This window comes from Paramormyrops kingsleyae, chromosome 25, assembly GCF_048594095.1.
Source record: "Paramormyrops kingsleyae isolate MSU_618 chromosome 25, PKINGS_0.4, whole genome shotgun sequence".
NCBI lineage: Eukaryota > Metazoa > Chordata > Actinopteri > Osteoglossiformes > Mormyridae > Paramormyrops > Paramormyrops kingsleyae.
In genome coordinates this window covers 7336824-7481002 of record NC_132821.1, presented here as the reverse complement: position 1 = coordinate 7481002, position 144179 = coordinate 7336824, and the positions used below count along the sequence as shown (strand labels likewise).

The window sequence follows — 144179 nt, the reverse complement described above, 5'->3', positions numbered from 1 at the left end:
CATTCCTGCAGATGTGTTTTCCCTGTATCACCTTTATTCCTAGTTTCTCCTAATGTTTGAGTCCTTAGTGCCTGTTAATGACCTTCACCAGTTCTCTGTAGCTCCTAGTCCCTAGTGTGTGTAATTGGTAATGTTTAACATCTCTTCCTTATTTAGGACCATGTTCTCTGTGTAAATAGACACTTTCACACCTGGAAGTTCAGGAATCTGGTCCCTGGCTACAAGCTTGTAGATTAAACTTTTATTACAATTATTTGTTAGTTATTAGGGGGAATGATCATGATTAAAATGCAACACAGCCTTTTATTTATATTTTATTCAAATGACCTTTTTCATTATTAAATCTGGCAGATCAATCTTTCAGTTTCACAGAATAAAAAAAAATGATGTAACGTACTGTATTCCGGTAATAAGCGCTGGCAAGTTTCAGCACGCTGCATTGTAGCAGCACCTAGTGGTCAAAGAGGAGCAGCAAACAACATGGCAGGCCCTGCATTCAACTGCAACATACACTATAGTGCCAGAAGTATTGGGGCACCTGGCTTTACACACACATGAACGTTAATGACATCCCATTCGTAATACATAGGTTTTACAGTTTTTTCCAATCATTTTCACACTTATCTCAATACCATGTCCACTTTTTCAAAACACTTCACACTGTGAACTTTACAAACATGCACGTGAACATATCAGTTAACTTTTGGTGAAAAATGCACTAAAACCACCAAAACACTTCACACTTCACCCAAAAGTGACTCATGCTGCCAAACCTATAGCACACGCACTCTCTCACAAGACGACTTTGTCACACAAAGTACAATGCATGAAAAAACACAAACAATTTGAAACGCTGCAAAATGCATATATATGATGTGTTGTTGTATCCTATATTTTCCACACAATGTTTATTGCAAAGTAAAAGAAAAACGTATGACATTACTTACATTAAACATTGTAATACAAACAAATAATACAGTAAATAAATTCAGCTGCGCAATACACTGGAAAAGAAAAATACATTATAACCACCTACTGAAAGTACATTACATTCAATACAAAAAAACCTAAAAATCGGCAAATAGCAAAGTTTCACTGCATACAGTCAAGTATACTGTTGTCCTGCCCTAAGCCATTAGGTCCTTTGCATTTGGCCGTAAATTTTCATTACAGTTTTTGCCTATTGCTTACACACTTTTTGCTAAATTTGGCACATTGTGTCAAAACTCTACACACAAACCCATCAGACATAGCACTTGGAGATTAACAACTCACATCTATGCCAAAATGAAACACTGCAATCAAAACTTTACACTCCTTTCTAAAAATCAAATTCTTGCAACAAAACCATACACACAAGCACCATTTGAATTACTCTTTCATATCAGCAGCAACACACTGATGGGCTTTATATAAAACACTGCAGTCTTTGTGTTTCTAGTTTGCTCAGACTCAGTTTTCTGTAAAACTCAAAAGTAGAATTTCTGCAGTAATCAAACAAGAGTTTTTACAAAAAAACAAATACTGAAGAAATTGCTCTTGAGGGAAAACATATGCTTTATTTGTGTGTGTGTGTGCATGCGTGTGTGTGTGTGTGTGTGTGTTTGTGGTGGGGGAGTGGGCTTATGGATCCCGCCTTCTGTTTGGATCTGGCCACAAGACCTCGTCAACATCACAGGCGATGTCCTCACGGGCTAGGCATCGGGGAAAATATCGCCTTGTGTGCCGAATCCACCCTTGGATTGATCCTATCTCAATGTCTCCACATGCCTCTTCCATTGCTTGCAGAAGAGTCATTCGGGCATGTGGTTGCCGATCATATACTTTCCACCGCCACGCTGAAAAGAATTCCTCGATTGCATTTAGAAAGGGGCTGTAAGGGGGCAGGTATAAAACTGTGAAATGATTATGGTTGTTGAACCAATCTCGGACCAGAGCTGCCCGGTGGAAACTAACATTATCCCAGATGACAACAAACCTGGACTGCTCTAGTCTGTCCTGCACAACTGCATGTAGTGCATCTAGAAATGCAACGATCTGTCCTGTATTGTAGGGACCTAGAGTGGCATGGTGATGCAGGACTCCTTGGACACTAATTGCAGCACACATGGTGATATTTCCCCCACGCTGCCCAGGGACATTTACAACAGCCCTTTGTCCAACTATGTTACGGCCCCGACGCCTGGTTTTGGCTAGATTGAAGCCTGCCTCATCCACGTAGATGAACTCATGTGGCAGTTCGGCGGCATCAAAATCCAGAACTGTCTGTAACAGAAAATATGGAATAGCGTTACTGAAAACACATATTGTATATATTTTCACACAAGTAGGGGCTGGGTTGGGTCACTATAGACAAAAACTACAAGCTGCAGGCAGGGCAGGAGGCAGCATAAACCCTCATTCCCACATCACAACGTATAGTATGTAAAGTAAAGTGACACATACCTGCACATAATCATGGCGCAGATCCTTGACCCTGACACTGTTTCTCTCAAATGGCACCCTATACAGCTGCTTCATTCTGAAGTTATGTTTCTGTAGGATGCGACTTAGTGTAGAAGTGCTGACCCTGTTGATATTGCTGAATACATTTCTATCAGCAATTATGCGTTGTTGCAACTCACAAAGTCGGATTGCATTATTTTCTCGCACCATTTCAATGATGGCAAGCTCTTGTTGTTCAGTGAAGAGCCGTTTCCTTCCACCTTGAGGCGGTCGTCTAACCATTCTGTTGAAAATGCCACCACAAGATGTCATTGGTTAGGTTCTTTTTCACATACTGTACTTTCTGTACTTTTTTTCACAACTGTACACAGTACTGTAACATCACAATGTTATTCCTACCCATTTAGTACATTTAGTACAGTTAGTACAGTAATACTGTAATATGATACAGAATCATGTGACACATACAGTAGGTACAGTCTGGTGTAGAAACTTGAAGATATACCTGTTCTCCAGTCGGAATGTCCTTATTATCGATGCTACTGTGTAGCGACTGAGATTAGGGTGGACTCTTTGCCCAGACTCCCTCATGGACAGGCCATGATTGATCACGTGGTCCACCAGAGTAGCCCTGATGTCATCTGACACACGTCTCCGCACTGGTCCTTGTCTTTGTCCTCGTCCTCTTCCACGTCCGACTCCTCTCTGTCTTTGTCCTCCTCTTCCTCTCACTCTCATTGCCTCCATGCTTGCAAAGTTCTCAAAATGTCTCACCTGAGGTCTAATTGTAGTGCTAAGGCTCAGAAAGATTGGTGTTCTGTTTTCTGTGAAAGTGATTTCAGGTGTGTATGTAAGTGTGTACAATTGCCAGCTGAGTTGTGCTTTTTGAACAGAGTGTTTTCTCAATGATAACAGGTGATTTCATTTTTGAACAAAGTGTCTAATGTAAGAAAACGTGTTTAGTGTTTTGCAATAAGTGTGTTACAGAATTGTAAACAAAGTGCAAAGTTGAAAATGTGTTTAAGCTATGGTTACATTGTGTTTAAGATAAGATACAAGAAGTTTAGGTATTGAGGCTTTGGTGTAAGCATTCAGATTTAGTGTGTAAGCAATAGGCAAAAACTGTAATTTCTTTGATTTTTTTCACTTTTTTATTTATTACAGTATTTCTGAATTGCTAAAACACATTTTTTGAATGTTTCTCTCACTTTCTCAAAACCTTAAACACAAATCACCAAACTTAAGCTACACTGTCAAAACCTTTGACTTGTCTTGCTATATCAAACAATTGATTCAGAACTATGTTATCTTTACCCAAAACCAAACACTGTTTTCAGATAACACACACACATCCAGCTAATGCATAAACACTACACAGCAGTCATTACACACTACACAGATAAATGCAAAAAACACTGCACTCAGGGCAGAGCAGGGGAAAAAATGTATTTATTATGAAGTATTTGCACAATCCTGCACACATATAAATGTAGTCACAAACAAAAAATGCAGCAGATCGATAGCAAGCAATGTCTTGGAATCATTCTGCCTCAGCATCATGCCTCTGGGCATGGTCAGGCCACAGGACCTCATCAACGTCACAGGCAATCCTGTCCCTTGCTAAACAACGGGGAAAGAATCCTTTAGCATGCCGAATCCAACCTTGAATCGCTTCCACTCCAATGTCGTCACATGCTGCATCCATTGACTGAATGAGATTTTCCTGTAGATAAGGATTTCTGTCATAGACCTTCCACCTCCATGCAGAAAAAAATTCTTCAATGGGATTAAGGAAGGGCGAGTATGGTGGGAGGCACACATTTATAAAACATGGGTTATTTTCAAACCACTCACAGATTCTAAGACCATGGTGAAAGTTTCACATTGTCCCAGATTACCACATACATGGGATGCTCTGCCTGCTCATCACCTCTCTCTTCACGTCTCAGTAATGCTTCCTGTAGAGCATACAGAAACGTTATAAGATGGGCAGTGTTGTAAGGCCCTAAAGTCACATGGCGGTGAATAACCTCGTAGCTGCTGATGGCAGCACATATGGTCACGTTGCCACCACGCTGCCCTGGCAACTCTACAATGGCATGTTGACCAATAATGTTGCGGCCTCTCCTTCTCCTCTTGGTGAGATTGAAGCCAGCTTCATCCAAGAAGATGCACTCATGAGGCCTCTCCATGGAATCCAGTTGAAACAATCTCTATAGAAAAGAACAAAAATTTATTTTTGAAGTAACGTAAATTACATAGCATTCCAGGCTTCATGCCTCTATATACATGTGCTGCATTACATTCAACACAGTAAAGATGTACAGTAACTCAATAGTGCTGTCTAATCTCTGGACATGATTATTTACTTGTACATATTGATATCGTAGCTCTTTTACCCTTTCAGAATTTCTCTCAAATGGTACTCTGTAGGCTTGTTTGAGACTTATCAGGTTGCGTTTCAGGACACGGTCAATTGTGGAGAGACTCACACTGTTGATTCCTTCAAAGTTCACGTTGTCTTCCTCAACTCGCTGTTGTATTTCACGCAGACGAATGAGATTATTTTGAAGGACCATATTGACAATAATGGTCTCCTGCTGTTGTGAGAACATACCCCTCCTTCCACCGGCATGTGGCAGTCTTTCAATTCTAGCAAATAAAACCTCTTGTTAGAATTGTACAGACAGGCCTAATGCATTGAAATGTCACCAAATATGTACAATACATAAAGTACTATTATTTTTAGTACTACTATTAGTTTTACTGTAATACTGCTAGAAAAGGGCCAATTTTTAGAGATATGTTACAGTAATTTACTGAGACGTTCCACAACTGTACATATTGTACTGTAAGTTTGAGGGACCACAAATGATAGTACACTTACCTGTTCTCTTCTCTGAATGTCCTGACAATGGAGGCCACAGAGAACCTGCTTATATTTGGTTGAACACGTAGTCCTGCTTCCCTCATACTCATTCCATGAACCAGAACATGGTGTATGATTGTTGCTCTAATTTCATTGGAAATGATGGCTCTTCTTCTTCCTCCTCCTCGGTCTCCTCCTCCTCCTCCTCCTCTTCTGTCTCTTCCTCCTCCTCCTCGTCGTCCTCGTCCACTTCCACTTCCTCCTTCTCTCCTGCCCTCCATTGTGAAAATCACACATGCCATTTGGATTTCACATGGCTTTATATCCTGATTATTGATTAGGTGCAACACATTACTGATTTGAAACAGGTGTGTTAAATTTTGAGTGCTTGTGTGTTACCGATGACAACAGTGTGTTGCTTGTGTTTCACTTTTGGGGCTGTGTTGTGCCATTCTGAGTTGAAGTGCACCACAATGCTACATGTGCCTTGTCAATGACAATGTGTTTACAGTTTTGCACAAAGACTGATTCCGATTTGCTAGTTGTGTCTAACCACATGAGAATTGTTTAAAGTTCTGCAAACTGTGTGATTCAATCAATAAAGTGGTTTGTACACTTGCAACTTTGGTTTTGCAAATGGATTTTAGTGTTTTAGCAATTCAGAAATACTGTAAAACATCAAAAAAGTGTGATCTTGTTTTTTTCTTTTACTTTAAACAATGATGAAGCTATTCTTCACCCATCTTCTGAGGTTTCTTTGTAGCAGCAAATAAAACAAAACCTCCTTTATAACCAAAACCAAAAAGCTCCTGATAAAAAAATTTAATGTAAATATTTTTGTAGTTGTTATAGAAAGAAAAGAAACAATTTTGTTTTTATATGGAACTCAGTTTCAATCAATTTTTAAGTTTTTTTTTCCAGAAAGATGAGTGTGTCCACATTTTATCCACCACTCTCTTGTCATCACCCTCATAACTTACAGGGAAACCAAAGTGCTCCCAAACTCCAGACCTGTTGGTTATAGGAGGATCCTCTATTTCTGGTCTGATAATTGCATTAACGTTACTAGCCATTTTGCAACGAGCTAGTGCAGCAAATGCCTGACTGACTGGAGTAGTGTTTGGGGGTGGGTGGGGCAGTCAGCACGTTGCCTGTCACGTCGTTTGGGCTGCCTTGTTGAGCGTAGTAGCACTGAAAACATTATATTTTACACACTTTATTCTCTTTTATTTTTTTCAAATATAACCCTCTGGAGTCTAGGGGTAGGGAACACACTTTCACTGATTGGGGCATGATCACACATTTCATTCAATATCATAAACTTAATTTATGGCAAATAAATTATTTCTTATATATTTGTTTTGGCATTAAGCTTAGTGTACTTTGTAAATATGTCAGATTTATGTTAAGTTTGTAATTTGACATCAAAGTATAGACATTGCAAAATGCAGCTTGGAATAATTGCAGACACATAATAAAAGTACATAGTAAGCGGTAACACTTTATAATACTGTTCCGTAGTTAACAGGTAAATATGCAGGAAGTAAGCAGCAACAAAGGAGTAGCGCTTCATTAACACCTAAATTGGTACTATTAACTACTAAGGAGTTATGCTTAATTACTCAATAGGTAATAGTGAACTAATTATTATAGTAGTTCTCTATTACTTCATTAGGAACTATTGAGTATTGCTGGTCTCATTGGGAATTATGTACTAACTATGGATTATTTCTAATAACTACTAGTTCATTACTCATCAAATGAACAGTGCTATTTTTTTGGACTAACAGGAACTTACAGGCTACTGTTCTGAATGGTTTTTGCCATTTTTTTTCCTTTTGGAATAACAGGCTTGTTTCTTCCTACTTGTTTGTATGACATACAACTTATTCTACAAAATATTACTGCCTAAAATATGTATACAGTATCTACATTTTAATTATTTACCTCACTTCAGTCCGTGTGCCAGTGTTCTTCAAACTGTGCTTTGAAGTCCAACTGAAGGGATGGTCAAACAGAGACTCGTGTTTTGCCACATGATGTGCTCCACCACATATTGTTGATCTTTTCTAAACATTAAGAAATTAATGTATGCGTTTTAAATAAGGAATGAAGTCTTACTAATGACCTAAATAAAACTAATTGTAGCTCATTAGTAATGAATGTGGCGTTACTGACTTCTTCCATAGTAGTTACTAAAGAACAAGAACAGTATTATAAAGTGAAACACACTGTAACTCATTAGTAATGAATGTGGCGTTACTGACTTCTTCCATAGTAGTTACTAAAGAACAAGAACAGTATTATAAAGTGAAACACACTGTAACTCATTAGTAATGAATGTGGCGTTACTGACTTCTTCCATAGTAGTTACTAAAGAACAAGAACAGTATTATAAAGTGAAACACACTGTAACTCATTAGTAATGAATGTGGCGTTACTGACTTCTTCCATAGTAGTTACTAAAGAACAAGAACAGTATTATAAAGTGAAACACACTGTAACTCATTAGTAATGAATGTGGTGTTAGAGTAAGCTATTTCTTTCACAAACATTTACTGAGTTCTTTTTAAGCGGTTAATAAGAACAATGAATGTTAACATAGCTTATTTGTTTCACTTAAACATTCATGTAACACTTCATGACATAACAGCATAAGTTCATTTTAAACATTTAATTTGAAGCACGTTATATTAACATCACAACTTAATTTTTTAAATCAAATTACTTTACACTGATTACACATCCATCCCATTAAAACTATTTACACAGGGTATTGCTTTCTGCATGTAACAAACTTCCAAATGGTCCATCCTTGTGTTTTTGGTCCAGCCAGCAGGTCCACTCAATCGGTCTTTGTCCGCTGACGTCACACTCGCTATAGCCGCAGTGTATTGTGGGCCAAATCGCCATTTTGATTGTATACAACGCAAGAGTGAGCGTTTGCGTCCGGTTTTATCTTTGGTAAGATGGGGTACTCACTCGGGATGAGATAAAAGTATTTTTCTGAATCGTTCGGTTTGTAATGCGTACCGAACAGTTCAATACGAATACGCGTATCATTACACCTCTAATGTTCTGGTGCATGGCATGACTATGAGGGAGGCAGGGCAACGTGTACAACCAAACCTAAGCAGGTTCTCAGTGGCTACTATAATCCGGACCTTCAGAGAAGAAAACAGGTAAAAAGTATACTTGTCTCAGTAAGGGGACAGTGAAAAATATTTTCTCCATGGTACTGTGTTTGAAAACATTTACTGAATAAAATATACACTCACCTAAAGGATTATTAGGAACACCATACTAATACGGTGTTTGACCCCCTTTCGCCTTCAGAACTGCCTTAATTCTACGTGGCATTGATTCAACAAGGTGCTGAAAGCATTCTTTAGAAATGTTGGCCCATATTGATAGGATAGCATCTTGCAGTTGATGGAGATTTGTGGGATGCACATCCAGGGCACGAAGCTCCCGTTCCTCCACATCCCAAAGATGCTCTATTGGGTTGAGATCTGGTGACTGTGGGGCAGTGGCGGAGCTAGAGGGCTAGTTGGGGTGGCAATTGCCACCCCAGACGAAGTCCTTGCCACCCCGCTGAAAACATTACACTGTTTGATTTTTACGAACATTTCTCAAATCTCCCAGCGAACGTGAATGCATCCTTACGCAGCACGCACATGCGTGCAGCGTGCTGTTGCTGCTACACTTTTCATTGGTTAAGATGACACGCAGGTATTTCGTGCTCCAAACGGCTCCAAAACATCACGGCAGCACACGCGGGATCGATGTAGAGCGTTTTTGCTGGTATGTACGGCTTTTATTGGTATTAAATTAAACGAAGTACTGTTTTAACGGGAAGTAAGGGAGACATTGCACTGTAGTGCTTAGCATTAATTAGAGCTGGGCGATTTTTAAATAAAAAACTCGATTTACGATTCGAATCGATTTTTTTTGTCTGTTACGATAGTCGCTGTGTCAGATTACACGATTTTGTCACGTCGTGGACAAGAAACATGTCAGACTACACGTTGTTTTTGTTGGAGCACGGCGTCTCCACCGGGTCCGTGGATGAGAAGAGATTCACAGCTGACACGGGGAGAAGTTGCAAATCACCGGTTTATTGTCTGACAGATTGCAATCCGGGAGCGGCCGTCTGACATACATTCAGCATGTACAGGAGGAGGCTCTGCCATATGTATCAGCTGTATCCCTTTTAAAGCCCTTTGGGCATCCCCCCCCCCCCTTTCTCGGTACCTTCCGTCTACGTGACAACCACATGTGTGATTCTAGCCGGCTCGTAATTGTCCTTCTGGAAGGCTAAAAGATAAGTAGGGGCCGCTGATATTCTCTGTCGCCCCCCCCTATCTGTTCTGATTAGGTAGCCTTGCCTTGCCGGCGCGCCAGTCAGTTCTCGTTTTGATTAGTTACAGCCTTATAGAATCATTCCCTTTATTTTATTAATTATTCCCTCAATTCCCCCTTTTGATCTCCGCAAGGAGATCACCCTGATTATGCTGATTAGTAATATTTTCCCTTATTTATGAAATTTTGCATTCCCCCTTTTGATCTCCGCAAGGAGATCACCCTATTGGCGGGGGAGGTGTAGTTCAAAGCTGTGCAAATGACCTTTGCCCCTCTCCGGCCCGACAGGCAGGAGAGGCATCATCTGCGCATAGGTGCCATCCCGCTTCTCTATCACGGTAGTGATGAGACAAACTGACAGTGCACGCAGGCAGGGAATACAACAACACCCGCAAGTAACTAAAATCGCAGCAAAAGTAGCAAAGGATAATAAAAGCGAGCCCATTAAGCCTTTCCACTGTCCGAACACTGAGGTCAGCCAAGCATCCCAGACGTTACTGATTCTGGAGTGTGCATGCATCGTTCTGGAGAGGGTCCGGAGACCCTCGAGTGCCCTGGTCACTGAGCCGTCTGGTGCTGTGTTATTGGGAATGTAAGTACAGCATACTTCCCCGAACATAGCGCACACTCCCCCCTTTAGGGCTCCAAAGAGTTCCACACACAATCCTGTCCATCCAGCCTAGGAAGGAGGGCAAAAACCCTGAGCTTCAGGGAAATTCCACTCCCAGTCCGCCACAGGCGCGGCCCCCCTTCGGGGTCCATGGCTGGCATGGCTCACAAACCACTAATCATTAACACTTTAAGCATTTTAAGCATCACACCTAACACACTTGTTTCCCCCAACATTCCCCTTTTTATCTTGATCTTCATCCTGGTCCTAGTGTTGTCTGGCGGTGGATGAGGTGCTTTTGTTCTTTCTGGTCGTTGGAGCAGGGGTGGACTACCCTGCTCTGGTTGCTCAGGTCAGGGGATTATTCTGCCCCTTCTGTTGAGACCTGAGTTGCGTCTAGCTCAGCCGAACTGACGCTCTGGGTTCCTTCTCTCAGGGCCTCCTGGATCTCTGCTGTGGTTCTCCTTTGCCTTTCAGACGAACCGCGTGTGACGTCCTCTCAGTGACCTGGAAGGGGTCCATCCACCTGGGCTCTGACCACTTCCGTTTGATGACTTTCAGGAGGACCCACTCCGCTGTGTGTGGTTTGGCTGGCTGGTTCTCTGGTCTCGCCTCCTGGATCTGTTTAGAGAAATCTGCAACGAGACCTTGCAAACAATCATAATTTGCCCAAGGATTTTGCTCCCCCTTCTCGTCGGGGGTCCAGGTTAACCCTTTCTGGGATCCTGGGAACTGCCTGCCTGTCTGGAGCTCAAAGGGGGTGAACCCGGTCCCCCTGTTTATGGAACACCTCACTGACATCATTGCCAGTGGTAAAGCGTCAACCCAATTCATTTTGGTCTGCGCGCAGATTTTTGCCAATTTTTGTTTTATTGTTTGGTTCATTCGCTCCACTTTTCCCTGGGACTGCGGATGATACACAGTTCCGAACGCATGTCTCAATCCCAACGCTTTCTCTAGGGTCAGTCGGTAATTCGGGTGAACTTCCTCCTCTACCGTGATCATCTGTTTGGACACCACGTACCCTGTGACCCTCTTTGCTTCCTCATCTGCGGCCTGATTTCCTTTCGCTACCATTGTTCCTGACCCTTCATGTCCCTTGCACTTGACCACTGCCACTTTTTTGGGAAGCATCAAGGCCTTTGCCAATTCCCTCATTTCTGCTTCGTGTTTTATTGGCTTGTTTCCCGCGGTCAAGAATCCTGCCCTCAGTTCCACATGCACTTCGCCTACAGTATATGCTGAGTCTGAGTATATGGTAACTTCTTTCCCTTCTGCTAATTTCAGGGCCTCGATAACCGCTATCACCTTGGCTCTCTGGGCTGACTGGGCTCCCCCCAGTCTGCCTGCCTTCAAGGTTACATAATCCTGGCCTTGTCTGGCCACCACTGCATAACCTGCCTGCAAACCTCCTGTGTCTGTTCTTCTCTTGCCGTCTTGCTTTCCCCTCTTCCTGCTTGAAAATAACTTTGCATATTTGAGTTAGACACCCCATGTACAACTTCAACTCATAAACCTTGTTTTTTTTTTTCTTTTCTTTTCATAGCACTCCCCCCTTGCGCAATGGTCAAGACCATGCGCATGCATTATTAAGGTGTCAACCACACGACAAAGGCACAACCAAAAATCCATCACGGTTGTGAAACAGACCATCAGAGTCCTTAGCATCCCCTTTGTTTCCACACAGAGGCCTCATAAGGGCCCCTCCCGTGGCTGAACTCACACCCCAAGCATGCAGCCTGTTCTTATCAGTATTGCAGCTTAGCTTTGGGCACCTCAAGCCCCCCTTTCGCTAAGACCTTCAGCAACAACGGCTTCAGTGCCTGTGTATATAACACAGAGCAGATCACCCACATACTGTAGCACTGTGCTTCTTAAATTCAATCCATCCAAATCTGCCCTAAGCATGTGTTCACATCCTTGCAGTATCCTCGCATGGATGAACTGCTGACCCCTATAGGTGATCGCAAACAAAAACTGTGAATGTTGTGTTAGGGACACACTGAAAAATGCCATCTACAAATCCACAACTGTGAACCACTCTGCACTGAGTGGCACATCTGTTAGCAGGGTGTGAGGACTGGGATCTCCCACTGATTGATCCTCCACTAACTATTTCGCTGCACACAAATCATAAACTAACCTCCACATTTTGTCTCCTGCCAACATTCCTCTACACTTTATTTCCCTTCACACTGCACTCCTATCATGCTCCACAGCCACAAACCTCTTAAGTCTCCTACATACTATGCACTCCACTGACTCTCATCAACTCACCTTCGATAGCAGCCTGCATTCCCTCACATTGAAATCTCTCCATCGCAACAAACAAGTATGTTTGTTCTATGTCCAATTCAGCCTATTGCTATATTGTTCCTGTATAAATGGGCCCCACTGTTCTAGAATTTCCCCAACTTTATTAGTAACATCTTCAATCCCGTATGAACTATGCTGTCCCCTATTGAACAACAAATTTTGTCGCAGAAGGCTGTACTGTCCACTGAGCACCTCTACGCTCCCCTCTGTACATTATATGTCTATCTGCAGCTGACACAAAGCATCTCTGCCTGACAAATTCACTGGGATATGCTCTAATATTAGTATGGGCATATTTACATGTTTGTAACCTATCTGAACTTCCACTAAACAAGATTTTGGAACATACAGGTGTGTCCTGGCTGATCACAGCTCCAGCACACCAGCTGAACCAGCCTGTTCTCCAATCTCTTCAGAGTCTGGGATCATCAAATTTGTGGGTAAATGGGTGCCCTTTGAGGAAACCCCCATCCATTGTATCTACTCACTCTGTTCCAATTAGGGACCTGAGGCCAATTAGTATCATGGGGGGCCCCAGCGACAGGAGACTGTCGGCTGTCCACAGGCTGCCCCCGGGGCTTGGGTCTGGAGAGACCACTGGTGCCTGGACTTTTTCTTTTTAGCGGTCAGCCCCTCCAGCTGCATCTGATTCCATTTCTTTGTCAGTTCTCTCTCACGCTCTTTAGCAAAGTCCTCCTCCTCTCTCTGAATGCCGGATTCTGCAGGTCCTGCTCCGTCTCAGTGCGCCACCGCTTTTCTTGAGCTTGCAGATAGGCAGCTGGGCTCTCCCCCTCCTTGATGGGCTCCACCTTCATTTCAACCACACTCAGCCGTGGAGGAAACATTAGTCGCAGCTGATGCCAGCAGTCAGCACGGTAACCGTGAAAGTGACATGCATCATTCACAGGAGTCCCTGTCGCGGCTGCCAGGCCACTGCTTCGCAGCAGTCTCTCCATTCCGTCTACCCCCAAAACGCAAGCCAGAACCACATTTATGTCCCCCATCGCCAGGAGCCGACCCATAGTTTCCTCCTCAAATGCTTTTATCCATTTTCCGGCCCCTTCTGCTAGAACTGGGAGTCTGAGAATCAGGCCCTCCAGATCCTGTCCTGCCCACGGCACATACTGTGTCTGTGCTCCGTTCACCCTCAGCGTAAGCATCGGAGTGTCCCTGGTGGGGGGCTTCACAGCCCTCCTGCTTCTCACTATTCTATGATCTGCATTATCCTCCTCTACTCCTTCCTCACTCTCTGTTTCTTTCTCCTTCTCCTGAAACTGACTCCATCCTTTAGATGGAGGGTTAGGGGTGTCCAGCAGATGCACCAGCCCTTCTGTATTACTACCACTTGCTCCGTACCCCACCTTTATCTCACTCCCTTGTTTCTCAGGCCCACATGCCTGGCCTTCTGTTCTTCTCTCACTCCCTCACAGTCCTTCCTGCACTGCCTGCCGCAGCAATGCACTCACTTCCCTGTATCCATCTAAACAACTTGCTGTTCCGTTCTGCTCCCTACTTCCTTCATCCTTCTGTGTCACCTCAGCTCTGAATTCTACCTTCCCCTCTATTACTGGAAACTGACCCATGTATGAAGGAGGGGGGGCTTCCACTAACGGACACTGACTTTGATATGACAGTGGCCATATTTCTTCCTGCCTCATCTCTTCTTTCTCACCCCCCTTCTTCTCATTTAGTGCCTTTCTCATGGCTTTCTGCTCCCTTCTCCAGGCCTCTCCCTTTGCTTTAAATAACCTCAGTACCTCCAGTTCCTCACTCCTTTTCTTTTTACGTCTTTCTGTGTTCTTATTAGCCTTATGATACTTTATCAGAGTCTCCATCTCCTCACACACTGCCACATCCCATGTGCCCCCTTTAGGCCACTTAGTTACCAGGGCCTTTGTTCTATTCCCCCACTTTTTAGACATCTTTTCTATCCTTGCTTTAAGCAGGGGGTGCTCTCTCCCCAACTGCTGTACTGGTGTTTCTGCTGCCTTTACCGGGGCCTGCATTTTAATGCTTTTCTGCACTCTACTGTCACTTGAACTGTTTTCCTGTCTACAAATGAACAGAGTTCCTCACAGTCAACCCGTGCTATATTTTTTATTTTTTTTTTTGTTAGAGAGGGGGACCTTATTCCCTCCTCCCAATCTAGAATTCGGGGTCCTGAATTCCCCGGGTCTCCCACCCAGCTTTTCTACCGCTCGTCAGCAAATAGTGGGGTTGCCACACCAAACACAATGCAGGGGTCCCGTACCCTCTGCTCCCTAAAATTCTATTTCCCTGCGGGGGTCCCGTACCCTCCGCTCCCTAAGGTCCTACTTCCCTGCGGGGGTCCCGTACCCTCCGCTCCTTAAGGTTCTATTTCTCTGCGCACGATACCTGGACACAATGCATACACAATACATAGACATACCCAATATATTATATAAACACAGTGCGTGCAACCTCTCCTCCGTCTTTACCGACGGGCCACTGGACACTTCAAACTGCTCAATTTGACATATCCAATGTGCAGATTTTGATGTAACAGGCTCTGCTCACCTCTTCTAGTCGGCGCCTCGCAGTTCTCTGTGTCCAAGTAGGCTACGTCAACACTTAGCCGAATCTTGCGAATCTCCTGGGGATCCCGGACGAGCCCCCAAATTGTTGGAGCACGGCGTCTCCACCGGGTCCGTGGATGAGAAGAGATTCACAGCTGACACGGGGAGAAGTTGCAAATCACCGGTTTATTGTCTGACAGATTGCAATCCGGGAGCGGCCGTCTGACATACATTCAGCATGTACAGGAGGAGGCTCTGCCATATGTATCAGCTGTATCCCTTTTAAAGCCCTTTGGGCATCCCCCCCCCCCCCTTTCTCGGTACCTTCCGTCTACGTGACAACCACATGTGTGATTCTAGCCGGCTCGTAATTGTCCTTCAGAAAGGCTAAAAGATAAGTAGGGGCCGCTGATATTCTCTGTCGCCCCCCCCCTATCTGTTCCGATTAGGTAGCCTTGCCTTGCCGGCGCGCCAGTCAGTTCTCGTTTTGATTAGTTACAGCCTTATAGAATCATTCCCTTTATTTTATTAATTATTCCCTTATTTTCCGACCAGTCATCGCGAGCTGTCTCACACACTCTTTCACTCGCACATACACAAGCTCACTCATATAGCCTACACACACACACTCGCACATACACTGTCATACATACATACTGTTCTATTATTATTCTTGTGGTACATATTTGAATGTGTACAACTGCCTTGTCCTGCCTTGTTTTGACAGGTCCAAGTTTACCTCAGTTTTTGTTTACTACTGGACTTGATTAGTCCAAGGAGCACTTTGAATACTTATTCTATTTTTGCTGTATACTTAATACATATATAATTGTGTACATTTTAGAAAAATAAAAACTTTAATTAATCTGTATACATTTTGTGGAAAATAATTTATTTTTAGTGTAATTGAACACTTTGTATATTGACCCCCCAAAATAATACCTTGCCACCCCTTTGCCACCCCTGTTTTAAAAGTCTAGCTCCGCCACTGCTGTGGGGGCCATTTTAGTACAGTGAACTCATTGTCATGTTCAAGAAACCAATTTGAAATGATTCGAGCTTTGTGACATGGTACATTATCCTGCTGGAAGTCACCATCAGAGGATGGGTACATGGTGGTCATAAAGGGATGGACATGGTCAGAAACAATGCTCAGGTAGGCCGTGGCATTTAAACGATGCCCAATTGGCACTAAGGGGCCTAAAGTGTGCCAAGAAAACATCCCCCACACCATTACACCACCACCACCAGCCTGCACAGTGGTAACAAGGCATGATGGATCCATGTTCTCATTCTGTTTACGCCAAATTCTGACTCTACCATTTGAATGTCTCAACAGAAATCGAGACTCATCAGACCAGGCAACATTTTTCCAGTCTTCAACTGTCCAATTTTGGTGAGCTCGTGCAAATTGTAGCCTCTTTTTCCTATTTGTAGTGGAGAAGAGTGGTACCCGGTGGGGTCTTCTGCTGTTGTAGCCCATCCGCCTCAAGGTTGTGCGTGTTGTGGCTTCACAAATGCTTTGCTGTATACCTCGGTTGTAACGAGTGGTTATTTCAGTCAAAGTTGCTCTTCTATCAGCTTGAATCAGTCGGCCCATTCTCCTCTGACCTCTAGCATCAACAAGGCATTTTCGCCCACAGGACGGCCGCATACTGGATGTTTTTCCCTTTGCACACCATTCTTTGTAAACCCTAGAAATGGTTGTGCGTGAAAATCCCAGTAACTGAGCAGATTGTGAAATACTCAGACCGGCCCGTCTGGCACCAACAACCATGCCACGCTCAAAATTGCTTAAATCACCTTTCTTTCCCATTCTGACATTCAGTTTGGAGTTCAGGAGATTGTCTTGACCAGGACCACACCCCTAAATGCATTGAAGCAACTGCCATGTGATTGGTTGATTAGATAATTGCATTAATGAGAAATTGAACAGGTGTTCCTAATAATCCTTTAGGTGAGTGTATATGTATGTATATATGTATACCTCTAACTAAATGGGTTTTTTTTAGAATTGAAACACGGCCACATGAGGGTGAAAGAACACGCATGTTCTCACAACACCAGGAGACACTTATTGTGGATATGGTCTGTCAAAATAATGCAATTCGATGTCACGTTCAGCTCCGAACGCTCCTCGTGTGTGCCACGCCCCCTCATTACCTCCTCTCGGAATCCTGATTGTCGTCACCTGTTCTCTATTCCGTTTGCCTTGTCTCTTGTATTTAGTCCTAGTCTCAGTCAGTCTCGTCAGATTAGTCATTGAATGTCATGTGGTTGTTACCTGTCGTACTTCCCCGGTCCTGTCTAAGCTCAATAAATCCCCTTCGTACCCGACTTCCTGGCTCCTTTCCCCTGCTTGTCCGGTCGCCTGCAACCCGCACCCTGACAGAATGACTAATCTCCCGCAAGACGCTTCGCAGCAAGGAGTGGACCTGTGGCACGCCCTGCTGCTTGAAACTGCGTTCTGGCGAGGGCTACCCGAGATCCGCGGAGATCCCGGAATGTTCGCCCTCGCCGACAGGAGCTGGGAACTCCTTCAGGCAATCACTCCCACAAATGAAGCGTACGTGATGGAGGAAGTACGCTCCCTCTTGAGACAGCTCTTCGACCAGGTAAGGGAGAAGCAGCTTCAGCCTCCCGCCTGGTCAGAAGCCACCCCGCCGCTACCTTCCTGTCCCGGACGGCGGAAGAAAAAGAAGCGACGGGGAAGAGAGGCAGAGGCTAGCCCGACGATCGCTGTGGGGCGATGTCTGCTCTCCTCAGCTTCTCTCCTAGCGGGTGAGTGGGGGGAATCCCCACTCTCGGGAGATGTCCCGATTACGGCGCACCGATGTGTGCCCAAAGCCCCCAACGCTGTCACCGAGGAGCCGCCGCTGGCGGCATATAATTACCGCCCGGCACGCCTGGCGAACAGGGGAGCCAGGGCTGCTTGGGACGCTATTCCCCGGGTCCCGAGAGCCCTTAAGCCTCCTTCATGGAATACCCCCCTGGACACGTCAATTCACAGAACAAGTGATCCTACCGGAAACAATGTGTACTTTTCAGGGAGGCCACTAGGTGGAGACAAAACAAAGATTGTCAGTGACTGAGGGCGGCTCCAGGGCAGCAGACTGAACATGATCGCTACGGCTTCCGGCCTGCGCAGCGCCGACCCCATTGGTTGCTTGTTCACTCGGCTAGCTGCAGGTGTCTGCGCACACATTACACAGCCCATGTAGATCTGCACACCTGGGGGGGGGCACAGATTCCTGGTGAAGAAAGGGGGGCCTGGCTGTGCCCCAGGCACAGGAGACCACGGCCTGGCTGATGTCCTCCTTCTCCCCAAACTCCATCAGCTGCGGGGCCAGAAGTGGGAGGCCAATGGGCAGAGGTGGCCCTCTGACAGCTCGCCACCAGGACCAATGACAGCCTTGGCTTTGTCTTCTCTTACTGCCATTCTCAGTCCATCATTGGTGAAGGCAATGAGCGAATCAGGAGGGCTCTTCTCGTGTTCATTGAGACAGCCTTGTGATTACAGGCACACAGGATTAGCCCACTGAGCCACACACTGTTAGTTTTACATTGATTGTTAATGCTTTTTATCATTAGTTAGGTAGGTAGATAAGTTTAAAGAGGTGATCATTTGGGGGTCTAGAACGAATTAAATCCATTTACATTATTTCTTATGGGGAAACTAGACTTGGACCTCGACCAAATTGCAATTCGACCAACCTTCCGGAACAATTTAAGTTTGTGTTCCAAGATACCACTGTATTGTTAAAATGTATTTGTGGATCTTTTGTTTAGTCCATTTACCCATAAAAGTACAATCGTATTTGTATATGAGAACTCCTACATACCGCCCTCCATGCCAACCTGCCAAAATCTCCCACATACCGCCCTCCATGCCAACCTGCCAAAATCTCCCACATACCGCCCTCCATGCCAACCTGCCAAAATCTCTTGCCACCCCATGTAAAACTTTCTAGGTCAGCCACTGGTTTTGGTATTAGTGCTCTTGGGTTACGTCAGTTCCCACATATAGTGTTAGTGTTCTATCCCAGTTATGTATTAGTGTTTGTATTGTTGGGGGGTCTGAGGTAGGTTGTGTCTGCACTGGTGCCTCTTTAGATTCTTCCAGTGTTGCAGTGGTTGTCCTGTCGGTCTGTTAGGTTGCGGTCCAGCTCCATGCAGTGCGGGTCTGTGTTGATCCCACTGTCATCCTGTCTTTCATTGTATCATTCGGCTGCAACTTGGTATTTGACTTCTTCCAGTGTTGTTTGTGGAAAAAGGTTATTCATAATGATTGTGCGTCATTGATCTGCAGTCCTTTGTTCTGTGATCTTAACGTTGGGGTCTTGGTATATGAATGCTGTGTGCAGTTCTTGCCTGCATTGTGTTTTGTCTGTGTCTACTTCTGTTGCAGTATAATAGGTTCACATGATGTGGTGGCGTTTTTTTTTCCGTGTCAGTGTCACGTGCTGATGAGCCCCTGAAACACCCTCAGGCGGTTGGGTCTGATGTCCTGACCCACTGCTCAGTTCAGCAGCCGTCGCAGTAGCCACACTCTGGTCGGTGCCCCTGAAACACCCTCAGGCGGTTGGGTCTGATGTCCTGACCCACTGCTCAGTTCAGCAGCCGTCGCAGTAGCCACACTCTGGTCGGTGCCCCTGAAACACCCTCAGGCGGTTGGGTTTGATGTCCTGACCCACTGCTCAGTTCAGCAGCCATCGCAGTAGCCACACTCGGGTCGGTGCTGCTTCTGCCCCCATTGGCCACAGGACCCTGCAGCCCACTTTTCACACATTGACCTCGATCTGCCTGATCTACAGACGCAGCAGTTTTTATCCTGGGAGACGCCTGAGTCAGTATGGCTTTCAGTTTGATTTTTAACCATGTTTTTATTTCTTTGTTAAATTTTTTTTTATTGATTTGGATTATTGTTTCAATGAATTATTGTTATGCAGAACATACCAGAAAGCTAAACAAAAAAAAAAAAACTTTTGAGTCATTTTACCGACACAAAATGATTTGTGTACAACAATTAGTGTTAAAAATTTAATCTGAAAGTGTACATTTTTAACAGTAGCAACAGTCTAGTGTGATTTTAACACCAGTTAGTGAGGTGGATGTTAAATCTTGATTCATCTCAGATGTGGAGTTAATATTTTTTGTATTCAATATAATTTAATAATATTTTATTTTAATATTGAATATTTTTTTTCACCGGTGTAACTTTTACTTTTACACTGTTTAGTGTGGTATTTTATTTCCTGCTACTTCTGTTTACTTTACATAACACTTTGCAAGCTGGAATGAAAGACTTCAGCTCCATGCATCAGATCTTCCTCAAATAGCACGTTGCTGGTTTTTTGTTTCTAGAGGTGATGTTTCCTGTTTCTTGTTTCCTGTTTCCTGTTTTGAAACACAGATCAAATGAAAGGTTTTGCTTCCCCTCTGCTGTGAGTCAGAGCTCTTCTGAAACAGTCCAGAGTGACGTCATGCACAGAGCGCACAGGCTGCCCTACCAGCCCTGCTGATGACGTCATGCACAGAGTGCACAGGCTGCTCTACCAGCCCTGCTGATGATGTCATGCACAGAGCGCACAGGCTGCTCTACCAGCCCTGCTGATGACATCATGCACAGAGCGCACAGGCTGCTCTACCAGCCCTGTTGATGACGGCTGCTGCTCTCACATACTTTTCTTGCTGCTTTCATGTTCTCACAGGCCACAGTTTGCTCCTAAATCAGAAATCAAATGATTTAAAAGATCCTGCTTAGTCCCTCCCCAGCTCCCTGGGACAGACTCACAGTGACTGGGCACCTTTTGTCCCCCCCTGTAAATACAGGCAGTCTCTGGGTTAAGGACACCTGACTTACAGACGCTTGTACTTACAGACAGGCTGCTATAGAGCTCAGGAAAGCATTGTGAGGCTTTGGTGGTTTGTTGTCTTGAGGTTCAGTACCGTACCATATGTACTTACTATTATTATTACTGTATTATTATGGACTCTTATCATTTTTCCAGCTTATCTACACATTTTACATGATGACAGACTTAGGGATCAGATCTCATTTGTAACCTGGGGACTCTGTCTGTACTTCAGAACTTAGGTCCTGCTCAGAGAGCTTTACTGGTGTCCTGCTGGCAGAAATCAGCTCCTCTCTGAGATTCCTGTGAAGATCCTGTGAGTTTTATTACAGCTACAAACATGAGAGCAGACATTTTAGTGTAGCTTAGACCCAGAGGCCTGTGGAAACAAGACCCCCAACAGCAGTCTGCAGACGTTCAGAGAGAAGCTGCTGAAACAGCCCCTTCAGCCACTTCCCTTCAGCCGTCATTAAAAGGCCCTGGTTAGTTTCTGAGGAGCTCCAGAGCTGGGGGCTCCTTATTTAGAGAAGCATGTGATTGTCTGGGTGTCAGAGATTTTACATCAGAGGCCATAGCAGGTGTGGCTCTTACCCAAAGGTGCAGAGGAGCCCCACACTATGCTGTCTGTAGAATGAGCAGAGCTGTAATCTGCATTATACTCTTTCATCTCATTTAAACAGACCGGAACTTTCTCAGGCACAAACCTCCCTGTATCCACAGCCCCCTGGACCAGCCCAGGCTCCAGTGCCCCATAAACGCGGGTGTGAGAGATTCCACTGGACCCATAGAGATTGTGTTCAGTGAGTCTAAGTTAGCAGCTTTTGTATTTCGCTGAACTGTCAGTGCTGTGCTGTGTTCACTCACTTCCTCTGTGACCTGCTGTTTATTTCTGTATTTAGTGTGAATCTCTGTGCTGATCAGAGTCCAGCATTAAAGGAGCAGCTGGCAGTTCAGTGTAAACCGCTCCTGCTTTAATGTCCAGTTTATACCAGAGCAGAGCAATAAGTGAGATGTTGTTTAGTTCAGACTTTTAACTCACAGGCTTCAGTATCAGCATTTTCTATTGTAATCAGTAAGCATCAGGCTGTACTGAGTATTTCCCAAATTCATTGCTTAATATCTTAATATCTGAAAAAAGATGATTTCCTAAAACATAACAATCAGTAACTCCAACTAAATGTTTTTCAGGCTCCCTGACGTATGTGAGCAGCATGCAAACGCATGGCTTGTGTTCAGAGATCATGGCTGTATGACAGGGTTTGGTACCAACAGGAATAAAGAGTCAGAATTCACACAGGATCTGCTGATTAGTTTCTCTTTTCCCTCCCGCATCACATCCTGTTTGCCAGCCATACAGAGAGAGAGACGATCCTCCAGCTGAGTTTATACCCTGTGTGATAAACATGCTTCTGCCCCAGTGTATAAGCTGCTATCTGTCTCCAATTTATCTGCTTCCTGTCTCTGTATGAAGAGCTATTGACTGAACCTAGTTCCTGCCATGAGACAGACGCTAACATGACATTAAACTCACACACCTACCTACAGTACCTACCTACCTCTAATGGTGGATTCTTAATGTTTATTTTCATGCTAGAGCTTAGTAATGATCACCGTTACCAAGTCATCACCATAATTTGTACAGAATCACGTCTCACTCTCACTTCTGAATTGATTGTTTTTGCTGGAATCAAATGGTCCCATTAGTCAAACCAGTGACGACGTGGGTTCTAACCCATCAGCAGGGGGGTGAAGCTGTCAGAGGGTCACGCTGACGATGCAGCGCCCCCCAGTGCCCGCAGCTCACAGCAGATGCACACTCCTCACAGCCTGGCCTTCCTGTGCTATTAGCATTTAACATTTTATGAGTGATACTGTGTCAGACTTAGGGTTGGGTACCGAAAACCGGTGCCAATACGGCACCAGTACCTATATAACCGGTATGTACCGGACCGAAACAAAACGCGAATTTCGGTGCCACTTAGATGCCTGAACTGTCGATTGAAATATTTGTTCTCTGGGGCTATGATGACACAGTTGTAATAAGCATAAGATTCATCAACACACGTGACATCATCAGGAAATGAGACCATCCGAGATGCGCGTGAATGCAGCAACTAACGTTACACTTGCTCTGACGGCAGCAGGCGGTCTACCGCTATCTTAGCTTGCTAAATGAAACAACTTTTGTTAAAATGCCTAAAACTAAACGGTCGAAAGTGTGGCTATATTTCACAAGAAAGAATTCCAACACCGTGGCGTGCAGCAAATGTTTTACAGCAGTTGCGTGTAAAGGGGGAAACACGTCAAATCTAATGAAACATTTGAGGGTACACGGAATAAACTTAAAAGCAGAGGGATGCACTGTGCTTGACAGCTTGCGGACAACAGCTGGCACGATCGGTGTGGATAACCCCAGCCCCAGTCATTCCAACCGTAGCAAAAAGGAGTCCACCGATTATGATGACGACAGCAACCTTTCCGCAGGTTAGTAGTAGGCTAATGTAATGTTAAATTAACATTACATAGGTGGCTTATGTTTTGTTGTTGTTTTTTGTATTTACATATATATTCATATATACTTTAAACTTTTAATATATTGTTCAATTTTAAGCATTCAATTTTTTGTTCAATAAAAATGTATTCTTTTTTTTTTTTTTTTTTTTTTTTTTTTAAATGTGTCCTGTCCGGCAGCTTTAGCAAGCAGAATAATGGTCTGAATGCACTGCTGTGTCAGACATATTTGCTTTGCCATGAGGGGCTCTATAGACTCTGTATAGGCCCTTCATGTTGGTTGATTTCTTTTTATTTGTATATTTATTGTATTTTATTTTTAACACATGTGAAATATTCCAGTTGCCGAGCTGTCCGGAAGGGAGTGATAGTGAAGAAAAGGGGTAGGGAGAGAGAAAAGGGAGGCGATAGAGGAGAAAAGAAGGAAAGAAAAAAAAAAACACAAACAAAGGGGGAGACAACAGTGGGAGAGAGGCTAAGAAAGACAATAGTAACGTAAAAAGCACATATCAAGGAGAAAAAAATATAAATAAAAAAAATAAAAAATAAAAAAAATAAAACAGCATTTGAAATACAACCAAAAATGGACAAATACAAAGACACAACCAGAATTAAAGAAAATAAAACAGATATACAGACATCCAAAATTGTTGCATGTGCTTGGAAGGGAGTGTGGAAGTGGGTTTGCATGTGTGTTCTTCTGTGTGGGGGTATACGTGTGTTGGGTGCGTGTGAATTTCTCCATGGAATGTACTTGATAGCAAGGGCGGGGGGCCGCAACCCCACCCCACAAGAGCCAGAGGCCAGCGGAGACAGGCCCAGGAGACCCAAGGCGTCCACGGCCCCCCAAGAGCACAGAGGAGCCAAGGCCCCACGTTCCCACGACAGCCGCGTCCCCACCCCAGCAGGAGGAGGAGGGGGGAGACCCCAGGCGCAGCGCCCCGCAGCCAAAAGGGCACGAGCCCCAGAGAACCAGAGGCAACAGTCAGCCGACCCCGCGAGGGTGACGGCCGCTCCCGCACGGGCCAGAGCCAGGGCCCCAGGACCCCAGGCGGAGCCCCACCGCGCCGGAGAGGCCCGAGCCCCCCCCAGGCCACCACCCGGGGAGGAGGGCCAGCAACCATGCCAAGGAGGCAGCCGCGCCCAGGAAGGAGCAGCTAGCCCCGGACCCAGGCCCACACTGCCCACGCAGACACCTCGCAGACACACCTCTCAGCCATACACATAGACCATACACCCACTCACACAACATACACAGACACATACACAGAGACAAAAAGACATAAGCCCATACACTCCGGACCGCCCTCCGCCATGCGGAGGAACGGACGCCACCCCCCAGCGCCAGCCGCAACCCTAGGGCACCGCCAGCCGGACGCCTGCCCGAGTGCCCCCCCACCATCGCGGGCAGGGAGCGGGGGTGTAGGAAGACCCGCCCACTCTCCTCCCCCACGCACCTGTGTGAGAGGTGGAGTGTTGGATGCATGTGTTGGTGAGTGTATGTGGTGTAAGGGATGAGTATGACTGTTGAGAAACTTAAGATGGATTTAAAATTGACGGGGGAAGCGCGGAGGAGCACTGCTTGCAAACAGCTCTCCTCCTCATCACCCCCCCGCCATTTGTAAGAATACAAAAATGTATTCTTGAGTCATCCACCGTCATTTTGTGGCTTTTGTAAAGTATCGGTTCAGGCACCGTTTTGGCACCGGTACCGTTTTAAAAGTAGCGATTTGGCACCGGTATCGAAAAAACCCCAAACGATACCCAACCCTAGTCAGACTGGCTGTTCACGGCCCGGGGGCAGGATGCATATGGGTGTGGATCTGAGCCCCACGGGGGCCTGCTGTTGTACCCCTGAGGAGGGTCCGTAACAGCTGCAGAAAGGGGTCAGACGGGAATCTGCTCCGGGTCGGGCTGTCAGCTCGGTGATGTGGCTCCACTGGCTGCTTCAGTGAGATTTTACACTGACTGGGGATCGAGTGTCTGTGTGAAAATGTGTCGGGACACTTACTGATCTCTCTGATTTCTGCGGGGGCGTCTTCAGGAAGAGAATGGGGGTTTGTGGTGAGCGTGTGGATTCTGGTGGTTGCTCTGGCCATATTGTTGGCTGCAATGTTAATCACAAGATGGAAGAACCAGCTAAGGACTAGAAGGCCAGCTGATCCGATACAGTCTACTGAATATTCCCTGATTGATATGAATAATGGTGACCGTGTTCATCAGAGGAACAAGTCAATGAAAGACTGGCTCATCCGACACAGTCTGCTGCAGGTGGCCTACATGGGTATAATGCTAAATTTAATAGGGCTGAGACTATTGATAAGGCCCATGAAAATAAATAGTAACAGCTATGACTGTCAATAGGTAACAGGCATAAGCCATCGGTGCAGTGACCCGTTACCCGAAAACTCCTGTCCCGGTTTAACCTTATAGACGCCCACATTGTGAGCCCCGCTGGTGTAAGTGCGTACCGGCCGTAACACAGTGTTACCATAAGTCGGCGGACCAGAAAACAAGCTGTTTAGTAGCATCATCAGAAGAGTTTTCCCTTTCCAAGCAAACTGCCATCGGTACCTTTCAGTCTGAGAAGCAAAGCCAAACGCACAGGGTCAGCGGCGTCTGGGGAAAAGGTCAGCCCACTTCGGGCTAAAGACCGTGCTGCTGCAGTGGATGGCGAACCTATTAACACAGGCGAGAGTCATTTAATAAAGTAACACGGGCTGTCAACCACTCTGTGTAAAGACAAGTGTCAGAAATACTGAGTGAAAGATAAGTGACATAAACAAGATGTACATGTGTTAAAAAAATACTGAACCGTACAATGGATGTGTGCTTTTAAATGATGATAATATCAAGAATTTACCTATGATTTTTCTAAATTTATGTCAGTCCTAAAGTGTAACAATAAACATATTTAATGATGATTTCTCATTTATATATACAAATGCTGCTTTTCTCTAGGATGCTCAGTGGGTCTCACTGTACAGCAGGGTTGTGAGTTTGAATCCCACTTCTCCAGTGTGCATGCGGAGTTTCCCTTGTGAGATCAGTATAGATACTCAGTCATGCGTTTCCCGCAGAGCAGGGTCTATGTACAGTGCCTGTAGGAAGTCATCATACCCTTTTAAAGTAGTTATTTTGTCACACAGCCTGAAATCAAATCCCATCCAAAAAATCTTTACCAGCTTTATTTACAGATTTTGCCTTGCAACTTCAAACTATTGAAAAGAGATTGAAAAGCTCAGAAAATGAAAAAATGAAAAACCAGAATCACAGAGTAATCATCAATCCCCCGATTTAATACTTAGTAGAGCCACCCTTTGCTGTAATTACAGCCATCAGTCTTTTGGATATGTCTCTACTAGCTGGTAACACCTAGAATGGGAATGTTTGCCCATTATTCCCTGCAGAATTGTTTGAATTCAGTCAGATTCCACAGAGAGAGGCAATGGGAAGGTGACGGTCCTTGAGTGGCCGAGTCAGAGGATCCAATAGAAACTTTATGATGGAATCCTGTCTTTAAGCCACTGTTTTGTTCTTTGGGCGCCATGTTTAGGATTGTTGTCATGTTGGGAGGTGAATGACACCCATCTTCAGCTGTCTAGCAGAGGGATGCAGATTTTCCTCCAGAATTTATTTGTATTTGGCAGCAGCCATTTTCCCTTCACTCCTGACCAATCGCCCCTCCCTGCTGAAGAGAAACCCCCCCCCCCCCCCCCCCAGCATAACGCTGTCAGCACCCTGCTCACCACTGGCTGTGCTGTTTGGAAGCTCTGCTGCATTTGCTTATAGCCAAACATAGTGCTTTGAGTTAAATTCAAAAAGGCCAATTTTTGTCTCCTCTGACCAGAGCACCTATTTCCACATGGCAGCAGAATTTCCCAGGTGTGTTTTTGCACAGAGCAAACGAGACTGAATGTGGCCCTTCTTCAGAAAAGGTTTCTTTTTTGCCCCCCTGCCATACAGGCCATACAAGCCTGAGAGATTGTTGTCACATGCACAGATCGACCAGCCCCAGCATGAAGCTTGGAAGACCTTCAGAGTCGCCTTTGGCCTCTTGGTAGCCTCTCTGATCGATGCCCTTCCAGCTCGGTCGCCCAGTTTGGACGTACGGCCTGATCTAGGCACCATGTTGGTGGTGCCACACACCTCCACCTTCTTAGTGATGCACTTAGCACTCAAATGGACAGTAAAGCCTCTGGAATCTTTGTGTAACCTTCTCCTAACTTGTGCCTTTATACAGCTTTATCCCAGAAGCCTTTTGAAAGCACTTTCCCAACCAGGCTGATTTCTCAGAACCTTGCACTAGTAATAGTGAAATCTTCAAGAGACAGCTGGTTTTATTATGAGGTAATTAATCAAAACCACTACAATTGGTCTCATGTTTATGGGATGCCAGTCTCGTGCCTGGCCCCAATAATAGCCTCGTGTTTGATCTGGCAGCCGATTGGGTGCATTTGAGCCAGTTTAGAATGGTGCATTATAAGGGGCTGATCAAAAACCAGGTATTTCACTAATTGATTATTAATAATTGTCCAAAATGTTTTTAAATGTTATTTTCACATTGACAATGAGAGTTATACTGTGTACATACAGCTAAAAAAAAAAAAAAAGAATTGGACCAATGGTACAGCTTTTAACAGGGTGTGATGAATTTCTATAGGCATCGTATATGTACAGTGTATGTATGTTCAGATCATCTGTCATGCTCAATCCTCCTGTGTACCACGCCCCCCTCGTTAACCTCGTGTGGAATCACCATGTCAACAGCTGTTTCTCGTTATTTCTAATTAGTCTTGTGTATTTCAGTCCGCGTTCGAGTACTTTTTCCCAGTCATGTCATTGACGTCTCAACCGTTCTGTACCTGTCTTGTCGTTATCTGTAATAAACCCCATTTCCTGAATCTCTGACTCCCTGATCCTGATTCTTCACGTCCTGCTCACCCCTGGTCACGACATCATCTTTTCTTAATAGCACCTTTTAATACTTTTATCACTCGATTTTGTTAATATCTTGTTGCATACATGTCAATGTCAATGAAGCCTTAAGAAAAATATGGATTTTATAACATTAGTGGCTAACATATGACTGACATTTCTGTTTAAACTCATAATCTGTGTAAGATAAAATGCTTTACCATTTCCATTTTATTTATTTATTTGGGACAATGCACATTAATGAACAAACACTTCAATGAAATAATCAAGTAATGATTGTAAATGAGCCAGATTATAGCACAATCGCTAGTTTACATCTGTAGTCCCTAGACAGAGATTCAGCTTTATTGTCATTGTACAATGAGATTCAGTTTGGAACATGCCAACAGATGCACAGTATATTTACAATGAAATAGATTCGAGGCGTGAGTAGAATGGGAGAGTATGTGTCATGCCCCGATCGTCCGCTCATTCCGTGTGCCACGCCCCCTCGTTAACCCTGTGTGGATTCCCCGTGTTTACCAGCTGTTCCTGATCGTTGTCATTAGTCTATTGTATTTAGTCCGCGTTCCCGTTTGTTTCCCCAGTCCGGTCATTGTAATGTCGATCTGCTTGTTGCCTGTTCCTCCGTGTTCGCTCCCATTAAACCCTGCATTTTCCCTGATCTTCCGTCTCCTCGCCTCTGCTTCCCTGGTCAGCGCGTGACAGTATGTACAATAACTATATATGTACAAGATACACTCACCTAAAGGATTATTAGGAACACCTGTTCAATTTCTCATTAATGCAATTATCTAATCAACCAATCACATGGCAGTTGCTTCAATGCACAAATCTCCATCAACTGCAAGATGCTATCCTATCAATATGGGCCAGCATTTCTTTCAGCACCTTGTTGAATCAATGCCACGTAGAATTAAGGCAGTTCTGAAGGAGAAAGGGAGTCAAACACTGTATTAGTATGGTGTTCCTAATAATCCTTTAGGTGAGTGTATATCTACAATAAGGTGCTTGTAAGTAAGTTTGCAGAGGTAGAGTTTTCAAGTGGACTAAATGCACATAAATAAGGAAAATGAACATGTGGGGTACTGCTTGAGAATGTTTGATATCAGTGCTAAAAAACATAAAGCAGCTTTTTCACTTAAACACATTTCTCCAGACGCGGCTGAACTCCCAAGGCAGCGGTGAGGAAATGTGCCCGCGCGATACGGACACCCCTGTGGATGGTGGCACTGCGGAGATTTGAGGGCCCCAGTTGAAGTACCGCGATGCTGGATGCCATCAACATCCGATATGTCAGCATCAGATCATTATTTGTGTTGGTTAATTTGGTTAAAAACTACCCGTGAAGTGAAATCATTTTAACGTGTATTACTCCAAGGTCAAACAGTATTTTATTTCGAATGGAAAGCCTTCATCCATCCATCCAGGTCTGGTCAACCCTATAGCCGACATATGCGGTCGCTTTGGCTGCTGTCCTTTGAGGAGGTACAGACTTAGCAAACTGGCCCCTCCCCATTACCCCATTAAATGAAACTGGGCGGTAGAGTTTGCTGGGGGCGCCGGCGGTGGACCTTGCCTTGGATGTCACATGTGCTTCATCCAGCAATGGGCCCAGCCAGTGTCCATGTTATTTACCCAGTACAGGGTCTCAGTGACCCATGGAGCCTAAGAGAATACTGTCCGGGCCTGAAAGGCTGACCCGTACCCGAGACCTTGAGACCGAACCCGATCTGGCCCAATAATACTAGCAAGTCTAAAACCCGAACCAGACGGAACCTGAAATTTTGGAAACTTTAGGCATATGCGTTATACGGAGACAATTGTGAGCTTTTGCTGTATTTCTTCCATTGCTAGTGGGTTACTAGCTACTGTAGGTAGCTGGTGGGCGAGAGAGAAGGGGGGGGGGGGGGTGGGAGATGTGTGTTGGGGGTGGCATGGAAAGTACCAACGAGTGAAGGCCCCAGCAAGCGCAAAAAGTGATTTGCACATTAAAAAAAAATAACATAACTAACCCAAACCCAAAGCCAGAGGTGACCATAAATGACTGACCCAGACCTGGTCCGAGATCCAGCACTTTGTCTGGGCCTGTTGGGCTCGGGTTGGGTTGGATTGCAGACCTCTAGAGCCGACCCCAGAAAAACCAAGACACAGAGCAGGGGACACCCTGAATGGGATACCAGTCTACACACACAATCACAAAATAAGGGCAAATTAGTGCTGTGGAATTGTTATAAAAATGTATTTCACCCCATAATGGTAGAAATCATTCTTCATTGCACTTTTGTTGGGGCTGTTATTAAATTATTATTATTCATGGTTTCAACGTGAGAATTGTGATAGATGGACACTCAGATAGACCATCACTCACATCTCTCCAGATTCTGAGTCCACATGTTGCCTCCTGTCCAACAAAAAACAAACTTGAGGGACTTGAGGTTCATCTGAAAATCTGTGCAAAATACAGATGGATGGAAGCATAAAGACCACCATGCCATCCTGGCCGATCTATGTAGCACCATGGATGCAGATCATGGTGGAAACGCTGCTGTTCTGACACAGCGAGCAAGATGAAGAAGGCATCCCTTGGGTATCTGAGTCCTGACTCAAAGATCTACATGGCAGATGTTGGGGGAGCAGGACTGTACCATGAGACTCTGTCGCTGAAATAGCCCCCGATGGTCCTTCCACAATGTGTTTTTTGACAGCTTTGAGAGGTCGGCCTCTGTTTAGCCTCTCTGAGGTTTGTTCTGACTGCCAAGGAATGTTGTAGGTCATGGTCAAAGGGAGATGATGATCAAAAAGCCATTTCAGGTCTGATTTCCTTCACTTCCTCTACTCACAGGAAGCATTTTGCTCCTCCGGCCTGGAGATTTTGCTCACCAGCGTCCGCTGTGAAACCTTCAGCCGGGTCCGACGTGCACAAACTGCGGTTTCCTGGAACCCTGGACCGTGAGCTCAGGCATCGCTGCGTCGTGCCTCGCGGTGACTGAAGAGTCGATACCTATGAAGCTGTAATGTTTTCATCTCTGAGTTCGCTGCCTGGTCTAACCGACCTTCACAGGAATAACGGCTTTGGGAAAAATCTTTGAGGTCTGATTAATAATCAAGAGATTCTTTCCCAATGAAATGCTGCATCACATACAACTGATCCTGATTGAGTGAAAATTTATGTGTGTGACTTTTTCTGATAAATATGAATCATTAAAAACTCTTATCATATTAATATTATAACAACAATGATGTTTACATTTGACCCAAAACCAAATGATTTCTGAATTATTACATTTTTTGATATAAAATCTAATTGTTCAGTTATTTTTTTTCTTTATTGGAAAATTAATTTGGCCCATCTATTCCTGTTCAAATTACTCTGCATTAATGATGCTTTTTCTTGGTTTTGTCTGTGTGTCTGTCAACAGCAACATAACATGATTATAATGTAATTTAGAATTGCGGCAAAAATATCATAATGGCATCCCATGCCTACGTTAAAAACATGTAAAATGCTAATAACAATATAGCTTACAAAGTCTGGTGTGCATACATAGTGTTGTTAATTTTTTTTTTTAAATTGACATTACGGGGGGAAAAGACATGGGGGCCATTCGAAACTTGAAGTAAACGTGGGAACTGCAAGGGAACAATGATTAACATTAATGGGCAAATCGAGACGGCTTGCTTTCCTCGGTCACTGCCCCAATCCCCCCCGATCTCGATTTGGTCGAGTGTAATGACTGTGGTGGCTCTTGGAACTTATTACCAAATAGTCCCTGGGTCTAAGAGGATAATGTGTTAGCTGATATCTCAGCCTGGACCGGCGCGGTGATACGAAGCTTGTGCTTTGTACTCCGGCATTAACGTTAGGCGCTTGTAAAAGTTTATTCTCAGAGTCATACGGGAAGTTTGGTCTTTAAAGTTTCTCCATTACAAAAAACTAATTCAATGAAAAGGGGAAAGGAAAATCATACACATCGCTGCCATTTTCCATAATCTATTAAGATAATTGATTTGCAAGACACATTTGTAGAGGTGATGGATTTGGTTCTTAAGCCATTTTAACGTAAATCCCTAATGTCAGAACCCCGGAATAGATCTACATGTGAACTTTTTGCTTCCCTGCTCAGGTGGGAATTGCTTTACTTCTTGTACCTTTTGGTTTCAGCACACAATCTGTAACATCTGTGCACATAGGAGACAAGCTAAGAGAAATGATTCACGATACAATCTTCTTACCTGTTAGATCAAATAAACGATCCAGCCGCCATTTTAAACGACTGCGAGCGGCGTGCTGACATCCGTCTCCCTAAATGTTAGATAAATGTTTGCTTTGTAAAAGGAAATATCTGATTCTGAGTGGGTGTTTCTGGGCATATAAATCCACAGCCCATAAAAGATACCGGCCTTTATTCCCCCCCCAGACTCGCTTTTATCGTCCACCTTGCCAGAAATATACACGGGAAACTTTTCTGCTTTTTCAGTCTCTCTCTCTCTCTTTTTCCCCCCTTCATCTTGTCCAGGATATGAGGAGTTGCCAGGGCAGACTGAGGAGTGAGACAATTTTGATCTCCTTGCTCTGAATGTGGAGAGCTGGTGGGGAGGGGTTGGGGGGGGGGGGTGAGGGGGGGCATTCATCTGCTGCCAGCCAAGTTCCCCTTTCTCCTCTCGGACCCAGGCTCCCAAGTCATGGATCACGGACCCCGAGAAGAAGCTAATAACCTTTCTAGCAGAGCCGTGCTAAAGTCTCCCTGCGTTAAAATCATTCCCCTGGGAATCAATGGGCTTATTTTTCTTTTGGCCGCCGTTTGCTCCACGGTTCTACACTCCATGTGAAACAGCAGACAGTCATGGGGAAACATAAAACATAATACTTGTGTGACCAGCTTGTCACTGGCTCTTCGGGGGGGGGGGCGGGGGGGGGGGGGCGTGTGCAGATATTGCCGATTAAAGAAGAATCAGTGGGAGATTAAAGGGTGACGGCCCTCCGCATCCAGATCGGATCTCCCGCGGGGGGGTCATTCAGATGCTGCGCGGAGCGGGGCTAAAATCATACGGCGCCCCATTGAATCCACGTCCATTTCCGCTTTGACAGCTTCCGCGTTTGATACGAAGCTGATATAACAACTTCCTGTCTGTAAATGAAAATGGAAGCGATTTAAAACTGGAGTTGCCATTTTGTCAAGAAACACGAATATGATTCTGGAAAAATAAAAAGATATTTTTATTGCCAGGTAAGATTATACTCGACAGATTAACCTAATTGTAAAACATACATGTTTAACTTACTTAAATATTGGGATTTAATAGTTCTCAGCGTAATTAGTCGTTAAATATATCGCAGTGCATTACAGTAAAAAACTGTCACAGGATATTTTGAGCTTTCGAATGTAAAGCGAATTAACAACAATAATAATAATATTTAATTATTTATGCTCAGTCCTAATTTCGCCGAACATACAGTGTCGCTTACCGGAGTAAAGTTAGCAGTTCGATATTCGCCAGACATATTTCACAGATCATCTTTGAATTTACTCTATTAAAACATTACAAAACAAAGTAAATTGCACATTCACAAACTCGTGTGTTTGTGAAATCACATGCACACCTTGGTTATTCAATTATTATATCCAGTAAATTGTGAAAAAGCAAAATAATGCTGTTGTGAATTAACGCGTTCGCTTTGGTTTTGACAGACGGCGACATTTCAAAATAAAAGTCCCAAATTTAAAGAAGGAGTGGCTCAACAAACGATTATTACAAAACACATAAAACACTTTAAAATGCTATTCCAATGCGGCACATACTTAGAAGAAATGACAAGCACATACATGGCCCACTAACACTCGTGAAACTGTAAATAGTGGTATAAGGTAACATGTCCATTATTTTTCTATGCAGGTGGAACATTGACTATACTAAATTTGTGCCTGTGGTTCAAGGACATGAGTAAAGCTACACATATCATAGCCTTTGACACTTGTGAAACCTATAGATAATTTGTGAAATTAACTTATATCACTTACTTCCTTTGGTTTCTATGCAGGTGGAACATGCAGCATCCTATTGCTTCAAATCCAGAGAATGTAGCAACTAATTTCTCACTTTCAGTAATATTTCTTGAGTATATATTTTTTAAACATTAAATTTAATTTAAGAAAATATATATTACTGTATTTAATGTATTGTTTTAGTATTTTCAATGTCTCACGTGTGCTTTTGTTTCATAAACATTATTCGTATTTTCTCAGCGTTTTTGTAACTGTAGTTGTATTGCAGAACAGAAAGACACTGTATGCAGAATTATATTCTCATCATAGCCAGTGCAATCACTGGTTTCATGAAAAATGCTTGTCACTGTCTGAGAAAGACTGGAAGTATTTCTCACAGAAGACGGATGACTGGGTGTGTCCTCATTGCAACTCAGACCAGTAAGATTAGAATAGTTTCTGTTAAGAGAACTAACAAAACTAACAAACCTCTTTCACTAGATATTTCAGAAAAGTTTTATGTTTTAATTTTTATGTTTGTATATTCTACATGTATATAGTTTTTATTATTATAAATATAAATATGTTACAGTGTCTTAAAAGTATTCATACCCCTTGAACTTTTTCACATTTTGTCACCTTACAACCACAAACTTAAATGTTTTTTATTGAGATTTTATGTGCTAGACCAACACAAACAAGCACATAATTGTGAAGTGGAATGAAAAAGATACATGGTTTTCAAAAATGTAAGCAAAGAAAAATCTGAAAAGTGTGCCGTCTATTTGTATTCAGCCCCCCTGTGTCAATACTTTGTGGAGCCACCTTTCGCTGCAAGTAGAGCTGCAGGTCTTTTGGGGTACATAAGAACATAAGAAATTTACAAACGAGAGGAGGCCATTTGGCCCATCAAGCTCGTTTGGGGAGAACTTAACTAATAGCTCAGAGTTGTTAAAATCTTATCTAGCTCTGATTTAAAGGAACCCATGGTTTTAGCTTCCGCTACACTAACAGGGAGACTATTCCATACTCTAACTACACGCTGTGTAAAGAAGTGCTTTCTCAAATTTGTTTTAAAATGTTCTCCCGCTAATTTCCACTTATGGCCATGAGTTCTAGTATTTAGACTAATATTGAAATAGTCATTTGGCTGAACAGCATCCAGACCCGTTAGAATCTTATAGACCTGAATCATATCCCCCCTTAGTCTCCTTTGCTCAAGGCTGAACAGATTCAGTTCCGCTAACCTCTCCTCATAAGACATTCCTCTAAGACCAGGAATCATTCTCGTAGCTCTTCGTTGCACCTTTTCTAAGGCAGCAATGTCCTTCTTGAGGTATGGTGACCAAACCTGCACACAGTATTCTAGGTGGGGTCTTACCAAGGAATTATATAAGTGTAACATCACCTCCCTTGACTTAAACTCCACACACCTAGAGATATAACCCAACATTCTGTTGGCCTTTTTTATTGCTTCCCCACACTGGCGAGAGTGGGACATGGAAGCATCAACATACATACCGAGATCTTTCTCGTAATCAGCTACCTTTATTTCAGTGGAACCCATAAAATATCTGCACTTTATATTTCTGCTCCCTGCATGGATTACCTTACATTTATCTGTGTTAAATTTCATCTGCCAAGTATCAGCCCATTCGCTAATTAAATCCAGATCCCGTTGAAGCCTCTCTGCTGCTAGATCAGTATCTGCTACACCGCCCACCTTGGTGTCGTCTGCAAATTTAACCAGTTTACTGTATGTATTTGTGTCAATATCATTAATGTAAATTAGGAACAATAGTGGTCCTAAAATTGAACCCTGCGGTACCCCACTATGAACAGAGGCCCACTGTGACATTGTGCCTCTAATAACTACGCGCTGCTTCCTGTCAGTTAGCCAGTTTTCGATCCAAGCTGCCACAGTTCCTAAAATCCCTGCAGCTTTAAGCTTTAGCAAGAGCCGTTTGTGGGGGACAACATCAAAGGCCTTCTGGAAATCTAAGTAAATCACATCATAGGCCTTTTTGTGATCAATTTCACTTGTAGCTTCCTCAAAGAACTCAAGTAGATTCGTTAAGCAGGATCTACCTCTCCTAAATCCATGTTGGCTATTCTTTATAATGTTATTTGCATCTAGGTAATCTACCATTTTCACTTGAATTATAGCTTCCATTATTTTTCCAGTAATGCTAGTTAAACTGATTGGCCTATAGTTTGCTGGATTACTTCTATCCCCTTTTTTGAATATGGGTGTTATATTAGCATGCTTCCAATCTGATGGTACCACACATTTAGAGACTGAAATTTTTGCCCATTCTTCATTGCAAAATAGCTCAAGCTCAGCCAGATTGGATAGAGGGTGTTTGTGATCAGCAATTTTCAAGTCTTGCCACAGATGCTCAATGGGATTTAGGTCTAGACTTTGACTGGGCTATTGTAACACATGAATATGCTTTGATCTAAACCATTCCATTGTGGCTCGTGCTGTATGTTTAGGGTCATTGTCTTGCTGGAAGGTGAATCTCCTTCCCAGTCTCAAGTCTTTTGCAGCCTCTAACAGGTTTTCTTGCAGGATTGCCCTGTATTTAGCTCCATCCATCTTCCCATCAACTCTGACCGGCTTCCCTGTCCCTGCTGAAGAAAAGCATCCCCACTGCATGATGCTGCCACCACCATGCTTCACAGTGGGGATGGTATGTTCAGGGTGATGGGCAGTGTTACATTTCTGCTACACATAGCGCTTTGCATTTAGGCTAAAAAGTACAACTTTGGTCTCATCTGATCAGAGCACCTTCTTCCACGAGTGGCAAGCAAATGGGACTTCTTATGTCTTTCCTTCAACAATGGCTTTCTTCTTGCCACTCTTCCATATAGGCTGGAGTACACGACTTATTGTTGTCCTGTGGACAGATTCTCCCACCTGAGCTGTGGATCTCTGCAGCTCCTCCAGAGTGACCATAGGCCTCTTGGTTGCTTCTCTGATTAGTGCTCTCCTTGCTCGGTCTGTCAGTTTAGGTGGATGGCCATGTCTTGGTAGGTTTGCAGTTGTAGCATACCTTTTCCATTTTTGGATGATGGATTGAATAGTGCTCCTTGAAATGTTCAAAGCTTGGGATATTTTTTATAACCTAACCCTGCTTTAAACTTCGACACAACTTTATCGTCTGGTGAGCTCCTCGGTCTTCATGATGTCATTGGTTCACTATTGTTCTCTAACAAACCACTGGGAGAGGGGCTAACAATGATAATGACTGAATAATGGAATCTCACACAGCTGAGCTGCACTATACAGGGTCAATGAGAAACACGCAAAGACATTTGCATGCAAAACGGTGAATAAAAAAATAATCAACATGAGCTATTGAAGTTAATTTCACAAATTATCTATAGGTTTCACAAGTGTCAAAGTGCATGATATGTGTAGGTTGACATGTGCCCTTTGACCCTAAGCTGAAATTGAGGTGATGGAGTCTTTGGTTTTGGACCAATAGGATGCTGTATGTTCAACCTCCATAGAAAAAAATGTAAGAAAGGGGTATGAGTTAATTTCACTAATTATCTATAGATTTCACAAGTGTCAAAGGCTATGATATGTGTAGATTTACTCATGTCCTTTAACCACAGGCTGAAATTAAGTTGCTGGGCTCTTTGTTTTTCGAGCATTGGGATGCTGTATATCCCACCTGCACTGAAAACAATGGATATGAGGCATATCATTTGATTTCACAAATTTTCCACAGGTTTCACAAGTGCCAATGTGCATGATATGTGTAGCTTTACTCATGTCCTTTAACCACAGGCTGAAATTAAGTTGCTGGGCTCTTTGTTTTTCGAGCATTGGGATGCTGTATATCCCACCTGCACTGAAAACAATGGATATGAGGCATATCATTTGATTTCACAAATTTTCCACAGGTTTCACAAGTGCCAATATGCATGATATGTGTAGCTTTACTCATGTCCTTGAACCACAGGCACAAATTTAGTATAGTCAATGTTCCACCTGCATAGAAAAATAATGGACATGTTACCTTATACCACTATTTACAGTTTCACGAGTGTTAGTGGGCCATGTATGTGCTTGTCATTTCTTCTAAGTATGTGCCACATTGGAAAATAATTTTAAAGTGTTTTTTGTGTTTTGTAATAATCGTTTGTTGAGCCACTTTTAAATTTGGGACTTTTATTTTGAAATGTTGCCGTCTGTCAAAACCCAAGCGAACGTGTTAATTCACATCAGGAGCTGCATTATTTTGCTTTTTCACAATTTACTGGATATAATAATTGAATAACCAAGGTGTGCATGTGATTTCACAAACACACGAGTTTGTGAATGTGCAATTTACTTTGTTTTGTAATGTTTTAATAGAGTAAATTCAAAGATGATCTGTGAATGTCTGGCAAATATCGAACCCTCTGCTAACTTTACTCCGGTGTGTCCGCTTAAACATGTACATGGGGCTAGATTATAATACTTTGAAGTTATATTAAGTTTGTTTTAAGATGTTGGGGAATAACTGCTAGCGTGCCGAAGAACCCGGGTTAACTCAAGGCTTAATATTTAACGAAAAAAGGCTTCCTGAAAATTGTATGAAATTATATAGAGAAATGTACTTACAGGGTGTCTATGAGTACGGAAAAGTATGGAGTTTGATTTGGTTTTTCCAGGTGTGGAAGTACAGTCGTGTGAAAAAATAAGGAAATATTTTATTCTTTGTTACGAAATATCAAAATATCAATACTAAATCTTCTTTTAAATCTGTAGATAAAGGTGATGTAATTGCATCATCTATGCAAAAACAAGAAACAAATTCACTTATTTAACAAAGGAAATTAACTAAGATGTCAATTCCTACCGAGGAAAATCTTAGGACACCCTGTGCTCTAATAGCTAGTATTTCCCACTTTGGCTGAAATAACCTCAGTGAGACGTTTCCTATAACCATCTATCAATCTCTGACATCGACTGGCAGAAAGGCTTCCCTACTCTCCAATGTAGAATTCCTTAAGCTGTGTGATGTTTGAAGGGTGTCTTGCATGCACTTCTGCTTCAAATCACCACAGCATCTCAATAGGATTTAGATCCGGGCTTTGACTTGACCATTCCAGAACTCTCCATGTCTTTCTTGTAAGCCATTCCTTGGCACAAGCACCCTCTGATATGATGAAGAATTCATAGTGGATTCTATGATGGTGAGCTGGCCAGGTTCTGCTGCAGCAAAGCAGCCCCAAACCATGACATTTCCACCCCCATGCTTCACAGTTGGTATGAGGTTCGTTTGTGCAAAAGCTGTCTTTGGTTTACGCCAAACATATCCTCTGTTACGTGCCCAAATAATTCAATTTCATATTAATCTGTCCAAAGCACATTGGGCCTCATTCATCAACCGTTCTTACGAACAAATTTGTTACTCACTTTTTTTACGAAGATTCTGACATTCACCAATGTTTTCTTATCTGAATTTGTTCTTCACTAAGAACAGAATCTACGCACACTCAAGACCATTTGTACGCACATTTGAGTAATTATAGTTTGTTCAAAATATCATGCTCCTCCGGCCTGGAGATTTTGCTCACCAGCGTCCGCTGTGAAACCTTCGGCCGGGTCCGACGTGCACAAACTGCGGTTTCCTGGAACCCTGGACCGTGAGCTCAGGCATCGCTGCGTCGTGCCTCGCGGTGACTGAAGAGTCGATACCTATGAAGCTGTAATGTTTTCATCTCTGAGTTCGCTGCCTGGTCTAACCGACCTTCACAGGAATAACGGCTTTGGGAAAAATCTTTGAGGTCTGATTAATAATCAAGAGATTCTTTCCCAATGAAATGCTGCATCACATACAACTGATCCTGATTGAGTGAAAATTTATGTGTGTGACTTTTTCTGATAAATATGAATCATTAAAAACTCTTATCATATTAATATTATAACAACAATGATGTTTACATTTGACCCAAAACCAAATGATTTCTGAATTATTACATTTTTTGATATAAAATCTAATTGTTCAGTTATTTTTTTTCTTTATTGGAAAATTAATTTGGCCCATCTATTCCTGTTCAAATTACTCTGCATTAATGATGCTTTTTCTTGGTTTTGTCTGTGTGTCTGTCAACAGCAACATAACATGATTATAATGTAATTTAGAATTGCGGCAAAAATATCATAATGGCATCCCATGCCTACGTTAAAAACATGTAAAATGCTAATAACAATATAGCTTAAAAAGTCTGGTGTGCATACATAGTGTTGTTAATTTTTTTTTTTAAATTGACATTACGGGGGGAAAAGACATGGGGGCCATTCGAAACTTGAAGTAAACGTGGGAACTGCAAGGGAACAATGATTGACATTAATGGGCAAATCGAGACGGCTTGCTTTCCTCGGTCACTGCCCCAATCCCCCCCGATCTCGATTTGGTCGAGTGTAATGACTGTGGTGGCTCTTGGAACTTATTACCAAATAGTCCCTGGGTCTAAGAGGATAATATGTTAGCTGATATCTCAGCCTGGACCGGCGCGGTGATAGGAAGCTTGTGCTTTGTACTCCGGCATTAACGTTAGGCACTTGTAAAAGTTTATTCTCAGAGTCATACGGGAAGTTTGGTCTTTAAAGTTTCTCCATTACAAAAAATGCCATTTTGTAAATTACATCGTTTAGTTAAACATTTAAAAGCACGTTCATTTTTTCGTAATTATTTTAATGGTCTCTATATATCCTATCGCCATAAAGCATTGAGAAAACACTTCTTTTTTTTCATTATTCTATAGACATACATCTTTCAAGATACCACCCAAGTACCCACAATGGAACATAAACCAATAGATCCTACTAGGATCTACTGTTGGAAATGCAGCCACTACTTAAAGTCTCTGGGGTATTTATACTGTTGCCCTATTCAACACCATCATGGTGAAAGGTTAAAACAAAGGCAGTACCCTGTCATGCTATGCAAATATACATCAGAGCTATTGGTCTTCAGGAGAGTGGGCAGGTCCAGGAGCTGCAGAGTGAAACAAACTTTATAATCTGTGTCAATGAGCACTGCCTTGCCTGAAATGCTTACCTGGAAATTAACTTAAACGTGTATTACATATTACAGGAGAAATACTTAAAAATTAATTAGATTGGCTCTTGAAAGTAGGAACTGTAAATAAACTGACCTTAATGAGTATTATAGTCAGGTACATTGCAATTCATTCCACTTGAAAAGTTACAACTTAAGCTGGTTCAGTGCAAGTGTATAGCTCAGTAGTCTAAGGGCGTTTTTCCACCGCACCAGGTACCGTACTTTCGGTACTTTCGGTACTTCCATGAAGTGCCGAAAGTTTGGTACTTCTTTCATGTCGGTTTTCCACTGGCCTAAAAAATGGTACCGGCGCCAAATGACATCATCAGTGACCGCCCCTGACTGACAGCCCAAAATTAAAACTAACAGTTGAGGCTGGAAAATGCGATTTATTGTTATGTCAGCTTCTATCACAATATAACATTTAGTAAAATCCAAATCATGCTGCCATCAATTACGTTTACGTAGGTACACTTACTTTGGCTAAGCCGATCAAAGCAGTAAGAATTAGCTTACTGCTAATTCAGTCTTTTGAAAGCAAACAAATTATTTAATTATGTTTTTTGATTTTCAAGCGGAATTGTTCGGTGTTTCGCGTGTGCCCCATTTCTTCCAAGCGGCTTGGTATTACGGTGTTCCCGGCAATTCAGTTTCCCTATGTTTCTCCTGTCTATCAGGAAATAATGTTTCCCCTAATATTAAAGCAAAGAGGTATGTGAAATGTCTGAAAATCACTCAGGTACATTATTACATGTGAATACAGTAGATCGTCACGCATAATATAGTCTTATAAGCAATACTATACCGTTTTCATCAAGAAATATCTCTATCGAGCGAAATAAGTAATTTCATTTATTATCTGTAAAAACAAAAAACATAGAAAAGGCATGTGATGTTTTAAAATTAATATATGGCTTGTTTATCTCAAGAGCTTCGTAGAAAGACATGAAAACAACAGCGAAACCGTGTACAAATCAGCGCGCGACAGGGGAAACATAGGGAAACGGAATTGCCCGGAACGGCAAAAACTTTTTTATTTCGAGTCGTGCCATCCAAATCCCACTGGATCTGTTCATCCGACCATATGGCGATTAAAGCCTGTGTTTCTTCGTTTGTCCATCCTTCCATTTTACTTTTTTATATTTTTGTTTCTACTGCTTTTTATTTTGTTTCTCGCGGTGATCGCTCTGGTCGCTGTGTGCTTCAAAAGATGGCGGTCGTATTTTGTGTTTCAGCGGCAGGCTATTTGAATAACCAATCGACAGCAAATACGTTTGCAAGTCCCACCCCAAAGTACCGAAGTACCAAAGAAGTACCCCAACTGGTTTGGCACTTTTGGTACTCGAGATTTCGGTACTGGTACTCGACCGGAAGTCAATGGAAAAGCGAAAGTACCGAAAGTACCGTACCAAAAGTACCGTACTTTGTGCGGTGGAAAAGCACCCTAAGTATGTGGGCTTGTAATTCAGGGGTTGCTGGTTCAAATCCAGCTTCAACTAGATAAGTGCATGTTTATGGGCCCTTGAACCATGAAAAGTAGTGAATTGCCATGTTCTCACATTACTTTTTGTAGATTTGTGAACAACACCATTTATTAAACAAACAAATCTGCATTTGCAGAATGAAGAATTCAAAATGAAAATAAACTATTATTTAAGAAATATTCCTTGGAACAACAAATTTTCATGGATTTTCATGCTGCCAGATTACTAACAAAGTCGGCTGCAGTCACAGAGCAGTTGTAAAGATTGTACATGAGAAGAAAGCAAGTTTGGTGGCAGACACGCCTCAGTCTGGTCATCCATATGCATCAAAATCATGCTAGGATCATGCGCTTTGACACATTCCATTGAGAAGTCACAAGTTAACCTCACCGTGTCATGTCAGTGTCACCTCATCAACAGTTTGTTGCCAGTTCCCGCAGTTTGGTCTGCAGGGTTGCAAGGCACACAACAAGCCACTGATGACTGATGTCCAAAGGTGCAACCGGATTGACTGGACACGGAAGAACTCACGCTAGACATGTGAAACGGTGTGAAAAGGTGCTTTCCAGCGATGAAAGCACTTTCTGCCTGTTTGGTAGCCAGGCAGACACCTATGTGAGGAGGTTTCCTGGAGAGGAGTTCAAGCCTGAGTGGCTGAACCTCACTGTGAAGCATCCATTGAAGGTCATGGTCTGGGGCTGCATGGCTGCCAGTGGCGTCGAACGTCTGCACATCTTTGACAGAATGGTCAGTGGGACCAAGTACATCACATTACTGCAAAAGTGTATGGTGCCGTCAGTGCAGCAGCTGTTTAAAGGCCGGTTCCTGTTCCAAGATGACAACGCACCGTGCCATTGCTCCAAACAGGTGATCAACTGGAAGTGTCAGAACAACATCGATCAATTGACTGGCTTGCCCAATCTCCCGATCTGAATCCGATTGAGAACTTGTGGCACAAGGTGGCTTTGGAGATATCCAAGAGACATCCAAAATCAAAACATGAGTTGATTGAGTCACTCATTGCAGCCTGGAATCATGTTATCAGCCATGATCACCTCATCAAACTGGTTCACTCGATGCCAACACGGTGCAGGCAGGTGATCAAGAACAAAGTGTGGCCCACCAGATACTGAGCCATCACTGAGACACAAAAAGTCCTTTTTTCAAGGCCACCTACACGAACATGAAGAAAGCTTGACACATGTCTGTTCTACTATATATGAAATATACTCATTTATTTTGCACCTTTGGCCAGAGAAGTACATTACGCATATTACTCAATAAGACAGTTGACATGGGAGCTTTAACAAACAAACTCAGAAAAGTAAATCCAAGCTAGAATAAAAACTTGATTTTTATTACTGTGTCCCCTGTAACACTGTTTTCAAATAAATATATTGGCTCAACGAAGGAGTTAAAAGTAAAAGGTCAAAAGTTGGAAAAAATGCTAAATTAACAAGCGGTTGCAGACTTTTGCATACTACTGTAGTGTGGCTGCGTTTTTATAAAGAAGACTCCTCTTCACAAGCTGTGCAATACCATTTAACATTTGTTATGTGTTTGAATTGGCTCTTGGTCATGCCAGTACAGACACGGTGTTGCCACCTCTGGCATCCATCACAGAGTATCTACAGTGGGATTAAAAACATACAGTATAGGACAAGTAGTCATATTTTCACATCTATCAAATGACTACAGTAATTTTCCTCACCCAGTCACCATCTTTATTTTGAAACTGTCCACACCATTGGCAGGCCTCCTCAAGAGATACTGTAAGGAAATAAGCATAAACTTACTGGTGAGCAGGCATTCATCATTATACTTATCACCCAGTTTGCCAATCATGTTCACACACCCTTCTGACTGACTTTGCCTGAGTCACTTGCCCTTTATTGTGCTGTTGTGTTTTTTTTCCACTGTAACACAATTCAGTCTTCAAATGACTTCACAAACACTGTTTTTTGCATTATCTCAAATTAGTTGTACTCTTGGCATAGCAATCTGAATTCTTTAAAACCTGTTAAGTCTAAAACTGTAAGAGTAGGTGTACTTGTTTACAAAACAAAAAACAAAAGTTCTCTTACATAACTTTTGTAGTATTTGAAGGATTTTATACCCCCATTTTAAGCACAACTGTACAATTGATTAACCCTGCCCATAACAGCATTTTACCTCTAACTGTGCAGTATCTGTACAAACTGGACACATCTGGTTTGACCGCCCCAAAGAGCTTTGGTAAGTTAAAGTTTACCTTGCCTTATGTTTCTGTTACAGTTTTTCTGAATTGCTAAAAGACTAAACCTCATTCTTGGAACAAAACTTCCAATTGCCAAAACTCATTTATTGAATCAATCACTCTTTTGGTGAAACTTTAAACACAATTTGCAGATTTGAGCAAAACTCTAAACACATTCCCATTCATCAAAACACATTTTGCACTGTGGTGAACTTTGATGCAAAATAGAAAACACAGGCTGCAGAAGTTCAGCACAGCCACCATACAGTAGTCATCATTTAAACACAATGACTCAAAACTGTTCACACATGTTTCTAAACATGAGAAGAAGCCAAAGAGTGACTAGAACATACAATATGTGCTAGATGAGAGTGCAAGTGCCACTGGTGAGTTGAAGTTTGACGTCAACGTACAGATGGGTCACACAGAGGATTCTTCCCGCATCACCCAGCAAGGTGTCGATATTGCTCACTACCGACAGTTACCGTACTTATGACCAGAGACCCACACAACAATTACGTTTCAAACTAAATTTTCAGACAACTTCACATTATATGTGATCGTAGAGCTAAATTATTCCTTATTAGTTATGAAAGATTATTAAATTTCTTACTTACACGGTGACTATACCCTTATTAGACTGCATTTTCCACCATCGCTGATGTATTTACCTGGGACTAAGCTTATAACTACAGCTCAAGAACTGTAGTTCGAACTACGCAACGTTACAACAGTGTTGCTCCACTATGGTCTTGGGAAATGCATCCCAGAACGGAAAGGTTAAAGAGGAGCTTTTTCCCCCAGGTCATAATGCTCCTAAATCAGGACAATACTCAATGCCACTAGGTGCTGCTTCACCCTGTCCAAATCATTGGCACATACCTCAGGCCTCTTGCACATTGCACAGCAAAATACCTCTTACCTATCACTTATGTATAGATTATGTACAGCTGAACATTTCATATATTTTTTATCTTATTATTTTTCTTATATTTTTCTATATTTTGTTACTCTCTTATCATGCACAGATGCTCAGAGTGACCAGGGTTACATTCCACTACATGTTGTGTGTGTACAACTGTGTACATGACGAATAAACCTTTTGAATCTTCAATCTTAAATTTCTGTAAAGTACAAATTCCGACCTTCCTGGCAATATATCACATGTTCTGGGGCCTCATTTCTACATGCCACTTCTGTGGACTTATAGATTATGCAGGGCAGCTTCCCTATTGTTACAGTGTATAGGACAAAATGGATAATTACAAATCCTGCCCCAAACACTTTTAAATGTTTTCGTAAAATACAAATTTAGCCTTTTCCACTACTATATGCCAAGCCTGGGGGACTTATTTCTACATGCTACTTCCATGTTTAAATGTAACAGATCTGCTTTGCAATTTTCTTTTTCTTTCTTGCATTAATTCTGATACAATGACTTGTACAGTGCCAACCAATATGACGTTTCTATAATTGTGTAGATATTTCACATGAGTGTCTGCAAGGTGTACAGTAGCCTTACTTATATGAGAAAATGAAACCAGACAACACGAATATATAGTTTGATAGTGTTTCGATATGAGATCTACAAAAATACTTAAGAATACACTTTTTTGGTGAAAGAAACATTTTTATTTATTGATTTATTACAATTTATTTTACTCATCCAGAACAGGAACCCACAAACTGTGACGTTCATGGTACAGTAGCTGGACGTCCAAATGCAAATTATACGCGACTAGAGAACGCTCAACAAATGATATATAGAACATTTTCAATTTTTTTTTTTTTTCAAAAAAACCAACAATAAAATAATTGTTAAACATTAACAACAATAAGGATTTCGGACAATCGTATTGTACTCTGTAATACGGATGACAAAATTGCACTGGCTGAACGCGCAGCTGCTGCGCCTTGCTGAGCTCCTCGAACACTCATTTGTTTACGTCCAGCGTATACTCCACCCCTGCAGCCGACGGCAGATCGCGCTCCACGTCACGTCAGCTGCAGACACACCTCGAACGCACCCCGTGATTAGGTAACGTCGTATGGGTTTCTTTCTATGCCACGTGATCTGTCTACGCGGTGTGCGTCTTATGCGACACGTCTGTTTATAAACACGGAATCCGCTGTTTGTAAACGGTCCGCATTTTACCCTCACCCTAATTTACGTAACAAATTCGCAAAATAAAAACGTTCGCCGCATCTAAGGGCTCATTTCCCATTAACCGTATATAGTATCCCAACATAAAACACCCTTGTACAATGCACATATAGAAACTTACGGGTATCTGAACGCACACAACCAAAAAATACCCAGCACGGTACATCGCTCTTCCATCTCCAATACAACTAAACCCAGAAAGAAAAAACATGGCGGGGATAATGTCCAGCTTACGCTTGCCTCAGTCAGATTCCCTATTGGTCACGTATCTCTGGTGAAGTCGTCCAATGACAGTAGAAACTGGGCGGGACTCGCAGGGTGCGAGCTGAGCAGAATAAGCAGATTAAACCCGCAGCCCTTCAGCACAATGAACATTTCATAACACATTTAAGAAATATAACAGCACTATTTTAACCCATTCAGTAAATTACATGTTAAACTGCTCCACCGGATTAACTAAAGTGCTGACTTATCGTGAACAATAACTTCCATGACTGAGTGATGGCTCTGCTGAGTCTCAGTTCCTGTTGTGTGACAGTGACAGACAGAAGTGGCCAGGATCTACAAAAGTCCCCGGTCCAAACAGCCCAAGAACCTGTAAACAAGGACCAGGTTCCGGAACTTCGGTGTGAAAGCACCTAATAAGGTGAGTAATGAAACCAACAGGTGCAAACAGTTCAAAGAAGGAGGTTATTCCAAAGTGAGAACAGCTATGGGCTGCTGGGCTCTGGTCTGTGACAAATGCAGCCCTCCAGAGCAGTAGATGGAAAAGTGCTTTAAAGTCCTCAATTCTACATGCCTTTTTTTTTTAGCACACAGTAGAATACAGCCCACAGTTGTTAGTCCAAACGATCAGTGCAAATCTCTACCTGTAATTTAAAACTGACTGGTTTCCTTTGGCTGAAAGATATTATAGCCTGTAAACTGAATTTTGAATATAAAGCTAACATTACTTCTGTTTTTTGATTACAGAGTCAGACTGCAATACATGGGAATTGGTTCTTTACAACCCTAATCGTCTAAGTGATGGCTCACTCTTCCAATGAGGAGGTCTGGATGTAACATTTCAGCATATAATGAATGTTGTTAAAGCCGTAAATACCAGACACGGAAAGACAGGAAAGCTTAAGTTCATAACATGAACAATTATTTTCGGCTGAAGCTGTCTGAATATAGCAGACAAAAAGCTCACTCTCCGCAGTGCTCTTCCTCAGGCTAATTTCTTACCATACTGCACTGCAGCAAATGTTACAGACGTACTGTAACAGAACAGAATAACTTAGCAGACAAAAAGCTCACTCTCTTCAGTGCTCTTCCTCAGGCTACTTCCTTACCATACTGCCAGGGGCGCCGTAAGGGGGAGGAAAGCTAGGATGATTCCAAGGGCCCCTGAGTGACAGGGGCCCTAAAAAATTAGGAAAATAACTGGATTGGTTTGGACTGGGGGGCCTAATATGATATGCTTTCATGGGGCCCAAAATCTCTAGCAACGCCCCTGCATACTGCACTGCACCAAATGTTACAGACGTACTGTAACAGAACAGAATAACTTAGCAAACAAAAAGCTCACTCTCTGCAGTGTTCTTCTTCTAACTAACCTGGTTAAATAAAGGTTTAATAATAATGCAGAAAATAAACACACACATGTGCTTCTTATAGTAATGAAAGAATCACAGCAGGTGTCTTCAGCAGACATATAAGACTGTGAGCAGGAAACCTGCCTTCTGTTAACAGAAAGTTCAGTGCATGTGTGTGAGTGACCATAAACAGGTCTGTGAGTCTCATGGACTCATCTCTGACATTCTGCAGATCCAGACCTCGCTCCCCAACCTCTTGTTGGATTACCTGGAGGAGCTCAGTGATGAAGAGTTGAAGAGGTTTAAATGGAAACTGAGTAACACAAAATTCAAAGGATATTCAAAGCTCCCTCCTTATAGTCGGGTGAAGGACTTGGATATAACGGATTTCACTGAGCTAATGATACGTTCCTATGGTGAAGTCGGTGCTCTCAAAGTCATGCTTGAAGTCCTGAAGAATATGAAGCTGAATGGCCTTGTTCAGAGGCTGAAAGAAGACCTGCAGAATGGTAATCATATTTTGAACCCTTTTTAAGCTCTTGAAAAATAAGTATAGAATTTAGCATTATAAAGAAAATTATGAACAGTTAGATATTGATGTTGAGGTGACCTTGGGCCTCCAGAGGTTTTTTTCTCCTTACTTGGGAGTTTTTGGTTCCTCTCCTCTGTTCTCATCTGGCTTTATTTTATTTTTTTGTCTTCTCTCTTCCATATTTTTGAATTATTCTGCATAAATAATACAGGAATGTATCCCAACATGCCCATGTACTGTAAAGCACCTTGGACTCGGTAGTGAAAGGCGCTATATAAAAAAACATTGAATTGAATTAAACTGAATTGAATTCTGTATATCGGGGTCTGTGGCATAGGTAGTGTAGGCAAAGGCTAGGGGTGCCATCCATTCTGAAGGGGGCGCCCTGGTGCCCCAAAGGATAGGAAGGGAAGGGGTAAAATTTAAAATGTTAACTTTTAATATATTTATTTACTACTGTTTGAAATTAATATTTCAAAATAATAAAAGGCTTATTAAATAAGCAAACCTTATTAAATAGGGGCTATTTTTTGCTTTGCCCAGCGCCCCCCCCCTCCCCTCCGTATCACACACTGTAGGCATTTATAAGTGACATTGATACGATTGATAAGTGTGTGACACGATTAATGGTATCTAATTCAAACAGACACTATCATGTCAGAAAGACCAAAGCCCTCCGGTGCCCAGGGAAGAAAAAGAAAAAGAGAAGAGGAGGAAAAACTGGAAAAAGACAGAGGTAATAATCACTAATCAGAGTAATTACTGTGTTACTGTCTGTGGTCCGTGGAGCAGAGTGTTACTAGCTTACCTTGGATAATTCGGCATTTGCTAATTTAATAAATAGCTAGAATTAACGCCAGTTACTCCCAGCGTAAATTCATTAGGGAAAGTTGGAAATACTTTTCAGGTGTTTGGGAACAGGAATAACCTACAGCATCATTTTCAGAAATACGCTTTATCTTTAAAGTGTCCTGCTGCACCTGCATGAACCGTCCACTGTGTCTGTCTCAGGATAGTAAACTGTGATAGGCAAATAAAATGCATTTCTGTTTCCATCCCCCTTTAACTAATAGTTTAAAACCTTTGCATTTTTATAATTGATTAGTCTTATATGTATAGCAAACAGCATTATCATGTGAGCGACGTGCTCAGTGAATGAGGTTTTGTGCATGAATGCCAGCCAGCTGTAATTTCTCTTGCCGTTTACTTTGTGTTTAGAAAGTTATAATCAGGCTTAGGTGCTGTTATTGGCTGGGTTTAATGCCACCCCAGCCAGGCCAGTCAGTCCTATAGGCGACATAGGCGGCCGCCTAGGGCACCACCTTCTGAGGGGGTGCCAACTTACCAGCCAATTTCGCTTTGCCTCAAGCAGGGCTCCACATCAGCTAGGACCAGAACTGCTGTACAGATATCTGGGGCTTCAGGAAAAATATGTAGGATGTGAAATGTAAAGCTTAATTTAAACAAATAGCGAAAACATATGTGTATGTGCGTGGGGGGTGATATATATCCACAATGTGATAAAAGTCTGTTATTCTGACATTGTGGGGACCATTTTATTGGGTCCTGTATGTGGTGTTCTAGTAAAATATGTATGATAAAACTTTGAGTTTCACATTTGTCACAGTGAAATATCTGGATTTGTGTGTGTAAAAGCAGTGTGTTTTTGGAAAATATTCTTCCTTTCGTACCGGTCAGGGTCACGGTGAGAATTAATGCTTTTTCCTCTCATTTCTTTCCAGGACAGCTCATGCTGCAATATCAGCGGGAAATCAAATGTAAACTTAAGAAGCAATTTGAGTGTGTATTTGAAGGGAAAGCTAAGGAAGGACAGCCAACACTTCTCAGTGAGATTTACACAGAACTCTACATAACTGAAGGTGGGACTGGAGGAGTCAATGATGAACATGAAGTGAGACAGATTGAAACAGCATCCAAGAAAAGGCAAAAAGAAGATACTACAGTCAAGTGCAATGATATATTTAAACCCTTAAGTGGGCGTGAGACACCTATCAGAACTGTACTCACTAAAGGGGTGGCAGGTATCGGGAAAACAGTCTCTGTGCAGAAATTTATTCTCGACTGGGCAGAAGGAAAAGCAAACCAGGACATTCACGTCATATATGCTCTTCCTTTCCGGGACCTGAATTTGATTAAGGATGAATACAGTCTGATTGAACTGCTTCACCGCTTTGACCCAGAACTGAAATCACTTGAATCCACTGAGCTGTTTAGGTACAAAGTCTTGTTCATCTTTGATGGTCTGGATGAGTGTTGCCATCCTCTAGATTTTCAGAACAATGAGAGTTGGTTTGATGTAACAATGAAAATGTCACTTGATGTGCTGTTGACTAACCTTATTAAGGGGAATCTGCTTCCATCCGCTCTCCTCTGGATAACCTCCCGGGCTGCAGCAACCAATCAGATACCTCCTAAGTGTGTCCACCGGGTGACAGAGATACGAGGTTTCAGTGATGCCCAGAAGGAGGAGTATTTCAAGAAGAGATTCAGTGATCAGAGTCTGGCCAGCAGGATTATCACACATGTGAAATCATCAAAGAGCCTCTTCATCATGTGTCACATACCTGTGTTCTGCTGGATTTCAGCCACTGTCTTGGAGAGGCTTTTTAGTGAGAATGACAGGGGGGAAATTCCAAGTACTCTGACTGGAATGTATACACACTTCCTGATCCATCAGGCAAGTTTTAAAAAAGACAAGTATTATACCAAGCTAAATGAAAACAGCAAGCAGTTCCTTTTAAAACTTGGTAAACTGGCTTTTGACAACCTTGAGAAAGGCAATCTCATATTTTATAAAAAAGATCTGGCAGAGAATGGCATTGATGTCACTGAAGCTTCAGTTTACTCTGGAGTGTGCACAGAAGTCTTTAAGGAGGAATATGGGTTGTACCAGGAGAAGGTGTACTGCTTTGTGCATCTGAGCATTCAGGAGTATCTTGCTGCTTTATACGTGTTTCTATCAAACTCATCAGCTGACCTGCTGGAGACTGCAGTGGATCAGGCATTAGAGAGCAAGAATGGACACTTGGACCTCTACCTCCGCTTCCTCCTGGGCCTCTCTACAGACTCCAGTAAGACTCTGTTACAAAGGCTACTGGGAGAGACAAGAATCAGCTCAAATAACATTAAGGAACCAGACCAATACATCCATCCATCCAATATCTGTACCCTTGTGTCCTATTCAGGGCCATTGGGGTCTGAAGCTTATCCCCAAAGCTATGTGCGCATGGCAGGGACTGACCCAGGAAGGTGTTCTGGCTCAGAATCGGGTTCCGACTCAGAATCGGGTTCCGGCTCAGAATCGAGTTCCGACTCAGAATCGAGTTCCGGCTCAGAATCGGGTTCCGACTCAGAATCGGGTTCCGACCCAGAATGGGATGCCACCCCATTGCTGCCCGAATACATCAAGGAGAAAATACAGGAGAATTTATCTCCAGAAAGGACCATCAACCTGTTCCACTGTCTGGTTGAGCTTGGTGACAATTCTCTAGTAGAGGATGTACAAAGATACCTGAATTCAGGAAGTCTTTCAGCAGAAGACCTCTCACCTGCACAGTACTCAGCTCTGGCTTTTGTGATGCTGATGTCAGATGAGGAGCTGGATGTGTTTGATCTGAAGAAATTCTTCAGATCAGATAAAGAGCATTGCAGGCTGCTGCCTGTGGTCAGGAACTCCAAGACGGCTCTGTAAGTGACGGGGGGATGGGAAATCATGTCTGGTCTGGCAGTAATACTTGAATATTGTTTGAAATATATAATGTAGATATAATTTATTTTTCCTCATGGATTAAAAACTGTTTTTGTTTTTCATAATCCGGACCACAGACTTTATAATGACTGAAGGTAGTGATGTAGTAACAAACAAAAAAGACAAGATTTCCATGACCATCCTTTGTGTAACAAATAACCAAAGATACAGCAATATACAGAATAGTCCAGTTGTCATTAATAGTGGGAAAGCCACTCATATTCTTTTCAGTTCTAGATGCTTTAGGAAGCATTTCTGTAAATTCTGGGTGTGGTGCGTGACTCTTTGGGTTCAGACCCTGTGTCCGTGAGCGGAAGGCCGCTGGTTCAGATCTCCTGGCCGGCAGAGTGATGTCATCACTGGGTCCTTGAGCTGCGGGGGGGCTGGATGCTGGCCGACCCTGCGCTGTGACCCCCAACTACCTCTCACCTGTATATGTGCCGTGTGTCTCTTGGGGCGAAAAGACAGTTTCCCCATGGAGATGAATGAAGCATCATTATTCATAAATCATTCAAACAAACATTTCTGTTAAAAGCCTATTTCACAGGATTGATAGATCTCCGATTAGTGTATTGTTGATTAGGGCTGGGTGATAAGTAAAAAAATGTATATGAGTCATTTTAATTTAAAATCATCGCAATAAATAATTATTTGGAGTCCACCCCCCCAAACACTGAATTCAGTTTCAGTTCAATTCAGTTTTATTTGTATAGCGCGTTTTCACAACATTACATTGTCTCAAAGCGCTTTACAGCATCCCTGCCCAAAGCCCCCATTGAGCAGCCAGAGGCGACAGTGGCAAGGAAAAGCTCCCTAGAAGGAAGAAACCTTAGGAGGAACCAGACTCCGAGGGGGAACCCATCCTCCAGGGGGCAGCAGAGGAAGCCCTAACCGTAACCAGACTCAGAGGGGGAGCCCATCCTCCAGGGGGCAGCAGAGGAAGCCCTAACCCTAACCAGACTCAGTGGGGGAGCCCATCCTCCAGGGGGCAGCAGAGGAAGCCCTAACCCTAACCAGACTCAGAGGGGGAGCCCATCCTCCAGGGGGCAGCAGAGGAAGTCCTAACCCTAACCAGACTCATAGGAGGAGCTCATCCTCCAGGGGGCAGCAGAGGAAGTCCTAACCCTAACCAGACTCATAGGGGGAGCCCATCCTCCAGGGGGCAGCAGAGGAAGTCAAATGAGCAAGATGGCAAAGTCCCAATTCACATTGTCCCAATCTTAACATTTGAGTCACAAAGTGGGGGGCAGGGAGGTGATGATAGGCAAGTGCTGGAGCTGCTTCAGATGGCAGAACGAACAGTAGTATGGCAGGTGGGCATACAGGGAAGACACAGACAGAAGGGTGAGCAGGCCGGAAGGGCGTCACAGGCAGAAGGGCGAGCAGGCCGGAAGGACACCACAGGTAGTGGAGACGTCGCAGACAGCAGGGTAGGCAGGATATCTTGAAAATTTGGGGTCTCCAGGCAGCACAGCCCAGGAGGGGTAGGGAAAGTAAACTGTGCAATTAGCCGAAGTAGGAGAGACTAGAGGCAGTGCAAACAGTTAGGTGAGTGCAGTATGTAAGCTCCGGCAGATATGGCTATGGCAGCATAAGTAGGAGGGAGAGGCAGGTGGGAACGCAGGCATGGGGAGTCCCTGAAATGTCAGCACTCCAATTCCACAAGGGGGTGTGAAGCTAGAGTGACAGACTGACAGGTCAGTTCATCCAAAGCCAATGGCACCGATCCCCACCCAGCTCTACACCTCACACTATAGGTATAACTGGGAGTGAGCAGTTAGCTAGAGCTAGAACTAGAGTCCGTATAAGCTAAACTAAACAGGTGTGTTTTTAGTCTAGACTTGAATATTGAGAGTGAGCCTGAAACCCGCACATCCAGTGGAAGATCATTCCACAGCTGAGGAGCTCTATAGGAGAAAGCTCTGCAGCCTGCCGTAGGTCTTTCTACCCTAGGTACTAACAGATATCCTGCTCCTTGAGATCGAAGAAAGCGAGGAGGGTTATATAAGGCCAGCAGATTACTAAGGTATTCTGGTGCAAGGCCATTCAGTGTTTCATAAGTTAATAGTAATATTTTGTAGTCAACTGGAAGTGTCTGATGAAGTAATTATATAAAAAGTAATATTATAATATGTTACGCTATTGAAATATGTTATACATATTTAGACAACTTACCACCAAGTGCTAAATACTGAGCAAACATATAACATATAAAAGTGCTGATGTTCTTACTGTCACTTGGATGAAATGTCCTTGAACCAAAGATTTCCTGAATCATAACAGAAAAATAAACATGAGTAAAATCAAAAACATTGAAGTACACAATATAGCAGGGGTGCCCAACTTAGTTCTTTCCCTGTTCCACCATAAATGATTCAGCTCAAGTGCTGTGTGGTAATTACCAGAAGCAGGTGAATCAGGTGTGTTAAATGAGGGGAAACCCAAAAATGTGCAGGGCTCCGACCCCCCAGGACTGGAGGTGGGCACCCCTGCAATATAGTATGAGATGAAAATCCTTATTATTATTATTATTAATAATAATAATACATTACCATGGATTTTTTGTTGTTTCTCAACTAATAATTAGAAAACAAGTGTTTATAGCGGGAATAATCAGAAATACACAGTAACTGGATATAGCTAATTGCAATCTAGCAATCGTGTTTTTCATACACTTCAATGTAAAATAAAAATAGAAATATCATATTTAATAATATAATAATCTTATACATTTAATTAATGTGTGCGCAGTATACCTCTTTAGCCTCCTTACCTGCCTCGTTTTAAGTGAGGTACTGGGTTTGGATAAGTCCTTTTTAATATTGCATTTCATAAGTACGATTAATTGTCTTACTACACAGCTGGCCCGATTCTAGATGACAGAGTGGGGGCATTTTTCGCGTGTGCCGCAGCCGCGGAGCGCACGCTGTTTGTGTATCACGCAGCACCTATTCGCGACCGCAAAAATACATTGACGAATAGCTCCTGCAACCACCCCCGCATGGAAAAGTACTACGCAGCTTTGCTTTATTATATACGAATTAGTCTGAGACATTTAATGTATCACAAGGAACATTAAATTTACTACATTTGACACATACTTCCAAGACACTCGTAGTTTCCCTCCAAAGTGCTAAACTTATCATTATAGCCTTCTGATGTGAGCACGTGTTAAACTAGCTAGCCAGCTAACTAGCAGAAGCATTAAGTAAGTGCAGGTTACCAGTGATGGATTGGCACGCACAGCTAATGCTTATGATTAAAATTAAAACATGTTAACGATATTCGTGTCAGTAGCTGGAAGGTCAGTTTAAATTTACTATTCAAATCTCAACTCAAGACTATATTAAACAATTCGGGCACTGTTCTGTCTTTATTATTTTTACTGATTCAGGTCGCGGCGAGTTTATGTTGCTCTTAAATCCTGCTCGGCACAGCATTTTTATCAGCCCGGTGTACACGAGTTATAGCAAATAATTAAATCAATTCTAAAAACTGATCTGACTTTGATTTAGTTAGTGAATTTACAGTTAAACCGATTTTAATTTACAGGCCAGTAGCTCAAGCTACCTTATATTTCCCGCCGAGTCAGCCAACTGCAGACAAATTCTGTGCAATGAAAATACCTTTTTAGTGTAGATGTACACTAACATACACTCACCTAAAGGATTATTAGGAACACCTGTTCAATTTCTCATTAATGCAATTATAAGAACATAAGAACATAAGAACATAAGAAATATACAAACGAGAGGAGGCCATTCGGCCCATCGAGCTCGCTTGGAGAGAACTTAACTAATAGCTCAAAGTTGTTAAAATCTTATCTAGCTCTGATTTAAAGGAACCCAAGGATTCAGCTTGCACTACGTTATCCGGAAGACTATTCCATACTTTGACTACACGCTGTGTAAAGAAGTGCTTCCTTAAATCCAGTTTGAAATGTTCTCCCGCTAATTTCCACCTATGGCCACGAGTTCTTGTATTTGAACTAATGCTGAAGTAACTATTCGGTTGAACAGCATCCAAACCTGTTAGAATCTTATAGACCTGGATCATGTCCCCCCTCAGTCTCCTTTGCTTGAGGCTGAACAGATTTAGCTCAAATAACCTATCCTCGTATGACATTCCTCTAAGACCAGGAATCATTCTTGTGGCCCTACGCTGCACCTTTTCTAAGGCCGCTATGTCCTTTTTAAGATATGGTGACCAAACCTGTACACAATATTCTAGGTGAGGTCTCACCAAGGAATTGTATAATCTTAGCATTACCTCCCTTGACTTAAACTCCACACACCTGGAGATATACCCCAACATCCTATTGGCCTTTTTTATTGCTTCCCCGCACTGGCGAGAATGAGACATGGAAGCATCAACATACACACCAAGGTCTTTCTCATAATCAGCTACCTTTATTTCAGTAGGTCCCATATAATACCTGTACTTTATATTTCTGCTCCCTACATGGAGTACCTTACATTTGTCTATGTTAAATTTCATCTGCCAGGTGTCAGCCCAGTCACTTATTAAATTAAGATCCCGCTGTAGCTGCTGAGCTGCTAGTTCAGTATCTGCTACACCACCCACCTTGGTGTCATCTGCAAATTTCACCAGTTTACTGTATATATTGGTGTCTATATCATTTATGTAAATTAGGAACAAAAGTGGTCCTAAAATTGAACCCTGCGGTACCCCACTATGAACGCAGGCCCACTGTGACATCGAGCCTCTTATAACTACTCGCTGCTTCCTATCCGTTAACCAGTTATCAATCCAAGTCGCTACAGTTCCTAAAATACCTGTCGCTTTGAGTTTAAGTGAGAGCCTCTTGTGGGGAACAACATCAAAAGCCTTTTGGAAATCTAAATAGATGACATCATAGGCCTTCTTATCATCAACTTCCTGAGTAGCTTCCTCAAAAAACTCCAACAGATTTGTTAAACAGGATCTACCTCTCCTAAATCCATGCTGGCTATCCCTCAAAATGTTATTTGAGTCCAGGTAATCTACCATTTTCTCTTTGATTATAGCCTCCATAACTTTACCAGTTATACAAGTTAGACTGATTGGCCTATAGTTTGACAAATTACTTCTATCCCCTTTTTTGAAAATGGGCGTTATGTTGGCATGCTTCCAATCAGAAGGTACCACACCTTCAGATAAGGATTTTTGAAACAGTAATGTTAAGGGTCGGCAAATAATATCCCTCATCTCTTTTAACACTATAGGTAAGATGCCATCAGGGCCCTGTGATTTATTTATTTTGAGCTTAGCTAGGCTTTGCAAAACATCAGCTTCAGTTATATATATATTAGTTATAGACGATGTTGGATTAGTAATAAGAACTGGTAAGTTACTAGTGTCCTCGACAGTGAATACCCGTGCAAAACTATCATTGAACTCATTTACTATGTCAATGTCGTTTTCAATTATAAGACCATTACTATCCTGCAGATTAGTAATTTCAGCTTTTAGAGCTCTTTTAGAGTTAAAATACTGAAAGAAACTTTTAACGTCATCCTTAGCCTCCAATGCGATCTTCCTTTCGACATTCCTTTTAGCTCGTCTAATGTCATTTTTTAATTCAACCTGTAGATTTAGATACTCTTGCTTTATTATGTCATCATCAGTTATTTTCCATCTCTGGAACAAAGCCCTTTTCCTCCTTACTTTATACTTTATGTCCCTATTAAACCACCTAGGTTGCAATTTCCTAGATTTATTCTTGCTAGAAACAGGTATGAAGTCCTCTTGTACTTGCAATAATGTGCTTTTAAAAAATTCCCATGCCTCTTCAACAGTTTTGTTAATTAACTCCATCCAGTTCACAGTTTCTAGTTTTAATCTCATACAATTGAAGTTAGCCTTCCTAACATTATATATTTTTGATTTGGACTTTGCTCTTCGGGCACTAAACTTAACCTCAAATTTAACCATGTTATGATCGCTACTGTCAAGTGGTTCTAAAACATCTAATTTACCAATCCTGTCCTGGTTATTAGACAAAACAAGATCAAGAATGGCATCTCCCCTGGTAGGGGTGTTAACAAACTGAGTAAAAAAACAATCCTGTACTCATTCCACCATCTCAAGTTCATTTTCAGAAGAGCCAGCAACAATGTCCCACTGCATCCCCGGTAGATTAAAATCACCCATAACTACCACATCATTTTTATTGCTCATAATCCTAATATCACTGTATAACAATCTGCTTTCCTCAGCAGCTACATTGGGTGCTCTGTAACAAACACCGACAATTAGGCTATTTGAGTTTGTAGCATCTAATTTTACCCATATAGCTTCCGTACTTTTACTTGTATCAGTAAGCTCCCTTGCCTGCAAGTTTTCCTTTACATATACTGCAACACCACCTCCCTTCTTACCTATACGGTCTTTACGGAACAATGTGTAACCATCCATATTATATTCTTGTCCATCCTTATCACTCAACCACGTTTCAGTTATTGCTATAATATCATAAGAGTCCGATGAGATAAGAGCCTCTAAATCATGAATTTTATTCCTAATACTCCTGGCGTTTAAATACAGGCAACAAAGGGTAGGCCTATTACAGTGCCTACTTATAATATGATTTTTTGGGGCTTTCCGTTTCCCCCCAGTTACATACTTAACTAACCTCCCTGCCCCCCCAGTCCCTAGTTTAAACATTCCTCAACTACTCTACAAATACGCCTTCCCAGTACACTGGTTCCCCTCCGGTTCAGATGCAACCCATCCGGCTTGAACAGGTCCCACCTGTTCCAGAAGGTCCTCCAGTGCCCCATAAACCTAAACCCCTCTTTCCTACACCATCCTTTTAGCCACGCATTTAATCTCCTTATCTCAGCTAACTTAGCCTGACTTGCGCGTGGCACGGGGAGTATTTCAGAAAATACCACCATGGACGTTCTGCTTCTAAGCTTATTGGCGACTTCTATAAATTTATCCTGCAGAACAGCCCTTCTACCCTTGCCTATGTCGTTGGTGCCAACATGCACCACGACAACTGGATCCACCCCAGCTGGGGCCAAAAGCTTGTCCACACGATCTGGAAGGTCTCCTACCTGGGCACCAGGCAGGCAAGACACCGTACGGGACCCTCTATCACGCGTGCACACATAACTGTCTACTCCCCTAATAATTGAATCCCCCACTACCACAACCTCCCTTTTTCTGGGGGGAGGGGGCTCCTCAGTGCCCAAGGGCCCACCTGCTTCCCCAGTCCCTTCCGGCTCTAAAGCTGGAAGCACCTGAAACCTGTTAGACACAGACACCTCAGGTGATGCCGCCTCTGTAACGTGTGTACGCCTTTTCCTGCGTCTACGACCTACGGTCACCCAGCTCTCTCGACCTCTCTGCTCTTCATTCTCCCTCCCCCCCGCTAGTGGCGTACACACCATCTCCCTAAACGGCGTATCAACTAGCTCATCTAACTCACTGTTGCATTGGATGTGAGCCAGTTGCTCCTCAAGGTCGCGAACCTTGACCATGAGTGAGTCCACTAGCTTACATCGCTCGCAGATGAAGTCCGACTGGACACTAACGTCCAGAAGGGCAAACATCTTGCAAACGCAACACTGAGCTGGCCCCATAATTAACTAACTCACTATGACCCCGTACTCCCAGCCCAGTAAATTTATATAGTGTATTTAACTATAAAGATTAATTTGCGTAACAATAAATGCAGTAACGTGCGGAGTACACTAAAATAAGTTATTACTTGTGTTAAAACGGAACTTAATTATTATTTTATTTAAAATTTTAAACCTGATAAATTTACTACTACTTACCAGAAGAACTTCTGCCTGAACCAAGTATGAACTAAAAACAAGGCGAAATCGAAGTTGCTCTTGGGAGGTCGAAAAACCACAAAAACCCCCTCACAGCAGGCTACTGCCGGAGCGGGAAAAAAGTGGAAAATGTCCTCCCGGCCCCGACTGGCGACCGAGCAAAGCTCAGGAGCAACTGTCCTTTTCCGACGCTGGGTAGCGATACCGACGTTAGATATTATTAGTTATTATCGCCCCGCGGGTGTTTGCTACGGAGTTTAAACGCGGACAGAAAAACGCCGCTCAGAAAAATTGCGCTGTTAATTAACAGACAGGACAGACAAGCACTCACGCTGACCGAAATAAGAACAATAAATAGAAATAAACAGCCACCCACGTAAAGAGGTAAAGCACACAAACACTCAAAACACTCCAAAAAACAATCCCAAACAATCGCTGCAGCTCAACACCACTCTCTCGCAGCAATCCCAGCAATCCTCGCAGCAATCCCAGCAATCCCTGCGCCTGTGATTGGTTATCTAATCAACCAATCACATGGCAGTTGCTTCAATGCATTTAGGGGTGTGGTCCTGGTCAAGACAATCTCCTGAACTCCAAACTGAATGTCAGAATGGGAAAGAAAGATGATTTAAGCAATTTTGAGTGTGGCATGGTTGTTGGTGCCAGACGGGCCGGTCTGAGTATTTCACAATCTGCTCAGTTACTGGGATTTTCACGCACAACCAAAAAGAGGCTACAATTTGCACGAGCTCACCAAAATTGGACAGTTGAAGACTGGAAAAATGTTGCCTGGTCTGATGAGTCTCGATTTCTGTTGAGACATTCAAATGCTAGAGTCAGAATTTGGAGTAAACAGAATGAGAACATGGATCCATCATGCCTTGTTACCACTGTGCAGGCTGGTGGTGGTGGTGTAATGGTGTGGGGGATGTTTTCTTGGCACACTTTAGGCCCCTTAGTGCCAATTGGGCATCGTTTAAATGCCACGGCCTACCTGAGCATTGTTTCTGACCATGTCCATCCCTTTATGACCACCATGTACCCATCCTCTGATGGCTACTTCCAGCAGGATAATGCACCATGTCACAAAGCTCGAATCATTTCAAATTGGTTTCTTGAACATGACAATGAGTTCACTGTACTAAAATGGTCCCCACAGTCACCAGATCTCAACCCAATAGAGCATCTTTGGGATGTGCTGGAACGGGAGCTTCGTGCCCTGGATGTGCATCCCACAAATCTCCATCAACTGCAAGATGCTATCCTATCAATATGGGCCAACATTTCTAAAGAATGCTTTCAGCACCTTGTTGAATCAATGGCACGTAGAATTAAGGCAGTTCTGAAGGCGAAAGGGGGTCAAACACCGTATTAGTATGGTGTTCCTAATAATCCTTTAGGTGAGTGTATACGTAATATGCATGCTTATGTTTTAAACTCAAAATCCATTCTTTACCTTAAACACGTCAAAATGAACAGTCAGTCTGCTCTTACCTGTAAAATTATTCGTTGGTAAGCATGTCCTCCAAACGTTTTCTTTGCCCTAACTTTCTGTCATGTGTAACCCCAAGAAGTCTTAAAACATTCAGTTAGATGTGCTCACTTCTAGCAGATGTCGGCATTCCTCAAATTTATTAGTTGCGTTTACACAAAATTTTGAGTGTAATAAAAATCCCAAATATTGGGCTACACATACTCTTTTAATTAAATACATTTAGAAAAATGGCATTTTAGGCAAAATCTCATTTTAAAGAGCAAAGATTACTAAGGTCAAGAATAATTTTTTTCAGTGTAGTAGGAATTGGGTCTACAAGGCTAGCAGAGGATTTACAGGAGGAAATTAAGCTCAAAAGTTGTTTTATAGGAAGGAAAGATTCAAAGATCACGTTATCAGTATGCATAGACCTAGCAGGAGGCTGGCAGCTGTATGTAGCTACAGACGTGAACTGGATGGTCTGTCTAATCTTAGTTATTTTACCAATAAAAATGTAATAAAGTCATCACACTTACGTAAAAGCTTGTGAGATTTGTGAGTTTAACGCTAAAGAATTCTGTGTTAACCTGGACACAGATTCAAATAGGAATTTAAGATTATTTTTGTTCTCTTCAATGAGTCTGTAGAGGTACACAGATCTTACAATCACTAGTGCTTGTCTGCACTAAGAGAGGCTCTTTCCAGACAAATCTGAAAACTTCTAGTTTAGTTGAGCGCTATTTGTGCTCTAGCTTGCGTGAAGCCTGTTTAAGTTCACGCGTATGATCAGAGCACCAGGGGGCAGGTTTCTTATTTCTATGCTTTATTTTCTTAAGTGGAGCTACAAGATCTAGGTGCTGTGAAGCAATTTCTCCATGTGCACAGTTATCTATTAAAGTTAGGTGCTTCAGATGTAAGGTTGAAGAACTGTGGAAATTGGTTGAGAAACGCTGTTGTAGTTAATGAGGCAACGGAACGTCTGGTACTGTACTTAGGAGCTGGGGCCAAAGGGAGGCTTTACTGTATATCAAACGTTAACAAGTAATGCTCTGGAAACAGAGGATTCTGAGGTATAATAGATATGTGTTCCAGTAGGACACCATGGCTAATAATCAAATCCAGGGTGTGGTTACAGGCATGAGTAGGCCGACTACATTCTAACATAGACCTACAGAGTCTAGGATAGCAGCAAACATTGTTGTTAAAGGATCGCTGTCATTCTCCATGTGAATATTAAAATCACGGCTTTGTCAGTAGTTAATTTGGAAACTCCAAGGACCAGGTGGTCTATACACAATAACAATGGTGATTTGAGGTGAAGAACTACCAAAGAGATGATCCTGCAAGAGTAAGAAGAAGAATTTCAAATGTGTTAAAGCTATAAGCACTTTGCTCAGACACTCCTAGGTCAGACTGAAATATTGCAGCAGCACCAGCACCTTTGCCATCTGGTCGAGGGTTATGCTGTAATCAGCTGGAGTAGATTCATTTAGTGCCATGAATTCATTCGGTTTAATCCAGGTCTCAGTTAGGCATTAGGACCAAGACTAAAATCAGTAATCATTTCATTTATTAATAGCACCTTAGGAGCCAGTGATCTTACATTCAAAAGGCCAGATTTTACCCTTGCATTACACCTATTATCTAATAATGGATTTGGTTTAATTATTATCAAGTTATTATGACATACACTACGGTGGAATACACCTCCATGATTAACAGTGTGGGGAACAGACAAAGTCCAAATAACATGAACTCTAGGTGACGTCTAGCAGGCGGTCGGTTATGCCGGTTTGCCTGCCACCTGGACTTGGCTCTGGCTAGTCAGCGATTTGCCTGGAGACTATGAGCTATGCTTTTGGACAGAAGATCGGCACCAGTCCGCGAGGGGTGTATACTGTCCCTCTTCAAAAGCCCAGGCCTACCTCCAAACGTTCCCCAATTGTTTATATAACCCACAGAATTTATTGGGCACCATTCCGACAGCCAGCGATGCAGAGACGATAATCTGCTGTATATTTCATCACCACGTCTAGCAGGGATGGGGCCAGAGCACGTTACTGACACAGACATCTTCTTCACAAGGCTGCACACCTCTATGAAATTTGTCTATGTAACTATTGACTGTGAATTACAGAAGCATGCCCGGTCAATAGTTACAGCTCTATATTAATTTTATCGTTCTTTTTTTTTTTTTAAAGATGTGAACAAAATGCGCAACCGTGTTGGGGTGTAACGTCAGTTCACTGACTATGAAACTTGCCAAGGGGGGGTGACCTATAATATATTTTGCCGAGCTCAGGGGTAGGAAATGTTTGTGAAAATACAGGTCAAATTGTGTATTTTCGTGGATCAGTGCAGGACGATGTTGCCCAGAGGAACAGCGGTTCATGTTGTGATTGGCTGTTTGGAAGTCGGGCTGTGATTGGTCAATTGGTTGTCAGGCAACTGTGACACTCCAATACTGAAACAGCTGGCATGGAATTCCATAAGTCGCTTTGTTTATTATAATAATAATAATAATAATAATAATAATAATACATAATGCTTAATGTATTATCATTATTATTATGCTTAAAAAAAAGGAGGTTACACACTAAAAAGTGCCAGTTGCTGCTGCATTAGCTGCTGGGGACGTTCACATCTCTTCCTTTCAGTGATACGTGTCCAGTGTAGGGACACCTGACAGAAAGATGGCTAAGGACTGCACTGGAAGCTCTGGTCTGACTGTTATGGGAGGGTTCACGTCCATCTTGCTGTCCATGTGTTCCTATATATTCTGTGATTTTTGGCTGTAGTTTGTACTTAATATTTGTACCTCTAGTGTTGAGCTAAGATGCACTGACTCACAATTAGTGATCATATGACTGCAGCAAATTGCCAGGATACACAGAACATTCTGCAGACTATAATTCATTTTGAAATGTAAGCTGTGCTGCTAATTATATTGAAAACAAATGCTTATCGTAATGCTTTGTATTTTACTAATGTGTAGGATGTGTATATGTCTGTGTCTTAAAGTGTTTTCTGTTTCAGGCTGAACAGCTGTGATCTCAGAGATAAACATTGTGAAGTGTTGACTTCAGCTCTAAGATCAAACTCTTCCCCCCTGAGAGAGCTGGACCTGAGTGACAATAACCTGAAGGATTCAGGAGTGAAGCTGATCTCTGCTGCACTGGGGGATTTACACTTTAAACTGGAGATATTGAGGTCAGTATTACTGAGTATTCCACACTGTAAACTGGGGATACTGAGGTCAGTATTACTGGGTATTCCACACTGTAAACTGGGGATAGCGAGGCCATTATTACTAGGTATTCCACACTGTACGCTGGAGATACTGAGGTCAGTATGACTGGGTATTCCACACTATAAAGAGGGGATAGTGAGCAATTAGCTAAGTTCACTTACACACTAAACTGTAATTCTTGAAATATTAATTGGAGCACATTTACAGTATTTAATACTTGTAACGGTGCGGTGATATTATTTATTGGGGAGTTTCTGTCTCTCTCTCTGCAGGCTGGCAGGCTGTAGAGTCACAGAAGAAGGCTGTTCTTCTCTGGCTTCAGCTCTGAGGTCAAACCCCTCACACCTGAGAGAGCTGGATCTGAGCTACAATCACCCAGGAGACTCAGGAGTGAAGATGCTCTCTGCTCTACTGGATGATCCCAGCTGCAAATTGGAGAAGCTGCAGTGAGTATAGAATATGCATTTTACACAAAAGGAACTGGATCCCAAGAAAACCCACAATGCATTTCAGCAGTTACATAACAAACAAACACAAACAGCTTCTGTTTTCTTCTCCTACTTCCTTATATCCCACAAGCTTATCAGCCCTCGATCCATGTTAGAAATAATTAAGCAGTGAAGCAGGAAACATCCATTCAACCATATAATCCATGCAAAACATTTGTGTTGATTAGCAAAGTTAACGGTACTGTTACAGTTAAACATGCTGACTTTAACGTGTTATGGACAAAAATATAATGGACACCAATCAGAATCGGGATGATTGTTAAAATGATTTTTTAGTAATTTAATTGTTTTCTGAAAATCCTTTATGTCATGGCCCCTATTCTCCTCATTTGAATACAGTGCTGCAGTGTAAAAAGTGGATTTAAAAGTGTTTAATTTTTTTAAGGGTAGGCCGGTGTGAACTCACAGAGAAATACTGTGAGGTGCTGGCTTCAGCTTTAAGATCAAACTCCTCACCCCTGAGAGAGCTGGACCTGAGTGACAATGACCTGCAGGATTCAGGAGTGAAGCTGCTCTCTGCTGGACTGGGGGACTTGCACTGTAAACTGGAGATACTGAGGTCAGTCTTGCTGGGTATTCCACACTGTAAACTTTGGGTAGTGAGGTGAGTATTACTGGGTATTTCACACTGTACGCTGGAGATACTAAGGTAGAAAATAACCAATGATTTCGAAATCAAGCAGGAGTATCTAAGTCTAATGGTTGAGTTAAAAAATAACATTAGACTCGCTAAGTGGAATGTCGAAAGGAAGATTGCATTGGAGGCTATGGATTATTATATTAAAAGTTTCTTCCAATGTTTTAACTCCAAAAGAGCTCTAAAAGCTGAAATCACTAATCTGCAGAATATTAAGGGCCTTATAATTGAAAATGAAATTGATATAGTAAATGAGTTTAATGATTATTTTACATGGGTGTTCACAATAGAGGACATGATTAACAAATACAGTGTCGTATATAAACAATATACAGTGCCCTCTACAATTATTGGCACCTCTTGTAAAGATTTGTAAAAAGGGTTAGAAAAAAAACCAACCTTTTGGCGAAGCAGCCTCATTTCACACTGAAAAAATGAGAAAAATCCAACCTTTCATTGAAATAAATTTATGCAAAGAAAAACAAATCCTTCATCAAGAAATAATTATTTCCAACAAAAACACATGTGCCACGATTATTGGCACCCCTGCATTTAATACTTTGTACAGCCTCCCTTCGCCAGTATAACAGCACTGAGTCTTCTCCTATAACATTTTATAAGGTTGGAGCATACAGAGCAGGGCATCCGAGTCCATTCCTCTGTACAGAATCTCTCCAGATCACCCAGGGTCCGAGGCCCTCTCTTGTGCACTCTCCTCTTCAGCTCAGCCCACAGGTCTTCAGTGAGGTTCAGGTCAGGCGACTGAGATGGCAGAAGCTTGATTCTGCAGTCAGCTAACCATTTTTATGTTGATTTGGACATGTGCTTAGGATCACTGTCCTGCTGGAAGATCCAATGAAGGCCCAGTTTTAGTTTCCTGGCAGAGGCAGCCAAATTTTGATATAAAATATCCTAGTATTTCATGGCGTCCTTAGTGCCATGTATCTTAACGAGGTTTCCAGGGTTTTTTCCAGGAAAAACAGCCCCACAACATCACAGAACCTCCACCATATTTTACAGTTGGGATGAGGTTCATTTCATTACAGTATATCCATCCTTCTGTTTATGCCAAACCCACCTTGAATGTTTATTGCCAAAAATCTCCATTTTTGTTTCATCAGACCATTGAATTTGATTCCAATCAAAGTTATAGTAATGTTTTGCAAACTCCTGGCACTTACATTTTACATAACTGACAGAAAATACTTCTGTCTGTCATACCTTTCAAATAATCTGTTTGATGATGGTTTTTTCAGAGATGTGGTAACCCCAAGATTTTACATTGTCTTGTAATTCACCAACAGTCATCCTTGGGGATTTTTTTGTCTCTCTTATGATCCTCCTCACTGTATGTGGGGGCAAAGTAAACTTGGGTCCTCTTCCAGGAAGGTTTGAAACAGTTCCAGTTGATTTCTACTTTTTAATTATTACCCTAACAGTACAAATGGGCATTTTAAGGCGAGTAGCTATTTTTTAATACCCATTCCCTGACTTATGAAAGTAAGCACACTTCTCCCTCATTTGGTCTGTGTTCTCTTATCTTTCCCATGTTGATGGATGACTAAGGGAATTTGGCCTCTGTGTCTCCTCATGTTTGTACCCCAGTTAAACAAGAAGTCATGGATTACAGCTTGAAGGTTCCTATTCACTCAAATCAACTCAAAGATGTGTAATTTACATGGGAAACATGTTTCAGTTACATTGTGTTCACTATAATTTGCAGGGGTGCCAATAATCGTGGCACATGTGCTTTTGTTAAAAATAATTATTTCTTGATGAAGGATTTGTTTTTCTTCTAATAAATTAATTTCAATTAAAGGCTGGATTTTTCTCATTTTTTCAGTGTGAGATGAAGCAACTTCACTAGAAGGTGGATTTTTTCTTACCCTTGTACAAAGGGGTGCCTATAATTGCAGAGGGCACTGTATGTATAACTGAGGCTAATGTGGTACTAAGCCTAGCTAAGCTCAAAATAAATAAATCGCAGGGCCCTGATGGCATCTTACCTATAGTTTTAAAAGAGATGAGGGATATTATTATTCAACCTTTAACTTTAATATTTCAGAAATCCTTATCTGCTGGTGTGATACCTTCAGATTGGAAGCATGCTAATATAATGCCCATATTGAGAAAAGGGGATAGAAGTAATCCAGCAAATAATTATTAATTTAACTCACATAACTGGAAAAGTAATGGAAGCTATAATCCAAGCGAAAATGGTAGATTACCTGGATACAAATAACATTCTGAAGGATATCCAACATGGATTTATGAGAGGCAGATCCTGTTTAAGTAATCTACTTGAGTTCTTTGAGGAAGCTACAAGAGAGATAAATTGATCACAAAAAGTACTTAGATTTCCAGAAGGCCTTTTGATGTTGTCCCTCACAAACGGCTCTTGCTTAAGCTCGAAGCTGCAGGGATATTAGGAACATATGCGATGGGATTTGTGATGTATGTTTAATTTCTCTATCTGTCTATTGAAGACTGGAGATAATATGTCCCAAAAATGTTAATGGATTTCTGCAGGCAAACCATCCAGTCTGGGCACTTTATTGTTAGGCATTTGGTTGAGGAATTTATGGAATCCTTCTGATGTTAATGGTGCATCAAGGGTATCTGCTATTTCATTGGTTAATATGGGTAAGTCCAGATTATTTAAAAATTATTCTACTGTATATCAACTGCATCTGGTTCTTGTTCTGAGGAATATAGGTTCTTATAAAATGTTCGGAAGGTGTTGTTCATTTCGCATCATTATTGAGATATTTATTAGAGCAGTCACATTTACTTAAAAGTAATGCTTTGTAATGGTGAGGTGATCTTATTTATTGAGGAGTCTTTGTCTCTCTGCAGGCTGTCAGGCTGTAGAGTCACAGAAGAAGGCTGTTCTTCCCTGGCTTCAGCTCTGAGGTCAAACCCCTCACACCTGAGAGAGCTGGATCTGAGCTACAATCACCCAGGAGACTCAGGAGTGAAGCTGCTCTCTGCTGTACTGGAGGATCCCAGCTGTAAACTGGAGAAGCTGAAGTGAGTACAGAGTGTGTGTCTGACACGCTACAGATACTTATGCATGTATGTGAAGAAGAGGCACCAATAAATAAATGGATACAACAGCACTATGTCATTCTGCTTCTCCTACTGTATAGTGTGGACCACTGCGAAGAGTGCAGGACCAGACCAGGCTTACAGAAATGTAAGTGTGTTTGCATGTTTTTTTTAATAATACCATTAATACTATGTTCTGGTTGTATTCACACGATTGTTTTGATGAGTGTGGCTTTTTGCGTTATGTGTAGATGGATTTCCATGTTTGTGTTTAGGTGAGTTTCTGTTTGTGTCATTTTAGACAACATCCAAATGAGAAAAACAAAACATCAAAATCATCACCAAAAACACTATTAATTTATTTAATTGTTTTAAAAAATATTTTTTACAAATACTTTATAGCTGCTCATATTGTCTTTGTGTTTGTGTGGGAGTGCAAGATGGTTAGAATATATTCTGATGTAGTTGTACTAGGGATGCTCATTTCGATTAATTTTCCCAACCGACAACCGCCGTTCGTTATCCGAACATTAACCGTTAACTGATTAGATTAGAATATTAAATTCCTCTGGGGTCGGCGGTCCCGCCGGCGGGATCTGACAGAAATTTCGCCAAACCGTTTAAATAACTCTGCGAGGTTTTGTCATATACACATTTAAAAAACACCCTCAGAAACCTTGGACGGTCTACTTTTCAAATATATATATAGGTAGAAACTAAATATATTTTTATAGCTTCGTGATACGAACAGAAAGAACAAGAGTGACTGACTTAAGCGTCTGCGTCTCGAAGCAGCTCTGATCGCCTTCCCACTTGCAAATTGCGCTATTCGCATGATAACAACATGATAATCCGACAGTTAGTATTGGATAAAGAAATATGTGAATACGCCCATTGTGACCGAAATAAACAAGAGCACATGTCTGGGTAGTGTTTACACCGATCGGCTACAATATAGCACACGGATACGTCTCTGCCGCTGAAGCTTTGCACCAATGTTTCCATTTTCAGCAGCAAAGCTCGTACCTGTGTTCATGGCTCAGTGGGCTAAGCCTGTGTGCCTGCAATCACAGTCGCTGAATCAAACCCAGTGTATTTAGAACGTGAAAAGCGATCTTCAGCTGAGATGCCACAAAACTTCATACTACTACTACTACTAATAATTAAATATATATAAAAACATTTTAAACCGTTTAACTGATAGTAATATTCGGTCAAAATTAATTATTTCGGTTAACGGTTAAACGGTCAAAATGATCATCCCTAAGTTGTACATCTTTAATTTCACAAAAAAAATCCTTTGCATTTGTTCTTTTTGCGCATACCATGAGTGTATGTGTTTTCTGTGTGAGATTCGTTAGTACTGTCCTAAGACGGCACCCGTAGGCAGGGAGACCGGACTCTCTCCTCAAGTGCAAAATGTGAATTTGCATTTTTACAGGGTGGTTCTGGAACGGTACTTAATATTCATGAGAGAATATTCCACTGATTGGCCACTGATTGCCTTAAACCAGGGGTGCCCAAATCCAGTCCTGGAGGGCCAGAGCCCTGCGCATGTTTGGGTTTCCCCTCATTTAATACACCTGATTCAACTGCTTGTGCTAAGTACCACACAGCACTGGAGCTGAATCATTTATGGTGGAACAGGGAAAGAACTAAGCTACACTGGGCTCCGGCTCCCCAGGACTGGATTTGGACACCCCTGCCTTAGGCAGAAAAAACAGGTAGCGCATGTCGATGTTCACTGGCCAATCAGGTAATGCCCCTCTCATAAATATTAATGAGCCAGCCAATCATGTAGGGCTTCGCTTATGAATATTAATAAGATTTCCCGAACCATGGTGCTAAAAGAAATTTGCACCCGGGACACACTGGATGTGTGCCGGAAAATATCGAATTTCATTTCGGCGCCCATGTTAACAGATTAGAGCGACCACGAGCCTGCGCAAGATGCGGGGTTCACGCCTCGTGGCAGGCACCGCATCTAGAAGGGCTTCACAGTAGACTTGTAGTTAAGACCACCTAAACCAAGACCAAGATACTACCAAGACCAGAGGGTATCGAGACCAAGACAAGACCAAGACTAAGACCAAGACAGACCGAGTCAAGACCAAGACAAAGTCGAGACAAGACCGAGACCGAGACCGGAAAATAAAAAGACTCCCTTAACTTTTGTGTGCTGTTGAGGACTGAGATGACGGGTACTGACTGGTCCCAAAGTCATCTGACAAAACAGCTAACATCACCAACAACTGTCTAAAGAATGGGAAATATGTAACTGATTTCAATTATACTTAATTTGTAGATGAAATTGTAACATCAAATTGAAGATACACAATTATAAACTTGAAATTGCATCATGTCCCATTGTAGTAGTACTAGCCAAATGACACTGTATGATATCAACTTCCCTGAAATGGATTAGGCCAGTTAAGTCAACACAACGTGATATGCAGATGTTATTTAAAAGTTAATGGTCACATTTATTTAGTCAACACCATTTTAAGTAAAATACTGTAATCAAACAATATGAAGACATGTGCAGACTCAGAATTGTCTTCGGGGGCGTTTGTATCAGAATCCAGGTCCAAACTATTATTAAATATCACTTTAAATATTTAATAATATTACTTAAATATTCTGTTATTGATGGCCATTTTCAAGCCGCATGCGCCAACTTTAGCGGTTAGAAGGAAAGACACTGACTTTTAGTATTAATATCTGGTGCCGTTTTGTGGTAAATATGCTTGTGGTGAATGTGTCTGTTGAACGTCACTGCTTTGTAATTTTATTTACTCATAATTAAGCTGTTAGTTTAGCTCGCGCTGCATTTTGGCAGCTCTTCCCGCCGGCGTTGCGCGCCGTCCGACATTTCCTGAGCTATTTCATAAACTTCAGTTCCCATTTCGTTCGAGGAAGCTGCGCTGTTTTTATATTGTACAGAAACATAAAGTACAGGCTGCCTGATGGTATTAATAATTCTTACTTCTGCCTACAGACTCCTGCAGGCTGACGCTGGACCCCAACACAGCACACAGAGAACTGTCTCTGTCAAGGGGGAACAGGAAGGTGACATGGGAGGAAGAGGAGCAGCCATATCCTGATCATCCAGAGAGATTTGACCGCTGCAGCCAAGTTCTGTGCAGAGAGAGTCTGACTGGCCGCTGTTACTGGGAGGCTAAGTGGAGAGGATATGGAGCCATGATAGGAGTGACTTATAAAGGAATCGGGAGGAAAGGACTCAGTGATGACTGTCGGCTTGGATTCAATGACAAGTCATGGAGTCTGTACTACTTTTCTGACAGTTACTCTGTCCGGCACAATAATAAACAGATTGTCATACCCATAGAGCCCTCAGGTCCCCACATAGTAGGAGTGTATCTGGACTGGGGGGCTGGTGCTCTGTCCTTCTACAGAGTCTCCTCTGATGGACTGACCCCCCTGTACAGATTCACCTCCTCATTCACTGAGCCCCTCTATCCAGGGTTTGGGGTTTATAATAGAAACTCCTCAGTGTCACTGTGACATGTTGCTGGTTCTCCTGGCAAAAAGGTAAAATCTCTGCTTTTTAACCTTTATAATCCTTTTTACTCTGAAATGTATGTTTAACTAAAATAAATGCCTGTGTTCAGTGAGCTGAATACACAAGAAAAATATAGTTTTATTGTTTTTCTGTCTGACTAAAATGTAATTAAATGTAATCTTGATGAGTGGGGGGGGGGGCTTTCCCCCTCCCCTGTATATGTACATTTTATATATTTATGCCTATTTACTGTCTTTCCTCCCTGTACAATGACAATAAAGGCTTTCTGTTCTGTCCTATTACAGTTTTTTCCAATCATTTTAACGCGTGTCTCAATACCATGTCCACTTTTTCAAAACACTTAACACATGCACCATACCATTGGACCATGTGAGCTAAACTATGTATACGTTTGCATTGCTTTGACACAATATGCATTCAATCACCACTTCCCCCAAATTTCATGAATACTTCTCTCAGTCAGTATTCGCCACCAGCAAAACTTTGTACAACTACAGCCGATTTTTCAGACGTTTAGATAATCTGTTCAAAACAGTTAACTTTCAGGTCAAAACCTAATGAAATTTAGAGCACTGTCAATTGAAATATGCTGCATTTTGACAGACAAAGGACACTATGCACTTGCACTAACACAAATAATTGTGCTTTTAGCAGAAATTTCCTAATTTTGTTTTTGTTTGCTGCTTCGTTACCATCTACACCATCTATACCAGGGGTGTCAAACTCATTTTAGGGTGAGGGCCGGATGAGAAGAAAATGTGACCATGTGCGGGCCGAATTTATTATTATTTTTTTTTAATCATAGTGCATCAAATTACAACAATTGCACTATATTCTGTAAAACTGCATTTAATAAGTCCTCAGAAACTGTTCATTAACACTCTTATTCCTTTTTAATACTACTACTACTAATAATAATGATAATAAAAAAGATTTGATATTTAATACTATTGTTCAAATCATCCCGGGGGCCGTATTGGACACCATAGTGGGCCGTATTCGGCCCGCGGGCCGTATGTTTGACACCCCTGATCTATACAAATGAGGCCATGGAGTGTCCCCCCCCCTTTCCTTTTTGCAAGGCAACACAATGTAATCTGTGCAAAAACAGTGGGTATGGCAACACATATATTACAGTACAACATTTACATGTATTTATTTAGCAGGCACTTTTATCCAAAGCGACTTACAGTGAAGTACTATATCTACAGAGACAGTCCCCCTGGAGCAAATTGGGGTCAAGTGCCTTGCTCAGGGGCACAATGATGGCAGCTCCTGGGAATGAACTCACAATCTTCTGGGGTTCCTAATGGGAGCCCAGCCAGATCCCTAACTACTAGACCACCACCATCCCCCTAGATCAGAGATCTCCAAGTCCAGTTCCTGGAGAGCTACTGTCCAGTAGGTTTTCTATCCTACCTGGCTTCTGATGAGCCACACCTGTTCCTGGTATTTACTTGAGTATAGGTGTGACTCATCAGAAGCCAGGTAGGATAGAAAAACCTACTGGACAGTAGCTCTCCAGGACTGGAGTTGGAGACCCCTGCCCTAGATCACCCCAAGCATTTTACAATGGTTGAAGCTGGAAAGCTGAATGAAAACACACACCAGCCTGAAATTTCAGCTAAGAACCTATCTAGGAATTTGTTTGGTTAGTGCCAATTTGCCATATGTACAAAAGGGGCCATCTTTGGATTGGCATTTTCTACTAGGAATGAAATATTTACATACTGCAAAAAAGAAACAGCAACACTTACATGATTTCTAATGAAATATATTGCAGCATTTCAGAATTGGTTGGTATTACAATTTTCACATGCAAAAGTAGTTCTTGTTTATTTTATTTTTACAATGCAACATGACAGTAATTTGTGCCAAACTAGAGGATACAGCCACACTTTATATATGTAATTTGCAATGCTGAAAGTTGTTACTGTTTTTTAGCCCATTGAACATTGAGTGCCCCAGCAGTGTTGTTGGGTGACAGCATTTGTTATTGTTATGGCAGCATGAGTCACTTTTGGGTGAATTGTGAAACGTTTTGGTGGTTGTAGGGCATTTTGCACCAAAGGTTAAGTGATGTGCTCAGGTGTGTATTGGTACAGCCCACTGTGTGAAGTGTTGTGAAAAAGTGGACATGGTATTGAGACAAGAAATATAAAGTCCAGGTATTTTATGGGACCTACTGAAATAAAGGTAGCTGATTATGAGAAAGACCTTGGTGTGTATGTTGATGCTTCCATGTTTCATTCTCGCCAGTGCGGGGAAGCAATAAAAAGGGCCAATAGGATGTTGGGGTATATCTCCAGGTGTGTGGAGTTTAAGTCAAGGGAGGTAATGCTAAGATTATACAATTCCTTGGTGAGACCTCACCTAGAAAATTGTGTACAGGTTTGGTCACCATATCTTAAAAAGGACATAGCGGCCTTAGAAAAGGTGCAGCGTAGGGCCACAAGAATGATTCCTGGTCTTAGAGGAATGTCATACGAGGAAAGGTTATTTGAGCTAAATCTGTTCAGCCTCAAGCAAAGGAGACTGAGGGGGGACATGATCCAGGTCTATAAGATTCTAACAGGTTTGGATGCTGTTCAACCGAATAGTTACTTCAGCATTAGTTCAAATACAAGAACTCGTGGCCATAGGTGGAAATTAGCGGGAGAACATTTCAAACTGGATTTAAGGAAGCACTTCTTTACACAGCGTGTAGTCAGAGTATGGAATAGTCTTCCTGATAACGTAGTGCAAGCTGAATCCTTGGGTTCCTTTAAATCAGAGCTAGATAAGATTTTAACAACTCTGAGCTATTAGTTAAGTTCTCCCCAAGCGAGCTCGATGGGCCGAATGGCCTCCTCTCGTTTGTATAGTTCTTATGTTCTTATGTTCTTAAGTGTGAAAATGATTGGAAAAAACTGTAATGTCCTGCTTCAGTGTCACTCAAAGCATAACTGAGAAACATAATGAAACCACAGTCTGGTGGATTAAATTAAATTCACTTTACTGCTGCAGCTGAACATAAAGACACAATGACACTCAATCAGTGTATATAATAACCATTTAACTGGAGAAAATAAAAACATTGGAAAATATAATTATATCGATTAAAGTAAATAAAATTATTTTTAATTTACTTGATTAAATAATGAAATTTATTTATTTTATTAAACAATTACTCCCCCCACCCCACTGTAAGAGGTCTGGTTACGCCCCCGTCAGTCAGAAGGAGCTGGTGCACCCCCCCACACACACACATACATGCCTGATCCAGAGATATTGATGCATAAATTGTTGTTGTTTTTCCTTCTCCGCCAAATCAGAAGTCAGAAGTCGCTAGTGTGGATCCAAATTCAGTCTTTATTGCAACAATGAAGTTACAACCAAGGCCAGCCACTTACAAGTCTGTCCAATACTGTTTTACACCAATTTTTATACAAGTTCTTATCATTAAACAATATCTCGTCACTTGAGCATCATCATTCCTTCAACCATTCACAATCATTGTTTTTTCCCTTAATCCACGCCCCTAGTTCATAAGTTTGTCAGTCATTTCTTTTACTGCTTGGTCCCTCCGCCGAACATAATGGTGGCGTGACCATCTCCACTTGGTTTTTTAAAAATGCTCAGCTGTGAACTTCTGGCGAACTCAGATGAATCCCTTCCTTCAGTAGCAAACATTGGCAGCTTCAGCCTGTTGCACATTGTCTAATTAGAGGGTTGATATTATATTTGTCCTTCAACACAGTGATAAGGTATAACACTAATAAAGGTGGATATTCATATCTTCAGGGCTAACATAAAGTAACTAACAGAAATTCTTAGGCTAACACGAGGTGCAAATACATACTCGATTGCATTGTGTTGATTACATTATAATGATTACATTGTAATGATTACATCATGGGTATTTGGCATGCTTTTTAATAATACCATAATGATTATATTCTTCGTTGTATTGTGCTATATAATATTCCATAGGATAGATACTGAATCCCACCCCGACTGGCAAAAACCACTACATTTATCTACATGCGTTATTATTACAGTTTTTCTCAGTTGCTTTGATGCATTTGTCACAACAGAATTGAAGTTCTCAAAACTGCTCGTTCAATTCCCACAACCTCTAGTCAGTTGTGCAGATCATAACAGCAATTTCTGGTTGTTTTCGTCATTTTGCAATTGCTTTAGTACACTCAGGCAGATGCTTATGTGCAATTCTCAGCTATATCATACATCAGCGGTTGCTTATGTCATTATGATCAAAATGCATTGTGCTAGCCCTCTTTTACATACAGTAGTCATACACTCCAGACAAACTTATCATTTTGTCATTGTGTAAGTCATTGCAGTCAAAAGTGTTCATCAAGATATCATTAGCTGTCAAGTGTATTTTAAAGGTTTCTACAAAACTTTTTTGGTATGTATTCACAATACTACAGTTTTTCTCCATTGGTTTGGCTCATTTCTTGAAACAGAAATGACATTCTCAAAATAACATGGACAAATCTCCGAACCACCTTGCAATTGTTCACAACAGAATGGCATTTCTCATTGATTTCATCAAATTGCAAATGCCTTAGTACATGTCTCAAGTGTCTTTGCAAATGGTTAAGTACAAGTAGCCTGCAGTTAGCACAATGAGCCCACATTTAGCACATTTTCCAAATAAATAGATCTTGCTGATCTAAACTGATTAGCTGATTTTCAGTCTAATGGTTGTTCTCTCCAAAACATGTCAGCATGATTTCATCGTGTAAGTCATCATATGCACAATAGTCTGTTCAAATGTCAAAATTAGTCAAGAACATAATACCATGAACATCATATATGAATTTCTTGGAAAATTTGATAAATTCATGACAGTAATTGACAGTCAGGTGAAATTAGAACTTGACTAACGAAGGAGGAGTTTCCCACATCTCAGATGACCAACCAAACAGTTTGTTTAGTTACCTGACAGGTGCTGTCTATTGTTGTGAATGCTGCCAAACGTGTATATATAGAGCCTGGCCAGGGCCAGTACCATTTGAACATGGAGGTACCTCGGCAAGTAAATCAACAAGGGCAACTTCCTGCTCGAGGAAGAGGAAGAAGAAGAAGAGGTGGAGGAGGAGGAGGAGTGAGGATGCGTGGTGGTGGAATAGGGGGAAGAGGCCGAGGAGCACGAAGACACCATGCTGTCCCGGATGAAATTCGGGCCACAATTATAGACCATGTTGTTAACCATCGCCTCACAATGGCAGAGGCAGGTTGCCGAGTGCAGCCTAATGTGCCTCACTCTACAGTCTCCTCCATCATCCAAACCTTTCGCAGGGAAAACAGGTATGTACTCAGTCAATGATGGAATTATTGTATAGGAGTCATTACAGTATACAGTGCATACTGTAAAGCAAGACATGTATAAACTCTTCATTCCGTGTGTGTGTGTAGGCCTACAGTACTGTAATATATTACCTCAATGTGATGTTGCAATATGATGTTACAGTATAGTAACTCATTCTGTAACAAATAAGGCATACATTACGAATTGTCATAGAGTGTTGTCCTTTGACTTCTACGTCTAGGATTGGACGACAACCTCACATGGGTGGCAGAGGAAAACTTCTCAATGAACAACAAGAACAAGAGATCTGTAACATGGTGATTGCAAATAATGCCATCACATTGAGACAGATCCGTGATGCAATCCTTCAAGACAATGCCATATTCCAAAATGTCAACTCTAGGGATGTAACGGTATCAAAACTTCACGGTACGGTAATACCTCGGTATGAATGGCACGGTACGGTATTTATTGAATCATTTACAGGAAAAACAAAACTAATGAAGAGACTCGAAAAAAGTGCCAGAAGTGTTTATTAAACAGTTTACATGAACACTGAACATATCAATGGCATACAAATTAGCCATCTATCTGTAAACTTTGAAACAGGAACTTAAATTTTTCAATTTTAATAACAAAAAATGATTAAACCATGTAAAAAAATAAAGTTTCAATTTAGTATTTCCATCTCTTTTCCTTCGCCGCGACTAGCAGCACCCGCCATTTCCGCATTACTGGATCTGTAGCGACAACAGACCGCAAAGGATGATGACCACGCCTGGGCTGATGGGAATTGTAGTTCCCGCTACCTCCCGTTCGCTCCATTCGCCTGAGCAAACTTTTCTCAGAAGACCTATCGTTTTATCGAGTCATGCGACCACGGTAGTATTGAAAAAATTTGCTATTGCGGTACGACGGTATTTACAATACCGTTACATCCCTAGTCAACTCTATCAGCATCTCCACAATAGACCGGGTATTGAAGAAGCATCAGATGACCATGAAGCAGATTTACAGGGTACCATTTGAGAGGAACTGTGACAGAGTGAAAGAGCTGCGGTACCAGTATGTGCATGTAAGTCAGTTATTGGTTGTCTATTATTGTAACATTACAGTAAGCAGTGGTTCCCAGTTTTTTTGGTTTTCAGTATCCTCTTTACCTTTAAAATCCAGCTTTATCTGACTACAGCATTTTGCCTAAAAACTGCAACAGAAAACTGTCCTTAGTGTTACTCCCTCCTCTTGGTGTCAAACACTCCCTGCAGCACCTCTGCATAGGCCTGTACCCCAGGTTTGGAACCACTGGAGTAGTGGCCAGTAGCAGGCTACAGTATATTGAACTTGTGGAGGAGAATATAGAACAATCCTATTTAATTTTCTATTTCTGTTGTGTATGACTCCTCTATATGACTGATTTGATTTTTTTACTCTATTGTAGAGAATAATGGCATTGGAAGGGAATGAAACACCTCACATCCTCGTGTTTGTTGATGAGGCTGGTTTCAACCTGGCCAAGGGCCGCAGAAGTGGCCGTAACATCATTGGTCAGTGGGCCACGGTGGATGTCCCAGGCCAGCGAGGGGGCAATTTAACAATGTGTGCTGCCATATCTGAGAATGGTGTGGCCGCACACATCCCCAGTTTAGGCCCATATAACACTCAAAAGCTCCTAATTTTCTTGGACCGTCTTTATACACATCTGGTCCCAGAAAATGAGAGAGGTCTCGAAGGGCCTCACCTACCACACTATGTGATCGTGTGGGACAATGTAAATTTCCACCGTGGGCCGCTCATCAGGGCCTGGTTCACCACCCATCCAAGGATGCTCATGGAGCTACTACCACCATACTCTCCTTTCCTCAATCCCATTGAGGATTTTTTTTCCTCTTGGAGGTGGAAAGTGTATGAACATCAGGCTCAAGACCAGAGATCCCTGCTCCATGCAATGGATGCTGCGTGCGAGGACATCACAGGGGATCAGTGTAGGGGATGGTTGAGACATTTGCGCCGTTTCTTCCCTCGCTGCATCGCAAGGGAAAATATCCGCTGCGATGTGGATGAAAATCTATGGCCAAACAGAGAGCAGCGCATGGATGGCCAGGAGGATGAGGATGGTGGCCAGGAGGATGAGGATGGTGGCCAGGAGAGGGAGGGTGACGACAACAACCAGTGAAAGTGTTACTGTGGTTTATTTACTGTAAGCCCTACTGTAAACTAGATATAATTTTTCTTGTTTTTTGTTTGTGTTTATATTTCATACATGTACAGAATACTGTATACATTTTTATGTACTCTAATGTATGGAAGTTACTTTATGTGTGTCAATAAAAATGGTTACAATTTCCTTGGCAGTAGGAGTGCAGTGTGTGTGATGTCAAACGTTGGAGGCTGCTCTTACTGTAAAATACTTTTTTTTTCAGTTTTATACATAATTGTATTCTGTTAGCTAGACCTCTGCCATGGTGACAAAACATCTAGGCATTTTGACTTGCAGTGCTTGCACAATGCCAAAGGGACGATGCATTTTGGGGGCACTGACTATTTATATGGGAAAGGAATTTAGTTTTGACACATGGGTAAACTATTTTGGGAGAGATATGAGCTTTTGCAGGTGATCCATGGTGTTGTGCTGAACCATCCAGGTTATTTTGGCAAAAAGCACTAAGTGAATGCAAATGAGCCAAAGCAATTGAGAAAGATCTTTGACATTTTGATGGTACTGACTCTTTATATGGGAAAGGAATCTATTTTGAAGCATGTGTGAACAGTTTTGGGAAAGATATGAACTTTTGCTAGTGAGCTATAATGTTGCGCAGAACTGTAAGACTGTTTGGCCAAATGATCTTATAGTTTTAAGAATGTAATTTCTGTTTCAAGAAATGAGCCACACCAATGGAGAAAAACTGTAAATCAAAAACAGTACTGTGTCATGCTATGCAAATATACAACCAGCACCATTGGTCTACAGGGAAGTGGGTGGTACCAGGAGCTGCACAAAAAAAAGGGTATCATAACTATCCTAACCCTTTCCACTTATGTTAATCATCCAAGAGCAGGACCAGCAGTCAAACATACCCCCACACCATTAAAATGCATACCACTCTGGAGACATGCCCTGTACACCTCCAAGAGTTTTTTTTTTTTTCTGACTCAAAAGCAATATGCTATAAAACCACAGCTCTTAAATCTCCAAGATCAGTCAAAACCAAGCCAACAAAGCTTTAACATCAAGCAAGAAAAAGCTGCTATGATGGTGGGTAAATCTGGGATGGCCCTTCTGATCCTCATGACGTCTTGTGCGCATATTAAAATGGGGCAGATATGTGGAGGTGGAGACTAGAGCCCTGCATTGGGAGCGGGATCCCGCGGGTCCCACGGGACCCAACGCAAATCTCACGGGATTGGGCGGGTTTTAGATTGTCGTGGGCGGGAGCAACAGAGATAGCGGGCGGGATAAAAATAGACAGCGGGTCCCAAAATTGTTAGCTTAGCAGGATGGAGGATGCAGCTGATGTTGTTAATAAAATTGCAAAGGGAGAATATAAAACAAAACTAAAATTGGGGAAATCGGAGATATGGAAAAACTTTAAAATTGTAACAAACAAAGAGGGTAAAGAGCTGAACTTTGTGTGTTGTGTGAAGTGCGGCAAAGCGATAGTGTACAACGGGCACAAATCTGGCACTTCAGGATTGAGGCGACACACCTGCCCCGTTGCTGTACTCCCAGGTCAGACGAAGCTGAAATTCGTAGAAAAAACAACAATTCTGCCTGCACATGTCAAACAAGAGACTACAAATAAATGTGTAGAACTGTGCTGTACAGACATTCGTCCTTATGATTTTGTTGCCGGGAACGGCTTTGCTGACGTACTTCAGCATGTTGTTAACATCGCCGCTAAATATGGCAAGTTTAATGTTAAAGACGTATTGCCTCACCCAACAACTGTTTCGAGGAATGTTGAGAGAAAAGCACAGGAGGTTCAGGCATTCGTGTCGACGGAGATAAAACCTATTATTGAAAAATATGGATGTGCTATTACAGCTGATATATGGACGGAAGATTACCATAAAACATCATTCATATCCAGCACTATCCACTACACGAATGATGACTTCAGGCTGGTCTCGAGGGTGCTGTTTGTGGCTCCTTTCGAAGATGGTGCGCCAAAGTCGGGTGAAAATATACGGAGCCTGATGTTCCAAAAACTCCGTACATTTGGAATAGACTAGTCGCTGCTAGTCGGCCGCGTTGTGTTTGTCACTGACCGTGGAGCAAACATTGTCGTGGCCCTGCGTGGATACACCAGGCTAAATTGCAATGCTCACATCCTTAACGTCGTGCTGTCAAGTGCATTTGCTCCCACTGTGTTAGCAAAGACCCCGGAGCTGTCTGAGCTACTGACTAATGCAAAAAAATTGGTCAAATACTTCAAACATTCTGGTCTGCAGAACAGCTTGAAAAAAACTCTCAAGCAATCCACTGAGACCCGATGGAATTCGAATTATGATATGCTAAATTCCATACTGGAAGAGTATGAGGAAATCTCCACTTTACTGATGGGCAATAACCAATATGAACGAATTGCACAGATCAACACAGACATTTTGAAAACAGTGACTGCATTCCTGAAATTATTCAAGGATGCCACTAATGACCTTGAGTCTGACAATTCCACTCCCAGCGCATCCTTTGCACTGCCATGGTCCATCAAACTAATTGAACACTACCAAGCAGCAACCCTCGAACCCTTACTCTCGGAAGGTGCCAGTGTGTGTGTCTCATGTCTGGATGAACTGATGGGGACGAGTGAAACAGCAACACCTCTCCATATGATGTACAGGATTGCAACCTTCCTTACACCAAAAATGCGCCTGCTACGGATGCTAGGCCCAGATGCAAGAGATGATGTGGTTAAAGGTGTGTATAATAAAGGCTTTGATTGGGAAAACTAATATAAGTTAAAGCAGAAATGAAAACAATGGCAAAAACTATGGGTAAAATAAAAATAAACTGCAAATAAATAATACAATTATATAATTAAATAATATAATCATTAAAGTAAAAATTAATACAATCAAACAAAGATATAAAATAATTTCAAATTATTTATTAATTACAAAATCCCCAATTTTATCCAAAGGTGCAAAAGAAATCATCCAGAACATGCGCTTTGACATGAGAGATACCACAGCAGAGGATGCATCGCCACCAGCCAAAAAAACGGATCGGTTCTCAGAGTGGGAAGACTACTCCTTCATTCCAGGGGCAAAAGCTGTTGATCAAGAAATAGCTGAATACCTCAGCGCTCAACTCTCGGACAATCCAGAGTCAGACAAGCTGCTTCAATGGTGGAAATTTAACAAAGAACGCTTTCCTGCGCTGTCAAAGCTTGCGCGGTTCATTCTGAGTGTACCTGCTTCCAGTGCACCATCAGAGAGGGCATTCAGTGTCTGTGGGCGCATTTTAGAAGAAAGACGCACTAGCCTGAGACCCGAGTCTCTCAGCAATATACTCTTTCTGCACAGCAATTTTAAGTAAGATAAGAAAATGTATTAAATTGTGATGTTCAGCAAGTTTTAATTTCTTTGAAATTTGTCTCAGGGTTTTCTTCTTTTTTTGAACTTCTCTTGTTCATAATAATAAATGCGATGTTTGCACATTATTTATATATTTGTTTATTTTAAATAACTTCGCATATATTTGCACATCTGGTTTAGATTATGTTAGATTTGTATTTGCGATTCAAAGCTGAGAGATTTTCTAGGAATTTGTTTTTATTTATTCAGTTCTTGTTCTAATTAAATAAAACATGCAACGCATATACACTTACTGCGTCGTGCGATATATCAGTTAATGGGCGGAGAGCGCATTTAATTTTTGATCTTAAGTGTTTCACATCCTCTGTGAAAGAGCCAGTTTTTTTTTTACTTTATAAATATATTTTCATAATTTTTTTACTTCATAAATGTATTTTCCGGGAGCGGGCGGGAGTGACAGAGACAGCGGGCGGGATTGGGCGGGAATCGTCAGAAATTCAGCGGGAGTGGGCGGTAATGGTCAGAAATTCAGCGGGAGTGGGCGGGAGCGGGATTAAAAAATAGTCCTGCGCAGGGCTCTAGTGGAGACTCTTTGACTACACTCTAAGTTGTAAATTGAACACTATAAGAGTTAATAAACATCAACATTGTAAAGTGTTAAAGGTAACACTGAATGGTGTGGACACATATAGACACCATGCAGTGTTAATTTAACATTGGCACATTTGCTGCGTAAAAGAACGTGAACGATCGGCCTCACAAATAAATAAATGAATGAACGTTAACTTTTACATTAGACGTTGGTCAACTTCATGAATGCTTACTTTTTGGATTGCCTGCGCCTAGGATCCACCTCTTCGACGGCTTCCAAGTGTTTGCAAAAACAGAGGAGCGCTCGAGCGGGAGAACGTTGGAGAATGCAGGAAGTGCACATGCGTGAAGGCGGTTCGGCGCTCAGTCCAAACCGAGAGATTACAGCATTAAAAAAAATATATACCTATCAAATATTAATAAATGTTTGCAGAGTGCTACCAGAATGATTTTTTCAACTTTTAAAAATATATTATATTATATTGTTATATTTCGACGCGAGATCAGCATAGCGGCAATGCTGATCCTGCTTGCTCACAGCAGTCATTGAAATCTCAGCATCATATTTACGTTGAAACAACATTGTCAACATAAAGACAGGATTTCAACTGTTATTCAACGTTGTGACAATGTCGGATGCCTGCTGGGAAAACATTATCTCATGTTTTTCTCCTTCAGAAATTGATAATACAGTGGAACTTCGTTTCTCAAATGTGTCATCTCGTACAATTCAGTTCTCGACCATATTGTTTGGTAAAAAAATGTCTCAGTTGCCAAACTGTTGCATATTTTCAGTTCTCAACCAATCAATCTTATCGCACTAAAACCCGCATGACAAAGAACACATCTTTTTATGCATAATCGAAGGAGAGAATGCATGCGTATGAGTCAATCTACCGCTAACGCTCATATAGTGAAATTCTCTGCCAAATTGTGCTGTGAATATTCTTGTGTTTTTTTGCTTTTGTTGCTCTTATTTTGTTTTTAAACAAGTAACCATGCGCCCTAGGAAGGATAGTGATGGCAGAAAACCAAAATTGTAAAGAGCCACTATAGGGGTTAAAAACTAAATAATTGCAAAGTATGATCGTGTGTCTGATCTCGCTACAAAGTATGGAATGGCAAAAGAATTGTTTTAATTTATTTAATGGATTTGTGGGATTTAATGTTTTTATTTATGGTTTTTGTGCATTAGGGGGTATTTACAGTGAGGAACATAAGTATTTGAACACCCTGCAATTTTGCAAGTTCTCCCACTTAGAAATCATGGAGGGATCTGAAATTCACATTGTAGGTGCATTCCCACTGTGAGAGACAGCATTTAAAAAAAAATTCAGGAAATCACATTGTATGATTTAAAAAAAATATATTTGTATTGCACTGCTGCACATAAGTATTTGAACACCTGGCACTCAGCAAGAATTCTGGCTCTCAAAGACCTGTTACTCTTCCTTTAAATAGTCCACCTCTACTCCACTTATTAATCTAAATTAGTAGCACCTGTCCACCCCACAGTCAGTCAGACTCCAACTACTACCATGAGCAAGACCATATTCTCGACCATATTTAGAGCTCTAAAAGCTGAAATTACTAATCTGCAGGATAGTAAGGGTCTTATAATTGAAAACGACATTGACATAGTAAATGAGTTCAATGATAGTTTTGCACGGGTATTCACTGTCGAGGACACTAGTAACTTACCAGTTCTTATTACTAATCCAACATCGTCTATAACTAATATATATATAACTGAAGCTGATGTTTTGCAAAGCCTAGCTAAGCTCAAAATAAATAAATCACAGGGCCCTGATGGCATCTTACCTATAGTGTTAAAAGAGATGAGGGATATTATTTGCCGACCCTTAACATTACTGTTTCAAAAATCCTTATCTGAAGGTGTGGTACCTTCTGATTGGAAGCATGCCAACATAACGCCCATTTTCAAAAAAGGGGATAGAAGTAATTTGTCAAACTATAGGCCAATCAGTCTAACTTGTATAACTGGTAAAGTTATGGAGGCTATAATCAAAGAGAAAATGGTAGATTACCTGGACTCAAATAACATTTTGAGGGATAGCCAGCATGGATTTAGGAGAGGTAGATCCTGTTTAACAAATCTATTGGAGTTTTTTGAGGAAGCTACTCAGGAAGTTGATGATAAGAAGGCCTATGATGTCATCTATTTAGATTTCCAAAAGGCTTTTGATGTTGTTCCCCACAAGAGGCTCTCACTTAAACTCAAAGCGACAGGTATTTTAGGAACTGTAGCGACTTGGATTGATAACTGGTTAACGGATAGGAAGCAGCGAGTAGTTATAAGAGGCTCGATGTCACAGTGGGCCTGCGTTCATAGTGGGGTACCGCAGGGTTCAATTTTAGGACCACTTTTGTTCCTAATTTACATAAATGATATAGACACCAATATATACAGTAAACTGGTGAAATTTGCAGATGACACCAAGGTGGGTGGTGTAGCAGATACTGAACTAGCGGCTCAGCAGCTACAGCGGGATCTTAATTTAATTAGTGACTGGGCTGACACCTGGCAGATGAAATTTAACATAGACAAATGTAAGGTACTCCATGTAGGGAGCAGAAATATAAAGTACAGGTATTTTATGGGACCTACTGAAATAAAGGTAGCTGATTATGAGAAAGACCTTGGTGTGTATGTTGATGCTTCCATGTCTCATTCTCGCCAGTGCGGGGAAGCAATAAAAAAGGCCAATAGGATGTTGGGGTATATCTCCAGGTGTGTGGAGTTTAAGTCAAGGGAGGTAATGCTAAGATTATACAATTCCTTGGTGAGACCTCACCTAGAATATTGTGTACAGGTTTGGTCACCATATCTTAAAAAGGACATAGCGGCCTTAGAAAAGGTGCAGCGTAGGGCCACAAGAATGATTCCTGGTCTTAGAGGAATATCATACGAGGAAAGGTTATTTGAGCTAAATCTGTTCAGCCTCAAGCAAAGGAGACTGAGGGGGGACATGATCCAGGTCTATAAGATTCTAACAGGTTTGGATGCTGTTCAACCGAATAGTTACTTCAGCATTAGTTCAAATACAAGAACTCGTGGCCATAGGTGGAAATTAGCGGGAGAACATTTCAAACTGGATTTAAGGAAGCACTTCTTTACACAGCGTGTAGTCAGAGTATGGAATAGTCTTCCTGATAACGTAGTGCAAGCTGAATCCTTGGGTTCCTTTAAATCAGAGCTAGATAAGATTTTAACAACTCTGAGCTATTAGTTAAGTTCTCCCCAAGCGAGCTCGATGGGCCGAATGGCCTCCTCTCGTTTATATAGTTCTTATGTTCTTAAGACCAAAGAGCTGTCAAAAGATACCAGAGACAAAATTGTGGACCTCCACAAGGCTGGAAAAGGCTACGGGGCAATTGCCAAGCGACTTGGTGAAAATAGATCAACTGTTGGAGCAATTGTTAGAAAATGAAAGATGACTCTCTGTCTCCCTCGGACTGGGGCTCCATACAAGATCTCACCTCGTGGGGTATCACTGATGATAAGAAAGGTGAGGAATCAGCCCAGAACTACACGGGAGGAGCTGGTCAATGACATAAAGAGAGCTGGGATCACAATTTCAAAGGTCACTGTCGGTACAATAGTACACTGTCATGGTTTCAAATCATGCATTGCACGAAAGGTTCCCTTGCTCAAGTCATCACATGTCCAGGCCCGTCTGAAGTTTGCCAATGACCATCTGGATGATTCAGAGGAGGCTTGGGAGAAAGTCATGTGGTCAAATGAGACCAAAATAGAACTTTTTGGTCTAAACTTCACTCGCTGTTTTTGGAGGAAAAAGAAGGAGGAGTTGCATCTGAAGAACACCATCCCTACTGTGAAGCATGGGGGTGGAAACATCATGCTTTGGGGGTGCTTTTCTGTGAAAGGGACAGGATGACTGCACTGTATTAAGGAGAGGATGAATGGGGCCATGTATTGTGAGATTTTGAGCAACAACCTCCTTCCGTCAGTCAAAGCATTGAAGATGGGTCGTGGCTGGGTCTTCCAACATGACAATGACCCGAAGCACACAGCCAAGATAACCAAGGAGTGGCTCCGTAAGAAGCATGTCAAGGTTCTGGAGTGGCCTAGCCAGTCTCCAGACCTAAATCCAATAGAAAATCTTTGGAGGAAGCTGAAACTCCATGTTGCTCATCGACAGCCCCGAAACCTGACAGATCTAGAGGAGATCTGTGTGGAGGAGTGGGCCATAATCCCTATTGCAGTGTGTGCAAACCTGGTCAAGAACTACAGGAACCGTTTGACCTCTGTAATTGCAAACAAAGGCTTCTGTACCAAATATTATCACTGATTTTCTCAGGTGTTCAAATACTTATGTATAGCAGTGCAATACAAATAAATTCTTTAAAATTTTTCCTGAATTTTTTTTAATGCTCTGTCTCACAGTAGGACTGTACCTACAATGTGAATTTCAGACCCCTCCATGATTTCTAAGTGGGAGAACTTGGAAAATCGCAGGGTGTTCAAATACTTATGTTCCTCACTGTATACAGGTTTAAATAGGCAATCATTTGGGGGTTTGGAACTAAATGAAGTAAAAAAGGGAAAAATCGATTTGAATTTCAGCCTTCTGGAATGGATTAAATTTAAGAATTCGGGTTCCACTGTATTAGAGAGGAAAGAGAAATTGTGAAAGGATTGACCTGTACACTATAATTGTCCTTACCTGATTCTGTTCCAGTTTAAGAAAATCCTAATATTGATGTTTTCACTCATTTTTCCACTAAGCACATGATTCATCAAATGGATGTCTGGATTGGTCTGATGAAAACTGATCATGAAGGAGCCTGGAAATGGGTGGATGGGACACCACTAACAACAAGGTATGAGAGATTATATATGCAACATTGTTATAGACACAGAGAAGGAGATGCAGTGATGAAGTTCATGCAACAAATGTCTCATCAGGGCATCTAAATGTATGTGTGTGTGTGTGTGTGTGTGTGTGTGTGTGTGTGTGTGTATACACTTGTACAAAGGGAAAACTAGCTAAGCATCATACCTGATATTCTTTAGTCTATTGATGTGTTTCTACTAAAACTGTGAAGAAAATTTCAACTTAGAAAGAGAGAAGCCGGGTCAGCCAGTCCTTTGAGTAATTGGGGTTAAAGGCTGTGCTGAAAGACCCATCAGTGAAATCACTAGGTCACACATCACCCCTAGTTGGACAGTAACAGCAATTGGTAAAGCAGATATAATTCCCTCACCTTTGATGCTGATTATTGTATTTTTTTTTTTGTTTTTCAGTTACTGGAAGGAGGGAGAACCTAATAATGATAAAGATGCCTGTGCGCATAATGTTGCAGGAAAGGATCCCCTACAGAGCTGGAATGATGCAGGCTGATTTTGGGAGAATAACTGGGTGTGTGAGAAGGAAGCTTAGTCCACAGACACAGTCAAACAAAGACAGACGCACACAAAAACATACAGACACACACAAGCCTACACATGTACACACACATAAATACACACACACAGTGTACGCACAAGCACACATACAGTAGTATGCAAAAGTTTGGGCACCCCTCGATAAATAACATATTTTGGTCATTTTTTAATGAGTTGTCTTGGTCTTCCAGATCTCATCTTGACCTCCACAGTTTCCCTGAACTGCCATCTCTTAATTACACTTCTCACTGTGGAAACTGCAAGCTGACAACGCTTTGCTATCTTCTTGTAGCCTTCTCCTCCATTGTGGGCATCAATAACTTTCATTTTCAGAGTCTTACACAGCTGCTTAGAGGAACCCATGGTTGTTGAGTGTCCACAAGTGTGTGCACAAGGTTTGAAGAGTCAGTGTATTATAAATGTCAGCTTTGAAATTGGCACGAGCTGACATTTACTAATGACAGCTGTTGCCATGCATCAGATCTAATGAGCTGATTAAGGTCTGAAACCTTGTAAAAAGAATCTGAGACTTTGGAACTCTTAGGGTTCCAAACTTTTCAGAGTGTTTTTATTTTTTATCTTTGTTCAATTTATGACTAAAATAACTATGCATCAATGTTTGGTGTAAATATTGTGCATTTTTTCCATTTCCTACAGAGACTGTGTTTACATCTTTTCCATTAAAAAATGACCAAAATATGTTATCGAGGGGTGCCCAAACTTTTGCATACTACTGTATCTTATATTCAAATATGAACACTGTTGTTAGGGACAAGTTTGCATCACTCCAGCAAGACATGTGACCTTTGAAATTTATGACAGCTGAATTGCTAATAAAAGATAACAAAATATTGATGAATTGTATTGCAATGACTAACTTTAAATGTTGGTTATCAGCATATTCAGGGCAATAATCTGTATCTCTGTGGTAATATAAAATCAATTGATTGGTTTCTTGTCTAAGCACAAGACTAAGGATTGTGAAGGGAGTGTAATGACTGGACAGGGAGAGGACCCACGAGCTGGAATGTCAGGTTTATTTTCAGGCTTGTAGTCCAAGACTTAGCAGAGTAGGGCAGCTAGCAGGTACTAGTGTTGTAGTCAAGACCGCCTAAACCGAGACCAAGACATTGCCGAGACCGGAGGGTATCAAGACCAAGACACTGCCGAGACTTGAGGGTACCAAGACCAAGACCAAGTCCAAGACCAAGACCAAGACACACTAAGGCGAGACCAAGACCAAGACTGGTCGAGACCAAGACCAAGATCGAAAACAGACTAGGGCTAGAATCGACATCACATTACCCAGATCAACTGTAGAGAAAAAAGGTATTGTTGTAAAGTGTCATTACTCGTTAAATCAAATTCATGTTATCTTTTCAATTATATTGTCCGTATGTCCATGTCTCTCATTTAAAATCTCCCAGATTTGTCATAGTTACGAGACCTGATGGAAAATAATATTCTCAGCAATCCTCTCCTATAACCATTTTATCAGACCTCGTCAAGGGAAAGAGATGGGATGTACCAGAAAGATGTTCATATTAAGTCTCTTATACCAGGGACAGAGGCCTCGGGTAAGCTATGAATACAGCTATGTAATGATCCTTTGCTTTGAATTGAAGAGAATGGAGAGAATGAGCCTCCAGATTGACTTGCACCTCCAAGACCGTGCTTTGTAATCAATGTAAAATACCTAATTTATTTGGATTATAACTATGCTATAGACTTCGCGGACATTTTCGGACATTTCTTTGCCGATGTATGATACGATGTGTATGATGTGTGTGGACTGTGAAGCACTGGCAGTGTCCGTGAAGAAAATGTATAAAATGTAACATTTTTGAAATGGATGCATCTGACTGGTTGCATTTGAATTGAGGCGCGTAATAAATAATGATACTGTTCTGTGAGGATGTGCAGTTTTCTCTTTTTTTCCCCATCCCATCGAGACCACTATGTCCGAGACCAAGACAAGACCGAGACCAAATAGAGTCGAGACCAAGACAAGACCGAGACCAAATAGAGTCGAGACCAAGACAAGACCGAGACCACAAAAAATTGGTCTCGAGACCAAGACCGGTCTCGAGAACTACAACACTAGCAGGTACACAGCAAATGTGCCAGTGTTAAATTAACACTGCATGGTGTCTATACACTCACCTAAAGGATTATTAGAAACACCATACTAATACGGTGTTTGACCCCCTTTCGCCTTCAGAACTGCCTTAATTCTACGTGGCATTGATTCAACAAGGTGCTGAAAGCATTCTTTAGAAATGTTGGCCCATAATGATAGGATAGCCTCTTGCAGTTGATGGAGATTTGTGGGATGCACATCCAGGGCACAAAGCTCCCGTTCCACCACATCCCAAAGATGCTCTATAGGGTTGAGATCTGGTGACTGTGGGGGCCATTGTAGTAAAGTGAACTCATTGTCATGTTCAAGAAACCAATTTGAAATGATTCGAGGTGGTCATAAAGGGATGGACATGGTCAGAAACAATGCTCAGGTAGGCCGTGGCATTTAAACGATGCCCAATTGGCACTAAGGGGCCTAAAGTAGGGCTGGGCGATATCAAATCGCGATTAAATTGCGCATGTGCAATAATCACTGGGGCTTCAGATGACAGGCGCAACATTTGGCCGTGCGCCAGCTTTTTTGTGCTATACGGACATTTATTTACGAGTGGAGCGGTGAGAATTTCCGCTCCTTGCTCACGAGGCTGTTGGATCCGCCCGCTCCTTCGCTCTAATTCGCAGTAAGCCGCTCGGCTCAACACCGCTCCTCGCTCCACTAAAATTTCCTCCCGCTCCAGTCAAATCGCTCCAATTTAAAAGAGGGACAAATAATCTGCATGCCTAACAAATGTCACCTTAAACCGAAGCCTTATATCATAAAGAAATATGAGCAACGGCAACATTGCCACTCAGAAAATATTTATTTTTAAGCAACATATAGGCAACAACGGACAGGTTTGGCAATGGCATTCCACACAAAAATAGGCTTAAAAATAAAGGAATCAGTGGGCTTAATAGCCTAAAGAATATACAGGCTAAGCATCCACGTTTTAAATTCCTCAATTTTTTTCTGTTGATGCTGCTGCTGCGTCTCTATAAAATAAAATTTCACTACGTTACGTGAAATTTAAACAGTCGTATTAGACCTACTTTGAATGACAAAACGAATTTATTTGATTACCAATATTTACTTTATAGGCTTTTATACTTTAATTTACTTTAAAGACTTGATATGCTACAACCATATAAAACTTGCTCACGTTTTGCTTGCTTCCGCCTGTTGGCGTACACTGTAAAAAAAATCTATTGTTAAATGTCAGTCAAAAGTCTGGCAGGTCCTGAAGTCCAATAGTGCTGATGTATATTTGCATAGCATGACAGGGTACTGCCTTTGTTTAAACTTTTACCCATGATGGTGTTGAATAGGGCCACAGTATAAATTCCCCAGCCACGCTGCAATATCATTCCTGCCAGAGCAGTGTATTCTCTTTGGAGCTTGTGTGATGGCAGCCGTTCAGATAGATTTTTCTGCTGCAATATTGTGTCACTCCTCATGAAGTAGCTAACTATTTCAGGCACGTGAGCTATACCCCAAAAGACCAGTCAGTTTATGTCTAGTCCTAAAGTGTGCCAAGAAAACATCCCCCACACCATTACACCACCACCACCACCAGCCTGCACAGTGGTAAGGTATGATGGATCCATGTTCTCATTCTGTTTACGCCAAATTCTGACTCTACCATTTGAATGTCTCAACAGAAATCGAGACTCATCAGACCAGGCAACATTTTTCCAGTCTTCAACTGTCCAATTTTGGTGAGCTTGTGCAAATTGTAGCCTCTTTTTCCTATTTGTAGTGGAGATGAGTGGTACCTGGTGGGGTCTTCTGCTGTTGTAGCCCATCCGCCTCAAGGTTGTGCGTGTTGTGGCTTCACAAATGCTTTGCTGCATACCTCGGTTGTAACAAGTGGTTATTTCAGTCAAAGTTGCTCTTCTATCAGCTTGAAGCGGTCGGCCCATTCTCCTCTGACCTCTAGCATCAACAAGGCATTTTCGACCACAGGACTGCCGCATACTGGATGTTTTTCCCTTTGCACACCATTCTTTGTAAACCCTAGAAATGGTTCTGCGTGAAAATCCCAGTAACTGAGCAGATTGTGAAATACTCAGACCGGCCTGTCTGGCACCAACAACCATGCCACGCTCAAAATTGCTTAAATCACCTTTCTTTCCCATTCTGACATTCAGTTTGGAGTTCAGGAGATTGTCTTGACCAGGACCACACCCCTAAATGCATTGAAGCAACTGCCATGTGATTGGTTGATTAGATAATTGCATTAATGAGAAATTGAACAGGTGTTCCTAATAATCCTTTAGGTGAGTGTATGTGTCCACATCATTCAGTGTTACCTTTAACACTTTTCAGTGTGCAGTGAGTGTCGTTTTTACAGTGTTCTTATAGTGTTCTTATAGTGTTCAATTTACAACCTATAGTGTTAAGACAATGTGTCTCCACCTCTTCCCAAATTGCAAGCCCATATGGGTGGCACACAAGTACAAAATGGGTGGCCCATATCTGCCCTATTTTAATGTTGTCTCATTTGAACTCATTTGGGCATTCAGCTGCTGTGTTTTACTAACCCACCATAATAAGAAAGACTCAGACCAACATAGCCTTTTCTCTTTTTATGTAAGTTTTATTTCATTTCAGCTCTTAATAACCAAAGAACTGTGCTTTTTTAAATTGAAGAACATTGAAAAACACTCATTATAAATGCATTTATTTAAGCATGAGTGAGATGGGTTTTTTCAGTCAGGATGAAAATGAACCAGTAAAGCTCAGCTGGGAACCACTTGTGGTATGAAAGTGTGTGGAATGTATGGCACCAGTCATCAAACACAGATTACGAAGCTAGACCAAGGTTATTCAAATCGAGGTTCGAGCCCTGCTGGTTTTCCAGCCTTCATTTACCTGTCAGTCAGGTGTGAAGCCTCTGACCAATCAGAATCAGTAATTATTAAACTACCTGGGAGAACTGAAAACAAGGCCTGGATTTGGAATCGAGGTCCAGATTCGAAGAACCCTGAGCTAGTCTGTGTTACACTGCATAACATAATTTAGCAGGGCTGAAAAAAGCTGAGAGCTATCTTAACGACTGAAGGAGTGTGTTTCCACTAAAGCAGATATAATGGGTGGTGGCCTCATTGCTTCTAGACCACAACTTGCAAGAGAACAACAAATCAAATCACTTTGCTCATTTAATATTAAGATTTTCATTGAGAACTTTTAGAAACCCACCACGATCGAGGATGGTATGGCACTGATATTAGTCTTTACCACATTTCATTATTTGTTTTTCTTTGGTTGACGTTTGCTAATTGGTCTGAGCAGTGTAGTTGTTCTTATATATGCACATCCCCAAAGAAATCTTAGTTGTAGAGTTTACTGAAGTCCAACTGATCTTCTGAGAGAGCCCAGGCCTAGATATAGCATTTTCCTCCCAGCCACTGCCTTCTCTACTTAAGCCATAGAGACTCAACCATCACGCCTGGGTGGCACGCGAGAGCTGTTTCTGTGGTTTTTGTTGTCTTGCCTTATGAAAAAAATTATATTAAGTCAAAAACAGTTCTGTATCATGCTATGCAAATATACTTACAGCACCATTTGTCTACAGGAGAAGGGGTGGTACCAGGAGCTGCACAGAAAAGGGTAACAACTGTCCTAACACCTTTCCATATATGTTAATCATCCAAGAGCAGGACTGGCAATCAAACATACTGCCACACCATCAAAATATGTATCACTCTAGAGACATGTCCTTTACATCTCCAAGAGTTTTTCTTCTGACTCAACAGCAACATGCTACAAAACCACAGCTCTCTGATCTTCAAGATCAGTCAGAACCGAGCCAGTAAAGCTTTAATATAAAACAAGAAAAAGCTGTAAGGTCCTGCTTGGTCAGAGTCTTTTTGATGATGGTGGGTTAATCTGGGATGGTTCTTCTGATCCTCATGATGTCTTGTGCGCATATTAAAATGGGGCAGATATGTGGAGGTGGAGACTCTTTGACAACACTCTAGGTTGTAAATTGAACACTCTAAGAGTTAATAAACATTAACACTGTAAAAATGACACTCACTGCACACTGTAAAGTGTTAAAGGTAACACTAAACGGTGTGGACACATAGACACCATGCAGTGTTAATTTCACACTGGCACATTTGCTGTGTAGCTTCACCATATCTCAATCTATGACTCAAACTGCAAAGAGAGACAAACCCAAGAACCCCCCAAGCAAGATCAGCCAGCCTGCGTTAGTCCACAAAACTCGTCACAAAATCCAGCAACAACGGTGAGCCAAACGCTGACACCTCAGATCCAAGCAAGCATTACCCAATTTACAAAAAGTCTCTCGCATTAGCAAAATGCAAGAGCTTCAGAGACAAACTGCTATCTGACCACAAACAATACTTTAAAAACAACTCCATTTACTCCAACAATGTGAGCTTTCCACTATGCTCACAAGCTCTGGTAAAGACTAATATCAGTGCCATACCATCCTCGATCATGGTGGGTTTCAAAACATGAAACTTAATGAAAATCTTAATATTAAATGAGCAAAGTGATTGGATTTGTTCTTCTATCGCAAGTTGTGGTCTAAAAGCAATGAGGCCACCACCCATTATATCTGCTTTAGTGGAAATGCACTCCTTCAACCATTAAGATGGCTCTCACCTTTTCTCAGCCCAGCTAAATAATTAAGTTATGCAGTCCAACCCAGTCTAGCTTAATAATCTGTGTTTAGCTTGACCTGTTCTTTCTTACTCTGACTGCAGAAACCTATCACATTCATGCTTAGATATATAACAATAGTTTTTCAATGTTTCCTAACTTACATAAGCACAGCTCTTTGGTTATTAAGACCCAAGCTAAAACAAAACTTGCATAAAAAGAGAAAAGGCTGTGTTGGTCTTAGTCTTTCTTATTACGGTGGGTTAGTAAAACACAGCAGCTGAATGCTCAAATGAGTTCAATTGAGACTACATTAAAATAGGGCAGATATAGGCCACCCATTTTGTACTTGTGTGCCACCCATATGGGCTTGTGTACCAGATTTTGTTCTGCGTTGTGTAGTTTTAGTTGTGCATTAGTGACAGAACGACACCAAGATATAAACTCGTGTATTTCTGCACAGAAAACAAATAATACAAACACACATCTCTCCTTTCTGCACCTATGTAACAATATACAGTATCTCACATTAGGGGAAACTGAAACGCTCGGTGAATCATGATAAATGTCATATATACACATAGTTAATTAACTTTTGAAAATAAAATATCACGCGCCAGAGCATGTGAGCGGAGCGTGAGCGAAGAGCGGAGCGGGCGGAATTTGGTCAGAGCGCGGAGCGGTTTTTTAAATTAAGGCTGGAGCGGTCGCTCTGTCCCACTCCAATTCCGCTCCGCTTTCGCTCCGATACCGCGCACACTACGACTCTGAGGCGTGACGAAATCTACCCAGAATTCATCTGTACAATTATTGCACAAATTGGTAAAGATGGAATACGCGAAGTATTTCACAAAGGAGACCGATAGGTCATACAAATGTAATGTTCTTGTCAAACGTACAAATGACAATAATGTAGAGAACGAAGAACAATGTGGTGAATCTGTTTTAGTAAGTAAAGATTCACTTTGGAATCTAAAAAGACACCTTTCTCACAAACATGACAGTGTGCTACGCAAACACGTGGAGGCCAGAGGAAAACGTGAGCATGTTTTACATGGTTGTAGCATATCAAGTCTATAAAGTAAATAAAAGTATAAAAGCCTATAAAGTAAATATTGGTAATCAAATAAATTAGTTTTGTCATTCGAAGTAGGTCTAATGGGATTTTTTAAATTCACGTAACGCTATTAGTGAAAATTTATTTTATAGAGAGAGAGACGCAACAGAAGAAAATTGAGGAATTTAAAAGTTTCTTCACTGTCGTCAGAGGTCCATCCATTTCTGGGGCGAGAAAGTGGGAACTGGATACAGCCTTCTTTAAAATGATCTACATGGACTATGAAATGCTGAGTGCAGGAGAACGAGAAGGCATGCGCCATTTTGCCAGCACAGCCCAGCCAGGCTACACACCTCCTTGCTATGCCTCGTGCTCAGGAAGAGATGGAAGCCAAGCTGCGAGACCTGTTGCAAAAAGGGGATGGGTTTGTTCTGTCGGCGGATATTTGGACCAGTAGAAGAGGGCACAGCTTCCTTGGCATTGTGGCCAGTTTTATTGATGGGACGTTCCGGGGACACACGGTTTTGTTGAGCTGTGAGCACATACAGGGGCATCACACCGCAGATCGCATTTACCAAAAGTATGAAAGTGTTCTGAAATACTGGAATGTGGATCGGCGTGTGATAAGGGTCGTCACAGACAGTGCCAGCAACATGGTCAAGGCATTTAACCTCTTCCCTGTCACTGAAGAGGAGGCTGAACTCAGTGAGGGAACCGTGGGTCCAAGCAGCAGGAGCCACCTGCACTCTCGCAGATCGAGGTGGAAGAGGTAGCGGCCAAAGTTGAAACAATGATCAGCCAGTACTTTACTGTGTCCAGTATACATCTGAGGTGTCCCATTCACATGCTTCAGCTGGCGATAAAAGATGCCGTTAACGAGCACGACAGCATTAATAGGCTGTTTGTGAGAGTCGGACACCTGGTGAGAAGTGTGCACAAGAGCACCTTGAACACTGAGGAAACGGACCGATTAGGTGTCCGCCCCACAAAAGCTTGCATCACTAGATGGAGCAGCCAGTTACGCATGATTGATTCGGTCTTCCGACTGTTCCAAAAAGACACATTATGGCAAAGCAAACTTAAGACTAATGCTGCTCACATCACCCTTAATGAAGTAAGGCACCTGACGCATCCTGTCCGCGTGCTTACACCACTGGCAGACCTCACAGAAAAATTACAAAGGGAGTTAGGGAACCTGGGAATGATTCTCCCTGCTGTCACCGAAATCAAAACCCTGCTCACCAATGAGGCTGCACTGCCTATGACCATTGCTGCCTTTGCTGAAACACTGGCCAACAACATGTCAACTCGCTACGAAAGATATTACACTGATAAGCATCTAATTTTAGCATCAGTATTAGATCCCCGATTCAAGACTGAATGGATAATCCGAGATGAGTCTGTGTGCAACAAGCTTGGGAAGATAAGCGACCTCCTTATAGAGGAATTAAAGTACGGGAATAAACCCTCCCGGTGGGACAACTGACACCAACACCCCATCCGACACTGATTCTGAACCAAAAAGAGCTCGACTGTTTGGATCATACTTCAGTGAGCTGCTGCGCACACCTGGAGATGCCAAAGGTGAAGTTGAGAAATACCTTTCATCCCCAAGGCAGAACCCAGATGGAGATGTCATTCAGTTTTGGAAAGAAAACTCCAAGTCTTTTCCTCGCCTGGCCAAAGTAGCTTGCACCGTGTTCAGCATCCCTAGTGGCTCCGCAAGTGCCGAGAGGGTGTTTTCCGCTGCTGGCCTGGTGTCCGGAAGTCACCGCACTAGTCTGAAGCCTCAGACCTTGGCCAGACTTGTTTTTTTGAAGGTGAATTCAAAAGAACTGTAGGCTAGATAAGAAAAGTATGCCCAACTCATATTTTTGTTAAATGTTAAGGACGTTTAATTTTACAGGCTTGTTTAATTTTTTATGTGCATGAAAGGCACGTAAATTTCTTATACCGCTACGCTAATTGTTAATTGTTAGATAATTTATGTTCAAAACGTGGATGCTTAGCCCACTGATTTCTTTATTTATTTATTGATTCCCTTTATTTATATAATCCTATTTTTGTGTGGAATGCAATTGTCAAACCTGTCCGTTGTTGCCTATATGTTGTTTAAAAATAAATATTTTTGTTGCCGTTGCTCATATTTCGTTATGATAAAAGGCTTCGGTTTAAGGTGACATTCATTAGGCATGCAGATTATTTGTCCCTCTTTTAAATTGGAGTGAGCGTGGAGCGATTTGACTGGAGCGGGAGGAAATTTTAGTGGAGCGAGGAGCGGTGTTGAGCGGAACGGCTTAGAATTAGAGTGGAGGAGCGGGCAGAGCCAACAGCCTCGTGAGCGAGTAGCGGAAATTCTCACCGCTCCGCTCCGCTCACATGCTCTGATCTGTACACACATCTCTACAGCAAACACTCATGGGGGAACATTGCGCTCCATAGAAAGGGCAAGTCACTCTTAAAGCTTTGCTTGGTTGCCAGTCGGGGCCAGGAGGATATTTTCCACTCCATCCACTCATTTTCCTGCTCTGGAAGTAGTTTGCCTGCTCTTTGTGTGGTTTTTTTGGTCTCCCAAGAGCAGCTGCACTGTAGCGCACTGTTTACTTTTAAATTACTGTTTATTTCTTTATTTATTTGGGACAATGCACATTAATGAACAAACACTACAATGAAATAATCAAGTAATGATTGTAAATGAGCCAGATTATAGCACAATCGCTAGTTTACATCTGTAGTCCCTAGACAGGAAGGTATGACACTAAAACAACATGAAATTATCAATAAAACAATAACAATTATTAAAAAAAAAAAAAAAGAGAAAAAAAAAACTAAAAATGGAAGCACAACTGAGTACTTTTAAGATGTGATTTAAGATGTTTTTTAAACGTACTGTAGGTGGGGCATTCTCTAATATTTCTCGGGAGATTTTTCCAGAAATTACTCCCTCTAACTGATAAAACCGTTTGTCCAAAAGTTGATTTCCTATAAGAGATCTGAAGCTCTCCTCGAGAACCGATTCTAGCTGCACGACCTATATCCGGTATCTTTTTAATATATGTGGTAAGAGGGGGTGGAGCTAGTCCATTCAGTACTCTATAAATTAGACAACAGTTTTTAAAATTAATGAAATTTTCAAAATTAAGCAGGTTATATTTTTCCAGGATTTTGCAATGATGAAATGACATAGGCTTTTAATCAAGGATTTTGAATAATATCTCTAGTGGTTTTAACACTGTGTCTTTAGTGAAGGACCAAGTTGTAATACAGTAATCTACAGTATATGTGAGAATATCATAGAGTGTAAAAACATTTTTGCTGAGGTTAATGACATTGATGGTCTAATTTGTCTAAAGTTATGCATATTAAATTTGATTTTATTGGCTGTTAGTTTTATATGTTTTTAAAAGATAATGTCTGATCCAAGGTGATGCCTAAGTACTTAAATTCTTGTACAATATCCAATTCTGCATCACCCAGGAATACCTTTGACCGCTCCAATTTTATAGGTTTTTTAGTGAACATCATTACGACTTTACGTTTTCTCTTTTCGTTTAATAATAAGCAAGATTGCAGGAGCCAGTGTTGAATGTTCGCTAGAGCTGATGTAAGTGTAGAAGAGGCCTCTTGTATGCTTTTATCAGATGTTAAAATAACAGCATTGTCGGCATACATTTGTACGTGTACGCTTTGACATACATTCGGCAAGTCGTTTATACACTCACCTAAAGGATTATTAGGAACACCTGTTCAATTTCTCATTAATGCAATTATCTAATCAACCAATCACATGGCAGTTGCTTCAATGCATTTAGGGGTGTGGTCCTCATCATGACAATCTCTTGAACTCCAAACTGAATGTCAGAATGGGAAAGAAAGGTGATTTAAGCAATTTTGAGCGTGGCATGGTTGTTGGTGCCAGACGGGCCAGTCTGAGTATTTCACAATCTGCTCAGTTACTGGGATTTTCACGCACAACCATTTCTAGGGTTTACAAAGAATGGTGTGCAAAGGGAAAAACATCCAGTATGCGGCAGTCCTGTGGTCGAAAATGCCTTGTTGATGCTAGAGGTCAGAGGAGAATGGGCCGACTGATTCAAGCTGATAGAAGAGCAACTTTGACTGAAATAACCACTCGTTACAACCGAGGTATGCAGCAAAGCATTTGTGAAGCCACAACATGCACAACCTTGAGGCGGATGGGCTACAACAGCAGAAGACCCCACCGGGTACCACTCATCTCCACTACAAATAGGCAAAAGAGGCTACAATTTGCACGAGCTCACCAAAATTGGACAGTTGAAGACTGGAAAAATGTTGCCTGGTCTGATGAGTCTCGATTTCTGTTGAGACATTCAAATGGTAGAGTCAGAATTTGGCGTAAACAGGATCCATCATGCCTTGTTACCACTGTGCAGGCTGGTGGTGGTGGTGTAATGGTGTGGGGGATGTTTTCTTGGCACACTTTAGGCCCCTTAGTGCCAATTGGGCATCGTTTAAACGCCACGGCCTACCTGAACATTGTTTCTGACCATGTCCATCCCTTTATGACCTCTGATGGCTACTTCCAGCAGGATAATGCACCATGTCACAAAGCTCGAATCATTTCAAATTGGTTTCTTGAACATGACAATGAGTTCACTGTACTAAAATGGCCCCCACAGTCACCAGATCTCAACCCAATAGAGCATCTTTGGGATGTGGTGGAACGGGAGCTTCGTGCCCTGGATGTGCATCCCACAAATCTCCATCAACTGCAAGATGCTATCCTATCAATATGGGCCAACATTTCTAAAGAATGCTTTCAGCACCTTGTTGAATCAGTGCCACGTAGAATTAAGGCAGTTCTGAAGGCGAAAGGGGGTCAAACACCGTATTAGTATGGTGTTCCTAATAATCCTTTAGGTGAGTGTATATAAAGAGAACAGTACCGGTCCCAAAATGGAGCCCTGTCGGACCCCTACTGGGCAGTTAAGGTAGGGTGACAATGAATTCCCCACACATGCAGACTGTCTTCTATCGGAGAGATAGGATTTAAACCAAGTTAATGCGTTTCCTGAAAAGTTATAATGGGTTAGCTTGGACAGAAGTGCTTGATGGTTCACTGTATCAAACGCCTTCTTAAAGTCCAAGAAAACTGCACCAACACAAGTGGTTTTATCAAGTGAGGATTTCACTTTCTCCACAAGGACACTGTTTGCTGTCTCCGTGGAATGATTCTGTCGAAATCCAAATTGCATAGGGTGTAAAAATGAGTGCTTGCTGAGATATTTATTCAAAGATTTAGCAATCCATTTTTCTATAACCTTAGATATCACAGGGAGAATACTGATAGGGCGGTAGTTAGAAATGTTCGTTTTGGCTCCAGATTTAAAAATGGGTGAGACTACAGCCACCTTCCAGGCTGCTGGAACTGTCGCCATTTTAATAGATAAATTATTAAATTTGTTATTGGGCACACTAAAGCGTCTTTGTGAGTTTTTAGAAAGCAAGTGTCCAGACCGTATACTGTATATCTTTGGCTTTAGAGGTTTTCATTGATTGGATTATATTTGCCACTTCAAGATCGGTAATTTGTTCTATATTAAACATCTGTTGTTCGCGGTCGGGAGACTTACGAGCTATTTCTGACATGCTAAACCTTATGCTTATTTCGTTAACAGAATTAATGAAGAATGTGTTAAATTCACTTGCAAGGTCTTTCGGATTAACTAGCCGTATGTTGTTCACCTTTACTTCTAATCTATCGTTGGGCCTTACAAACTCCTTACCTAATAATTTGCGTATGTTTTGTCATATGATTTTTCCATTACCCTTTGCATCTTTAATAATATCCAAGTAAAAGTTTGCTTTGGCTTTACGTAGTGCACTAGTAGTTTTATTTCTCATTGATGTAAATTTTTGTCTATCGGTGGCAAGGCCAAATTTAAATTTTTTTTTAAGGAGAATATCCCTCTCTTTCATATATGTCTTGCATTGGGTATTTAGCCATGGCAGATGACTTTTACTTTTGTTCATTTTAACTCTTTTGAGAAAGGGTTCCATTGCTTCTATGATTTTTGAGCTAAACACTCTAGAATTAGTTTCAATATCATTTTCAATGAAAAATTCAGACCATTTAATATCTATTAGATTTTTTTGAAGATTAGGATGTAAATACTTAGGGATAAATTTGTAGTGATTATTATAATTTACAGAATTAAAGCGTTTTTTACTCAGTTTGCGGGAGAAAAGAACAATATTATGGTCTGAAAGACCTGTGATAAGGTTATATGTTTTAGTAATCCTATCAGCATGATTTGTAAATAGCAGATCTATTAAAGTTTCAGAATGACTTGTTATTCTGGTTGGGTTTTTTATTATTCGTGTTAGATTAAAATAGTCAGTTATGTGTTTAAGATTAGTACGGTTTTTCTTTACATCCCAATTCATATTAAAATCACCTACTAATATCATTTCCTTAGTTTTGTCATAATGGTTAATAAAGAGTTTGAGTTGATCATAAAAATCATTTTGTTCTGTAGGTTTTCTATATATGCACACAAAAATGAAAGACGTTTCCGAGAGTGATATCTCTATACCTATACACTCCATGGCTATTTCACTTGGACATTTTAACATTGTACACCTAAGAGAATTTTTTACATAGATTAGTACACCCCCACCGCTCCCACTCTCTCTATCCTTCCTAAAAACATTATAACCAGGCATGTTAACTATCACTTCCGGGGAAGAATGCGTTAACCACGTCTCTTTCAGTCCTAGGAAGTCAATATTGGAATTATACAGCAGATGTTCCAACTGTTCCCATTTTGGTCTCAAACTACGAATATTCAAGTGTCCACCAAGTAAGCCCTTTGGTTTTGACTGCGGGTCCCAGACGACCTTAGCCTGGTTTAGAGTGCGAAATATTTTAGTGGTCCTATGTCGTTTGAAGACATGATTCCTCAGTTCTTTCAGAGAGGTGTATTTACCATCCTCACATCTGGTGGAAATTGTAGCTTGTATTTGCGGGGTCACACAATCACCAGTGCACACCTCAGTCCCGCCGCGCCCATTCTTCGGCCAGGAGTGTCTCCTTCAGTGAGTAAAGGTTTGTTTGTTTTTTTTAAATGAAGTTTACCACTGAGCAGTTAGTTCAGTATGTATTATCCAAGAGTGTTTTAAAAGATAATCTGCTTATTTTAAAATAATCTATCTATCTATCTGGGCTGGGAGAAAGGAACAGCGGTCTTATTAAGTTAGTTAAAAATGGGTGTACACGCTATACAGAGGTGGCATTACCTGAAATGTCTGTGTCAACCCGCTTTCAGATGCTTCCAGTTTTAAAGCCAGAAGGGGCTGGGGAGGCAGGAGGGCCCTTGGGCACTGAGAATGAGAGGAATAAGGTGCAGTGGAGCGGTGAAGGGGGGTGTGCTTGTAGTTGCGCAGGCGGCGGACTGGAGCTGTGTCTTACAGTGATTCCCATATGGAAAAGTTTTGTTAAAAACATCTGTGATTCTTACAGTATATGTTCCAACAGAATACTGTAAGGGACTTATATGTTGCAAAAACCACATATACAAAATGCATAATATTTGTGTATTAACAATCATATATGTTATATATGTCCAGCATTTGACTAAAGCCTTATAGATTTTCAAGATGTAAAAATATAGGGAAAGAATGCTAATTTAATATGAATGCCAGCCACATCTTTTGAGAGGTGTATAAAACATTACCCAGTTTCCCTCTTTGAACTGTTGCCGTCTGGTCGACAGTGCAGAACGCAGCCAGGCGCAGCAACAGTTTCTTCTCTCAGGCAGTCCATCTCAGACAATAATTGTGGAACACACAACACTTTTTGTACACTTATACATTTATTTATCTAACATACATACTTAGTTTATATTTTTTAGATTTCAAATTTGCACATAATATACAAAAATGTCTATTGTAATATACCTGTACATAAAAATGGTCAATTTGTGTATTGTTTTTCCCTATTTACTTGTTCTAATTTTAATTATTTTATTATCTGTTTTGTCACTGTCATTCTATTTCACTGTGGAGCTTGTCACAAAAACAGATTCCTTATACAGTATGTGTAAACATACCTGGCAATAAAACTGATTCTCATTACCAACCAGTACAAGGCCGTTCTTCAATCATGCCCTTGCTCTTTTCTTGTCTTTTCAATTATAGTCATAATCTGTATACTGATTTTCTATGGAAGCCCGTTTCCGCCAGGTAGTAAAAAAAATATAAGCCACGGAATCTCGCAATTGCGACTTAGTAAGTCAGAATTCTGACTTTATATCTCGCAATTGCGACTTAGTAAGTCAGAATTCTGACTTTATATCTCGCAATTGTGACTTAGTAAGTCAGAATTCTGACTTTATATGTCGCAATTGCGACTTTATATCTTCAATTAAAAGGACCTGGATTTCAATTAAGCATCGGTGTCATTGATGACAGAATCGTGTTGTCCAGTACACATACAACGATGCCCACCGATTATTTTTGCGCTTCAAACCATTTCATGATTTGTGCAAAATCGTGTTAATAGCTAATATTATAGGTGCTGTCAGCTGTAATGACATGGTGGTTTAGCATTTTGGGCTCATGGCGACTGATGCACACCAGTGGTGTAGGCAGAAATTGTATTTTGCGCGGGCCATTGAAAAAGTGAGCGGGCCTATATTTTTTCCTAGAAAAAATATTACTTAAATAATAATTAAACCTTAGAGAGTAGAAAAAATAATAGACAAACAAACTGCAAAAACACACCTTTATTTTGCAATATTCAGCAAAGGCAATAACAAAACACCGTCTAACCATCATGTTCAACAGTGCTCAATAAAGGCTGGACAAACCACCAGCATAGACATAGTCTATATATTTTTTAATACATTTGAATAATAAAAATAAACTAAAAATGTATTTTGATCAAACTTGCCTGGGTGGGCCAGGGAGTAATGTGGGCGGGCCAGTGCCGCCCTGGCCCATTACTGGCTACGCGCCTGATGCACACCCCTTTGTTTCCCAGATTGCTTTATGTACAAATTTTAATTAATTTCTGAATGTTTGAATGTATCCGTATAATGTGCAATGGGACAATACATGAATGGGTTAATAACTTTAAAACTAGACAAGACAGGCACTTCTAGTGAAGTGTGCTTTGATCAGTGGACTACAGGGAACAATGCACACCCCTTGGATTTTCAGAATAACTTTCTCTCTATCAGTTATTAATTATATATTGTATCCATTTTACATGGCATAGTGGTAATGCACAGTGCACTAAAGGGTTAATAGCTCTGAAACAAAATGAGACAGCCATGTCCTATGCAGTGTGCATGGATCAGGGGAACCTGGGGAACAATGGACACCCCTTGGATTTTCAAGATCACGTTCTCTAAAACAGCTATTAATTAATACATTGTGTGCATATTACATGCTGTCACATCCTGCTCCGTACGATCCCGATGTGTGCCACGCCCCCCTCATTACCTCGTGTTCAACCCTGATTGTGCTCGCCTGTGTCCTATTAAGTCTAGCTTGTCGTGTGTATTTAGTCCTTGTCTGAGTCAGTAATCCCCAGTTCCGTCATTGTAGTGTCATGTGCAGTGCTTTGTCCGTCTGTTTGCTTCGAATAAACCCCGTTTGTCCGTATCTACGGCTCCGACCTCCTGCCTTACCCGCTCGCTCGCCACGAACGCTGACAGAATGACGGAACTCGCACACAAGCTCAGCGCTTCTGGGGAGGGTCTCCCCCCGGAAGAAGAAGTCCTCCACTGGACTAACCTCCTCGAGCTGCAGGAGGATCCAGTGGCCCGTCGATTGGTCGACCGGTGTTGGGATCTCCTGCACAGGAAGGTCCACCCCAGTGAGCAACAGCAGCGGATCGAGGTAGGCAGAAACCTACTGCTGCTAAGGGAGAGAGCGGCGGTTTGGCTGGCCCCCCTGGGGTATGCCAACTGGGAACCGCCCCCCGGCTCGCCACCTACCTTCATCCCGGTCGCTAGCGTGACGGCAAGGGCTCCAACCTCCACCAAACAGCGCACGACTGAGCTTGAAGCGGCTTCGGCCGCTCACCCCCGCCGCTCCGGAAGGAAGCGGCGAAAGCCGCGCAGAGCGCAGCATGAGGGAGAGACAACGCTCTTCCTGGGTGCCTGCTCCCTAATGCCCGCGGCAACGCCTGCTCCGGACCTGCCAGCCACGCCGCCTGCTGCCTCCGGCGATCTGCCCGCGGCTGCGCAGCCTGCTGCCGCCGCGGATCTGCCCGCGGCTGCGCTGCCTGCCGCCGCGGATCTGCCCGCGGCTGCGCTGCCTGCCGCCGCTCCGGATCTGCCCGCGGCTGCGCTGCCTGCCGCCGCTGCCGATCTGCCCGCGGCTGCGCTGCCTGCTGCCGCCGCCGCCGATCTGCCCGCGGCTGCGCTGCCTGCTGCCGCCGCCGCCGATCTGCCCGCGGCTGCGCTGCCTGCTGCCGCCGCCGCCGATCTGCCCGCGGCTGCGCTGCCTGCTGCCGCCGCTCCGGATCTGCCCGCGGCTGCGCTGCCTGCTGCCGCCGCTCCGGATCTGCCCGCGGCTGCGCCGCCTGCTGCCGCCGCTCCGGATCTGCCCGCGGCTGCGCCGCCTGCTGCTGATGTCGCCGCGATGCCAGCAGCTCCGCCTGTCCTGCCTGACCCGCTTGTCCTGCCTGCTGCAGCTGCCGCCGCTCTGCCCGCGGCGCTGCCTGCTGCAGCTTCCGCCGCTTTGCCAGCGGACCCGCCTGACCCACCTGACCCGCTTGTCCTGCCTGACCTGCCTGCAGTTCCTGCAGCTGCCACCACTCTGGCTGCAGCGCCCGCTGCGGCGCCCCCTGCTGGCCGCGTGATGGCGGCGCCCGCTGCGGTGCCCCCTGCTGGCCGCGTGATGGCGGCGCCCGCTGCGGTGCCCCCTGCTGGCCGCGTGATGGCGGTGCCCACGACGGCGCCCCCTGCTGGCCGCGTGATGGCGGCACCCCCTGGGGACCAGGAACCAAGGGTGCCCGCTGCAGCTCCGAATGAGGCGCCCCCTGCTGGCCGCACACCCGAGGTGCCCTCTGAGGTGCCCCGTGCTGGCCACGTGACGGCGGCGCCCGTCCTACCAGCACCTGAACTGCCTGTCTCGCCTGTTCTGCCGGCACCTGAACTGCCTGTCTCTCCTGTTCTGCCGGCTCTTGAACTGCCTGTCTCGCCTGCCCTGCCGGCTCCTGTCCTGCCTGTCTCGCCTGCCCTGCCGGCTCCTGTCCTGCCTGTCTCGCCTGCCCTGCCAGCTCCTGTCCTGCCTGTCTCGCCTGCCCTGCCGGCTCTTGTCCTGCCTGTCTCGCCTGTCCTGTCCGGCCAGCCCTGCTCACCGGCAGTCGCACCGGCGGAGGATGACGCCGCTCTGCCCGCAGCGCCCCCTGCTGGCCGCACGCCAGCGGAGGATGACGCCGCTCTGCCCGCGGCGCCCCCTGCTGGCCACTCGCCTGAACTGCCTGAGGTGGCGCCCACCGCGGCGCCCCCTGCTGGACACCTGCCCGCGGCCCTGCCTGAGGCCGCCTCTCCAGTCCTGCCCGGCCCGCCTGAGGCCACGCCCGCGGCCCCGGCTGCATCACCTGCAGCCACGCCCCCTGCTCTGCCCGAATCTACACCCTCGGGCACCTCCTTCCTGACTCCCTCGCCCTTACCCCGGCAAAGCCAACGCCCCCCAGGACCCCGCCTCTCCGTCTCCAGCAAGGGACGGGGACATAGGCGTAGGGCCCGGGTCCCGCCCGCCCTGCCCCCTGGCTCGCCCGTTCAGCCCCTGGCTGTGGCTCGGTGGCTGCCTGCGGGTCCTCCGGCTCGGGGTCGGCGGTCGCCGCCGGGTCCCCCCCTGGATCCTCGGTGCTGGTCCTCGGTCCCTCCTCCGGCTCCATGTCGGTCGCCTCCGGGCCCCCCTGCTCCGGCTGGGCGTCGGACGGCGCCTTCGCCGGCTCCGGCTGCGCCTCCGCCTGCCGCGGCTTCCCCCTTTTGCCTGCCTGCACCGGTGTTCCCTCCTGCTCCCTCCGTGTCCCCTCCGTCACTCCCTCGTCCCGTTCCCTTGGCCCCTGGGTGGTCCCCTTCAGCTCCCTTCTCCCTCCCGCCTGCGGCCCCTCCGGCCGCTGCCCGTCGCCCGCCTGGGCTCCCTCGTGCTCCCCTTGTTCCTCCTCCCTTTCCGTTTGTCCCGCCTGTCTCTGCTCCTCGTCCCTTTATTCCTCCTCCGTTCACTCCTGGCCCTTTTGTTCCGCCTGTCTCCCCTTCTGTGTCTCCCTTCCTTGTTTGCCTGTCTGCCTTCCCTGTTCTGTGTCGTCTCTTGTCCTTCCTCTCGTCCTTGGTCTTCTTCTGTGTCTCCTTCCTGTTCCCTGGTTTTGGTTGACGTTCTGTTTTGTTTTCCGGGTCCTGTTTTCCCGGTTCGTCTCGTCCGTCGCCTCTCCTCTGGCGCGCCCGGTGTGCGCGCCTTTGGGGGGGGGTTCTGTCACATCCTGCTCCGTACGATCCCGATGTGTGCCACGCCCCCCTCATTACCTCGTGTTCAACCCTGATTGTGCTCGCCTGTGTCCTATTAAGTCTAGCTTGTCGTGTGTATTTAGTCCTTGTCTGAGTCAGTAATCCCCAGTTCCGTCATTGTAGTGTCATGTGCAGTGCTTTGTCCGTCTGTTTGCTTCGAATAAACCCCGTTTGTCCGTATCTACGGCTCCGACCTCCTGCCTTACCCGCTCGCTCGCCACGAACGCTGACACATGCCATAAGGGTAATGCACTAAAGGGTTAATTGCTCTGAAACAAAATGAGACCGTCATGTCCTATGAAGTGTGCCTTGATCAGTGGAGTCAGGGGGCAATGCACACCCCTTGGATTTTCAAGATCACTTTCTGCCTAACAGTTTAATTATTACATCATATCCATATTACATGCCATTGCTCCATTTCATACATATTGACAGTTAATTGATAACACAAATTAATCCATAAGTAAGTTGTAAAGTGTGATTTAGGCAGTGCACCGTGGGACAAAATAAATGTATCACAGCTGAATTGCTTGATTACGTGTTTCGTAATCGGTGTGCATCATTGTCTGTGTACTGGACAACACGATTCTGTCATTAAAAACGCCCCATCTTACTTCTGTGAAAAGTTATTAAAGCTAGAAACTTGTTTCGAGATACTAAGTCGCAATTGCGAGATATAAAGTCGCAATTGCGAGATATAAAGTCAGAATTCTGACTTACTAAGTCGCAATTGCGAGATTCCGTGGCTTATATTTTTTTTACTACCTGGCGGAAACGGGCTTCCATAATTTTCAGCCTTACATGAAACACAACATTTAAACAACACACACAAGCACACATTTTAATTACAACATTTTTAATAGAGTGTATTATACAAGATGCGATTGCATTTTTCACATATTAATATTTTCCTTTCAAATCATACATCACAATGTTTCTTTTTAATTTGTGACATTTTCTTTAGCACATCTTTTTTTTCACAGTACTGAGTTTAGTATATGCAACAGTTCTTTTTTACCTACAAACATAAAACTTTCCATAATGTCAAAGTAATTCTTATGCATATTACCACCAGAGTTCATGGCACATATACAAAATGACATTGTTAGTTATATTCTAGCCAAATTTTAAAATCTCAATGTTTAACATTTGGTCACATTTAATAACTGATCTAGAAACATATTTTCCTCAGCTTCATTCATTTACAGTGAATGATTTGTTCACAAACAACAGGACCAGCCTTTTTGCAAGTAATACATGGTCTCACAATATCATTGCTGTCAACTGCTCTTTCAAATCCAGTTGGAAAATGAACAGTCTTCATAAAGTTCAATGATATCTTGACAGTACATCCTCGAACCAGCTTCTGAACTATACAGTTTCCAAATTTGCCAACTGCATATAGGTGATGTTGGTCATCACTGACACAGAGAAAGTATGACACCTTGAAAATACTGCCATCTTTCAATATCACAACAGAGTTGTTCCTTTTCTTTGTCTTTGTGTAATTTTGGCTGTGAATGACCTCTCCATTGACAACTATTCTGTTATAGTACCTGCCAGTAGAACTCCCGAGTAAATCTAGCAATGCATGCAATGCATTCACATCATTTTCAGACACTGGCCTGATCTTTGGCACTCCAAGTGCAGTCACACCGTTATATCTAGCGTAGTTCCTTACATGATGTTTACCAGAGGTCATTTCTTTGTAGAATGATTTTATTTCAGGTGAGACATCATTAGATGAGCAGGCCTTAGCGATGCGTGGCAATGCATGAGACCATGCTACCCTTTTGCAAAGCTGCTGAGGCACTGCATTACTGCTTTTTACTTGCTTGAGCAAGTAGCCATTATAGTTCTCAAACATGAAAGCAGACTGGGCCCAGAGAGGACCCAAATTCTCAACACTCTTAGTCAAATGCAGGAGTGAATGCACATTGTAAGTCATCTGATCTTCCCCATACAAAGACTGAACTGATTTAACATAAAGTTTCAGAGCCTCATGAGCATGGTCAGTATCCTCTTGGCTAATGTCTGAACCTAGCAAAATGCTCACACCCTCCACAAGTAAAGCCAAGTGGCAAAGATACTTGTTTGGAAGTATTCCCTTCAGGACCGGCAAACTGTAATATAAGAGCCAGTTCTGCCACTCGTGAGCTTTCCAAAACCTTCGCTCAACAATAGACCGTGGGGTTCTGGGGAAAATGCTTGGAGGCTTGATAGGTAAAAGATTTCCATCCACTCTTGCAGTGTTCAAACCGATATACCATGGTTGATTGTAGCTTTTGGTATCAAACCATTAAGTGGCCAATTTCCGGCAAACCCCTAGTAACACACAGTGCATGTAATCAGGGACCATGCCATTGATCAGGTCAAAATGGGCAAATCCACAATTGGAGATGGCCCTTTTATACCCAAAACGCTCTGTTTGTTATTTTTGGCAATTTCACCTATTTGCACAGATGAGTTGTGATCTCTAAGTTCTGGCATCTCCTCCAAATAAGGATACACTCGTACAGTACCACTGCCTTTTCTCACTTGAACACCAGGATGAAGACAGTGCCCACACCCATACTCTGTGTTAAACTGCTTGAAATTTTGCAGTGAAGGTCATGCAACAGCATCACAAATGGCACATAATGCATAGACCTTTGTTGTTTTGATTGAGTGATCTACTGGATCCTGCCACTGAAGTCCCATTTGTCCAAGACTTTTGCATTCCTCCACAAAAGGTTTGAGGAAGCTATTCATCAGTGGTTTAGATGACCCAAACCACAAGGCACATAGTATGACATTTTTATCTCTTTCCTCTCGGGGTACTTCATTAACAGAGCATAGTAAGGGCCAGATGCTGAATTTAGATGACTGGAACACAGGCACTCTGTCACAATTGAATGAGAGAGAAAAGAAAGAATCACTAACTGATTTCAGATATTTATACAGCTTCCCATCAGAAATATCTGTTATTCCATCTCTGTTTTGGTCATTGCAAAGGTTTGTAATAGGTTCATTCTCCAAAAGAGCTTTAAGTTGATCCCTCAAAGGTATACAAATAAAAAATTGGCCCAGCTGTAAACTTTGTCTCACAGTTTGTGTTGATGAGCAAATCTGACATTTTAATTCACTGTCCTTAGATGCTGAAAAGGCCAATATAAGAGCTGGAAATACCACAATAATGATGGTATTCTGATTTGTCTACAAAATCTTTAAACGCCTTCTCTAGCATGTACTTGCTACTTGGGATGCTTGCTGCATCCCCACTACATAACCTTAACAGCTTCAGGAGGTCCTCCAGTAAAGCCCCTGTTACATTGTGCTTCAAGCAAAATGCAAGGATGACATGGTCATTTGAGGAACCTGAAGCGGCATGGTTGGTATTCTGTAACAAATGGAAAAGAATCAAAATAGGACTGATCATAATCGAAGTGTGTACCAAAAGAAATGTGTTATAGTTTAAATGTTTATATTCTTATTTTTAAACTCTTTTTTTATTATTATATACAACTTTTCTGATTCCTGAACATAGTCTAGGATCAATTTCTCATTTACCTGCACCTCTGATGAAGTACCATCTTCTGCAGTCTCTGTTGAAGGTGTCATGGTTGCGGGCATCTCGGGCACGGGAGCACGGCATGGTGCGCAAAAAGGGCGGACGACCCACTTGCGGCTCCAGGAAAACAAAACAGGGTTTATTAAATAAAACAGAAAACACAAGAAAACCAAAAGGACCACGAGGGGTCAAAACTAAAGGGGATAATTAAAGACTTAATATTACAAAAACAAAAGCCAGGAAAGAAAAAACAGGACACAGATCTAACCAAGACAAGCAATAACACAATCATAGACACCAGAACACATTATAGACAATAGTTCAGACACGAGACACGACGCGATGAACCAGCGGGGAACAGAACAAAGGCAGGAACTAATATACAGTACTACGGGGGTAATGACTAACACAGGGCAGGTGAGGCTGATTAACAAAGACTAGGGAAACAGGACACAGGTGAAACCAATTAACTCAAAGAAGCATATATCAACACATGAAAGGTACATAGGCAATAACATAAGCAGGGGAACAAGAAACAAAACCAAAACCAATAACAAAGCAAACACCAGGAATAATTAAGCATAAAGGAAAACACCAGGGAGCTAAATACAAAAACAGAGGCGGGATTCGAACTCACAACAAGAGGGAACTCAGGACCGAGGGGCAAACAGACAGCACATGCTTAATACATTGAGCCACGAGACCAGAACAGTGACAGGGGAGAAACAAGGACTGACGTATGGACGGGATGACCAGCACCACCTGCTGGTCAAACGGGGAAGGGGCACGGAAGGACCACAGCGGGAGGCCGACCCTGACAGTACCCCCCACGTAACGCGCGGACACCGCACGCGCGCCGGGGCACTGCCAGGGCCACAGAGAACAGGCAGACAGGACGCAGACGCGGAGCAAGACAGGGAACAAGCGAACAACAACCAAGGAACCGGACAGACTGGATGGATGGACAGGACCAAGACGCAGAACCGGACAGGGAACAGACTAACGACAACCGAGAAACTAGACAGACAAAACCAAGAACTCAGACAAGAAGGGCATGAAAATAGACAGAGCAGACACCAGGAGCTGGGACAAAAAGACCAGACGGGAAAACATAGCAGGAGACAGAACATGGGGACCAAAAACCAACTGACTCGGGAACGGACGCGGGGACGGAGGAACAAAACCTGGGGCATGAGGCGGAAAACAAAATGTAGGGGAACCAGAAGGGAAAGGACCAGGGACATGGGACTGGGACCGAAGCAGGGCAGAGGGACCGGAAGGAAAGGGCAGAAATGGAACTTGTTGGGGCTGCTGACCGGGAAACGGAGAAGGGAACTGTTGGGTAGGATGTGGGGTAGGTGGTTGGTAGGAGGGCGACAAGGAAGGGACTGTAGAGTGAGGATGGGAACTGGGACCGGAGGGTGACAAGGAAGGGACTGCAGGACGGGGACAGAAACTGGAGGGCGACGAGGAATGGACTGCAGGACGGGGACAGGAACTGGAGGGCGACGAGGAAGGGACTGGAGGACGAGGACAGGAACTGGGACCGGAGGGCGACGAGGAAGGGACTACAGGACGAGGACAGAAACTAGGACCAGAGGGCGACAAGGAAGGGACTGCAGGACTGGGAATTAATGAAGAGGGGTCTGTAGGATGGGAACTAGAACATAAGAACATAACATAAGAACATAAGAAATTTACAAACGAGAGGAGGCCATTCGGCCCATCAAGCTCGTTTGGGGAGAACTTAGCTAATAGCTCAGAGTTGTTAAAATCTTATCTAGCTCTGATTTAAAGGAACCCATGGTTTTAGCTTCCACTACAATAGCAGGAAGACTATTGCATACTCTAACTACACGCTGTGTAAAGAAGTGCTTCCTCAAATTTGTTTTAAAATGTTCTCCCGCTAATTTCCACTTATGGCCACGAGTTCTAGTATTTAGACTAATATTGAAATAGTCATTTGGCTGAACAGCATCCAGACCCGTTAGAATCTTATAGACCTGAATCATATCCCCCCTTAGTCTCCTTTGCTCAAGGCTGAACAGATTCAGTTCTGCTAACCTCTCCTCGTAAGACATTCCTCTAAGACCAGGAATCATTCTCGTACTGTAGCTCTTCGTTGCACCTTTTCTAAGGCAGCAATGTCCTTCTTAAGGTATGGTGACCATACCTGCACACAGTATTCTAGGTGGGGTCTTACCAAGGAATTATATAAGTGTAACATCACCTCCCTTGACTTAAACTCCACACATCTAGAGATATAACCCAACATTCTGTTCGCCTTTTTTATTGCTTCCCCACATTGGCGAGAGTGGGACATGGAAGCATCAACATACATACCGAGATCTTTCTCGTAATCAGCTACCTTTATTTCAGTGGAACCCATAAAATATCTGTACTGTATATTTCTGCTCCCTGCATGGATTACCTTACATTTATCTGTGTTAAATTTCATCTGCCAAGTATCAGCCCATTCGCTAATTAAATCCAGATCCCGTTGAAGCCTCTCTGCTGCTAGATTAGTATCTGCTACCCCGCCCACCTTAGTGTCGTCTGCAAATTTAACCAGTTTACTGTATGTATTCGTGTCAATATCATTAATGTAAATTAGGAACAATAGTGGTTCTAAAATTGAACCCTGCGGTACCCCACTATAAACGGAGGCCCACTGTGACATAGTGCCTCTAATAACTACTCGCTGCTTCCTATCAGTTAGCCAGTTTTTGATCCAAGCTGCCACAGTTCCTAAAATTCCTGCAGCTTTAAGCTTTAACAAGAGCCGTTTGTGGGGGACAACATCAAAGGCTTTCTGGAAATCTAAGTAAATCACATCATAGGCCTTTTTGTGATCAATTTCACTTGTAGCTTCCTCAAAGAACTCAAGCAGATTCGTTAAGCAGGATCTACCTCTCCTAAATCCATGTTGGCTATCCTTTATAATGTTATTTGCATCTAGGTAATCTACCATTTTCACTTGAATTATAGCTTCCATTATTTTTCCAGTAATGCTAGTTAAACTGATTGGCCTATAGTTTGCTGGATTACTTCTATCCCCTTTTTTGAATATGGGTGTTATATTAGCATGCTTCCAATCTGATGGTACCACACCCGCAGATAACGATTTCTGGAATATTAAAGTCAAAGGTTGGCTAATAATATCCCTCATCTCTTTCAAGACTAAAGGTAAGATGCCATCAGGCCCCTGCGATTTATTTATTTTGAGTTTAGCTAGGCTTAGTATCACATCAACCTCAGTTATACATATATTGGTCATAGACGATGCTGTATTCGTATTAATTGGTGGTAAGTTACTTGTGTTCTCTATTGTGAACACCCTTGAAAAATAATCATTAAACTCGTTTACCATATCAATTTCGTTATCAATTATAAGGCCCTTACTATCCTGCAAATTAGTGATTTCAGCTTTTAGTGCTCTCTTGGAGTTAAAATATTGGAAGAAACCTTTACTGTCATGCTTAGCCTCCAATGCAATTTTTCTTTCTACATCCCTCTTTGATAGCCTAATGTCATTTTTTAACTCTGCCTGTAGACTTAGATACTCCTGCTTGATTTTGAAATCATTAGTTATTTTCCAGTTGTGGAACAGAGCCCTTTTCCTCCTGACTTTATTCTTAATTTCCTTAGTAAACCACCTTGGTTGTCGTTTCCTAGATTTAGTTTTGCTGGAAACAGGTATGAAGTCCTCTTGCACTTGCAACAATGTGCTTTTGAAAAATTCCCATGCCTCTTCAACTGTTTTGCTATTTAACTCTGTCCAGTTTACAGTTTCTAATTTCCGTCTCATACCATTAAAGTTAGCCTTCCTAACATTGTATACTTTTAATTTCGACTTTGCTCTTCGGACACTAAAATTAACCTCGAATTTAACCATGTTATGATCACTACCGTACAATGGGTCTAAAACCTCTAATTTTCCAATCCTATCCTGGTTATTACAAAAAACGAGATCAAGAAGGGCTTCTCCCCTGGTAGGAGTATTAACAAACTGAGTAAAAAAACAATCCTGTACTAATTCCACCATCTCAAGTTCATTTACAGAAGAGCCAGAGACTGTGTCCCACTGTATCCCAGGTAAATTAAAATCACCCATAACCACCACATCATTTTTATTACTCATAATCCTGATATCATCATATAATATTCTGCTTTCCTCTACAGCTACATTAGGTGCCCTATAACAAACCCCGACAATTAGGCCATTTGAATCTTTAGCATCAAGTTTGATCCATACAGCTTCTGAATTTTTATTTTTATCAGTGAGATCCCTTGCCTGCAAGTTCTCTTTTACGTATACTGCAACACCACCTCCCTTCTTGCCTATCCGGTCTCTACGGAACAACGTATAACCATCCATATTATATTCATCACCATCATTGTCACTCATCCATGTTTCAGTTATTCCTATAATGTCGTAATTGTCTGAAGAAATTAAAGCCTCTAAGTCATTAATTTTGTTTCTAATACTCCTAGCATTCAAATACAGACCACTAATGGTAGGCCTTTTACAGTGTCTACTTTTAATATTTATTTGGGCTTTCCGTCTCTCCCCACATAAATTCTTAACTGACCTCCCTGCTCCCCCAGTCCCTAGTTTAAACATTCCTCAACTATTCTGCACATACGCCTCCCCAATACACTGGTTCCCCTATGGTTCAGATGCAACCCGTCCGGCTTGAACAGGTCCCACCTGTTCCAGAAGGTCTTCCAGTGCCCCATAAACCTGAACCCCTCTTTCCTACACCACCATTTTAGCCACGCATTTAATCCCCTTATCTCAGCTAATTTTGCCTGACTTGCACGTGGCACGGGAAGTATTCCAGAGAATACCACCTTGGATGTTCTGCTTCTAAGCTTATCCGCGACTTCTATAAATTTATCTTGCAGAACAGCCCTTCTGCCCTTTCCTATGTCATTGGTGCCAACATGCACCACGACCACTGGATCCACCCCGGCTGGGGCCAAAAGCCTGTCCACTCGATCTGGAAGGTCCCCTACCTGGGCACCAGGCAGGCAAGACACCGTACGGGACCCTCTATCACGGGTGCACACATAACTATCTACACCTCTTATAATTGAATCCCCTACTACCACAACCTCCCTCCTACTGGGGTTAGGTGGCTCCTTGGTGCCCAAGGGCCCACCTGCCTCCCCAGTCTCTTCCGGCTCTAAAGCTGGAAGCACCTGAAAGCGGTTAGAAACCGTTACTTCAGGTGATGCCGCCTCTGTGAACTGTGTATGCCCTTTTCTACGTCTACGACCTACGTTCACCCAGCTGTCTCGACCTACCTGTTCATCATTCTCCCCCCTCCCCGCTTGTGACGTACACATAGTCTCCCTAGAAGGCGTATTAACTCTCTCCTTTAACTCATTGCTATGCTGGATGAGAGCCAGTCGCTCCTCTAGGTCACGAACCTGGACCATGAGTGAGTCAACTAACCCACATCGCTCGCAGACGAAGTCCGACTGGACGCAAGCATCCAGAAGGGCAAACATCTTGCAAACACAACACTGAGCTGGCCCCATAATTACCTAACTCACTATGTCCCCGTCCTTTACTCCCAGCCCAGTATATTAATAGAGAATATTTAAACTTTTAGTTGATCTAATTAACGTATAGTTAAAACAAAGTGCCGAGTACACTAAAACACTAAATTAACACTTGCGTTAAATCGGTACTTTATTATAAATTATCCGGCAGCGTCAGCGATAACAACCTTTAAATTTTACTTTTAAAATAACCAAATTAACAATTACTTACCCGAGATTAACTTCCTGCTGAACCACGTTTACCTAAACTAAAGCGAAGTTGCTCTAGGGAGGCCAAAAAACCACAAAAACCCTCTCAAAGCAGGCTACTGCCGGAGCGGGAAAAAAAGTGGAAAATGTCCTCCCGGCCCCGACCGGCGACCGAGCAAAGCTCCGGAGCAACTGACCTTTTAGAGTTAATGTTACCGATGTTCGATAATATTACCCGCGGGTGTTTGATGCGAAGGACGCAAACAGAAACGCCACTCGCGCCCGCAGCTGTCGGTAACACTCACAAGGACAGACAAGTACACACGTAAAAATAAGAGTAAAAAATGAAAACAACAACCACCCACGTAACCGTGCTGGCACACAAACGCTCAAATATACTTTACAGATAATTCAAATTAGAGATGGGCGATCCACGTTTTTTCAGTTCCGATCCGATTTCGATACACAACTGCCGATACCGATACATATTCCGATACAAGAGCTCTTTTTACTTTGTTATACTTTACATATTATTTTTTTAAGCTAGTAAATACAGATGGAAAAAATGTATGACAAAAAATATTTAATTAGGCTACTACAAACATACATAACGTACTGTTCCACCTCATTTGTTTTAAGCATTTTTGAGGCATTTGCAGTTCAATATGAATATCTTCAAAGCAAATATACACAAGTGGCGAATGCTTAAAATTTTAACAGTTTTTCTCCCATTGGCATCAGCGCAGTTACACTTTTGTTGCGATGGCAGCCCCTCTTGTATCTCAAGCAACGAGTTCGCAAAACAGTCCAATTAAGTTAGCGACTCCCAAATCATCCATTGCTTTGTTTTGTCTCGCAGTTGCGTGCGCTTTGTTAAATGGGATTTTCCATTAAACGCTATTCCCACCTCAAAACCTTATTTTACATAGATTGCAAAACGCTGTGCTTCCGGTTTCTGTTAAAAGCCTAAAATACTCCCAGATCGTCACGTCTTATCTTACGCTCCTCGTACTGCGAAGGGTATGCGCATGACCTCACAGCAGGCGGAAGTCACTGTACTCACACCCACTGAGTAGCAAAAAAGACTTAGGGGCAGTGATAGCGTTCGATTTGAATTCCGCAAAAACACACATGTAAAATGGGAAAGAGCTGTCGTGCGATTGATTGCCAAAAACTAAATAAGTAAGTATAGGACGTGGATCGGTCACGCATGGCCGATTCCCGATCCGTCAAATAGGTCTGGATCGGCGCCGATACCGATCCGAATATCGGTATCGGTGCATCTCTAATTCAAATCAAATCAACCAATTCAACAGGCACACAACACAACACAAGTGCACACAGCGACTACACCACTCCCGAACAGTACAGCAATCCCAGCAGCCTCTACAGCAATCCCAGCGCGGACAGAGAAGGTGACAAGGAAGGGAGTGCAAGACCGGAGGGTGATGGGATGACTGCAGGACTGGGACAGGAACTGGGACTTGAGGGTGGCGAGGAAGGGACTGGGTCTAGGTGGTTGGACTGCCTGGTGTGTCCCCGTCTCCCCTTTCGGGAAACAGAGAACCGGCCCGGTCCTCTGCTGGACCTCCACCAGCGCCATGCAAGGTCCGCTTGGGTGGAGGTAGGAGTCTGGAATCTGGGGCTTGGGGCCAGGACGGCCTTGGCCGGAGATGCAGGGGCAAAGTCAAGTGGCATGGTCCCCCGTGGACCAGCCGTGGACAGAGCAGAGGCGGCGGCCCCCTGTGGGCCAGGCGCGGACAGAGCAGAGGCGGCGGCCCCCTGTGGGCCAGGCGCGGACAGAGCAGAGGCGGCGGCGGCCCCCTGTGGGCCGGGCGAGGGCGGCCGGGGCAGAGCAGAGGCGGCGGCGGCCCCCTGTGGGCCGGGCGAGGGCGGCCGGGGCAGAGCAGAGGCGGCGGCGGCCCCCTGTGGGCCGGGCGAGGGCGGCCGGGGCAGAGCGGCGGAGGCTGCTGCCCCCTGTGGACCGGGCGTGGGCAGCCGGGGCAGAGCGGCGGAGGCGGCTGCGGCCTCCCCTGGGCAGGGCTCGGGCAGAGCGGCGGAGGCAGCTGCGGTCTCCCCTGGGCAGGGCTCGGGCAGAGCGGCGGAGGCGGCTGCGGCCTCCCCTGGGCAGGGCTCGGGCAGAGCGGCGGAGGCTTCCCCTGGGCAGGTCTCGGGCGGAGCGGCGGCGGCTTCCCCTGGGCAGGGCTCGGGCAGAGCGGCGGAGGCGGCGGCTTCCCCTGGGCAGGGTTCGGGCGGAGCGGCGGAAGCGGCTGTTTCCCCTGGGCAGGGCTTGGGCATCGCGGCGGCGGCTGCGGCTGGGCCAGACACTGGACACAAGAGACCCTTAGCCCAATCCATCAGCCGGTGACTGAGGGTCTCTAGCCCATCCTCCCCCTCAACAGGCGTCGTAACCTGAACACCTGGAGGCAGGCGGGGGAGAACTGGACCCTCTAGAGGCAGAGGCTCCACTGCTAAAACAGCTGGAGCTTTCCTTTCCTTTCTAGGGAACTTGGGGACCTGAGGGATGGCATCCACAGGAGACCGGGAACATTTGAAAGCTAGACGAGTACCATAGTAGGCACTCAGGGTCCGGACATCACGAAGTGGGGGTAAGTCAGGAACAGGAACAGGGGGTGAGTGCTCCAATTGGAGCACTGCAGGCCCAGTAGCTGGTGCTAGGGAGACATATCCCAGCATAAGGGGTGTTGTGGAGCCTGGGGATCGTCCCTTGGAGTGGTTCATTCTGTCAAGTCTGCGGGCATCTCGGGCACGGGAACGAGGCATGGTGCACGAAAAAGGGCGGACGACCCACTGGCGGCTCCAGGAACACAAAAACGGGGTTTATTAAATAAAACAGAAAACACAAGAAAACCAAAAGGACCACGAGGGGTCAAAACTAAAGGGGATAATTAAAGACTTAATATTACAAAAACAAAAGCCAGGAAAGAAAAAACAGGACACAGATCTAACCAAGACAAGCAATAACACAATCATAGACACCAGAACACATTATAGACAATAGTTCAGACACGAGACACGACGCGATGAACCAGCGGGGAACAGAACAAAGGCAGGAACTAATATACTACGGGGGTAATGACTAACACAGGGCAGGTGAGGCTGATTAACAAAGACTAGGGAAACAGGACACAGGTGAAACCAATTAACTCAAAGACACTAACCAAGGAAGCATATATCAACACACGAAAGGTACATAGGCAATAACATAAGCAGGGGAACAAGAAACAAAACCAAAACCAATAACAAAGCAAACACCAGGAATAATTAAGCATAAAGGAAAACACCAGGGAGCTAAATACAAAAACAGAGGCGGGATTCGAACTCACAACAAGAGGGAACTCAGGACCGAGGGGCAAACAGACAGCACATGCTTAATACATTGAGCCACGAGACCAGAACAGTGACAGGGGAGAAACAAGGACTGACGTATGGACGGGATGACCAGCACCACCTGCTGGTCAAACGGGGAAGGGGCACGGAAGGACCACAGCGGGAGGCCGACCCTGACAGAAGGGCTGTCATCCTAAAAAGAACAAGACTTTTTAAGATATATATAATTTAAACTGTAAATAGCAATTATAGATAACAAAACATAAATAGAACTACAACAGGAATAGTGTCACGCCCCGCTCCGTCCGCTCCCGATGTGTGCCACGCCCACCTCGTTACCTCGTGTGATTACCAATTGTGATCGTCTGTGTCCTGTTATTCCTGCCTAGTCTTTTGTATTTAGTCCGAGTCTCAGTCTGTCTTCCCCAGATCTGTCATTGTAGTGTTAGTGGATGTTCGTACCTGTTTGTCTCTTAAGGAATAAAACCCTGTTTGCCCTACGTCACGGCTTCGCTCACCTGCTTCCCAGCTCGCCCGCCCCGCGATTTCTGACAAATAGGTCATGTTTACCTCTATTTCTCCGGATATGGGCTGCTCTGTCCTCAGTGGTAGATTGACCTGGATGAGAGGACAAGACAAACTAATAAATGTGAATACAGACTCAAGTATAATTACTAAATATATAAAGTATTATAGAGCTGGCTATTTTCAAAGAAAGAAATTTTTGAAATAACATAACTATAATAATAATGATGTGTTAAGCTAACTGAAACTTATATTATAGCGCTTGTATATCATTGGTCTTTTGTTGATTTATATTGCTTCTATCATTCTCATTTGTAAGTCGCTTTGGATAAAATTGTCTGCTAAATGACTGAATGTAAATGTAATGTTAATCTCACATTGGTGTTTGGTGATTGTGACTCTCCTGTCCTTTTAGGGAGGTGTGACGTATCCTAAAAGAAGGCAACACATCAATCATAAAATTCAAAAGAATAGTCTTTGATAATCTTCAATATCCAAATTTCTTTTCACCTGTTTTTCTATGGATGGTGACTCTCATGTGGTCTCAGGTTGTAACAGTATATTGTCCTAAAAGAGGGGACAACATTATTTAATTATGTGAAAGGAAAAAACAGGCCTGTATAAATAGATTGATACTTCAAAATAGATTTTGATACTTCAAAATGTCTACCTGGAGATCTGTGGGGGTGGATTCTTCAGTTTCCTTTGGTGAGTGAGAAACATCATTCTAAGACAGGGCAAAAGGAAATACACAAAAAAAGGGGAGGAAACAGAACAGTCCATTTAAAGGCCTATAAAGTTGATTTGCTTTTAAAAAGATGGGAAAACTTTATACAACGTTTAGCACACAAAATATACAATACCCCCCAAAATAGCCCCACTTTTCATTTATTTATTTATTTTTTCTTTTTTCATTTACATTTTTATTTTGGTTATTTGGTTTTACAGAGGTTCAATCTTAGAAACTGTCACACCCTGCTCCGTACGATCCCGATGTGTGCCACGCCCCCCTCATTACCTCGTGTTCTTCCCTGATGGATCTCACCTGTTGCTCGTTTCCCTCAGCTTGTCTAGTGTATTTAGTCCTTGTCAGAGTCAGTCATCCCCAGATCAGTCATTGTTGTATTGTCCGTAGATGTCCGTGCCTGTCCGTCCTTGTGAATAAATCCCGTTTACCTGACGTTCTGGCTGCACGTCGCCTGCTTCCCTGCTCGCCCGAACGTGACAAAATGACTGATCTCCCCGAAAGCACGAAGCAGTAGTCCGAGCACCACCGGCTCGGACTGCTGCAAGTCTTCATGTACTGGCAATCCCAGCCCGAGGTCCAGGAGCACCCGGTAGCCCTGGAGCTGGCTAGCCGGGGCCGGGATCTGCCCCAGAAGGAGCGCCCGTCGGGGCAGGACTACCCGCTTACCAAAGCCCAGAAATGCCTCCGTCGGCTACAGCGCCGGCTCACCAAGCGAGGGGAGAAGCAGCAAGAAGAGACTGCATCGCTCTTCCTGGGAGCCTGCTCTCTCCTCCCCGCCTGGGATGACACCGCCGCTACCAGCCTGGCCAGCTCCCAACCGGAGACGCCGCCTCCACTGGAGGCGTACTTCTACCGGCCGGAGCGTCTGGGCCTCGGAGGTATCCGTGCCATGAGAGACGGCATTACACGGGTCCCGAGAGCCCTTAAAGGAGCAGCGCGTGATCACTCGGCGCCTCTCTTGTTACCCGTGTCGGACCTACCAGCTCCGGATCCGCCCGCGGCTGCGCTGTCCGCTGCTGCCGCCGATCTGCCCGCGGCACCGCCTGCTGCTGCTGCTGCCGCACTGCCCGCGGCACCGCCTGCTGCTGCTGCTGCCGCCTCTCTGCCCGCGGCATCGCCTGCTGCTACTGCCGCCTCTCTGCCCGCGGCATCGCCTGCTGCTGCTGCCGCCACACTGCCTGCGGCACCGCCTGCTGCTGCAGCCGCCGCACTGCCCGCGGCACCGCCTGACCCGCCTGTCCTGCCTGACCTGCTTGTCCTGCCTGCTGCAGCTGCCGCCGCTCTGCCCGCGGCACCGCCTTCTGCAGCTTCCGCCGCTTTGCCAGCGGACCCGCCTGTCCTGCCTGACCCGCCTGTCCTGCCTGCAGTCCCTGCAGCTGCCACCACTCTGGTTGCGGCACCCGCTGAGGCACCCCCTGCTGGCCGCACGACGGAGGTGCAGACCGAGGCGCCCCCTGCTGGTCGCACACCCGAGGTGCCCTCCGAGGTGCCCCTTGCTAGCCACGTGACGGCGGCGCCCATCCTGCCGGCACCTGAACTGCCCGTCTCGCATGTCCTGCCGGCACCTGAACTGCCCATCTCGCCTGTCCTGCCGGCACCTGAACTGCCCATCTCGCCTGTCCTGCCGGCTCTTGACCTGCCCGTCTCGCCTGTCCTGCCGGTTCTTGACCTGCCTGTCTCGCCAGTCCTGCTGGTGCCTGAACTGCCTGAGGTGGCCGCGGTTGCGCCCCCTGCTGGCCGTGTGATGGCGGCGCCCGCTGTGGCACTCCCTGCTGGTCGCGTGCTGGCGGCGCCCGCCGAGGCGCCCCCTGCTGACCGGACACCCGAGACGCCTGCCCAGGTGGCCCCTGCTGGTCGCACGCCTGCAGCGGCCTCCGCTCTGCCTGAGGTGCCCGCCGAGGCGCCCCCTGCTGGCCACACGCCCGTGGCCCTGTCCGAGGCCGCATCTCCCGTCATGCCCGCGGCCCTGCCTGAGGCCGCATCTCCCGTCCTGCCCGCGGCCCTGGCTGCCCCGCCTATGGCCATGCCTGTTGCCCCCAGGGAGGCTCTGACTCCCTCGCCCTTGCCCCGACAAGGCCAACACCACCCGGGACCCCGCCTTTCGGTGTCCCGTAAGGGACGGGGACATAGGCGTCGGGCCCGGGTCCCGCCCGCCCTGCCCCCTGGCTCGCCCGTTCGGCCCCTGGCGGTGGCTAGGTGGCTGCCTGCGGGTCCTCGGGGTCGGCGGTCCCCTCCGGGTCCCCCCCTGGATCCTCGGTGCCGGTCCTCGGTCCCGCCTCCGGGTCCTTGTCGGCCGCCTCCTGGCCCCCCTGCTCCGGCTGAGCGTCGGACGGCGCCTTCGCCGGCTCCGGCTGCGCCTGCCGCGGCTTCCCCCTTTGGCCTGCCTGCACTGGTGTTCCCTCCTGCTCCCTCCGTGTCCCCTCGTCCCGTTCCCTTGGCCCCTGGGTGGTCCCCTCCTGCTCCCTCCTCCCTCTCCCCTGCGGCCCCTCCGGCCGCTGCCCGTCGCCCGCCTGGGCTCCCTCGTGCTCCCCTTGTTCCTCCTCCCTTTCCATTTGTCCTGCCTGTCTCTGCTCCTCGTCCCTCTTTGTCTCCTTCGTTCACTCCTGGCCCTTTTGTTCCGCCTTTCTCCCCTTCTGTGTCTCCCTTCCTTGTCTGCCTGTCTGCCTTCCCTGTTTTTGGTTGATGTTCTGCTTTGTTTTCCAGGTCCTGTTTTCCTGGATCGTCTCGTCCGTCGCCTCTCCTCTGGCGCGCCCGGTGTGCGCGCCTTTAGGGGGGGGGGTTCTGTCACACCCTGCTCCGTACGATCCCCATGTGTGCCACGCCCCCCTCATTACCTCGTGTTCTTCCCTGATGGATCTCACCTGTTGCTCGTTTCCCTCAGCTTGTCTAGTGTATTTAGTCCTTGTCAGAGTCAGTCATCCCCAGATCAGTCATTGTTGTATTGTCCGTAGATGTCCGTGCCTGTCCGTCCTTGTGAATAAATCCCGTTTACCTGATGTTCTGGCTGCACGTCGCCTGCTTCCCTGCTCGCCCGAGCCCGAACGTGACAAACATTGCAGGTACATGTTTTTACCCACACACTGTAACTATTCCCCTTGCCCGGACGCGGGTCACCGGGGCCCCCCCCTGGAGCCAGGCCTGGGGGTGGGGCTCGATGGCGAGCACCTGGTGGCCAGGCCTACACCCATGGGGCCTGGTCGGGCTCAGCCCGAACAAGGCACGTGGGTCCCCCTTCCAATGGGCTCACCACCTGTAGGAGGGGCCATAGGGGTCGGGTGCAATGTGAGTTGGGCAGTGGCCGAAGGCGGGGACCTTGGCGATCCGATCCTCGGCTACAGAAGCTAGCTCTAGGGACATGGAATGTCACCTCTCTGGTGGGGAAGGAGCCTGAGCTGGTGCGCGAGGCTGTGAAGTTCCGACTAGATGTAGTCGGGCTCACCTCGACGCACGGCCTGGGCTCTGGAACCAGTCTCCTTGAAGGGGGCTGGACCCTCTTCCACTCTGGAGTTGCTCACGGGGAGAGGCGCCGAGCTGGGGTGGGCATACTTATTGCCCCCTGGCTGGGCGCCTGTACATTGGGGTTTACCGCGGTGGACGAGAGGGTCCTGACTGTTGTTTGCGCTTATACGCCAAATGGCAGTTCAGAATACCCACCCTTTTTGGAGTCCTTGGAAGGGGTGTTGGAGAGCGCTCCTCCCGGGGACTCTCTCGTTCTGCTGGGGGACTTCAATGCTCACGTGGGCAATGACAGTGAGACCTGGAGGGGCGTGATTGGGAGGAACGGCCCCCCCGATCTGAACCCGAGTGGTGTTTTATTATTGGACTTCTGTGCCCGTCACGGATTGTCCATGATGAACACCATGTTCAAGCATAAGGGTGTCCATATGTGCACTTGGCACCAGGACACCCTAGGCCGCAGTTCGATGATCGACTTTGTGGTCGTGTCATCGGACTTGCGGCCGCATGTATTGGACACTCGGGTGAGGAGAGGGGCGGAGCTGTCAACCGATCACCACCTGGTGGTGAGTTGGCTCCGCTGGTGGGGGAGGAAGCCGGTCAGACCTGGTAGACCCAAGCGTATAGTGCGGGTCTGCTGGGAACGTCTGGCGGAATCCCCTATCAGGGGGAGTTTCAACTCCTACCTCCGGCAGAACTTCGCCCATGTCCCGGGGGAGGCGGGGGACATTGAGTCCGAATGGGTCATGTTCCGCGCCTCCATTGTGGAGGCGGCTGTCCGGAGCTGTGGGCGTAAGGTGGTCGGTGCCTGTCGCGGCGGCAATCCCCGAACCCGCTGGTGGACACCGGCGGTGAGGGATGCCGTCAAGCTGAAGAAGGAGTCCTATCGGGCCTTTTTGGCCTGTGGGACTCTGGAAGCAGCTGATGAGTACCGGCGGGCCAAGCGGAACGCGGCTTCGGCGGTTGCTGAGGCAAAAACTCGGGTATGGGAGGAGTTTGGCGAGGCCATGGAGAATGACTTCCGTACGGCTTCGAGGAGATTCTGGTCCACCATCCGGCGTCTCAGGGCGGGAAAGCGGTGCAGCATCAACACTATTTATGGTGGGGATGGTGCACTGCTGACCTCAGCTCGGGATGTTGTGGGTCGGTGGAAGGAATACTTCGAAGACCTCCTCAATCCCACCGACACGCCTTCCAATGAGGAAGCAGAGTCTGGGGACTTGGGGATGGACTCGCCTATCTCTGGGGCAGAGGTCGCTGAGGTGGTTAAAAAGCTCCTCGGTGGCCGGGCCCCGGGGGTGGATGAGATCCGCCCGGAGTTCCTCAAGGCTCTGGATGTTGCGGGGCTGTCTTGGTTGACACGCATCTGCGGCATCGCGTGGACATCGGGGGCGGTGCCTCTGGATTGGCAGACCGGGGTGGTGGTCCCCCTCTTCAAGAAAGGGGACCAGAGGGTGTGTTCCAACTATAGGGGGATCACACTCCTCAGCCTCCCTGGTAAGGTCTATTCGGGGGTGCTGGAGAGGAGGGTCCGTCGGATAGTCGAACCTCGGATTCAGGAGGAGCAGTGTGGTTTTCGTCCTGGCCGTGGAACAGTGGACCAGCTCTATACTCTCCGCAGAATCCTTGAGGGTGTCTGGGAGTTTGCCCAACCAGTCTACATGTGCTTTGTGGACTTGGAGAAGGCATTTGACCGCGTCCCTCGGGGAGTCCTGTGGGGAGTTCTCCGGGAGTATGGGGTGCCGGGCTGCCTTATAAGGGCTGTTCAGTCCCTGTACAACCGGTGTCAGAGCTTGGTCCGCATTGCCGGCAGTAAGTCGGACTCGTTCCCGGTGAGGGTTGGACTCCGCCAGGGCTGCCCTTTATCACCGATTCTGTTCATAACTTTTATGGACAGAATTTCTAGGTGCAGCCTGGGCGTTGAGAGTGTCCGGTTTGGTGACCTCAGGATTGGGTCTCTGCTTTTTGCAGATGATGTGGTCCTGTTGGCTTCATCAGACCGTGACCTTCGGCTCTCACTGGAGCAGTTCGCAGCCGAGTGTGAAGCGGCTGGAATGAAAATCAGCACCTCCAAATCCGAGACCATGGTCCTCAGCCGGAAAAGGGTGGAGTGCTCTCTCCGGGTCAGGGAGGAGGTCCTTCCCCAAGTGGAGGAGTTTAAGTATCTTGGGGTCTTGTTCACGAGTGAGGGAAGGATGGAGCGGGAGATCGACAGGCGGATCGGTGCGGCGTCAGCAGTGATGCGGGCGCTGCATCGGTCTGTCGTGGTGAAGAAGGAGCTGAGCCAAAAGGCAAAGCTCTCAATTTACCAGTCGATCTACGTTCCTACCCTCACCTATGGTCACGAGCTTTGGGTAGTGACCGAAAGAACGAGATCGCGAGTGCAAGCGGCCGAAATGAGCTTTCTCCGCAGGGTGGCTGGGCTCTCCCTTAGAGATAGGGTGAGGAGCTCAGTCATTCGGGAGAGACTCACAGTAGAGTCGCTGCTCCTCCGCATTGAGAGGAGCCAGATGAGGTGGCTCGGGCATCTGCTTAGGATGCCTCCTGGACGCCTCCCTGGTGAGGTGTTCCGGGCATGTCCCACTGGGAGGAGGCCCCGGGGAAGACCCAGGACACGCTGGAGGGACTATGTCTCTCGGCTGGCCTGGGAACGCCTCGGGATTCCCCCAGAGGAGCTGGAGGAAGTGGCTGGGGAGAGGGAAGTCTGGGTTTCCCTGCTGAGGCTACTGCCCCCGCGACCCGACCTCGGATAAGCGGAAGTTAATGGATGGATGGATGGCACTGTAACTATTAGAATCGCTAACGACCTTAATTAAACTTTACCAAGACCAGGTTTTCCTTTTTAAGAATGAACCAAACAAAAAAAGAAAAAAGAAAAAACAAACAAAATAAGATAAAATTACAATATATCTATATGTGTAAAAGGGGAATTTTATCACAATCTCAGGCAGACAAATTAGACTACATAGACGAAACATAATCAGTCCATTTCTTCCATATCTTAAGGAATTTCCCTTTCTGAAGTTTATGAAAGTTTTTCCATAGCATATATTTCTTGGGTTATTTCTATCCAGTCCTCCACTGTTGGTGGATCTTGTCTTAACCACTTTCTTGTTATAGCCTTTTTGCTTGCTAATAAAAGAATCAAAATCAACGACCTGTCGTGATCACTCCACTTCTCAAAAAAAATATTTCCCAAATATAGGATGTCGCATTTAAACGGAATGTTAATTTTAAAGACATTCTCTAAGTTTCTGTGAATCTCCCTCCAATATGCCGTTAAGACCGGGCAGTCCCAAAAAATGTGGAAATGATTGGCTTTATCTATCCCACATAATCTCCAACACCCCACCCGCTTCTCCTGGTGCCGTTTTTGTTGGGGCGTAATAAAAAACCTTATAAGATTTTTCCAACTAAATTCTCGCCATGAAGCTGAACAGGTTGAGACCCATTGTAGTTCACACAGCCTTCCCCAAACCTCCTCAGAAATAACCATGTTCACTTCCTTCTCCCACTTTTCTTTTATATACATGGTATTGTCTGATCTGGCCTGATGGAAACCATTATACAATCTAGAAATAATCTTATTCTGTATGCAGGAGTTACAGGCAAGCCGAAACACTTCTGTAATTTCTTTTGTTTTCTCTTCCAATGCTCCTCTAAGGTGTTGGTTATAATAGTGGCGAACCTGGAGATACCTATAAAAGTCATTTTGTTGTAAGCCATGTTTTTTCTGAAGAGATTCAAAGCTCTTAAATGCCCCATTGTGCAGGAACGTGAAATAATTTGTAAGGCCACTTTCAGTCCACTTCCTAAATCTATCATCGGTTTTGTTGGGGGGGAAGTCGGAATCATAAGCACACCATCTTAAACATTTTAGTGAGTCTTCTAGGGTATATTTTTTCACAATCTCTTGTAAGACCTTCAGAGATATATTAATCCAGGGATTGTTTTTATCTTTCAATTCACCTACTAATTTATTATCTGCCAAAATAGCCACTAAAGGAGCCCCTTTCATTACTGCACTTTCTATGTCCTTCCATCTTGCCGTGTATGTTGGTATACACCAGCATACTAAAGGCCTCAGTTGGGCTGCAGAATAGTAATCATGCAGGCAAGGAAGGCCCAAACCTCCACATTTCTTTTGTAATTGCAGCGTTTTATATCTAATATGGGGTTTTTTGCCTTGCCATATGTATCTAGGTATTAGTTTGTCCCATTCCCTAAACTGTTCAGAAGGTACCTCTATAGGGAGAGTCTGGAAAAGATACAGTAGTCTTGGTAAGATGTTCATTTTAACCGATTCTGATCTGGAACTTAAGCTAAGGAAAGGTATTAGATTCCATCGTTGTATGTCTGACTTAATTTTTGCATGCAGCGGACCATAGTTAAGATCAAATAATTTTGAGACGTCTTTAGGTAAGTGAAGTATTTTTGAATATTTAACTTGTAACCTGATAGAGTCCCATAATTTTCTAAAGTATTCATCAGTTCTGAAAATGTCTGAGTGGGCTGTTTTAAAAATATCAGTATATCATCAGCAAATAAAGCGAGTTTATGCTCATCATCCGCTATGTCTATCCCCTTAACCTTACTGTTTTGTCTAATCCATTGGCTTAGTGGAAAAGGAGAGGGGAAGCAGGGCAACCCTGTCTTGTGCCCTGTTCTAATAGAAAGGAGTTTGACAAACTTCCGTTTATTTTAACCCTCGCCGTTGGATTATCGTATAAAGCTTGGAATGTGGCAATGATAGATTCATGAAAGCCAAATTTTGACTGTACCCTGTATAAAAAGGACCATCTAACCGAGTCAAAGGCTTTCTCTGCGTCTAAACTAATGAGAGCTGCAGATATTCCTTGATTTGTGATGTATCTTATTATATGCAGGGACCTTCTAATGTTGTCTTGTGTTTGTCTTTGTCTAATGAAACCTGTCTGATCTGTATGAATGAGACTGGGTAGTATCTTTTCTATCCTCCTTGACAATATTGATGTGAACATCTTATAATCTACATTTAGCACACTAATAGGACGATAATTCTAGCTTGTCTTGTCCTTCCTTTGGGATAACAGAAATTATTGCTTCTCTCCATGAGGGGGGAATTTCCCTTTTTTGTAGTGTCCAATTACAGGCTCTCAATAATAATGGAGTTAGGTGGTCACGAAATTGCTTATACCATTAGTTTGTGAAGCCATCCGTACCGGGGGATTTATTTGCTTTAATTTTGAGATTGCCAACTGTAATTCCTCTTTTGTTATTTCAGCTATTAAGTTCTTATTTTGTTCCTCTGTAATAGAGGGTAAATTAAGAGAGGCTAAAAATGTCTCTGTCTGAAGGTTGTTATCAATTTTTGGTTGGGAATACAGCGTTCTATAAAACTTTTCGAAACTTTGCTGAATTTTTTCTAGCCTACACTCAATTTCACCTGAATCAGGGTTCTTTATCCTATAAATAGTGCTATCTGCTTGTTGCTTCCTTAGTCTACAGTATATGATAAAAGTTTCTTCGACTTTACTCTTACTTCACTGTATCGTTGTTTTAAAATTAGCATTTTATTTTGCATTTCTTGCGTAGCTATGTCGTCTATCTCCTTTCTAATTTCTTTTATTTCCTGTTTGACTCTGTTATTTTGGGTATTAATATGTTGTCTTTGTAGGTGCTTTAATCTTATTTCCAAATCATGTAGTTTTTGCTTTTTAAATTTCTTTAAGTAGGAAGTGGTGGCTATAATTTTCCCCCGCATTACTGCTTTAAGTGCATCCCAGACAATAGGTGGTGTAACTTCTTCTTTATCATTTAATTCTAAATATATTCTAATTTCAGTTTGTAGAGCCTCCTTGATTTTTGGATTATTTAAAATATTTGAATTTAGTCTCCATATTGTTGATTTAAAATTCCTATCAAGGCACACTGACATGTAGATAGGGCCATGATCTGAGAGGGCAATTGGGCCAATTTCACATTTTCCTATTCTATGTAAATCTCTGTTATAAGTAAAAAAATAATCAATCCTAGAATATGCTGCATGGGGGGAGGAGTAAAACGTATAGTCCCTACTGCCCGGATTCAATTCTCTCCAAACATCTATAATCCCCATTTCCATCATCAATGCATTTATTTTTTTGTTTATAGATTTTGATCCTGGGTTTCTACCTGAGGAGTCCAGTTTTGGATTTAAACGTACCTTAAAATCTCCTCCACATATTACAATCCCCTGGGCTTTTGTGTCCATTAGGTCAAAAATTTGTCTGCAAAATGTCCAGTCGCTACCTGGGGGTGCATAAATATTTAGGAAAGTCACTAAAGCCCCATCTATTTTCCCTATAGTCATTATAAATCGTCCTTCTCTATCCTTTAGTTCTGATATATGCTCATAGTTTAGATCCCTTGAGAACAAAATAGCCACACCCCTTCTATGAGCTGATTTATAGGCAGATGAGTACACATGTTTAAATCCCAACCTGTTCAACTTGGCATGCTCTGTTTCATTCAGGTGGGTTTCTTGTAAGTATGCTATTTGCACTTTATCTTTCCTTAATTTAATGAACACGTAACACAAAACATTATCAAAAAAGGATATAACTGAACGACTCCTAAGTTAGAGGTCTCTGTTGTGACCCTGTCCAAGCCTGCAACAAGTGGCTTCAAGGGAGAGCCCCTCTCCCGCGACTGGCAGAGGGGGCCCTTAAGACGAACGGCTCGAGAAAGTTCCGTCTGATATTTTGTCCCGATTTTTGTTTTTTTAATCAATCCGCTAGGTCAATTTTAATTCCCACCCTTCTCAATCTGCCATAGCTGCGTTCTTCAATTTACTTTGTACTTGCAGATGGTGGGTCTCTTCTGTATATTTGCAATTTCTCCTTGTACCTTGCACTGCGTCCGGAACGGGACGAGCTCCCACTATTTCTCTGCCAAGTCAAATGTCGTAGCTGCTCCATCAGCGTCTCCGGAGCCCTGACGATTTCGATCGGTAAGCCCCTCCGGGCCATATCTTGCGTCGCCTCTTCTACTGTCTCGTAAATCTTGAATCCCTCCTCATATTTCACTTTTAGCCGGGCTGAATACAAGGTTTGAAACTGAACGTCTCGACTCCTTAAAATCTTCCGGACCTTGGCGTATTCCCTCCGCTTTTGTAGGATGCGGGGGGCATAGTCATTATCCAAATTAACTCGTTTGCCTTGCCAGGCAAAACCTTTCTTTTGCCACGCCGCTCGAAGTATCATCTCTTTCGTTTTATAGCTGAGGAATTTGACCAGTATAGATCTCGGTTGAGCGTGCACCGGCACCTGGGACCCCAGCGCTCGATGGGCTCTCTCAATTTGTAGAGACGTCATGTCCGGAATATTGAGATTTTCACGAAGTAACTTTTCTACAAACGCAACTACTGACGGAGAATCCTTTTCCTCGCCCTCCGGGATTCCGTAAACTCTAATGTTATCCCGCCTAGAACGACCTTCTAGGTCGGTTATTTTAGCTTCCAGCTGAGATTGCAGCTTAAGCATTTCGGCTAGTATATCTTCCGAACTCTGAATCCTCTCTTCGGCTTTCACAATCCTACCTTCCGCCTCCTCCAATCTAATGTTCGTTTTTGTTATTTCAGTTTTGATGTCCTCAAGTTGCGTTTTGTTGTCCGTTCGAAACTCCCTCAGTTCTCTAAGAATCAACCCCAAATTGCATACATCATCTTGTGGAGTTATATCGCCTTCATGGCTGCCATCGTTAGTGGGCGAGCAGTCTCGACTTCGTTCAGTCTCGTCGTGCATCTCAATCCGTAACTCTTTTTTCTTATTTTTAGACCTAACTGTCATATTTGCCCTTTTTCGCAACCTATTTGAAATGTATATGAGATAAAATTCGAAGTAAATAGGGCTTTCAAAATATATCTAATCGGGAGAACTCTCTCTATACCGCCATCTTGACGTCATCACGAATGGAAGTCTTTCATTTTTTTAATAGCTGAACTTACATCAGTAGTGTCAGTCCGGAAAGTTTCTGCTTCCAAGTCCTGTAGATATTTTTCGATTTTTCTGTACAATTAACAGACACAACATTATGAAAGATACGGCTTCCTGACTCTAGACTACTTTAATACTTTTTAGCTAAAAAGTTAAAGCAGTTAATTCAATCAATCAGAATACTTTAAACTATTTCCAATAACAAACAGTTAATACAAAAAAAAGAAAAAAATATATAAGGATTTTTTAAATATAATTTTGCAACTATATTATATAATATAGTTGCAAAATTATATTTAAAAAATCCTTATTGCTCTTATTGTTTTAATAGTGATTATTAATGTCGATTAATAGCACACAAACTTTTTTTGTGTGTGTAGTTGTTTATTGCGTCGCAAGCGCACAAACTGTGAGCGTGCGGAAAAAATTAAACAGAAGTGTGTGTGATTGGTTGTAAAGTTCAACGCTGCAAAAAAAAGAGACTTTTTTATGGCATTTCTTCCACAAGCACCTGATAATTTCTGACCCTGTTCTCAACCTTATTTTTATCTACATATATTTTTTTATTCCATCGATATTTTACCTTTTTTTCCATCTGGTCCGTGTGCGATGAGGAATCTTTCTTTCATCTTGATGACAATTGTGAAAGCAATATGCTTTTCGTTTTCATTTTTTCCCTGTATGTGTTAAAAAATACTCTATTTTCTGAACACCTACGCGTAGGCAATCCATGTAAACAGAATATGCCAGTTGGTTGATATTTGAACTGCTTCGCGGGATCCAATGAAAAGCCAGATCGCTGGGTCATTTGGAAGTCAAGTACCCAGAGAGCGGTAACGGGACGTTGCTTTAACAGCTCTCACTTGATTGATTTCTTCAGTAACCAGGAGCCTAAGGTATGAATGTGTTGATGGATGATTGATGAATGAATGTGCATTTAGCCATTTATAAGCAAAGTATTTTTTTGTTAATGCTAAACTATCAGACAAGTTACAAGAGTTAGTTTGCTAACTTTACCAGCTAACGTTAGTAACTGAGCCTTATATCCAGAAATTCTCTGCAACAACTTTGACATAACGTAACGTTAGACCTGGCTTTGTGTATTTAACGTTAGCTAACGTTAGCTGGAATCATTTATTTTTGGTTTATGCCAACAGTACGCTGCTTTTATTTTTAAAATATTATGTATTGTACTATATCTTCTACAAGCTGACATTTAGCAGATGACACATTAAGTTGACCTAGCATTATTTCTGCCATTATGCCAGTCAACCTCGAAAGACACCATGAAGCAGCCTTACATGCATTAATTTAAATTGAATAGGCTACATGCTACCCTTTTTTAATTCCCAAGGTGTGATGAGAAAGTTTGCAGTGGGTCAGTGGGGAGGATGCTGGGATGTATAGCGAGGTGAAAACTGATGCCATACGTAAATATGATGACACCAAGATGGATGACGATGGATACCCACAAACTGCCTATTCAGCTGCTGTGGAGTGGCAGAAAGGGAAAAAGGGCAAAACATGGCTGGCCAGTGTACATGGCCTCTATCAAATTTTTGAGCAGTAAGTAGACCTATGTAAAGCATTTCTGTTATCCAAATAGACTTATAAATTATACAAATTTATTATAGTAAATTTAACGTAGCGTTTATTTCATTTTCATTTTAGTTTTAGGTTTTCAGTATTTAAGCTTAAGATTCCTATTAATTGCCATGGCAACATTTGTAATTATTAGTATTATTTATTACATATCATTTAGGTATACTGTAACGGACCGCGAGTGTCCCTGTATGTGTTTTCCTTTCTTGTTATTTTGCTTTGGTAAAATTATATATATATGTTTAATTCATTTTCTAATTCACGTATGAATATTTTATTCTGTATGTGCTTAGTATGGTTGTATGTGAATTTATGTGTAAAATTTGAGCGTACCTGCTCTTTTGAATTTTGTCCTGCGGGTGATCCCGTAGTTTGCATAAAAGGAGGTCCTTTTAAAGGTAGTTTAAAGACGTAAATGAGGGAAGCTGCTTGTTTGTATTGGAGGCTTAATTTGTACTTTGTTTGTATAAAGAAAAGGACTGATATATCAATATATTTGCATTCCTTGGGGAGCGCAGCAAGGTACGTTTTTTATATTTATGATCGTAATTTGTATTTATGTATTAGATGTATGGCTATGTTTGTGTTTATTGAAGTTTGTATTTGCGTGAATTAGATTGTTAAATGTTGTGTATACTGTACGTCTCAAAACAGTTTTCACGGTGCTAAGATGCCTGACGAGACGGATAGAGTTGTCGCTGTCTGAAATTTCAAATAAAGGGAAAAACTTAAGCACCTGTCGAGACTCTCTGGGACCCAAGGGGCTGCAACATATACTAAAACCAATGTTTATTTTTCATTGTAGTTTTTAAATTACAAGTAAAATAAAATAAAGAATTAATAAATTTAACTGTTTTTTAATTTCAGTTTCAGATTTTATTTAAACTTAGGCTACTTGGCAAGGCATTTTCATTTCAAGTTTTGAAATGTTAATATATCTAATATTTAAGGAATATATTTATTAAACATATAATAGCATGCACTGGAATAATTACATACACTATATTTAAAATACTGTTTTCTTTACTCTGAAGTGCCTGAATCTGATCTCACAACCCCACTTTGCACTATTTTTCAGACAACCGATTTCATACTAATGCTAAAATTAGGGAATTTCTGGGGTTGGAGTCTGATGAAAGGAACAAGCCTAAGTGTTATAATTTTCAAAATAATTAGAGTATAGTTACTAGCTGAGGTCTCTATATGTTACTGTTGCATTACATTGCTGACAGAATGCAGTGTTTTATAATCTAGGTTATAAATGTATGGGTCTAGCTTCTGGTCTTATACTGTATACATCCAGATACTGTTAGCTTGCTTTAGTTAAAAATAGCTGTTTTGTTAATGTTGATGCTTTAATAAATATTTATAAGGAGAGTTTATGTTGGGATTTCATGTAAATTCCATGGATATAACCATAGAAAAAAAGTAATTTAACTAGTAATTTAACTAATTACTTTTGAAATAACTGTCCCTATCAATCTCACAACTTTCTGGGGTTCCATTTGGGGATCTTCTGGGGATCCCTAAACACTAGACCACCCACCCACCATGTCGCTGTTGAATTGTCTAACTAATATGTAGTCGTTAACTGTGGTCCACCTTGATTCCTAACAAGAGCGATGTTTTGCCTTTTTATTCATTTGTCTCACAGGAGCAACACTCAGGGTTCTTACACCTTTTCCAACTTCAAATTCCAGCACTTTTCAAGCACTTTCAAGGTGCATTTTTATGCTTTTCCAGCACCTAACAACCGCGGTAAATTACGTTTATATATGCTGTATGTACTTTTTCACATTTAAATCCATTGTGCTATTAAAAAAAAACACAATATGACATTTCAACTTAAATTGTTGAATACTTTCGCGTGAATTACACGATCAATAACAAATTGGCAAGGAAGTGCCCTTTAGACTGTTATCGTGCATTCCATTTGCCCTAGGAACTCGGATTCCGAGTTTCGAAGCCGGAAGTGATGACATGCGCGCTCCCATTTCTCGGAGATCCGAGAAATATCTCGGATAACGCAGAGGATCCCGAGTTCAGAATCGAAGATGGCTGCGCCCTTTATCAACAGAAGGGAAAGTTGTAGCTTTATCCTGTTTAAGCACTACTTCTCATTTGTGGCTCATTAAATCGGTTGCACACACTATATCGTCCAATTTATCTGTGGACGTGTTGCTACGGAGTTTTATACGTGAAGCACCACGCGTAATGTGTTATCAAGTGATATTGGTAACAATGGCTACCAATTAACCGTTCTAGAATTGGATTTCATGATTAGTCGGATTATTTGTCGGATTTAAGGTAGTTCGGGCTAATTGTAAGTGAACGAAGATAAAGGCCATTTAAACTGAGGTACCTTAAATCCGACAAGTTGTCCGGCTAAGCAAAAAATCTTGCTTTTTCCATATGGATCCATGGTATTGCTACTATATCCGACTCGGTTTTCCCGAGTTTTTAGCGGATGTGACGTAATATCGGAATCCGAAAATCGGATCCCGAGGCAGTTGGAATGCACGATTACACCACTACAGCCACAAGCGCGGACTCGAGCGGAGTTATTTTCGTTACGTGCAAAATGCATTTTTAGCTAAAAGGAAAACTACTCCGTAAGATAACGAATTATTATGAAAGCAATGCAATTTCAAATTCAAGCAGGTTCAAGCACATTGTCCAAAATCCAAGCACTTTTCTAACCTTGAAAACACTATATTAAAAATCAAGCATTTTCCAGGATTTCCAGCACCCGTACGAACCCTGAACACTGCAAAAGTGGCCTCATGTGGTGCCCTCCAGCATTGGTGCAGCCATCAATGCCAAACTTACTGAAATTAGGGGAAAGAAGAAAACTCAAAAACAATCGGAAACCTTAATGCTCTTTGATGATTGATAGCCATGACAGTGTGTGCTTACTGTTCAAGGTATTTTGTCGTTGCCTTTTTTTCCCTAAGCAATGTTCTGTTTGCTGTCAAGTTAAAATTCTAAATTACTCTTGTATAGTATAGAATAATTTGATTGTCACTTTCTTTGAGTTGAAATAAAAGTGTTCCAATGCAAATTTGTGTAAGTCATCGACTGAAATCTAATATGATTAGTATATGCATTAGGGGTGTGCAAAGCAGCCGGTATTTGTATCTGTATTTGTATTTGTTGAGGGGGGAAAAGTATTTGTATTTATATTCGTACTCGAGTAAAATTCAAAATAGGCGTAAAAATCAAGTTTTTTTGCGTTGCACTTCTAATTTACGTTATAGTGTAAGTATTCTTTCATTATAATTATGGATATGCAGTAGACAGAGTAACTTAAACGTACCATATAACTCCTACAAGTGCATACAATTCGACACAACTACACAAGCATTGTTTTAACCTTTTTAACTAAACGTTAACGTTACTCTGTCAACAGCCTATTGTCTAAATTACCGAGCTAACAGAGCTACGTAAACAGAGCGAACATGAGAGCACCTGACTGCAGACGTCAATAATGCAGCGTAATGGAATAATCCGCTTCAAACTCCGCTTCCCGAAAGTTATAAACTGCCTCCGGAACCCAGTTAAGGTACAAAAATCTATTCAACAAAAATAGTGATACAGTTAAGTCTTTTTTTCGTTCAGCCGAGCCTTCTCTGTTGCTGTGTGGAGCAGCCTGTGTCAGTCACCTCTTTTACTCCCCCCCCCGACTCCTGAACTCACTCACTTACTCACTCACTCATCCGGGCATGCACTGCGGTCTCAAGAGGAAACGCAGCTTTTTAATATAAAGTTTTTCTTGTTCCCGAATACAAATATTTTTTAAAGTATTTGTTCGAAATAAGTATTCGTAAAAAACACATTATTTGTGCCTTTCCGAATACCGTATTCGGGTTCGGCTCCACCCCTAATATGCATATGTATATTGTAATATTGACTGAAATCATGTATGATAATTATATGTAGAGTTATAAAAATATTATTGCTGTAATATAAGCAATTAGGTGGAAACATATAAAGCTTGAAGAGCAGGCACACAGTTTCCCTATTAAAACAATATGAAATACCTCTAAACAAATGACAGAGAATGTAAATAAATCCTATATGACTTCAATTAGACTAGCATATGATTTAATATAAGAACTTTAAATGATTTGTATATGAGAATTAGTAAGTTTATTCTTTTAGTAATACGATATATACCTTTACATATTGTTTTCATGTAAAACTCATATATTTTATGCAGTTTTCATATATGACCCAAAAATTCCCTTACATGTTTGATGTGCGCTTTTTAATATGAAAGTGGCCATAACCAGTCTGATTTTGTATAGGACATACACTCACCTAAAGGATTATTAGGAACACCATACTAATACGGTGTTTGACCCCCTTTCGCCTTCAGAACTGTCTTAATTCTACGTGGCATTGATTCAACAAGGTGCTGAAAGCATTCTTTAGAAATGTTGGCCCATATTGATAGGATAGCATCTTGCAGTTGATGGAGATTTGTGGGATGCACATCCAGGGCACGAAGCTCCCGTTCCACCACATCCCAGAGATGCTCTATTGGGTTGAGATCTGGTGACTGTGGGGGCCATTTAAGTACAGTGAACTCATTGTCATGTTCAAGAAACCAATTTGAAATGATCCGAGCTTTGTGACATGGTGCATTATCCTGCTGGAAGTAACCATCAGAGGATGGGTACATGGTGGTCATAAAGGGATGGACATGGTCAGAAACAATGCTCAGGTAGGCCGTGGCATTTAAACGATGCCCAGTTGGCACTAAGGGGCCTAAAGTGTGCCAAGAAAACATCCCCCACACCATTACACCACCACCACCAGCCTGCACAGTGGTAACAAGGCATGATGGATCCATGTTCTCATTCTGTTTACGCCAAATTCTGACTCTACCATTTGAATGTCTCAACAGAAATCGAGACTCATCAGACCAGGCAACATTTTTCCAGTCTTCAACTGTCCAATTTTGGTGAGCTTGTGCAAATTGTAGCCTCTTTTTCCTATTTGTAGTGGAGATGAGTGGTACCCGGTGGGGTCTTCTGCTGTTGTAGCCCATCCGCCTCAAGGTTGTGCGTGTTGTGGCTTCACAAATGCTTTGCTGCATACCTCGGTTGTAACGAGTGGTTATTTCAGTCAAAGTTGCTCTTCTATCAGCTTGAATCAGTCGGCCCATTCTCCTCTGACCTCTAGCATCAACAAGGCATTTTCGCCCACAGGACTGCCGCATACTGGATGTTTTTCCCTTTGCACACCATTCTTTGTAAACCCTAGAAATGGTTGTGTGTGAAAATCCCAGTAACTGAGCATATTGAGAAATACTCAGACCGGCCCGTCTGGCACCAACAACCATGCCACACTCAAAATTGCTTAAATCAACTTTCTTTCCCATTCTGACATTCAGTTTGGAGTTCAGGAGATTGTCTTGACCAGGACCACACCCCTAAATGCATTGAAGCAACTGCCATGTGATTGGTTGATTAGATAATTGCATTAATGAGAAATTGAACAGGTGTTCCTAATAATCCTTTAGGTGAGTGTATATTGGACTTGTATGAAACACAGAAGGCAATTCTGGCTGAATTAAGTAAGAAAAATATATGGTTGCTGTATATGAATCATACAGTTTTTTTTCATATGGGTAAAAACAAGGCGAAATCGAAGTTGCTCTTGGGAGGTCGAAAAACCACAAAAAACCCCTCACAGCAGGCTACTACCGGAGCAGGAAAAAAGTGGAAAATGTCCTCCCAGCCCCGAGTGGCAGCCGAGCAAAGCTCAGGAGCAACTGTCCTTTTCCGGCGCTGGGTAACAATACCGACGTTAGATATTATTAGGCTTCCACACACAGTGGGAGGATCATCAATACTGCAACAGGTCTCGCAGAAAAGATGTGCAGGATAAGATGACTCAGTGTGATGAAGTTGCATATTTCATTCTTCAAAATGATGCAGACGCTTTGCTGTACACTGGAATAGCCTTAGAAACATTTAACACTCGTGTCGACACTGGAAGGATATGACAACGATGAATTTACAATGCCTGTACGAGATCAAGTCCTCATGACACTTATGAAATTAAAGAGTAAATGTGTAATAGGTGACCTGAGCCGCCAGTTTCATATATCACAGAGCATGGCTAGCAAGATTATCCCACACTGGTTAGACAAACTAGAGGAAGTTCTCCGACAATTAATTCCATGGCTGCCAAAAGAAACTATTCAAGCAACTATGCCTGCAGCCTTCAAGAAGAACTTTCTGAATACTACATTATAGACTGCAGTGAGACCCTTTTACAGAAACCCAGAAATCTGGGTTCAAGAGGGGAATCATACAGCCATTATTATTCACACAACACAAATATTTGGTTGCTGTTGCACCATGTGGACTAATCATGTTTGCGTCTGTGGCATATGGCGGTCGATGTAGTGACAAATTTATCACAATGGACTCTGGAATATTAACATACCTGAAACCTGGTGATGAAGTGGCATGGCAGATAGAGGTTTTACAATAAAAGTGTTGGGGAGGTGATAA

General features: G+C 43.2%; 1 protein-coding gene across 6 annotated transcripts; it reads left to right on the top strand.

Annotated features, from left to right (window-relative positions):
- The first annotated feature begins 33588 nt into the window (after positions 1-33588).
- LOC111843639 (uncharacterized) lies at positions 33589-73786 on the top strand. 6 transcript variants are annotated; one of them, XM_072707723.1, is made up of 15 exons: positions 33589-33674; positions 41199-41305; positions 43118-44779; positions 45168-45216; positions 47920-48027; positions 48354-48431; positions 49191-49467; positions 50137-50226; positions 51233-53198; positions 65557-65730; positions 66043-66216; positions 66665-66838; positions 69773-69946; positions 70066-70112; positions 72963-73786. In XM_072707723.1, exons 6-15 carry the CDS (start codon positions 48408-48410, stop codon positions 73487-73489), a joined length of 3627 nt encoding a protein of 1208 aa, XP_072563824.1. In that variant the 5' UTR covers positions 33589-33674; positions 41199-41305; positions 43118-44779; positions 45168-45216; positions 47920-48027; positions 48354-48407; the 3' UTR covers positions 73490-73786. The 6 variants fall into 6 exon arrangements, with proteins under 6 accessions (XP_072563824.1, XP_072563823.1, XP_072563820.1 ...); XM_072707722.1 differs by lacking the exon at positions 41199-41305 and having other exon boundaries at positions 33590-33674; XM_072707721.1 differs by lacking the exons at positions 41199-41305; positions 43118-44779 and having other exon boundaries at positions 33592-33674.
- The last annotated feature ends 70393 nt before the right edge of the window (positions 73787-144179 follow it).

Bases quoted from the DNA above. Each gene is read 5' to 3' on its own strand.
- LOC111843639 (XM_072707723.1), top strand. From the start codon at position 48,408: ATGGCTCACTCTTCCAATGAGGAG. The intron at 66,839-69,772 runs GTCAGTCTTGCT...GTCTCTCTGCAG, and splicing joins TGTAAACTGGAGATACTGAG to GCTGTCAGGCTGTAGAGTCA. The intron at 69,947-70,065 runs GTGAGTACAGAG...CCTACTGTATAG, and splicing joins TGTAAACTGGAGAAGCTGAA to TGTGGACCACTGCGAAGAGT.